This window comes from Primulina eburnea, chromosome 12 (genome assembly GCF_022965805.1).
Source record: "Primulina eburnea isolate SZY01 chromosome 12, ASM2296580v1, whole genome shotgun sequence".
NCBI lineage: Eukaryota > Viridiplantae > Streptophyta > Magnoliopsida > Lamiales > Gesneriaceae > Primulina > Primulina eburnea.
The window spans coordinates 37061910-37186495 of record NC_133112.1 but is presented as its reverse complement, the minus strand read 5'-3'; the positions used below and the strand labels follow the sequence as shown (position 1 = coordinate 37186495).

The following is a 124586-nucleotide window of genomic DNA, read 5'->3' as shown; positions in this document are numbered from 1 at the left end:
CATGACGGAATATGGGTAATCGTAGATAGACTCACAAAATCTGCCCATTTCTTACCTGTCCGCATGAATTATAATTTGGAAAAGCTAGCCACCTTGTACATGAATGAAATCGTGCGATTACATGGAGTTCCAGCTAACATATTGTCAGACAGAGATCCGAGGTTTACATCTCATTTTTGGGAGAGTTTTCAAAAAGCAATGGGAACTAAGGTCACTCTCAGTACGGCCTATCATCCCCAGACCGATGGCCAAACAGAGAGAACAATTCAAACTCTTGAGGATATGCTGAGAGCTTGTGCTCTAAACTTCAGTGGGAATTGGAGCGAACATCTGCCCTTAATCGAGTTCGCATACAATAATAGTTACCACAGCAGCATTGGAATGGCACCATACGAAGCTTTGTATGGACGAAAATGTCGATCACCACTGTATTGGGATGAATTAGGGTAAAAATCAATCGTTGGACCCGAACTCATCCAAGAAACAGTGGATAAAGTTGCTGTGATCAAAGAGAGATTAAAAACTGCACAAGATCGACAGAAAAGCTGGGCTGACCTTAAAAGAAGACCCGTGAAATTCGAAGTCGGAGAGAAGGCATATGTGAAAGTGTCACCCATGAAGGGTGTAATCCGATTCAATAAGGCTGGGAAACTGAATCCCAGATATGTCGGACCATTTGAAATCCTCGAGAAAGTGGGAACACTTGCTTATAGATTAGCACTTCCACCCGACATGTCAAGAATTCACAATGTATTCCACTTTTCGCAGCTGAGAAGATATATTTCCGATCCTAGTCATATTCTTGAAGCTGGACCACTATTGATTGAGGGCAATCTAAATGAAGAGCTGAAGTATGAAGAAATTCCGATTCGAATTGTGGATTTACAAGACCAAGTACTGAGACGACGAACTATTCCATATGTCAAGGTACAATGGTCCAACCACACTGAAAGAGAAGCTACTTGGGAGTTGGAAGAAAAGATGCGAACACAATATCCCTATCTCTTTGAAGATCAAGTATAGCCAAGTTTCGAGGATGAAACTTTTCATAAGGAGGGAGGGATGTGAGAACCCGAATTTCCAGCAAAAGCATTTCAGTAGCAATGCAAAATTTCCAGCAGAAGATAATATTTTCAGAAGCTGGTATTTTTCCAGCAGACATGTATTTTTCTAGCAGACAGAATCTAACAGCAGCAGCACGAAATTCCAGCAGACAGTTACCAATTCAGCCATGACTTGTAACTGAAGCATTTAACACGGAATAAAGATTGTTAATGGCAGATTATGGTCATTAATAGGGAGCCTAACAGTCAGATTGTGGCCTATAAATAACACCTCAAGTCTCTGGAATTGGTGTTACACAAATCTTGAGTGATCACTTGAATATTTGAAATAAGAGAGTGCTTATTTTCGGGCAGTAGAAACCAGTAGCGAGAGCAAGACTATTTCCAGGCGTCAACCGAACTCTCCAGCAAATTACGATAAGTGGGCTTATGTTTAAATATCTTGAAAAATGTTTGATGATTTCTGTTTTAAAGCAAAGTATATTCTTGATTCTTGATATCTGATTTTGAAGCACTGAAACTTAGTGAACTAATGGTAGGAATATATATTCTGAACATTACTGATTACTGATTACTGATTACTGGCCTCACCCCTTAGAGGAGAGAACATATAGGGGACTGATATCAGTTTAGCCATGAAATTCACGAACGTGCTCAGTGCTTACTTGTTATATTCTGATTTCCAAATACTGATTACTGATTACTGAATACTGATTACTGATTTCGGAATACTGAATACTGATTTCCGTTATGAAAATAAGATTTCTGTATATTTTCGAATTACTGTTTCTGTATGAAAATGATTTCGAAAACTGGGAGTTATTCTCGCCCCTGCTTACTGAGTGACAATCATATCACTCACCCACCAAACCCATCTCAGATAAGAGCACTGAAGAAATGTTAGAAGAAGAAGAGCAGATCCAGTTCTGGGGCTGGTGAAGAAGACATTTATTATCAGTTTAAATTATGTTTTCCGCTGCATCTGTAGAAGCAATGTTTTGTCTGTTTTACATTTCCGCTGTAAAACATTAGTGATTCGAGATTGTATCAGACAATGAATTATTTCGCATTATGAATAAAAAGACTGGTTTCTGAATTTTGTACTTCTGAGGCTTGTTGTTTTCGAATGTAAATTTGAGAGCAACGCCGGTGTCAACCAACCCCCGTCTCGGGGCGTGACAAAGTTCCACAGGAGGCACCTACAAGTTCTATTGTTGCTTTAGAAGTGATTTTCAGCAAGAAACTAGAGGAATTGGGTAAAGTGATGATGGAATGTTTGGAAAAACAAAAGTATGTGTTGGTGAGTACTGAATCGTTCAACCAAAATAAAAATGACTTAGAGCAAGGACAGTCATCGGGGATCTTTTAGGCTGGCAAAGATCGTCGCCTGGTAAATAGCCGCTGATTCATACTTATGCAATAAGGGAAGTATGCCGGGCGAGGACCACCAGTGATCAATGCTTGGGGGGCATCATTACTCTCCTCGCCATTTGAGATATCCTCCACTATTGAATTTTGAAACTACACGGGCTGTGGTTCAAGAATAGTATGGCTAGCCAGAGTTTCATAAAAAAAAATATTGGGTTGAATTACTTGGTTATACTATTAATTTTTATTAAGTCCGTACTTGAATTACTTGGTGAAAGTTCTGTTTCCACAGTGTGTGTGTAAATAGGGTGAGTGTTGTGTGTTTCAGAAAATAGGTGTTGTGCGTAGGTGTTGTAACACCCACTTACAACATGCATCGGAAGTTTCAGTTTATGAAGTTAACACACAACTTGAATTATAATAAAAATAAACGAGACGAGATATAAATTATGCACAAGTACAAAGTACTTGTGCGGTGCCTCAGGGCAAAACAATTCACTAGAAAAACTTGTAAGTTTACAACAACCAATACTAGTGAAAGAATCAAACAACTCCCTTATGAAGGCGAGTAACAAATTGCATCCAAAAACTCCTAACAAACCATATAACAAAACTATATAGGATGCATCAACTGAGAAGTGACAAATCTTCAAAACGCAACACACTAATCAAAACAGTTATTAGGTGTTGTCTACGGATGTGGTCAGCACTTCACAGCAACACTCTTCTTGATGACATGAGATTGCTATGCTTCGGTAAGCGTCTCTGCAAATCGTCTCTTCCCGTCACATAGTTCTGTATCTTCTTCTCCTATTTATACTAACTTGTCTTCACAGTCCTATAAAATATGGAAAACCAATTTTATAAGGAAACAAACTCTTTTTAAATTAAGGATAACATATCTTACAGATCATATCATATCTCAAAAATATTATCGGTCATATATATCATGATTTCATTATCAAATATAAAATCTATATGAGATCATATACTAAATGTCTAGAAAGGCAAAACAAAAAGATATTTTTAAACAAGGTAAGTATTAAAAGAAGGAAATATTTCAAAGAATAAAATTCCTTTCAATCTCCCTCTTTTTGCCTTTCTGGACAAAACTCAGTAAAATGGTAACTCCCCCTGGATTAGTCAACCAGTTGTTGACTCCCCCTGAAAAACAAACCCAGTAAAAATTTGCAAGTTAGATGTTGTAGGTTAGATGTTGTAACACTCAAATTATAACATCGATTAGTTCAATAACACGTAGAGACTAGGAACAGAACAGAAGCAATTACAGCACCAAAGTAGTCAGAATTAGAGTCAGTCCAACAACCACAAAACATCGGTCAGTTTCCTTTACTCATGTCCGCGTCTTCATCTTCATCAGCCATTTTTGTCCCACTGGTTCCAGCAGTGTCTACTCCCCCTTTTTGTCCAGAATTGATACTCGCAGCTAGCAGAAGTTCATAATCAGTCAATTGATTTTCATAATGCTCGATTGTCGCCTTCGCATTAACAATCTGTTGTCGACCATAGGCGATTTGAGCACGAATGTAGGAGATGGACAATGTAACATAGCCAGCAGGCGGTGTCGGGGGCAGACTACAAAAGTCAGGCAGAGGGTCAGATGTTGTGTCCCCAGTGTGGCCAACATCTGCAGCAGCACTCGAACCTAGCCAAGGCAGATCTATTTTCCTGTTGCCTTTGAAGTAAGCTGGTGAAATTTTCAGGGAATCGCCAACTGGACAGAGCTCTTCATCAATATCCGGAATGAAACCTTGGGATTCCAGGATTCCATAGATGAGCGAAGGATAGGGGAGCTTGGTTTTCTTGAAGTCTCCTTGAGCATATTGCAATGCATTCTGGAAAACCAGCTTCCCAAAGTTAAAAGCTCGCCCGGTTCCAACAGCAAATAGCATCATGGCCTGTGATCGAGTCACTGTGGTGGTGTTGGTCGATGGTGTCCAGTTCCAAATGGCGGTTTTGTGTAGGACAGAGAAGAAGGAGGTGAGATTTGCAACACTCAATTTCTTGGGATGATCAGAGAAAATTTGGATCACTCCTCCAGTAAGCACAGTGGTAACAGCATGAATGTCTAAATCCTCTTCAGCCTCTTCAATATCTGGGGTGTCATAGAATGCATTGATCACAGTCGGTGAGAAGTTGTAAATTCGATCCCGAACAAACACTCTGCCGTATTTCACCGAGTCCTCGTCGGCGACACTCCACAAAAGATTGCAATAAAACTCCAATACCACTCGGCGACAGTAGGGCATGACTGTGGTGACAGTTGAGAGCAGCCTTCGGCTCTTCAAAAATTCAAGCAGATTGTGATTTTCATACGCATCAAGGTCAATGTTTTTCTCTTCAATCAATTCTCGATGAATAAATATGGGCCACAATGCCAAGGCCTCTTCTGAGTAAAACTTCGGAGAGAAGGACTTACTGAGATCATAATCAGCAGAGTCAGTGTTGTGGGAGGTGTTTTTGTAGTGACCCGTTCCAGAATCACCTACTAATCAAGAATTAAGCATGCAATTAACTTAATTAATGACAATCAGAGATAATTGCGGAAAATGGTCAACAAACGATAGTTATACAACCCAAATGAAGTCCAGAATAACTCAGAATAAAAATATGCGGTACAACCATATCGAATCAAAGCAGTACTGAAGAAATAACTCAACCGGCTACTCCACGTCCTCCTCATCCTCCTCCTGAGCCATCCAACCTGAGGCCTGCCCCGTGGGAATGGGGTGTCCAAGATAAACAAAACCGAGGACGTGAGCGATAAGAACGCCCAGTACAAAAGCATGAGTATACAAGCCTATATGAAATGCACATGCGATGATATGATACCAGGGTAGTCAAGAAACAGGAGTCACAAAAGATCTCAATATGCTCAGTCTAGAGGCGCCAAGTGGATAGTGCCGCGCGGTACTCCTCTGGGTCACTGCATCCACTACAAGATCAGACGTGGACCTAAAATGTCCCGGATCACCGAAGCCCTCCGGACCCGTCGGCCACTGTGTACTCTCGGTGTCCATGCGTCCACAAGACAGGGCTGAGCGGCCCCACAAGATATAGCTTATCTCGAAAGAGATACAGCTCAACAATAAAGGCTATCTCGAAAGAGATACGGCTCAAGATGAAATGTAACATGCAGCAATAAACGTGACATAATAGCATGCATCATATGACATATATCAATGCAGCAAATAATCATGCAACACATATAAGAATGTATACTCGACCAGGATATCTCGGATAGTACTTTCGTACCTCAAACCAGCAGATCCTAACAATCAGCCCTAGAATCAAGCCTGCGTCCGTAGTCAGCCCACTGATGCCGCTAGCTCCCAACTAGAGCATAGCTCCGCTACAAAACCAGTAGCTCCCCGCTAGTGCCTGAACCTCGGGAAAAGACTAGAAACCCATCAGAAACGACTAAAACTCTCTGGAACACTCGGAATTGGCGAGTAAAAAGTGAAGCCTCGCGCCTCTATTTATAGTCAACGATCGGAAGATCCGATCCACTTCGGAAGATCCGATTCGGTACACTTCGGACCTTCCGACCCCTGATCGGACGGTCCGAACCCTGCATGCCTTCCACGGGTCCAGCCACCTGTTTCGGACGATCCGAACCCTAATTGGACGATCCGAATCCTGCATGTCTTCCACGGGTCCAGCCACCTGTCTCGGACGATCCGAATCCTAATCGGACGATCCGAACCCTGATCGGACGATCCGAACCCTGTTCGGTCCTTCCGATCCCACCGAAATATAATTAATCCAATAATTAACTCAAATTAGACATCGGAATACTACAGTTTTCAACATCCTCCTCAACACCGGGTGCAGCAGCAGCAGCATTCTCAGAGGACTCGTTAGCTTCAGAGTCAGTGTCCTCAGATGCATCATCACCTTGTTCCTCTGATTCAAATTTAGAGACAGACGAGGAGGAGGAGGAGTCAGAAGCGCCAGGCCGGTTTTGTTCAAATTCTTTCATCATTTCTGAATCAGTTTCTTCCTCCTGAGCCATTTGTTTCTTGGCCGCCTTATCTTCTTTAATCTGTGTAAGAAACTCGGCCAGTGATTGCTCATTGTCTTCAGCCTCATCAGGAATCCTTTCTTCAGCAGCATCTTGATTGTCCATGACTGGGTGTTGCTTTTGGACACCAGAAGACGAACCACTTTCCGTTGCTGCAGCAGTTGGTTTCGGACGAGCCACCAATTCAAAGTCCTCATCATTGGAGTCGTCTCCTGATGAGAAGTCAGGGTCCAGAATGAATGGAACGGTAGATGCCCTTGGTTTCTTTGTAGGGACAAAGTCAGGGTCGAACCCTGCTTGTCTCTTTGACTTACGACGCATAGGGACAGGGGGAAAAGCTCTATTCACGGCCTCAAAATCTGGTGGATTGTCAATGTCGATTGCATTCCCGGGTTCACCAGGAGCAATAATTTCCAGCGGCACTGGTTCTTCTGGTACACTGACCATTGACATCCCTTCCACATTGGTTTCGGCTGAGGGTGCTGGGTCAGGTGATTTTTCCCCCAAACTCGCAGCCATTTCATTTCTGATGTCATGACGATCGAAGCCAGCCATCTGTAGAATAAGGAACACAAGAAGTAGTGTGGATCGAAGGGACACAAGAAAATCCGAAGACAGAGATAATTTTTCGCAGCAAATGAATAGTGAGAGCAGGGCAATATATTTATAATGTGCGAGTAAATAAAAATCATAGACAGTAAAGTTGGGCATCATCCATTCCTAAGTATTTAAGCCTACCCTTTGTTGCGTGTTTTCTTTAATGCTCGCAAGCGCACGACGTCAAGTTATAGTAAAATGTAATTATGAGTACAAGTATTGATCCCACGAGGAATGTAATTTCTAAATTTATATTAATGCTTGTAATTAGAATAGTCTCGATTTTATTTAGAATAATCAAATAACAGATTTGTTCGTACCAATGACTGAATTGTAAATAAATTTAATTTTAGTAACACAGATTTGAACAATAGAATAAAAGATCTAGAGGTCCGACTTCACTCAACTATCCACCATGTGCTATTGTGTGTAGCTATATTATAATTGTCCTTCTTATTCATTAACCAAGAATTCTATAATTATCTTTTCCCTCTCTCGAGTGCTAAGTAGATACTAATTATCTAACAAAGGATTGCAACGTCTCCGTCAACAATCAATAATTAAATAACACAACAACAAGCACTAAATTCTTTTTATAGCTTCAATAGCAAAATATGTCCTCTCGAACTATATCAATACCATCGATGTATTTTTCCCTTTCTTGATTATAAATTTCCTTTTTCAAGTGATAATTTATAACATACAAATCATTCAAGATATGGCCAATAAAATGAAAGCATTAAGATTGGAAAAACACAAATAAACAATAAAGACAACTTATATAGCATAAATCATGAATCTCAACACATGGTTTCTAGTTTTGTTCCATCATACCTCTAGAATTAAGATTTAGTTCATAATAATGAAAATAAAGCAACAACACATAAATCTTAAACAAGACATATCAAAATAAAAGTAAAAATAAAGAAAGAAAGAACTTAGAACAAGAGTTTTGGAGTGTATGAAGTTTTTGTCCAAAGATGTGCAAGAACTTGTTGGAGATGATCTTCTTGATCTTCAATCATTTTCTTTGTAGCCTCCACCCTTTTCCTAGCTTCTCTCCATAAACCTAGATGATGAAAAAGAGACCCTTTTATAGTCTAGACAAGATATCCCACGTAGCACACCATTTTCCCCTTCTTTTCTTCAAAGTCCACAAAGTTTCACAATTTCCGGAGGGATGTTTGTGCATGACCGCGGGTGCGGTAGTCTAAGGACCGCGGGTGCGGTGTCCTTTCGACTAAATTTTTCCTGCTCAACAAGTGGCACCGCGGGTGCGGCGCTTGCATGACCGCGGGTGCGGTCATGCCTCGGCGAACAGCGCGGGTGCGGCGGTGTATGTAGCGCGGGGGCGGTCTCTTCTCGACAGGAAAGCGCGGGGGCACTCTTGTAAGCAGCGCGGGTGCACTGTTGCTTCGTGTATCATTGTCCTTTGCACCTTCTAATTCATCACTATATCATTCCAAACTCTCATTTCTAAGCTTCCAAACTACAATAACAAAAACAACAACATATCAAATAAAACCTGCTCAAGAATCACAAAATTTCAAGTTAAAAACAAGTAATAAAAGTACAATAAATTGCACTTATCACCCCTCCAACGGTAACATTCTCCCGACCCGTAACTGCAGCCTCTTTCCAAAACAAAGTTCACTCTCATCCAACGGTAACTTTTTCGAGCCAGTGTAATCATTAAAAAAAATCAGTCAGAATGAAACGCCACATCGAATTAACCCCACTAACCGTTAGATATCAAGGTATTTTAAAATTAAGTTGGTTAGGGTATTTTTCGAATTTCACTAATCAAAAACTGGCAGCCCACTGGACATGATGAATTCACAAAACAGCAGTAAGAATGACCTAAATTTATGCCTAACATATGATCAAAAATGAAATATACACGCATGTGTTCAGGCTGTGATCAGTCTGTACTGGGTGTTGGCAACACCTCTTGGCAACACTCACAAGTTAGTTATCAAACTTTCTTGAACATTTTTATTTCAGACATGGTAGCTCCCACTCCAGAAGAACGGTCTTCAAAGGACTCTTCTAGGTAGCTTTTTCCATCTGTATTTTGAATTAGAAATGGTAGCTCCCACTCTAGAAGAACGGTCTTCATAGGACTCCTCTAGGTAGCTTTTTCCATTTTCTTCCAAACATTTTTTTTGTTCAATTCTCCTCCTCTTTTCTATTTTTCACCTTCTAGCTCAAGGAGAATTTTCAAAGTCATTATCTACGTTGGACAGGATCATGTAAAACACGAACATCCTCAACAACTTTATGACTTAGATTGAGCACACTTCATATTTTTGGAGAATTTTAATAGAAAGTTTGAATTTCAATTGAGAGCGCACCATTCAGTATCCTTCACTTGTACAGGCTTCACACAAAACAGGATGTATGCAGTATGCCTAGCATCCTACAAATAAAATGCACATGCATGCTGAGTGTTGTCCATAGGTGTTGTAACACCGAGGACAACATCCGTGAGTGATCATTGTGCACACAAGCTGAGAGAATTCCTAAGATTGGAGAATCTCTCAAGATTCAATGGTTTTGTAAAAATATCAGCCAGTTGGTTTTCAGTTCCAACAAATTCCATTCGAATCATTCCCTTTTCAACTAAATCTCGAATAAAATGATGTCTAATGTCAATGTGTTTGGTTCGAGAGTGTTGTAGTACTGGATTTTTTGAAATATCGATTGCACTCGAATTGTCACAGTATACAATTAAGGTGTCACTGTTGAATCCATAATCCTTAATCATTTGATTCATCCACAAAAGTTGTGAACAACAGCTAGCAGCTGCAACATATTCGGATTCAGCAGTGGACAAAGACACACAATTTCGCTTTCTGCTATACCATGACACCAAATTATTACAAAGATAAAAACATCCACCAGTGGTACTCTTCCTATCGTCTAGGTTTCCTGCCCAATCAGCATCACTAAACCCCACTAGATTAGTATTTGTTTCTTTGGTGTACCACAAACCTAAGTCAACTGTTCCAGATATGTATCGCAAAATTCTTTTAACAGCTTTTAAATGAGTAACTTTAGGATCAGCCTGGTACCTGGCACACAAACATACACTAAACATAATGTCGGGACGACTAGCACTCAAGTAAAGAAGACTGCCTATGATGCTGCAATACTGGGTGTTGTCAATACCTGTGGCAACATCGTCTTTGGACAATTTTTCAGTCGACCCCATTGGAGTTTTCAAGTGTTTAGTGTTCTCAGCAGAAAATTTCTTTATCAAATTCTTAGCATATTTGGATTGACACAGAAAAATATCATCATGCATTTGTTTGATTTGTAATCCAAGAAAGAAACTTAATTCTCCTACCATACTCATTTCAAATGTGGTGGACATGCATTTAACAAAATCATCAACATGCTTTTGAGAAGAAGCACAAAAAATGATGTCATCCACATAAATTTGACACACAAGAATATCATGCTTCGACTTTTGAATAAAAAGGGTTTTATCAACCTCACCTCGTTTGAAGCCTAAGTCAAGCAGAAATTCCGTAAGCTTACCATACCATGCTCGTGGAGCTTGTTTAAGCCCATACAGTGCCTTCTTCAACTTGTAGACATGGTTCGGGTGGTGTGGATCTTCAAATCCTTTAGGTTGGCTTACATAAGCTTCTTCTTTCAAGATGTCATTCAAAAAGGCACTTTTCACATCCATTTGATATAATTTTATGTCCATGCGACACGCAATAGCAAGTAAAAGTCTAATCGATTCAATCCGGGCAACAGGGGCAAACGTTTAATCAAAATCAATTCCTTCAATTTGAGTATACCCTTGAGCCACTAGCCTAGCTTTATTTCTCACAACAATTCCAGATTCATCAGTTTTGTTTTTAAAGATCCATTTGGTTCCAATAACATTCATATTATCAGGTCTGGGAACCAGATTCCACACATCATTCCTAACAAATTGTTCAAGTTCCTCATGCATAGCGTTGACCCAGAATTCATCTTTTAAGGCTTCATTTACATTTTTGGGTTCAATCAGTGAAACAAAATAAGAGTGGCTTACTTGTGAGTATACGGAAGTCATGCATACTAGACCCATCATTTTCCGATAGTCTACCTTCTCCTTTCTTCTAGTTTGCATTCCTCCAAATGTTTCACCGAGGATCTGAGATGAAGGATGATTTTTCTAGATCTTACTGGGAATATCAATCCCTTCATTGGTTTAATCATCCTTCTTTTCAGAATTCTCTCCTTGTTCATCTTTTTATTCTGCCGGTGCAGGTGTTGTCTCAGGTGTTACAACACTGGGTCCAACATCTGTGTTAGGCAGTGTCTCACTTGTATTCAGGAGCCCATCAACATCATCCTCGATTGTTTTTCCTGCTAGATCTGCAAAATCGTCAAACACAACGTTAATAGATTCCATAGTCGTTCTTGTTCTCATATTATACATGCGATATGCACGACTATTAGATGAATAACCAAGGAATAAACATTTGTCACTTTTAGAGTCAAACTTTGTAAGATGGTCTCTGTCATTCAAAACATAACATACACACCCAAAAACATGAAAATACTTAAGGTTCGGCCTCTTTCCCATGATGATTTCATAGGATGTCATAGTAGAACCATTCCTTAAGTATACACGATTTGAAATATGACATGCAGTGTTTAAGGCCTCGGCCCAAAATCTCTTTGAAATATTCTTTGAACTCAACATGACCCTAGCCATTTCTTGCAGTGTCCTATTCTTTCTTTCGGCTATTCCATTTTGTTGAGGAGTCTTAGGGGCTGAAAATTCATGAGTTATCCCCTTCTTTTCACAGAATGATATAAAATGTGAGTTCTCAAATTCTTTACCATGGTCAGTCCTTATCTTACAAACCTTCAAATCATGTAGATTAGTAATCTTAGCATGTAATTTCTTAAAAACAGCAAATGTGTCGGATTTTTCTCTAAGAAAACTTACCCATGTAAACCGAGAGAAATCATCCACACAAACACATGTATATTTCTTACCTCCAAGGATTTCCACTTCCATTGGACCCATAAGATCCATGTGCAAGAGTTCAAGACACCGTGTTGTCCCAAAGTGTTGCAACACTTGATGGGAAACACGTGTTTGCTTACCTTTTTTACATGCACCATAAACATACGGAATTCCAGAGGATAAATTAGGCATACCTCTCACAGCATCGTACTTACCAAGATTCTTTAATGTCTTGAAGTTTGCATGTCCTAATTTTTGATGCCACAAGTTTAATTCACTCACCTTTGAATGATTGCATACTAAGTCTTCTCCAAATTGATAGCAATTATCAACAGACATTGTACCTGTCAAAATACGAGTATTAGAATTATCAAACACTTCACAATTATCTTTATCAAACTTAACATTCAAACCGTCATCACAAAGTTGACTTATGCTTATTAAGTTTGAGTTAAGTCCTTCGACATAGAGCACATTGTGTAGATTAGGCAGTCCATCAACATTCAAGGTTCCTTTGCCAGCAATTCTTCCTCTAGCACCACCACCATATGTCACATGACCACTCCTTAGTTCAACATAGTCAATCAAATAGTCTTTAGAACCTGTCATGTGGCGTGAACAGCCACTGTCAAAGTACCATATTCCTGCAATGTTAGTCTTTAACGAAGTATAGATAACAGAACATTGAATATTAGCCTTGGGTACCCAAACCTTTTTTACTGATGGCTTCCTGTTAGCAGTGTTGCGCCGAGTGTTGTACAACACCTGTGGCAACACCTGTTCAGCTTCTCATCTTTTGTAGTCATCTCTAAGTTTAAAACAGTAGGGTTTGATGTGACCAGGTATAAAACAGTAGTGACAGATGAAGTGACGTTTCCTAGACTTGGACTTCTTGGTAGATAATTGCCTCTTTGATGGAGCACCTTTACCAGTGTGTGGCACATTCGGAGTTTCAGCCTTTTCCTTGACAAAGACAGTTGGCTTTCTTTCAGTACTGGATGATTCTCCAATTTCAAACAGGTGATTCGAATAACCAAGTCCAGCTTTGTCATTCTTTCCATTCATCAGAAGTGAATCAAGTTTAGATGTACTTGAATTAAGCTTAGCAAGAATTTGAGTTGCTTTTTCAAGCTCCTCCTTGACTTTGCATAACTCCAGATCTTTCTTGCTCAAGATTACTTCAAGTCGTGATACTTGAGACTTCAACTCAGTGTTCTCTTTGGATAGAATTGCATTCATTTTATTTCGTTTGATCCAGTCTTCGTACAATTCTTCATACATTATCTCCACACTTTCCAGAGTGATCTCATCATCATCTACTTCCTGATTTTCAGACTGCCTTGATTCATCAAAGGTTGTAGAATTAAGACATAAGGAATTTGAAGAGATGTTGCGACCAGGTATTGCAACACCGGTGGCAACACCCAAAGGATTGATTTGCATTAAGCGTTTTTCCTTGATCACAGCAGATAACGATGTGTGATTTTCAGATTCACTTGATCCTTGATCATCATCAGACTCTTCATCACTCAGGGTGACAGTCATGCCTTTGTTTTTCTTAAGTCGATTGGCACACTCATTGGCATAGTGTCCATATCCCGAACACTCTCTACATTGCACTGAGTCCAGGTTTCTGACATTAGATTGGATTTGCACTTCGGTTTTTGGTCGAAACTGCCCTTTCATAGGGGTAAATTTTTGAGCTTTTGCAAAAGTGGAGTTATTGGGCAGCTCAGATTTTTGTCCAATTTTCTTCTTTTCTCTCATAGTCTTCAAGTAATCACCAAACTTCTTAGTAAACAGAGAGATCGATTCTTCACCTAAATCAGACTTATCCACCTCTTTAGATATTTGAAGGATTTCATCATAAGATTCGGTTGAGGCTTCAAAGGCTATTGTTTTCCCTTTATCCTTCCTTTGAAGATCAAGATTCATCTCAAAAATTCTGAGAGAACTCATTAGTTCATCCAAGTTGATCGTTGAAGTGTCTTTAGATTCTTCAATAGCGCAAACTTTGACATTGAACCTCTCAGGAAGAGATCTTAGAACCTTATTCACCAATCTTTCATTTGGTATGGGGTCTCCTAGGCCATGTGATTCATTTGAGAGTTGTCTCAACCGGCAGTCATACTCAAGAATAGACTCCTTGTCCTCCATTCTCAAACTTTCGAACTTTGATGTCACCATCCTTAGCCTAGTTTTACGCACACTTGCGGATCCTTCACAGTGCTTCTGGAGTATCTCCCAAGCTTCTTTGGCGCATACACAAGTGGTGATTAAATTAAACATCCTTGTGTCAACAGATGAAAATATCGCATTGAGAGCCTTGGAATTAAAGTTTGAAGTTTGCACTTCATCGACAGTCCATGTACTTTCAGGTTTGAGCCGTGTGTCTCCATCAGCATCCTCAAGTTTTGGTGGACTCCAACCATCAAGTACACGTTGCCAAGCTCTTTCTTCAATGGATTTAATAAAAACCCTCATCTTTACTTTCCACAATGCATAGTTTGATCCATCCAACACGGGAGGCCTAAAAACAGTATTTGTTGATCCTTCCATAATTCTTTTTCACTCTGAAAACAAAACAAAACAGGATCTCACTTAGTAGCGTCAAGTGGAGGCTCTGATACCAATTGAAAGTTCTGTTTCCACAGTGTGTGTGTGAATAGGGTGAGTGTTGTGTGTTTCAGAAAATAGGTGTTGTGCGTAGGTGTTGTAACACCCACTTACAACATGCAGCGGAAGTTTCAGTTTATGAAGTTAACACACAACTTGAATTATAATAAAAATAAACGAGATGAGATATAAATTATGCACAAGTACAAAGTACTTGTGCGGTGCCTCAGGGCAAAACAATTCACTAGAAAAACTTGTAAGTTTACAACAACCAATACTAGTGAAAGAATCAAACAACTCCCTTATGAAGGCGAGTAACAAATTGCATCCAAAAACTCCTAACAAACCATATATAAAAACTATAGGATGCATCAACTGAGAAGTGACAAATCTTCAAAACGCAACACACTAATCAAAACAGTGATTAGGTGTTGTCTACGGATGTGGTCAGCACTTCACAGCAACACTCTTCTTGATGACATGAGATTGCTATGCTTCGGTAAGCGTCTCTGCAAATCGTCTCTTCCCGTCACATAGTTCTGTATCTTCTTCTCCTATTTATACTAACTTGTCTTCACAGTCCTATAAAATATGGAAAACCAATTTTATAAGGAAACAAACTCTTTTTAAATTAAGGATAACATATCTTACAGATCATATCATATCTCAAAAATATTATCGGTCATATATATCATGATTTCATTATCAAATATAAAATCTATATGAGATCATATACTAAATGTCTAGAAAGGCAAAACAAAAAGATATTTTTAAACAAGGTAAGTATTAAAAGAAGGAAATATTTCAAAGAATAAAATTCCTTTCACTTGGTTAGTCCATCAGTTTTTGGGGATAATTGCGATTTTAGTATTATATGTTTGTTTTTTTACGATTTTGGTTTTCAGTGCTGTCAAATTTCGGATTTCGTTGTGTTTTTTTTTTTTTTGGCAATTTTGATCATTTTTTCGATACAGTATGCGCATATGCAAAAAAAATGAAAAACTTTCCCATTTTTGAAAAATATGATTAAAAACCAATTTCGACAACATGCAAAATAAAAGTTATAAAGAAGCAAATAGAGGACGGAATATTGCAATTTCCCCCAATTTTTATCATGAATATACTTCAATTACTTGGTTATAAAATCCTCAAATAAACGGATATATTTTATTTATTTATTTATTTATTATCTCGGAAATAGTTTTTAGCACTAATTATTTGTGATTTCAATTAATTTTAACTTTTTAAATTTGATTTTTCTGCCAACATGTTATCATGTTGCTTTTCATACCGTTTGATATATCCATGTTACAAACATCTTAAGGTATACCATTTAAGTTAGAAAACAGGAGAGCTCTATTTTTCGAGTTCTTCAATGGCTTGAACCACCAAAACTACAAGAATCCATAGATGGTACTGCCCTTCTCATGTAAGTGTTTTCACGTGCAATCAATTTCAAGCTCAATACTCGATAAAGCTACTGAAAATTACCATCGAAAGATCATGGTCGGATCTGGTAGTTTTATTAGTTTAAGTAGTCAAATCTTGAGGGTAAATGGTTTTCTCAAGATTTATTCAGACACTGAAAGCTTGAAGACACAACAAAAAGCAAAATCGCACATCAAAGTCAATGTATTATCCCGTTAATGCTCATCACATCTCGCGTAGTAAACACTTTGATATCAACTCAAGCACTTCTCTTCACCTCAGCAGACTTGATGATGTCAATGAATTCCGGCTACAGATGAAAAATTGAAAGTTAAGATACTTGGATACGACCATTTATTTAATTTCGAATTTTTAAATCACAAATTTCATTCCTATGACGGCCAGGAAGCAAAAGGAACAAGAGGAAAGACTGTACTTACCTTCAAAGAAGCACCACCTACTAGAAAACCATCAAGATCAGGTTGTGCAGCCAATTCTTTACAGTTGCCACCACTCACAGAACCTGAATTAAATATGCATTTTTGGAGCAAGTCATGGGCAAATTAAAAAAAGATTTTTAGGGGATTTTACTACAACTGCCTAAATCCTAATACGTGTGATACACAAGTTTCAAACATATATTCGCTTTCATTAGACAATCTCAATTGTGGAAAAACATGAAGGCACAAAATATAATCATTAATCGTGAACTTCCAAAAAGTATGTTGATAGGACTTCCGATGCATATTTTTAAGTTTAGGAAATATTACATCCAGAAGATTGTAAAATGTGGATATATATTGGTCGTTACCTCCATAGATAATCCTGGTTGATGCAGAAACTTGAGGGCTTACATTTGCCTGAAGCCATTTTCTTAATTCGAAATGCACCTATGAAAGAAAATTTTGATTGATAGTCAAGTGCAGCAATTTGTCACCGAGTATATTTTTCTCACCAAATTCAAGTCATGAATAAAAAAAATTAAAAATTGTATCTGACATTATTTGAATTAGAGGCAGCAACAACCACGAGTCTAAAACTGAAAAAAATGTGTGTGAGCATTGCACAAGGCAAACGCTTGTGTGTGAGAGTAAAAGAGAGAGAGCTTGTTCAGACATGTAGCCAGAGTTAATTCTGCTTCGTATGTAATACAACCTAAGAACTAAACCAAAATTTTTCTCACTTGAGCAGAGCATTTGCTTGCTAATAGGTCATATATGTATATCCAGATGCATTGTATAAATTTAATGAATAGAGAAAGGCCAACTTACTTCCTGAGCCTGAGCAGGAGTGGCAACCTTCCCAGTTCCAATAGCCCAGACAGGCTCATAAGCCAAGACAACTTTAGCCCAGTCAGTAATCCGTTCTGCGAGAGAACCAAAGGATAAGTAGTGAGAAAATGCAAGGAAGAAGAACAACTAGGTCTATCAAAGCCAAAATATGGTATATTACTTTTATCTACGGTGTCCAAAAATTGAACCAAACCAAACCGCAAGGTTGGATCGGTTTTCAGACAATCATGGTTTGGATTGATTTTCAAATCAACCAAACTGTAAATATTGGTTTGGTTCAAGTTTTGGATAAAAATAAACCAAACCAATTATATTAATTTAAAAATCCACGTATAATAATTTGTTAATCTAATGTGATATTTTTTGGATATATGTATATTTTATTATTAGTGAGCTTTGTAACAATTCAATTGCATTAATAATTTATACACTGGAAATTTGAGCTCAGATAAACATAACTACAACCCTTAGTTCCAAAAATTGTGTAACCTACATAAATATTTTAATATACGATTTTTACTCATGATTATTCTAGGTTAAAATCAAATAAAATGTTTGTTCAACTTCTATCAAGTGTCAATAGCTATTTTTTTTTCAAATACAATCTCTCATTCAATAATTCAACATGAAACTTAAATTAAAATTAGTCATCCAAACCAGACCAAACAGAAATTCATGGTTTGGCTTGGTTTGGTTATAAAGATTTCATGGTTTAATTTGGGTTGAAATTTTGTAAAACCGATAAAATATGGTTTGGTTCAAAATTGAATCTAAAACGAACCAGACCGCAGTTAAACGCCCCTACTTTTATCTCCCTTCTATCAACATTCTTTCACATCATAAGATGGTACATCTTTAAAAGGGAAAGAAGATATTCTCTTCACAGCAAAGCAGAAAACCAAAATATCTCTTGGATTATTAGAAAAGCAACTTGTCAATGATCACGTAAGGGTCATCTACAGAAAATCCACTAATTTCATCATCAACTATATCCAAAGCAGGAATTTAAATTTTTGACTTCGGCATTGGTTTGGGGTACAAGGAAAAAACCATGTTCGAAGAAAAAAGATGATTGAACAGACAGAAAGACATGTTCAACTAGTCATGTCCAGTTTTTGCTATACCAACTTTGAAAAAGAACACTCTGAAAGCAACCAACTCACTTGCTGTGATAATTTGCAGAACATGTGATAGAAAGCAAAACACAAAAAGAGAAAAAAGAAAAGAGGAATAACCCAAATATCACCCCTTCTACACCATTTTTCACTTATTATCTTGAGACCAAGAAAGATCCAACAGAACATAATTTAGTCACACCCGTAAGATGCTATAAAAAACCCCCGAAATTTTTTCTTCAAAAAGCACCCCCATTTCCACGGAAAAACATTTGCAGTAACTTAAACACCTGCAATGGCCTTTGTTTGTGCAGCAACAACATTCATTGTTGATCCAGCTTCTCTTTGTTCAAGAGTCTCACCAATGCAAGCAATGACATTCAAACCTTGAGAAAGTGCATATGCAACTTTATCTCCAACAAACTGAAAATTGATTGAAAACAAATTAAAAAATGCCTGTCTAGAAAAAGCAAATCAATCCAAAAACATATATTTCTAATTTTTTTATTGCTTTACCTCACTTGATTCACGTAACAAAGACCTCCTTTCAGAGTGACCAAGAATTACCCAAGGAATTTCCAGGTTGACAAGCATTTCAGCACTACATCGGATAAGGATACAATTTAAAAATAACCTCAAACCAAATGATAAGCATAGTGGTTCCTTAGGAGCACAGAAAAAAGATTAACTATTCAACATTTTGCATATTTGAAGCAAGAACTTCATGAGATAAAGCCTCGCCAAAATACATAAATTCGAAGGAGTGCAACTGCAAAGAACCACAAAATATATGCGAAGAGACTTGCCTAATCTCTCCGGTGTAAGCACCCCCTTTCTTGATCCAACAGTTTTGAGCAGCCACATGGAAATCAGATCGCAGAGAACTTTTTACAACAGGAAGAAACACAAAAGGAGGACTGATGACAACCTCTGTGGGACAACAAGGAACGACATAAAAACTTATAACCGGGAATCAAAGTTGAAGCTTCAGTTCTTCAATGTGTCATATAAACTGGTAAATAATAAGAAAACCGGCCCACTCAAGTGATCCTTTGATTCGTCATTTCCACCTTGCATACGGCCAGCAGATGGAGCTCCGAAAAAGAAAGGTCAAACTCAATAAAGAGAAGCAAAACAAGCATGCATACCCACAACATCCTGAGAGGGCACATCACCAGCATTGAGAGTTGACACAATCTTCTTCACTTCTTCAGTAGTTCCATTCTACAAAATTGAACCTTCTAATTACAATCAGATTCCATATTTGAACAGAGACTGCAGTGAAAAAAACTCTCAAAGGTATCAGGAAGGAATCACTGGCACGGCTCTGAGACAGATTATCTCCAATCCCAGTAGTAAGACTGCTTTGAAGTTTGAACTGTCACTAGGTCCTCTTCCTGATTTGGCTCCAGGTAGGATGGTAAACAATCAAAATGACAAACCTCGAAACAAATGCGATAACAGCCTGTGGCTGATCAACAGGGCAACTGACGATTGTTGGAAAAGCTTGAGAAATTTTCTAAAATAGAGTAATTGAATACAAAGCATTACACTCCTAATTCCTAGGTCCGCATCACACAAGGAATTCCGAGCTATGTACAAGATCTGAAATTAAAACTAATGCAAATTTAATTCGAATAGATAGAAATTTTCCTAATTTCGATCCCAAGAGCAAATGCTGGGAACTCAATGCTACTCAGCATCAGCTCAAACAATCACCCAAAAAGAAAGAAGAAAAAACACGAAATTCATTTGTTGAACAACCAAACTAACATATCATACATGTAGCCAAGCAATGCCAATGAATCACTAAAATCTTGAACAACACAACGAAAATCCAAACGAAAAGATTATACAGATTAGCAAATCGAACACAAAAAATCCAAAATTGTGATATTATTAGCATAATTATGAACTCACGCATTTCCAGTTGCCTCCGACGAAGAATTTTCTGGCCATTTTCCTTTATTCCTTACTATTATTATCGCGTTGATCACTGGACAAGAAAAAGGCTCGGCCGGCTGTGTGAATTGTCACTGAGATTATGGAGAGGATATTCGCCTATTTATATTCGGAAATTATTCGTTTTGGTTAAAGCAAAAATAAATTAATTAATAAAATACATATTTAACTTTAGTGAGCATGTCAAAATGAGTAGCTTCGATGCTATATGTGGGACACTGTCCCACACTCGTTATCTCATCTGATGGATTATCGGTCTGGCTCGTCTCAACTTATCAAATTATACACAAAATTGACTAAATCTATCGGATAGTTCGTCTCTCATATAAATAATTGAGTTAGGTTAATAATTTATCAACACCCGAAAATTCTGATAGCACACCTCCTAGCTCATTTTGAAATCTTTAAGTTTGAGTTGCTATATGATTTAAAATATTTGAGTTACATTATTACTACTAGTTATTTGCAATTATTCTTATAAGTAGAACAATCGAAATATTGTGCTTAAAATATTATACGATTAAAAGATTTGAGTTATATTATTATTATTAATTTTAATTTTTGGTAATGCAACTAGTGCTTAAAAGAATAAATGATACATTTAATAATATATATTGCAGTTAAATAATAATAATAATAATAAATATTAATAAATGCCTATGAAAAATAAGGCGTGATTGATGACACCCTTGGTGACCTTTGTTTTCATGACTTGAATAGTTGAAAAAAATAAATGTATTGAATATTTTATACAATGATTAATAATTTATAATGCACAAAACATAATATAATACAAATAAAAGATGGTATCCGCAACATATGAGTCGTCGATCGATGGAGATAATGGATAAATTAATTTTTCTTACTAAACAATTCCAAACTTTTATCTTGAAAACAAAAAATGATATGCAACACACCACCAAAACTTATCATTGGTACTACTAGTCATTTGGCTGAGGGATACTTTATTCTCACTAATTTTACTAGTTTATGGTTATAAATAAGAAGGTAAGCTTGCCTACCAACTAATACGAGGACATCTGAATTGAGTCGATTCGTGAGTTTTTATGTGTGCTTGTTCATAAAGATATCACTAAAAAATGTGAGAATGTTTTGGATCAAGATTTCTCATTATCATATCGGCAATAATGGAGGTGCAATTAATGAGCACGTATTTGTTGAAAACATAAAAAAGATTGCAAGCGCGCTTTGAAAATTGCAGATGGAAGGAAGACGCATTTTTTCTTACGCGGTTTCACACCTCGAAATTCGACTATAAATAGATGTCTCGTTCCCTCGTTTCAAATCATTAATTCTTCGAGTTTTTTCTCATCTTATATCATTCAAGTGTTTAGTTCTATAATATTTATGAGATATTTGTTCTCTTGTATTAAGAGAGTGTGTGTTCTCTTTGGAAACACAGTGAGTGAGTTGTACACTATAAAAATATTACAGTGAAATTCTTTTCATCTTGCCCATAGTTTTTATCCTAATAATTTTTATGAGTTTTTCACATAAATTTTATTGTCCAATTTATTCTTTATTTTCATATTTATTATCTCAAATTATCGTATATTGGAGCAACAAATCTTTTACTTAAAAAAAATAAAATTGGTATTAGTTAGCCGGGGCTATAAGAGTCTTTTAGATTCACATAACTGGTTTAGCGGTTCACGGAAAACCGGTTTTATCCATTATCTGCTCCAACCTGCTACATTCTTTTTCTGCTTACAAATCTCTACAAGAAAAATGACGCTCATGGCCGTATTTCATCACGCGCCCTTTGCGCGTGCTATACAGTTGCGGGCGCTAACCATTGCCTGTAGCAGCAGCGCCTCTACGGTCGCACCACCGTCTCGAGTGCTCCTCGGAATGCCCGAACAAGAACTTCAGCAGCTCGCTCTTCAATTTGGTCAGGTGTATGTTTGAGTAATTGGAGATGTGTACTTGCTGTTTTGCTTTTCCCCCCGATTAATTTGAAGAATTTTTCAAGCCATTTATTTATTTATTTTTGTGGCAGGAAGGGTATAGAGGCAAACAATTGCATCATTTGTTGTATAAGAGTAAGGTTAAAGAAATTCAGGAGTTCAGTAATTGTGAGTACTTTACTGAATTTCTTATTCTTCTCATGATTAGTTGAGTTCATTTGGAAATAGCAGTTTTGATGTGCTTTAGTTTATGGTTTTTAAGTGCCACTGGCTTTCAGAAATGAACTTCAAGAAGCTGGGTGGAGTGTGGGTCGGTCACCGGTTTATAAGGAGGTGAATGCCGCTGATGGTACAGTAAAGGTGATTACTTTTTGTTACCGTTGATATTAACTTATTTTCAATTATATATATTCATATGGTTGCGGATAAATATTTGTCCAAGACGATTAGTAATTCACGACCAATTTACTGTGCGAATTTGGGGGATGTTTCTGGGTTAAATCTAACTGTGTGATAATAAGATATAGTAGGTATTAGCCAAGCTTGGTGATTATAACAATGAATCAGCAGGACCTGTAAGTTTCTTTCAGTTTCAACTTTGGAGTCACATGTTGTTAGAAGATAATACCCAAATCTTGGTTTGTAGCTTAATTTGTTTTTATATTTTTAACGAACTATTGAGTTTCTATAGATATTTTTAGAGCATCCTCTCAATAATCATTAGTCGATTTGATTTTGTTGAATGTATTTAAGATTGGTTCTTGAACCAGAAGGTGCCAATTATATATTGCATGTGTTAGAGATGTTCAGTAATGAGTTATGTATTCTGTGTGTTCTGGATAAGGATTTTATTTTGTATGTTCGAAAGGACCCCCTTTCTCATGATGACCATGGATCTTTCAGCTACTAATAAAACTGGAGGATAACAGGCTGGTAGAAACAGTAGGAATTCCTGTTGCAGATGACAAAGGTTCGCCTCGATTGACTGCATGTGTCTCATCACAAGTAACTCTCCCACCAAATAATTGATTCTAGTCCACTTCACTTTATGTTGGATATCTTGTTTATGCACTTTGCTGCAGTACACCACATTAATTTTTCAAACAATCCCCTTCCTTTTTTTTCACCAGGTGGGATGTCCCTTGCGATGTTCCTTTTGTGCCACTGGCAAGGGAGGTTTCTCAAGGAACCTTAAAAGGCATGAAATTGTTGAGCAGGTTTGTCTGTTTTCTATGCTACAGAATTTTGTTCGAGTTATTTCTCTTAAACTGCCTCCTCTCGCTTGTTGCTTCACTAAAATTTTCATTTAGTTTATTTACATTGTTTGATGTCTTAACTTTTCAGGTTTTGGCAATCGAAGATGTCTTTAAGCGTAGAGTTACAAATGTTGTGTTTATGGGAATGGGTGAGCCAATGATGAACATGAAAGAAGTTCTTGAAGCACACCGATGCTTGAACAAGGTAAAATAAGGAGATTTTTTTTGGTTTCTGGTATAATCTTATGTGTTTGTATTCGCTGCTTTTGAAAAAGTTTTAAATTTTCATCCCGTGCTCTATTCTTTTCCTTTTTCCTACAAGTGGTCATTATAGCCCATGAGAGTGGTGGATGGTGGGATCGAGGGATTGGACCTTTTCTTTTGTTAATTTTTTAGGCAAATCTAGTTTGTCGCCTTTGAATTCATCTGGGTTGTAGTATCTTATTTTTACTGGTAGGAGCAGGAAGATTAGAGAAAACTAATTGGGAAGGGGCTAATTGTTGTTAAATATGATACCTGGACGACTATTGCATCTGACTGAAATTATGCTGTAATCAGAACTGATAGCTAAGTGTTTTGGTGTATAAATTGCTTATGATATATATTTTCCTGGTTTCAGAAAAAATCTAATCAAAAAACCCACGAAAAACTACAAATAAGACAATTTATTGGGAAAGATTTAGGAAAATTGTCGTAAATAAACTATAGGAGAAATATTGTAACGTACCGTACTTTTACTACTTGAAATTTGCGGAAAAATAAAAATTTTTATTCAAATAAAACATCCGTCCGGTCGTCACCCAACATTCATAAAATTTCTTTAAAATAATCCATCATCAAATAAAGGTTTGCTAAAAGAACGCTGTCTCAAAACGTCTCACATTCACATCATAACATCAGAGTATTTTAAAAGTTTGCATAAACATAAACTTGCGGTCCTCGGGTTTAGCCTGCCGCTCAGCCCAAGCCTGCCCCTTGGTCGCCACCTCCTGTCTCCTGCTCATCGTACTCACCTGCATCGATCAAGTCTAGTGAGTCTAAAGACTCAACACGTATAAACTGGAAATAACGAGTACAACATAATAAAATCGCATGCTTCTTTAAAATAGGACATATATAACTTTAAATTGAACTTGCATAAACTTCAACTTGAAATAAACTTGGACTTAAACATACATACTACGACGTGCCATGATCATAAACTTTTCTTAAACATGCTTTCATACTTCAACATACTTAACTGCATAATTTTACGTGGAGGATGTTTCAAAGCAAGTGACCTTTAACATGATAAACGCCTGATCAGACTCACCACAGTACTGGGCTGACAGGGACGTATCCACTGCCACATACATAAGATCCTTGTTCATAATTTAACAGGCCAGTTGATCCACGTTCATAATTTAACGCTTCACAACCACGATCTAACCCGTTCATAATTTAACGGGCGGATTGGTCCCCGTTCATGATTTAACGCTTTCCAATCCTTAACTTTCTTTGGTCACAAGACAATTAGCATACCTCGAAACTTAAAACATTTCCTTTGCACGTCATACATACTTACTTGACGTTGAGGGATTCGTTGGACTTCGACTGGGGCCGTCGCTGCGACATACCAACATGAATTTCATACTTAACTTGCATTACTTAGACGTAGAAAAATTATACTTACTCTCAAGCTCGATCATATCTTAGGACCTTCTATAACTCCCCATGACATGACCTTACTAATCCTTGCTCTAAACTATGGCATCAAACTTCAAAACAAACTATAATATTTTTCCCAAAATAGAAGGACACGGACCCCGTACCTACATCCGTGTAGGGGTCCGTATAGTTACTGGAAGTTGACGCCGAAGGGAAACAAAGGCACGGACCCCGTGTCAGGGTCCGGGTAAGGGTCCGTGTAGGTACTGGAAAAAGACACTAAGTGAAACCCAAAGGCACGGACCCCGTGCCCTCATCCGTGTATGGGTCCGTGTAGATACTGGAAAAAAAAGACGTCGAGAAGGAACCAAAGGCACGGACCCCGTGCCCGGGTCCGTGTCAGGGTCCGTGTGCCTACTGTACGTTGATACCTGCGAGAAAACTTATGCACATGCCTATCCTCCCAATTGCAACTCAATGGCACAATGTTTAACACCTTATGACCCTTCTTAGGACACCATAATATTGCATCAAAACTTATACAAACACCTCAAACACAACGTGCACTATACTACACAATGCAACACCAATTATGCAATTAACATCGATCACTTTCCTACGACTTTAACTAATTCAAACGCCTAACGCCAACGTCAAAACCTTAAAGAAATACACCAAACCTCAATACTAACATACCCATACGCAGCAACGATCGCCCGTCGGTTTCCAACGAAGCCTGCAACACTGAAACTTCAAGAAATATCAATATCATAACTTTTCTGAAACGCAGATTGAGCAGTCCCACGAAAAACGCCATAACTCACTCAATATTTGTCCAAAAATTTCGAACCATATATCAAATCGAAGGTATCGAAAAGTTCTACGTTTTTGCCGTTGAAAGTTTTCCCAAAATATGAACAGAAAAATCGTAGTTTTGACATGAACAGTAAAAACGAGTTTTAGATCTAAAAATTTTCCTTCGAAATTGATCCGATTCATGATCCGCTCAAACTACTATCATCATACATAACTTTTACGCATAAAAACAACGCAATACAATATATGACTTGATCGACACAGCAAGAACAGATTATACGTGCCTTTTTAACGATAAACGTTACCGAACGACGACACCGAAGCGGAGATAGGAGCGAGGTTGATCCGGGACGAACGTGGCACCGATTTTCCTTGAAATAAATCACGAAAATTGCTGGAATTTGAGAGGGAAGGGGGACGGCTGCTATGTGCACAAGAACCCTAACCTTTTCTCTTTTCAAAATAATAAAACTAGAATGGATGAAGTGTGTGTGTTTGTGCGTGCATCGGTGTGTGTAAAAGTGTGTGTATGCGTGAGTTTAGTGTGTGCAGAATGTGTGTGTACGGGTGTTAGATAATTAGGAGGAGTAAAATTTGCTTATTAATAATTAACAATGCTAATCAAGATGCTAATTAAAAAGGTTGACTCACATAACAATTTAATTAAAATACTATCCTTACTCCTCTTTAAATAAAACTCTTTAATTAAAATATAACACACACTATACTAGACTTTAAAAGTTCTAAAATCATAAACTCACAAAATAATTAATTTAGGATTCAAAAATGCTAAAACTCACTAAATTAATTAAAATGCCCCCAAACTTAACTTAAAATAAAATACCATCTTTAAAATTGCCAAAAATCGTCACCGGGTCTTTTCCTCAATCCCGCTTCGAATAATCGCCTGAAACATGAAACTCAAAAGACATTTTAACGTGCATTACATAAACGTAATTAATTTAAAATAATGCATTTAAACAAATTATGCATGACTAAACTCTTTTAAAATTAATTAAATGTTTTAATAATTTAAATAAATGCATGGGTTATACGTGTACTGAAATCGGGTTCTACAGTTCCTCCCCCACTTATATAAATTTCGTCCTCGAAATTAAGTCTTACCGAACAACTCTGGGTAGCGAAGTCTCATATCTGTCTCTGACTCCCAAGTGGCCTCTTCCACTGATTGGTTTAACCACCGAACTTTGACTAGCTTAGTCACTTTGTTCCGGAGTCTGCGCTCCTGTCTGTCGAGGATTTGAGTCGGTCTTTCCTCATAAGACAAATCTGGAGCAAGTTGCAACGGCTCATAACTCAGAATGTGCGAAGGATTAGCCAGATATTTCCTTAGCATCGAGACGTGGAACACATTGTGTACCCCGGCCTGATTCGGCGGAAGGGCTACACGATAGGCTAATGTCCCAACTCTGTCAAGAATCTCGAACGGTCCAATAAACCTCGGACTCAACTTGCCTCTTTTCCCAAATCTCATAACACCCTTCATGGGTGCTATCTTGACGAAAACGTGATCCCCAACGGCAAACTCGAGATCTCTCCTCCTCTTATCGGCGTAGCTCTTCTGACGGCTTTGGGCGGTCTTCATTCTGTCACGAATCTTGACCACCACTTCTGCAGTCTGCTGAACTATCTCTGGGCCTAGATCTGTTCTCTCACCAACTTCATCCCAATGAACTGGCAATCTGCACTTCCGACCATACAACGCTTCATAGGGCGCCATACCAATAGATGCTTGGAAGCTGTTGTTGTATGTGAACTCCACTAGGGGTAGTCTAGACTCCCAAGTTCCTTGAAAATCAATCATGCAAGCTCTTAGCAAGTCTTCCAAAATCTGAATCACTCGCTCAGACTGGCCATCTGTCTGCGGGTGAAAAGCTGTACTGAACAGTAACTTCGTCCCCATAGCTGCATGCAAGCTCTTCCAGAAGGACGATGTAAACCTCGGATCCCTGTCGGACACAATAGAGACTGGAAAACCATGCAAACGGACTATCTCCCGGATATAAAGTTCCGCATACTGCGTCATGGAGAAAGTCGTCTTCACTGACAGAAAATGCGCTGACTTAGTGAGTCGATCCACTATAACCCAAATAGAATTAGACCCTCTGACTGACTTAGGTAACCCAACGATGAAATCCATAGTGATGTTCTCCCATTTCCACTCTGGGATAGGGAGTGGCTTAAGCAAACCTGCTGGCCTCTGATGCTCTGCCTTCACCTGCTGGCAAGTGAGGCACTCCGATACAAATCTGCGGATGTCTCTCTTCATCCCTGGCCACCAATACAAAATCTGCAGGTCTTTGTACATCTTGGTACCTCCTGGGTGAATAGAATACGGAGATGCGTGTGCCTCTGTCAGAATATCCTGTCTGATCGAATCAACACTAGGCACCCACATTCTGTCTCTGTATCTCACGATACCATCTGACACTGTGTACAAAACACTGCCCTTAGCTTCATCCTTCAGTCTCCATTTCTGTAGTTGCTCATCTGAAGACTGTCCAGCTCGAATGCGGTCTAGTAAATCAGATTTGACTGTCAGATTAGACAGTCTAGGTGCTCTGCCCTTGCGATAAACCTCTAGACCAAACCTCTGAATCTCAGACTGGAGTGGTCTCTGAACTGACAATTGTGCTATGATTGCCACTTTTCTGCTCAAAGCGTCTGCCACGACGTTAGCTTTTCCCGGATGGTAGCTAATCTCGCAATCATAGTCTTTCACAAGTTCTAACCACCGTCTCTGTCTCATGTTCAGCTCTCTCTGCGTGAAGAAATATTTGAGACTTTTGTGATCGGTGAAAATCTGGCACTTCTCGCCGTACAAGTAATGTCTCCAAATCTTCAATGCAAAGACAACGGCGGCTAATTCCAAATCGTGAGTCGGGTAGTTCTTCTCATGCACCTTTAACTGTCTGGATGCATAAGCTATAACTCGTCCCTGCTGCATCAACACTGCTCCTAACCCGAGCTTAGATGCATCGGTGTATAACACATAGTCTCCTTGCCCTGATGGCATGGCTAACACCGGTGCTGAAATGAGAGCTTGCTTCAAAATGTCGAAGCCCTTTTGACATTCATCACTCCACACAAATTTAGCATTTTTCTTGGTTAGTGAAGTGAGTGGCACTGCTATAGACGAAAACCCCCGAATAAACTTACGGTAGTAACCTGCTAAACCCAAAAAGCTGCGGATCTTTGATGCATTCTTTGGCTCTACCCATTCCTTGACAGCTGCCACTTTGGCTGGATCCACTTCGATCCCTCTACTAGACACTATATGCCCCAAAAACGCGACTTTCTGCAACCAGAACTCACACTTGCTGAATTTTGCATACAACTTACGGCTCTGCAAAGTCCGCAAAACTGTCCTCAAGTGCTGGTCGTGCTCCTCATGGTTCTTCGAGTATATGAGAATATCGTCAATGAACACTATGACGAACTGATCGAGGAACGGTTGAAATACTCGGTTCATGAGATCCATGAAAATAGCTGGAGCGTTGGTCAATCCAAACGGCATCACTAAGAACTCGTAATGCCCGTATCTGGTCCTGAAAGCTGTCTTGTGAACATCTGCATCTCTCACTTTCAGTTGATGGTACCCCGATCTAAGATCTATCTTAGAGAACATTGTAGCTCCCTGCAATTGATCAAACAAGTCTTCGATCCTAGGAAGTGGGTACTTATTCTTGATCGTTACTTTGTTCAACTCGCGGTAATCAATGCACAGTCTCATGCTGCCATCCTTTTTCTTCACAAAAAGTACTGGCGCGCCCCATGGTGAGAAACTCGGGCGGATAAACCCCTTGTCTAAGAGCTCCTGAATCTGCTGTTTGAGTTCTAGCATCTCTGCTGGAGCTAATCTGTACGGTGCCTTAGAGATGGGCACTGTACCTGGCATGAGATCAATGGCAAACTCCACCTCTCTATCTGGTGGAAGGCCTGCGACGTCGTCTGGGAAGACGTCTGGAAATTCACTGACTACTGGCACTTCTGAAATAGAAGGAGTGGGCATGTCAGGCGCTGCTATAACACTGGCCAAGAAAGCCTGACATCCCTTCGAAAGTAATTTTCTCGCCTGCATACACGAAATCATACGAGGAAAACTTCTCCATCTAGCCGGCTCGAATAAAAACTGCTCCATACCGAGCGGTCTGACCAACACTGACCTCTTCTGAAAATCGATTAGGACCCTGTTCTTAGTCAGCCAGTCCATACCCAAGATGATATCGAACTCTGGCATCGGCAAAACGATCAAATCTGCATACACTAGGTGACCCTGCAGTTCTAGATCGATATCCCTGATCACACTGGTAGCTAACAATTCTTCCCCTGATGGGACTGTCACTGAGAAGTTCAAGTCCAGACCGATGGACTTGATGTCCAGGTGATTAGCGAAGGTCTCTGATATAAAGGAGTGAGTGGCTCCTGAATCTATCAGTGCAGTTGTAGCTAGTCTCTTTATGAAAATGTTCCCTGAGACGCGTTAGCACAACACAACTTAAATCCAAGATACTAACATTAACCTTACGCAAATATAAAATTTACTGTCCTATGCCATTCAAAAAAATAATGTTGAGAAGATGGTAACCCAAATATACTCAAACAATACTAGCATCCTAAAAAAATCCCCAAATAAAATTCATCTGCAAGGCAAAGTAATGCTGAGCTTAGGTAGGAAGGTTTACCAGTCAGTAAAGTAGTGTCCGGATCCGCTTCTTGAGCGTGCATGGCGAATACCCGGCCTTGAGTTGGCTGCTTCCACTGCGGGCACTCCTTTAGCATGTGGTCGGTAGCACCACACTTAAAGCACTTGCCTGATCCATACAAGCACGGTCCGGGATGCTGGCGGTTACACTTCTGACAAACAGGGAAATTGCCGAGCTTCTGCGGCGCCCCCTGCTGATGGATAGGACCCTTGCCCTTAGGTGGTCCTTGGTATGGTTTCTTTCCAGGCTGCCCCTGGTAAGGCTTCTTAAATGGTGGCCGCTGCTGATACTGCTGGTGCTGTTGCGGTGCCTGAAAGGGCCTTTTGCTCAGGCGATCTTTCTCAATTTCTCTCATGTCCTGCTCTGCCTCCAATGCCCTCGCAACTGCGACCTCATAGGTCATAGGCCCTACCACCTTCACGTCACGGCGCAAGATCGGCCGCATCCCAAGGAGAAAATGTCTCACCTTCGCCTGAACATCATTGGCGATCAAGGGCATAAATTGGCAACCCTTCTCAAACTTCTGCACATAATCAGCTACGCTGCTATCCCCCTGCCGTAGCGTCATGAACTCCCCAATCAGTTTCGTACGCACTTCCTCAGTGAAGTACTTGGAGTAGAACACCTCCTTGAACCCATTCCACATGAGAGTCTGTAGGTTAACTATCACTGATGCGCTCTCCCACCAAACTCTTGCATTCCCATGAAGTAGAAAGATAGCGCACCTCACTCGATCAGCATCCTGCAACTCCATAAAATCGAAGATTACCTCGATGGATTTAATCCATCCCTCTGCTATCAATGGGTCCGTCGTCCTTGAGAATTTATCTGGGTGCATCCTGCTGAACCTCTCGTAGACAGTCTCAGCTCTGGGTCTCGCCCCTGTATCAGCCACTGTCTGGTTACCCATAAACTGGGCAAAGAACTGAGTCATTCCGGCCATCAACTGGGCTTGCATGTCTGGTGGAGGATTGGCTCTCTCCTCGCCTCGAGGCTCTCTGTCCTCCTCCCTATCTTCCCGGTTAATCTCACGTCTAGGAGGCATGCTGTTCCAATAATTACCCAACACGTAAACCCAACATGCACGATTATAATACCAATATCAAAAGATGCACGTAATTTGAACTTAAACATATACATGCTGAAATCATGACTTAATGCATAGTACATAGCATAACTCAAAATTTTAAAACTTACAGACTCGAGGTGTGACTTCGAGAGCTTCTTGCGACTGGCAGTAGGCGTAACCTTTTACAAGAACACCGCTCTGATACCAACTGTAACGTACCGTACTTTTACTACTTGAAATTTGCGGAAAAATAAAATTTTTTATTCAAATAAAACATCCGTCCGGTCGTCACCCAACATTCATAAAATATCTTTAAAATAATCCATCATCAAATAAAAGTTTGCTAAAAGAACGCTGTCTCAAAACGTCTCACATTCACATCATAACATCAGAGTATTTTAAAAGTTTGCATAAACATAAACTTGCGGTCCTCGGGTTTAGCCTGCCGCTCAGCCCAAGCCTGCCCCTTGGTCGCCACCTCCTGTCTCCTGCTCATCGTACTCACCTGCATCGATCAAGTCTAGTGAGTCTAAATACTCAACACGTATAAACTGGAAATAACGAGTACAACATAATAAAATCGCATGCTTCTTTAAAATAGGACATACATAACTTTAAATTGAACTTGCATAAACTTCAACTTGAAATAAACTTGGACTTAAACATACATACTACGACGTGCCATGATCATAAACTTTTCTTAAACATGCTTTCATACTTCAACATACTTAACTGCATAATTTTACGTGGAGGATGTTTCAAAGCAAGTGACCTTTAACATGATAAACGCCTGATCAGACTCACCACAGTACTGGGCTGACAGGGACGTATCCACTGTCACATACATAAGATCCTTGTTCATAATTTAACAGGCCAGTTGATCCACGTTCATAATTTAACGCTTCACAACCACGATCTAACCCGTTCATAATTTAACGGGCGGATTGGTCCCCGTTCATGATTTAACGCTTTCCAATCCTTAACTTTCTTTGGTCACAAGACAATTAGCATACCTCGAAACTTAAAACATTTCCTTTGCACGTCATACATACTTACTTGACGTTGAGGGATTCGTTGGACTTCGACTGGGGCCGTCGCTGCGACATACCAACATGAATTTCATACTTAACTTGCATTACTTAGACGTAGAAAAATTATACTTACTCTCAAGCTCGATCATATCTTAGGACCTTCTATAACTCCCCATGACATGACCTTACTAATCCTTGCTCTAAACTATGGCATCAAACTTCAAAACAAACTATAATATTTTTCCCAAAATAGAAGGACACGGACCCCGTACCTACATCCGTGTAGGGGTCCGTATAGGTACTGGAAGTTGACGCCGAAGGGAAACAAAGGCACGGACCCCGTGTCAGGGTCCGGGTAAGGGTCCGTGTAGGTACTGGAAAAAGACACTAAGTGAAACCCAAAGGCACGGACCCCGTGCCCTCATCCGTGTATGGGTCCATGTAGATACTGGAAAAAAAAGACGTCGAGAAGGAACCAAAGGCACGGACCCCGTGCCCGGGTCCGTGTCAGGGTCCGTGTGCCTACTGTACGTTGATACCTGCGAGAAAACTTATGCACATGCCTATCCTCCCAATTGCAACTCAATGGCACAATGTTTAACACCTTATGACCCTTCTTAGGACACCATAATATTGCATCAAAACTTGTACAAACACCTCAAACACAACGTGCACTATACTACACAATGCAACACCAATTATGCAATTAACATCGATCACTTTCCTACGACTTTAACTAATTCAAACGCCTAACGCCAACGTCAAAACCTTAAAGAAATACACCAAACCTCAATACTAACATACCCATACGCAGCAACGATCGCCCGTCGGTTTCCAACGAAGCCTGCAACACTGAAACTTCAAGAAATATCAATATCATAACTTTTCTGAAACGCAGATTGAGCAGTCCCACGAAAAACGCCATAACTCACTCAATATTTGTCCAAAAATTTCGAACCATATATCAAATCGAAGGTATCGAAAAGTTCTACGTTTTTGCCGTTGAAAGTTTTCCCAAAATATGAACAGAAAAATCGCAGTTTTGACATGAACAGTAAAAACGAGTTTTAGATCTAAAAATTTTCCTTCGAAATTGATCCGATTCATGATCCGCTCAAACTACTATCATCATACATAACTTTTACGCATAAAAACAACGCAATACAATATATGACTTGATCGACACAGCAAGAACAGATTATACGTGCCTTTTTAACGATAAACGTTACCGAACGACGACACCGAAGCGGAGATAGGAGCGAGGTTGATCCGGGACGAACGTGGCACCGATTTTCCTTGAAATAAATCACGAAAATTGCTGGAATTTGAGAGGGAAGGGGGACGGCTGCTATGTGCACAAGAACCCTAACCTTTTCTCTTTTCAAAATAATAAAACTAGAATGGATGAAGTGTGTGTGTTTGTGCATGCATCGGTGTGTGTAAAAGTGTGTGTATGCGTGAGTTTAGTGTGTGCAGAATGTGTGTGTGCGGGTGTTAGATAATTAGGAGGAGTAAAATTTGCTAATTAATAATTAACAATGCTAATCAAGATGCTAATTAAAAAGGTTGACTCACATAACAATTTAATTAAAATACTATCCTTACTCCTCTTTAAATAAAACTCTTTAATTAAAATATAACACACACCATACTAGACTTTAAAAGTTCTAAAATCATAAACTCACAAAATAATTAATTTAGGATTCAAAAATGCTAAAACTCACTAAATTAATTAAAATGCCCCCAAACTCAACTTAAAATAAAATACCATCTTTAAAATTGCCAAAAATCGTCACCGGGTCTTTTCCTCAATCCCGCTTCGAATAATCGCCTGAAACATGAAACTCAAAAGACATTTTAACGTGCATTACATAAACGTAATTAATTTAAAATAATGCATTTAAACAAATTATGCATGACTAAACTCTTTTAAAATTAATTAAATGTTTTAATAATTTAAATAAATGCATGGGTTATACGTGTACTGAAATCGGGTTCTACAAATATATTTAAGGCAAATTTTCACATTGCTATGTTAGACAAGCATCTTTATAGGTGCATTACTCTAGTAGCATACCTCCTATGTCACACCGTCACTATACACTTCAGTTTTGGGCATGCGCCTTCCTAGGTGCATTATTAAAAGAGCATACCTAGTGCATCAGGCTGTCTAGTTTATGGATTTTCGGTGAGGTTGGGCGTACCTGAGAGAGTTTCCATGTATCAAAGCCCATGGCCTCCTGGTTCCAGTGCATCTACGTCAATTGCTGCACCAAGGTTCAGAACCACACATCTATTTTACAAGTGAATTCCAGATTGAATAACAGATTATCTAAACCCAACTTGTTCAAACGACTAAATGCAGCAGACATTACATCCAAGAATAGAGCACTCAAGAACATGCATATGCCTATATGTACCAAAAATTTGTGTAGTTGTATACGTTGGTAATCATGGGTGGAGCTACCCTTAGCCCAGGTAATGGAGTCAGAAATTTGATACTAGCTGCCCACACTAGCGGTAATGGAGTCAGAAATTTGATACAAATCGTACTAAAAATTTTCTCAACAAAATACAAAATAATACATATGTTGCTCACATTGGCGATGATGGAGTTAGAAATGTGATACAACTCGAATTAAAAATTTTCAAAACAAAATACAAAATAATACATATCAATTAACTTCATAACAATTAGATTTTTTGGGCTAAAATTTTAATTTTTTGAGCTCTGTCTTTAAATACAAAAATTTAACATTTTTGGGTTCTGTATTTCTTTTTCTATTTGAGCTACTTGGGCTAAAATCTCCATATAAAAAAATTAAAAATAGAAGAATCCACCCAGGCTAGAGCCCAGTGGGCATATATGTGGATTCACCCTCACACACTGAGGCCAGGAAAAAAACATAGTAACATGTTTTTCTATCAAATAACATATACTTATACTGTCTCTATAAAATGTAATGGAATTAATAAAAATAATAAATTATCTTATTAATTGTCAAGTTATTGTGGACTTCTAAAACTCTAAATTAAATATTTTACGCCAAATTGTATATAGTTTCATTTTTCTTTATGAAGAAATTTTTCGTACGTTACTATACAATCATAATGAATCGCTTTAAAATAAATAATGGAATTACTAATAATAATATATTTTATATTAATTTTGCCGATTGCCGCTGCGATTGTAAAGAGAGTGCTTACTATAAAATGGGTGGTGATTGGATAAATGATAGCTCATTATATATGTTAGAGAAAGAAATATTTATAATAATTGATAATGAAACTATTGTTCAAAAGTTTCTAAATATTAAGACTCGGAAAGACCATTATAAGATAATTATTTTGTGATGCATTATGATTACTTGATTAGAATATTTAAATATTTTTGATTTATTAATTATAATATTTTGTTGTCTACACTGAACCAAAACACTACCTCCGTCCCTGGGTAGTGATGTGCCAAATTTCTCTATGATATTGATGTGATGTCTAGTGGCTTTGTTGGACACAGCCTTTCGAAGAAAATAATGAAATGCAAAATTCTTCTCTCAACAGATCTTGCATCCATATTGGTTTTACACTTGGGCATCATGTTTACGGTGTTTTTTGAACTTGTAATCTGATTTAATTGTTCATGTAGTTTTAGTGCTAAGACTTGAGACTAAAAGAGTAAAAGGTTTAGATGAAAAAGACTAGTCCAAACGTAGATTGGTGTGATTAAAATACATCTGAATGATGTCAGATGTTTACCAGATGTTTATCAAGTTTTCTGATTTATGTTTTATTATTTTATGGAATTAAGGATATTGAAATTGGGCAAAGGATGATTACAATTTCAACTGTCGGAGTTCCAAGCACTATAAAAAAACTGGCTTCCCACAAACTTCAATCTACTCTGGCTCTCAGGTGAACATTCTACTTTGTGATTATAGGTCTGTGGAGAGATTCACAGTTTACAGTCCCTCTTGTGTCTGTTTGGCGACTTTACAACTTTGGTCTGGGAATCAAATGCAAAAAATGGTCTGTATGTCGAAATGCCTTACTCCATCAGACCAAACTCAGCAGAAAACATATTATCAAATTTAAAGTTCTTCCTGAAATCTGATAGCTTGTTTTATGTCTTTATGCCTTACTTATTATGCTTCTGTTTATCCATGAATGTTGTGCCACAGTTGCCTATTTCTCTAATATAAATTAAGCTTGATGATTACCCAGTTCAGAGATTGCATATTCTAATTCTATTTTTATTTGTTCCAACATCAGCTTGCATGCCCCAAATCAGAAACTTAGGGAAAAGATTGTGCCAAGCGCAAAATCTTACCCTTTGGAAGCAATCATGAAGGACTGCAAGGACTATTTCCTTGAAACCGGTCGACGGGTATCCTTTGAGTACACACTTTTAGGTATTCAGGTGTTAAGTTTTTGAAGATCTCGTTTATAGAATTGCATCACATAACTTGATCTTGATATAACTACCTAATCTCGTCCCTTTCTTGGGCAGCTGGAGTCAATGATGCAGTTGAACATGCAGAAGAACTGGCTAAGCTTCTTCATGAATGGGGTAGTGGCTATCATGTGAACCTGATACCCTATAATCCGATAGAAGGCTCTGACTATCAGCGCCCCTATAAAAAATCGGTATACCCTCTTCTGAGATGCTTTGTAGATCGACATTACAGTGCATAGTCTTTTTGAACCATCGCAGTGATTTTTTGGCCTTTTATATTCCTGTAATTTCTTTGTTGGTCCAGATTCTTGCTTTTTCAGCTACTCTGGAGTCCAATAAAGTAACCGTTAGTGTACGCCAAACACGAGGGCTAGATGCAAGTGCAGCCTGCGGCCAGCTAAGGAATGAGTTTCAGAAGATCCCTTTGCTTGCTGGCGCTGAGGTCCAGCAACCTCCATTAGAAATGGCAGTTGCTTCGTAAAACCGTTTGAAGTTGTTCTGCACGAAGCTTTGCTCAATTTGTTGCTCCAAATGTTATATCTTCCTACTTATGTGCCTTCATCAAGCAGGGCTATAAGTTTGTTTATAACTAATAGTGCCAATACTTGGTGGCAAGTAGCTTCAAAGTAAGGCTAACACATGAATGCCAGCGACTTGTGACAAGATGCCGGCATTGATACAGGTTAAAAGCTATTCACCCTAGCTTGGTGTTGAGAACACGTAATGACAGGCTCGTTGTGCCTAGTAACTCGTAGATTTCGTAGCAATCGACAAGTAAAAGCTTCTTACGACAGTATTTACGCGAGCCTTCTGTAGTTCAAGTTATATATACTCTCATTTTTTGAAGTAAATTGGTGGACGGATAAATTGGTTATTGAACGATGGGTTTGTCTCCTATTTCCTTGGTTTGAAGTTTACTCAAACCTTTAAATTTTGATTGCATTGTACTATGTCCAAATTGCTTTATTTTTTGTTAAATATAGTGATTGCTGGTAAATCTTAATAAAAACAAGTAACCATTTTACATTTATATAAATTTCAATGTAATACATTGGTAAGTCTTAATAAAACCTACCAACCATGCAAAAAACCAAATTTTTGAAAATGTCGTCGGAAGGTTTTAAACGGGAAATAAGGGAGATGCGTGTGTTCAATTCCACTTGCAGCAAAATAAAGCCAACCCCAATATCATAATAATAAAAAGTCAAAGTCTCTAATTTAAAATATGACAAAGGTAATATGTTCCAAGGATATCTAAATTTTAGCAAATAATTATAATTTGATCCAAATTATCTGTTAGAAAAGCTTTCTGAAACACTTCTCTCTAGTTTTTTCACAGTAAATTTTTGAAGAAGTGAAGTATGGAGGTAGAAGTTACAAACTTTCACTGAAGTGCCAAACACTGAATTGCTCCCATTCCTGAAACCTTTTTTTTTTACACTAAAAAACTATAGAAATGCAATTGAGTTTGATGGGGTGGTCACTTTAAGTAGAATATCACTCAAGCTCAACTGAAACTTACAACTAGAAAACACAACATGATGAGTAAAGATTTTTGAGCTGTAATGCTCGAGTCAATTTTGAATGCGATAAACTCGATTTTCTAGAGAATTAACTGAGCTCGAACACGATTCAAATTTAGACTGGTTTCAAAGTGTCCCTAGTCCGATTTGAAGGTATTCCCAAGGCACGAGGACATATTGGAATCTGAACAAACAAATTTATCCTCTACCAGAGCAATACATGTTTGTTTGAGGATGTTAATATCACATCGTTATCGAATTAATTTGTATCTCTCGATATATCGCCACAACCTCTCTTTGTTAAGAACTTGGACCTAACTCAACCCCAAAAACTAGCTCAAGGGGGAAGGATTGTCCAAGACCATATATACAACTCCCAGGTTAGTAATCCAACCGATGTGGGACATTTAACCCTCTTTAAAAAAAAAAATTTAAAAAATTTATTTTTTAAAACTTTTTTAAAAAAGAAAAACTAATTTAGAACTAATACAGAGGAAACATTTAGAGGCATGGTGGGCAGAAGGGTTTTCTCTCTACCGAAGATTCGAGCGGCGACAACGACACCATCGCCTCTAGCGGCGGCGGAAGAAGGGAAAGCAAAATTATGGGGTCGTAGATTAGCTTCAGGAGCGTTGATTTGCTTGACAGGAGGCGTTGCCTTGAGCGCAATAGATGATCTACTTATTTACCATGGCTGTAGCAGGTTGTTCTCTTTCTCTTAATGCAATTGAAGTTTATATTTTGTTCCTTTTTATTCCAATTATTTATCACTTTGGGGTCGCATGTGAAGTGGAGAAATTTCATTCTGGTTTGTTCAGATTTCTGCAAGTTCTATGCTGTTCTGCTGCAGTTTCTAGCTGGGATTAGTTTTGTTTTCTTGATCATTTGATACGATTAGTCTGATTTCTAGCAACAAGAATGATGTTGTCAGTATCTGCTTTTCTTTATGAAATTCTTGACAGTTCAGTTCTACTTGTTGTTCTCACATAGAGATGGAGGTTGGATTCATTTTTCCAAGCATATGAGCCCATGTATAGATATAAGGTGATGATGATCAATTTGATAGATTTTTATAAAAATGATTTGAAGATAACTTCCTTGAGTTCAAAATTTTACCATTTACATTCATATGATTTGGCATCTAATGGATGAAGAGTAATGGAAAAGTTGAGTCCCTCTTTCCTCGTTCTTTATTTTTTTAACTGTTTGAATAATATATTTTTTTACCAGAAGAAATAAATAGCTGGTGCGATAGTTTCCTTGTGAAAAAGTGGGATATTATATTTCTAAGAATATTCAACAGAAAGTCTTTTTTCCTATTCGTTCCTGTACAATAGGATGCTAGCAACACAGTAAGGAAACTTATATTTTTTTCAGCACAATGTAAACATCGTGCACTTAAAGTCATGATTATATTGTTAATCTTCTGATAAAAATAAACTCTTGCAGTAAGGCGATGGAGAAAGCCAGCAAGAATCAGGCAATTATTGAAGCTATTGGAGAGCCTATCGTGAGGGGTCCATGGTATAATGCATCACTTGCAATTGCTCACCAGCGCCACTCTGTATCGTGCACTTTTCCTGTCTATGGGCCGCAGGGCTCTGGAATGTTTCAGCTCAAAGCAGTACGTAACGGAGGTGTGTTCTACTCTTCGTACAAATTTTGTGTGATCAGTTGAAACCTTTGCCTTTTCAAGTTCTTAAGTAGGGATATGTGTTATGGCTGCAGTTTTGAAATTATCCTATCGACGCTTATTATGAAAAAAATAATCCATAAAACTTACAAAAGAAAATATCATTTTTGTCGTGTTAAGATCGAGAGTAAATATTAACCATGGCCTTTGATACAGAATAACATGGTATCAAAATTCAACACTACTAGAGTTGCGTCGTGGTTGGTAAAAAACGAACTTCGTGTCTTGTCTTTTTATAAGTACGCCACGACTTGTGACGAGCATTCACTTTCAGCTTGAAAATTGTGGTAAGATTTGGTATTGATTGAGCTGCCACATGGTCGTGGGCCTTGATAGCTAATTAAGTGTTGAAAAAAGGAGAATTGAACCAATTTTAACACATATTTGTACACAAAGGGAGAGAGAAAAATAAATTACAAGCGAATGCTTCATATGAATATTTAATTCCTTTAGCCTAGAATACAGCATAAATTGTGTATATATTCTCAAAAAAACAAAATATGCACGTGTTAAATAACAACCATTTGATTTACGTGGACTGCCAGCTACAAATTATCAATGTTCTAAATTTTCGTTGTGCTTTCTTTAGGCTCCTGGATTACGCAATCGTTAGAGGCGCAAAGTAATGCATAGTGTTACACTTAATAATAATATGCGAAGTTAAGTAGGCAAATCGTTTTAACTGCTGGTGTAAAATGAAATAAATCCTTTAGAAGTTAGTGCTTCGTTTCTAAAAATATATGATGTTTTCTCGAACAGATGACACTTGGTTTTCATTTTTACGTCCCCGTGAATGGGAAATCCTCATCATGGAAGCTCTCCTACACGTCCCAGGAAATGAAAAGAAGGAACAGACATACCGGATCAGCGTATCAGATAACCCTTCTTCCACAGTTTGCACTCCGTGCACCGCTTGCAGTATTCAACCATCTGAAAGTGTTGAAGCGAATTAACCTCAGCCTGGCTAGTCCAATGAAGAAAGTTGGGTTATTTTTTGCACTTTTGAAGCATATTCTGATACATTTTGGTTCTTTTCTTCCTTGTCACTGTCTTCATCAAAAACCACCCCCAGTAGGAATTTTGAATAAATTTTTGAAGGTTCTTGCCTTAATAATTGTTTGGAAAATTTTGCGCTCTCAGAGAAAGTCCGTTTGACCATACTCTTTTATATACTTGTTATTAGATACATGTATTGATTCAATTACTGTTAAAGGTGTTGATAAGCGGTATTCGTGAGTTATTTTGGTATATTTCATGTACAATTCTTGGACCAAGACCATCTCCAATCCATTGGTTTATTTTAGCTTAGATTTTGCATTAAATTAGCATCATTTTTTATATAAAATCTAAAATCCATCTCCAATCCATTTATTTCAAAATTCTCTCTAAAAAATGTTTGTTTTTTAAATTTAAATAATTTTTTTATGGCACTAAATATTAAATTCGATTAGGTTTGTTTTGTGTATGTTGGTTGGTTCACAAAAGCTAACAAGGATATCTGCAAATCATTTGTGTTCGTAGCTTGCCTCGGTCAAGTTTCGACAAACAAAAAATAGGTCGAGAGATCCAAAAATATTTAGAATTAAATCTATAATGAGATGGCCATCGATCCCATGTGAAACAACTCCCGATAAAAAAGAGACGTGAGCTTGAATTCAAGTTAAAACTCGAAATTTATGGGAAACAATTCTCGAAAAACAAAAAAAAAGAGACGTGACTTTGAATCCAAGTTAAAACTTGAAATTCAATACAAGTGTTTCATGTGCACGAGTTAGATACTTGTCTAAATTGTTTTTGTACAAGTAATATTAGGTTCACATATTAAATTTCATTGGTGTTCTACTATCAAGACTAGTAGTACATCTTATTGCACACACGTTATGTATTAGAGATCCGACAACTTTCTTAATAATAATAAAAAAATTTAATGAAATGCGATTCAAGACAATCTTAATTTCTTAAAAAAATTAATTTTAGTGTTCAGTTCTATCAACCTCCTTTAATTCGTTCGTAACTCACCTGATGGTAGAAATATACATTATACAATAATTATTTTCCACATTTTCTTTAAAATTTAGTTTCCAAGGCATATGATATCACGGGAAATTTAGGGTCCGATTCCAGTAAGTGTCGCTAGTCCAGATGCAAGTTTAGAAATTGTCTTGAGCCTGAAATCATGAATAAGACCGTTAAAAGAGGGCTAGGAAGATGTCCCGGCGTAGCCCTTCCGACGCTCAAGTCAGAAACTGAGGATATAAGTGGAGAGCAGTTAAGGAGGCTGTTGAAAAATAATATAGTGAATAAATGATTAGAAACTCAGATATGATATTTATAAGAGAATACATGAGTCTATCATGGGCTTTCTACCTTAGGGGGTTTTGGAATTGATATTGAGAGGCTCATTTATGGGATATCAGCATAAAACGTCAAATGGACTTCTCTAAGGTCAAAGTCGATCGATGCCTTGGAAGAATAATAATTTGTTCGAGAGTCGTGTTGAAATTGGGAACACAACCAACTAAATCTACCAAATCCATGTGATGTCAAATGTGAATCCTTTAATTAGTATTGGGTTTTGTTTATTTACGTAGGCACGCCATTCAAGAAAAGTTGGGAGATTAGGAAGCAATAATGTCAAATATAACGTAATCATTAGTATTAAATATGTTTTGGTTCTAAATTAATAATATGGTCAATGGCGGCTAGTGTAACGCGTGAAGCCTACATTTGGTATACGTAATTCTACAAAAACAGGGTAATGGTATAAAAATAATTATTGGAAAATACAATTTTAATCATGTATATTTTCAGGTTTACATTTATGGTCCAATATGTTGTAAAATTTAGTTTTAAATTTTGTTGTTTTTTCCAACACGATGCTAATGTGGTATGAACGTGTTGTTAACCTGACATCAAAACGAAACTCATGTGTATAGTGTCATATCAGTGTTCTCGATAAAAAATTACTATATTGCCAAATATTTATATATACTGAACTTATAGCCAATTTCGATCATATATATTAACAAAATTGCAAATTAGAAAACATACTTGGACAAAATTTGAAATTGTTCTATATATAATTATACTAGCGAGTTTTTTTCCTTCTTCTGAAACACCTATATATCTATATATATTAAATTATAATATTTGACATGCTGACCACCGACCGTGTACGTCTCTATATCCACCACTAAGGTAATATTCACCTAATGGATGTGATGAAGCATATCAAAGTTATACATCCATTAGGTAAGTAACAGTTTAGCGGTGGATATAGAGGTGGACACGGTTGACGGATATAATATCAAAACTGGGTAAATAGTAGTATAAAGTATAATTATAATATTTTTCTCCATTTAATATTATGTTTTGATTTTTTATTTTGTTATGTTTTTTCAGAGGAAATTAAAGTAGCATACACTAATTATGGTGTATAAATACACCAATTCTCTTTTCCAATATATATTTGTACACCAGAGTTAGATACTAAAGTAATATCTTGCCTAATAATACAGTATATATATGATAAATATTCATGAATTTGTAAAAATATAAATATTATTTATCACTAAAAATCATAATATCATCTCTTTCTCAGGTAAAACGGTCAACTTCGCATTAAACCTTATTTAATTCTTTTGTACATTAATTTCTTCTCTCTCTCTCTCTCTCTATATACATACATATACATAAAACCCTCCATAAATACAGCATAATATTATTAATCATCCAAATATATTTTTCTTCATATTACAAGGAAATTAAGAAACTTGTAAAGATGACGACTGGAATAATGGAGGTCACTCTTCTGCAAGCTCGTGGTCTCAAGAACACAGAATTCTTAGGTATGATATATATTTATCATGTATCGAATCCATAACAACAATATAATGACATCGTTTAGTGCGAATAATTATTCATCCGATGTTTCCATAACCTTATTTCATCAAATATTTGATTCTAGTTTTACGATAATTGGAGTTATACATCATTCTTCCTTCTGTTATCCATATATTATATCTTTCAATATATTGTCCTTATATTATAAGTCTTTTATTATCTTATCACACGAACTAACTGATCCTTGCGAAAATCGTTCAATTTTCATCATTATTTGCAGGTAAGATAGATCCATATGTTTTGATTCAATACAAAAATCAGGAGCAAAAGAGCCAAACTGGTGGAGGGAAAGTTTCCAAGTTTCAAACTTACCATTGTATGTGTTTGAGAGGTTAGATACTTTTATTTCATTTAATTTATTTTCATTTTTCGATATTCATGCATCAAATTTATTCATTATTTTAAAATATAAAATTAAAAAATAAGGATCTAATCGAAACCGTAACCAATGGTTAACAAGAACTGTAATCGGACTTGGATTTTTGCTCCCATAACCTATCGTAGGCAGATGTTAGAGCATCTACAATAATATTATTTATTTATTCTAAGTAATAATCATTTAAATCATGTAAATAAAATTGTAAATATAATTATTTAATGTAAAATAAGAATAAAGATGGATGATTAGACAGCGAGACCCACAAATAATGAATGTTAATGTTAAAATAAACGTGGAATAATATTGAATATGTTAAATATTATATGTACATACATGTGGATCTCACGTTTTTTTTATGAGGTTATGGGTGTTATAACACCGATCAATGTGGATGCGCTGTATTGGATACATAACGTAAACACGATACATATATGCAGGTCAAGGAAGCGATCCAGTGTGGAACGAGAAGTTTAAATTCCGAGTAGAATATCCGATCAAAGGGGATGAACACCATAAACTCATTCTCAAAATTATGGACAAGAACACTTTCACCCAAGACGACTTTGTTGGCCAAACCACGTAAGCCAAATTCATACATTAAGTATATACACGTTAATCATAATTTCATACACTTTGTAAAGTATATTGTGTATTAATTTTGGTAGGATTATGGATATAGCTGCATGGAAATCGAGTCACTGACAATACACACACATTACAATTTCAGCTAATTTGACCCCAAAAAAAAAATGAATTCGAGGGCATTAATCGTATTTTTCATTCGTTCAGAACTAATTATTCGTCTACTACGTACTCTCTTCTTCTGTCTGAAACCATAATAATTTATATTGTACCCGAAGTATTAATTTGTCGAAAAAAAAATGAAAAATGCAGCATCAATTTGAAGGAACTATTTGGAATCGGTGTGGAGAATGGGATGGCTCAACTTCCTCCGCAAAAGTATAGAGTTGTTTCTTCCAATCAAACTTATCATGGTGAAATTCAAGTTGGAGTGACTTTTATCGCACAAGTAAGTTCACCTTAAAAAACCCTTATATATCCAATAAATAAAACGTAAATTCGTTACAGAAATTTCAAATTTAATACTGAATTTTTTCATCACGGAGATAACTTTGTGGAAAATTTCATTCTCAGTCTTGTATATTTTGTGAATTATGACGTGTGCAGTGTCACATTAGCGCTTTCAATACAAAATTACTAAAATCGTAAAAAAGGTTGAAAAACATATTAATAAGACTGAAAAATTGATAATATAGAACACAAAAATCTCATAGAAGCAAACATATATAATTAATTTTCACTATTCTTATCGACAAAAGATGATCTTTTTAACATGCTTATAGGTCACAAAATTAATTGGAGTCACTAATTCGTTACCTAATAACTTTCTTATCGTTAACATTTATTTTCTTGATTTATTTACGAAATTAATTTTTGCGGCACAGGAAGAAACCGATCGCCTGCAAGAATAATATGGAGGAAGGAGAGTCACTACTGTTACTTAATAGAAAATGTATATCGGTCGAGAACCTGCCTGTAGTTCCTCTGTTTAGTTCGCCAATTTGTTATTTTACATTTTTCAATGTGAATTTTATTCTTTTCCATCTTGTTGTATATGAAAACTAATTAATTCTTCAAATGCGTGGGATTATGGGAGGTAGAAAGACTCCTTTTTTTTTTCCAATTTAATAAGACTCGTATATTTAAGAGTTGGAGATGAAGACATATAAATCTGTGACATCGTTTCATAAGAGATCTATAATATGAATTCTATTTTCCGAAGTGCCAATTTAAATACTTTACGAAAAATGAAATTAATCTGAATTTTAGAGCTGCCATAAGTCTTGTCGATCGTGATTTTCTTGGTATTCCATGGATTATTGGTGGTGATGCTCCAAAAAGAACGAAACATATAACAAGAATAAAAAAAGGTACCAAAAACTAAATTTGTCTATGATAAAGATTTTTCATTTATCAAAATATATGATCAGATAGAGTTGATAGAAAATTATCTGAATAAAATTAAAATATTGACAGATCGAATACCAATTTCTTCATTAAAAACAAAATATGGCGTTATCTTTATATCCTATAAACTTTAAATTATTGTATTAAGTTGTCTATTTGTTTCCTTTGAAGTAGGCCAAGAGCCCTACTAGAGGTGCATTGACATAAGTGGTTGGCTCCGTTTCTCCAGGGTCTTTCCGATCATCAGAAAACGAATCGGATAAATCCGGCCCTCCTACCACAGCTCCAATCAGCAAATTCGGGTTTGGCTCCTTGGTTTGATAATAGGGTGTTCCCTCTTTGCAAGCAATAAGTTTTGGATGCTTGGCAATTGAAGGTAATGAAGATCCCCTATGGTGTATATGCTGCGGAAATTTCTTCCCATATCCAACCATTAGCGACATTTTCAAAGGATTGCTCCCTAATATATAATCCACCTGTAATATTTTTTCGAATACGACACATTAAGTCAGTAATATATCCAAAAATCTATATATAGATGTATATACATTGCATAGTACACGTTTATATCTAAAAATGTATATTTTGGTACCTGTGATTTAGAGAATTGGATGAGCCTCTCTGAATTAATTCTCACATTTTTGCATTGAATTATCCTTTTAGAACTTTTTATATATCTAGCATATGTTAGAGTAAGAAATGACAAAGTAGTTGTGTGCTGCATGTTGCAATCTCCTGGTTTGTACATTAGCCCACCTGACATGAAAATAACATCATAGCTTCTTCAAGATATTGAAACTGTGAAAGAATTCTTGCAGAATTTGGTTTGCAAAAAAGAGAAAAACATATATACCAGGTGAATACTTGAAGCTTTTGATGGGTGATTCAGGCAATACATCACACACGAAGTTGTCGGCGTATGAGAGGAAAGGAGTCATGTTAACCAAGCTCGGGTTATTTAAAACATACTGCAAAAGACAATACAACACATTGTCTTCTTTTTCATTCATTTTTTCATAGGAATATTGATGAAAATGGACTAAATTTGCAAAACATTCAAAGATATGAGACAAATATTCTTTTTTTATGACATTGATGATCAAACATATAAGAAGAATGTTGCAATTTTCCAAAGGAGAGAATAATCAATCTTCTCAAGTATGGCCTAAAGAGAGATATACCTTGGAAACGAGTACGTTTATACCGGCATGTTTCGCGTCCCAACCGAATTCTAACATGGCATTCGTCAAATATTGGATGTTTTGAGAAACATAGTTCCAGTACTGAGAATTTCCAGTGGCTTTGTGCAGCCAAGCAGCAGCCCACACCAACTCATCTTGATACCCATTGTAATCGCAGTAAAATGGGCACACTCCTGACCCGATACTAGTATTGTATGATCCTCTAAATTTGTCTGCGAATTCAAATACCTGCATGGTACATAGCAAAATTGATGCATATAAATAAAATATTGTCCCATGGTCTTTAATAGCAGAATTTGGAATTAATATTAAAGTGTATCCAACCAATTTAATTTATATATTCGATCATTAGGATTTTATTTTGTAAAATTCAGGTTCATCTTTTTGAAAATTTTTACATTGATTGTTACACAAGTCATTCTCATGAATGAGATAAAAAAAATATAATTACATTATTTTTGGGATTCATTATTATGCCGATTCTGCATTTGTAAAAAATTTATATTCTGATTATCTGGCAATTTTTTTTAAAGAATATTTAAGTTAATTTATCAAAATTACTAATTTTTTCTTCGATTAAATTCATTCTAATAAAAAAATTTCTCTCATAAATTTAGCTCGATGGAACCCTATTGATCACACATACCCAATGGCACCAGAAAAGTACTAGTTATACCTTAGTGGCCCTTTGCAGGAGCAAATTAGAGTATCTTCCGTGGCCAGAAGCTTTGAACACCATCGAAGCCGCCGCCAACGCTGCTGCAATCTCAGCCGACACCTCGGAGCCTGGCGCCTTTTCGCTAACCGCATAAACCGTGCGAGGAGTCTGCATGTCTTCCGGCCTTTGCCAGCAATTATGATCGGCATTGGGGTCCCCAACCCCAGCGAAAACGACACCAGGTACACTGGTGCATTTGAGGAAGTAATCGGTTGACCACCGGACAGCCTCCATTGCATGGCCTAGGTCGGGACCCATCGACCTGCCATATTCAATTACACTCCATGCTAGCATTGTAGTAGTGAATGCCATCGGGAAGTTGAACTTTACGTTGTCACCGGCGTCATAGTAGCCTCCAGTTAAGTCCACCTGCATGCAATGCAACTTAAGAATTCGGACAGAAAAGGTATTTTTTTTTTTATTAAAAAAAACAATTAGAGTTTCGGAAATGATTTGGCTAATTTGTTCGGTCATGTTTATGGTGTTTGCAATTAGAAAATGAGTATTTAAAAAACAAATAGAGGATATTTGAACATAAAATATGACAGATAAGACCATTAAATTGGCGATATATATGAAATCACACTTACGCCTTTGTCACTGCCGTCACGAAGAGCCGAATCTCTTCGCCATGTCAAACGCTGATTAGAGGGTAATTTCCCCGACCTTTGGCCCTCAAAAAACAACACACTCTTAGACAAGGCATCGCCATAATCATGCAGAATCGCATTTTCAGCCACCGTCGCACCCGTCAACACTATCAAAATTATTATCCTTACACCCGCACCTGCTCTTGCTCCCACCATTGCTGATATTTTAGCAAGTTCTTCTCAATTTAAGTTTTTCAACGTTTCTGTTTATAAACCTACAGTTATAGACAAATGAAAGCAAATGTTATGTTAATCAAAAATCTAATAATTCTTAATTCGATTAATCTTATCGTGGGATGTCTATATTTTACATATTTATAGCTAGGAGCATGATTAAGTCAAAAGTTTTTGTTAACTTGTATGATCAAAATTATATATCTGTAGAAAGGAGCATAATTATAAAAGGTATATTGATTGAAAATATATATGATTACTGTTGATTCGGTTAATCTTATTCTATGGTTTGCTACCTGATGCATGCACACCGAATTCATGTAATCTGTTCGTATTACATTGAAACTAAGAAATATGATCTAACAATAAGATTTCTTCAGACACTAATGCTCGTTACATCTCGCATAGTAAAGGCTTCGAACATCAACGCAGAAAATAATCATGTTCATTATATTGGCAGGTGTATTTACGAATTCCTTTTCGAACTTTATAATCTTACAACCATCAACTATTAAAATTTACTAATAATATAACACACATAAAAAATCAAATTATATGAAATAACTTAAAAAAACAATATATTCTTATCAAAATTCAAAAAACAAGATATCTTGAGTGTTATAAACAAGAAAATTACATAAAACTTACCGAGCTAACGAAAAACCAAAGCTGGAAGGCTGGAATCCAAAGTAAAAAATAATAATATTGAAATTGAAAATTTGAGAATATAAGAGATAGATATGGTACATGAATCTTGAGAAATTTACTTAAGGCTTTTATTGTGTTTCTCGAGTAAAGCTTTCTCATGTTTATTCTTTCCTTCTATTATTCTTTTATTGCCTTTTCTTAAATTATATTTAAAGAAAAAATAAAAGAGTTTAAGGGATATTCTATTATTACCTTTTCTAAAAAAAAACAAAAAATTTTAGTCACGGTTTACGTACGTAAATCGCGACCGTTTTCGAAAATCCGTTGCTAATTCGCCAATGAACGGTTTTTCTTGTAGTGTGAAATAGACGATAAAATTTTTGAAGATAAAGGATATTTACTTTGTACATCATTTACAGCAATGGGTTTAAGATTTTGAAAAAGGAAATGATTCGAGAGAAAAGAATAAGGCTAAGAAATATTGGTGTGGTCTAAAGCTCAAAAGCCTTTAATTTATATTTTATTTTATTTTCTTAATCAAAATACTAGTATTCTAATTCGTGCACTAGATTGTAAGAAAATAATGTTTTATATCAGTGTCGTATAGATTCAATATCTGCAAAAAAAAAAAAAAAGCTATTTATCATTTCAAATGTGTAAAATAATTATAGAGGACAATTGCACATGAAATATAAGCAATGAAATAATATGCAAAGCCTTAATTTCTTACACTATCAATCAATCATACACATAATTTGCACAACAATTGCACATGAAATTCCAGCGCTGTATATGTTTGAAAATACAAGTATAAACTGAAAATTACAGAAAATACAGACAAGTTTGAACACACGACTTCGGTTTAAGAAATTAGTTCACAAACTCTTTAAACCCCCACCCCATCCATCTCCTCCAGCAGGTTCCTAGCTAGTCTTTATTCACATATGGAACCATTGCTAACATGGGGTTGGCTGCAAGAGAGAAAAGAAACATAACATAATTCATTAATGAAGTATTTTTTAGAAAGTACTATTTTATCAACTCTTCAATAAGCATGTAAAAAGAAGGGTTGTTTCAATTTTCTTTGAAAGAACTGGAATTTATGGAAGCGGCTGCAGGTGGTGGTGATGACAAGTTATTATGCGCCGGAGGAATGTAGCAAGTGGTTTGAAGGAAAAGCAGGTGATCTTGTTGGAAATGGAGCGGGAATTAAGATGGAGAAAGGCGTGATTATTTGCGGCAGTGGTCGGAACTAGTGAAAATTAAGTCTCTGGAAGGCAATTGTAATAATAATGCATGCAAAGAGGTAAATTTTATCTCAATTTCCTTAATTTATAGCTTTTCTTGCACATATTTTGCACTCATGAACTAGGATTCGATGCCAAATAATGGGAAGAGACTGTAAAATTACCCGAAGTCTCTGCTTGGGAGTCGACCATTGGCTCTGGTGCAGCACGTTCCACTGCAACATGTATAAGAGTTTCAATTTCTACCAAGAAGAGATAAACTAAGACGTCTAAAAAAAGTTGATCGAAAAACCAATCAAGAGCAAATCATACAACCTGCCGATTCTATCCCACTTATGTCCCCAGAAGAAGAACGGTGACGCCTCTTTGCAACATTTTTATCTTCAAATGGTGCGGGGGAATTAAAAGAAAATTGGGATATGGTGACTCCGTCTTGTTCAAATTGCGGATGCTCACCAAGATACCTGTAATAGTACATCGATCATTGAAATTGATGTTTTAAACTTTAGATATATATAGTACATTGTTTTTTTTTTTTGGCATTTAAAGATCGGAGCTTACCTATCAAGTTCCACCATCGAACGCAGTCTCTTGTTGGATGGCGCTACATAATACCTGTTAAGACATAAGACATGAAACATTTAGATAGCACGTCACTCAGAAAGACCTTGTTTTCCATCATCAATTTCTCTGTGTCAGAACAAAAATATAACGTATCAACATACACATCAGCGAATTTGGTGCCTCCTCCAGATCGAGCCCTTATAATGCGTTGCCAGCCCTTAGGGGTCCGAGGGATGTTGGGCTTGTCCATTGCCCATATCCAGTTTTGATCCAATGGCTTGACATCAGATTCGGTTGCACATGATATTTCAGGCTTCCACTGCCCAGCTATATCACATGTGAAAGGATGTTCCTCGATCGTTTCTCTAATTTCCTCGTACTTTTCCTTCGAGGGGGCGAGCCTCCACTTCAGGCACGAGCTGCACTGGACTGCATATGCAAGGACAGATTCCCAAACCTTTTTTGCCGAGGCGCTTGGACTTTGTTCCATTTCGAGAACTGCCAATAGAAAGGGAACAATGTTACAAGTGTCAGTGTGACCATTCCACATATATATTGGACACCAGTGATCCATTTATTAATATATAATAATAATAATAGAATTGGAATGGATAATGAAAACCTCACTCAAAATTACTGAGAAGCAAAAACCAAGTTGGGACATAGAATAAATGAACGAAATATTTCCGGAAAACTGGTGGACAAATTAATCGAAAAAACTGAATATTGAAATAATAATTGTCCTTTGGAGTATAAAAGGTGTTGCTGTAACATGATCTATGCAAATACTTACTGTGGAAAATCTTCAAATGTATCATTTTTCTAGTTCTTTTTTTTTGTTTACAAAAAATAAATTTATATGTTGTGGCAACAGATCGAAACTTTTTCTAGGAATATCTCATCTAAATGGTTTACTATACATCGAAAATAGACGAATAAGACACGTATAACCTTTTGCGGTAGCAGCATATCAAATGGCGAATTATTCGATGAATAAAAGTAACAAGGTTCGAATGGACGATCATTATCATAATTTCAATCAACCAACACGTTTTATCATATTATCATCAAACAATTACCAAGGAAAGTTTCTAGCAAAGCAACAGGAAAACATAAAGCCTTGACTACCGAGAAATCGAAAAAAAAAATAGTCAGCATGAGAATATAATCCTATATCTGAAACATCAATGCTAATTTTGTAATCTCGACAAGAAAAATTTACGTCTTCAACATGTCAAACAAACACGCTGCCTATTTCCCTTTTAGAACTGAACATTTTGGCATGTGTAGTTTCAGTAACATTATTACATCTTATAAAGGCTAGAATAGCTGATGCATGTCATGGACTGTGCATGCAACATAAGTTTGGGTGTTTGGATTGCAAGAACTTAACCACAAAAAAAAGATTGATTGAATAAAACACATTTTGAAAATATCAATGCCAATAAGTTCTTGAAAACTTTACAACCAAATAAAAGACGCAGGCGGCAAATTTAATATAATTCTAATATTTCAAGGCCATCGCTGTATATTGTAGATGCCTAATTTAAGATGACAAGAAACAAAAGAACAGTTTGAATGCCTAAGCTTTGCCAAAAACAAAAAAAGAACTTCACAGAATCGAATATGACTTTGCTGTATGGCATTGTTCTATTACCAAAAAATTTGGAAAAAAAGTATCAAACTTGATAAAGTGCCCTCAAACGACTCAGGAATTCAACCATTATGCACGTGTGAAATACCATCTGCATCATGCCAAGCAAAGGAGAAGCCAACTTTGTCATCAAGAACCATGACAACACAATTACAACCTCGTGGCCACTTAAAAAGTGTTGCCGTGCATGAATCAAATGAAGCAAACTTTGAAATAAGACATACATATCACCATTTAATTAAATAATGTCAACAATCAAAGTTAACAGACACACTTTTGGCCAAGATACAAAACAGTTGAAATAATTTAAACAAAAAGGCAAACTAGATCATGAAACTTCCGAAGAAATACTCACATAAAATACTAAAATATACTAAATTATCACTCATTAGTTATAAAACAAAAAGGCTAATGCATGGATATAAAAACTGCTTTTTGTGCCTTATATAACTTCTAAACTTTTTTAAGCAGTTATGCAACCGCTTTTATAGATCATGCTCCTATATTCAATAGGACTGGTAGTAATAGATGGCGAAATTCACTATAACTGCTTCAATAAAAATAGCATGAACGGTTTTAAACCGCTCTTATATGTTCATCAATCTAAGAGGTTTTCAACGGTATTAAACCACGTGGACTGGATTCGAAAGCTTTAAGTTAGTATGTATGTAACGATACATACAACGGCACGTGGACGTGTGTGCCTGCTCAGTACATTGGCCTACCTGTACCTTGCTCTTTGCTGACAATTAAACTGATCAAGAATCTTGAACACTATATTACCCATAATTTTCATGCTAAAGATGCACACTTTTCCCATAAAACTAGACAACTCCATTTACATTCAGTTCTAATGAATAGGGCTGCCATAAATCTTTCAAATCATGTCTATTGTATATGGATAAATCTGGCGAATCATTCACACAAAAAACATACATTCAATCTACAAATTCAAAATGCCGTTTATGCTAGATCAAAACTCATATTGTATGAAAAACCGAGCAATCTATGGTCACAAATCAACAAGAAAAAACAAAGAAGAATCCAACCCATGTTCATGATCATCCTGGTAATGGAAAATATGATTCATACACTCCATTTTTGTTCGTGTCGATTTCTGTTGGACAGTATTTTCAAACACAGATACTACCAAAGGTGAAGAAAAAAACATCCACACAAAACATTGACTATAATCAAGAAAATTAAAACTCAAAGGTAAAAAAATGATTGAACACGGAGACAAGTCTGAAAGATACCACCAAGATCAGATGAGTGGGTAATTCGATCTCCAAGACTCCAGATCCCAAAGAGGAATGTGAGGGACAGAGCTCAGAAAGCTACAGGAAAACGAAGAGATTAGGGTTAGGGTTAAGGTAGGCGGGGAAAGCGAGGTGAAGCAAAAAGCTACAAGGTCAGTCAATAACATTCTTCTTAGTGGCCCCCACAGGGTTATATTTATATTTAAATAATAAATATATTAAAAAAAAGAATATGCTGTAGTTCCGATAAACTAAACATCATCATTTAATATTTATTTGCAGAAAATAAATTTTTTGTCCAATATTTTTTGCCCCCACAGGGTTATATTTATATTTAAACAAAATTGCAAAAAAAAAATCAATGATATCAAATTGAAATTAAAATTTGACAATATAAATGACCAAATTATAGGTGTTCAATCTTATTGCACCATCATAAAAACAATTGAAAAGCTAATAAACTAAAATCTAAAATTGAAAATAATAGTGAAACAAAAAAATTATTTTCCTGAATATTAAAGGCATAAAGTTATTGGGGTTTCCAGCACATTATCAAGTTGCGCAACATGAAAAATTATAATTTTAGTCCTATAAATTAACATGTTTTAAGTTTTAATTATGTAACTTGTCAATGTTTTGTTTTAATCCAGTAAATTGATTTTGTTTGTTTTGTTTTGGTCATTTTTCATGCTAAAAGTCACTAATCTCATCGAAAATTGTTTATTTGACATCGATGATCTCATAGGTAGCTCATATTAAAGGAAAAAACATATATAACACATCAAAATAAATTTAGATAAAAAAGGAGAAAATGAGCAAAACGACGCTTAATATTTCAAAATAAAATAAAAAAAACTTGTTGTTTTCCTTTATTTTTGCTTAGATATATGTATAATTTAGGTTTTATTCTTGTTGTATGAGCCATGTAGGAGATGCTCGATTCCAAATAAGCAACAGTGGATAAATTTAGTGGTTTCGAACGAAAGAAATCAAAACAAAAAATCCAAGTTCCTGGATGAAATCAAATATTGACAAGTTACAAGACTAAAATCCAAAACAGATCAACTTATAGGACTGAAATTGTAATTTTCCCTTCAGAATCATGTGAAAGCAATTTTTTTAAAAAAAAATACGTGCACACAATTAGCAAATATCGTGCACTATCATGCACATAATGTGCACGATAAAAAAAAATCCATGCACAATGTGCAAATATCGTGCACTATCATGCACATAGTGTACACGATAATTGCACATAAACTCAAGTATATATGTTGAATTAATATAAACTTCTAAATTCTCAATTATAATAAATGTAAACCATGTTCAAACAGGACAACTAATGTTATATGATTGACTGCAACGACAAAGGAGTTTCACCATGCTACTAAGTTCAACCATCATACTCAATCTCTTGTTACATGGTATCACATAATTTTTGTTAAGATATAATATGATTTTCAATCGTCAATCATAATAATATAGATGACAGTTCGTTAAAAATATCATAACCATTATCAAAACCTTCTTGTCGAGACAAAATCACATCAGCGAATTTCCTGCTTCCTCTAGCTCGAGGTGGCTATCGATCTTTCGCCAAATATTAAGTGTCAAATGAACGTTGGATTTTGTCCATTGTCCATTGCATCAGATTCATTTTTGCATGATGTTTCAGGCTTCCATTGCCTAGCTATATCGACGTGAAAGGTTGTTACATTATTGTTTCTCTTAATATTTCCTCACATTTATCCTTTGAAGGGACGAGCACTGGATTGTATGCGCCTCGATAGAGAGGAAATATAGCGTATAACGAGAAACAAAGGCATAATACTAATTTTTTCACACCACTTATTCTTAATGTAACTCGTGTACGTCTATGGTAAAAAGTTTTCAATTATCAAAATATAAACATTTGGATCGTAACCCATATAAACATTTGGATCGTAACCTGTGTACGTCTATGGTAAAGAGTTTTCAATTATCAAAATATAAACATTTGGATCGCAAGCAATAAGTTTTAGATACTTGGCAATTGAAGGTAATGAAGATCCCCTATGGTGTATACGCTGCGGAAATTTCTTCCCATATCCAACCATTAGCGACATTTTCAAAAGATTGCTCCCTAATATATAATTTACCTATAATATTTTTTTGAATACGAAGCATTAAGTCAGTGGTAGATCCAAAAATCTATATATGTAGATGTATATACATTGCATAGTATGCATTTATATCAAAAATCTTAGAATAATTATTTCTGGTGTTATGTTACATTTTTTAAGTACCAAAAATTCTTTGATCATCAAATTACAAAATACTCAATTTTTATTAATAAAAATATATTTAGTAAAATTGCAACTTATCTATTACTAACATATTTTATCTACTTTAAAAAATTCTTTTAAATTTCTAGGCATTTTTATTTATATTTATCTCTAATATGATTTTCTAGATGACTAGCTATCACTTAATGAAAAATCATTAATTTGAAAATAAAAAAATTATCATGTTAGAATTATTCCAAGAATATAAATAATGATGTAAATGAACACTAGTATAGATTATCCTCTGGATTAGGAAATCAGAAAGGTCAGAAATCCTGTTATGACAAATCCTGTTACTTTTTGTTTCTGAGGGAGCTCAGTTATAGTCATAAATTATATAAGGACGCGTTGAGTAAGCATGCCGTCTTAGCTCAGCTGGTAGAGCGCGTGGCTTTTAACCACGTGGTCGTGGGTTCGATTCCCACAGACGGCGCAGCCTATTTATTTTTTGTATCTTATCATCATCAAAAATTTAACCGGTTACCGAACCGGGACTAAGGGAGCCGAGTTGATTGGTCAATTTTGTTTTCCTTAGTTTAGTAAACTTCTTAATAATTGGTGTTTGACAAAAACTTATGTGAGACGGTCTCATAGATCGTATTTTGTGAGATAGATCTTATATTTGGGTCATCCATGAAAAAATATTACTTTTTATGCTAAGAGTATTGCTTTTTATTGTGATATCGGTAGAGTTGACATGTCTCACAGATAAAGATTCGTGAGACCGTCTATCAAAATACCTACTTTTGGTGTTTTTAGATATAAATAACTATTTACCAATGAAAAATGAAATCCGTGACAAATTTTTAAAAAAAAGAGAAAAAAGTTGGTTGACCGTTGTTTTTATTCCACAAAACGGTTGAATGAATGCTTGTATGTATTGATGGAGTTCACGTCTTACCACCTCTCTTTGGTCATTCATTCATTTGTGTTCAATTTAAAGGTGTCAACTCACGTTCACTCCATACATACATACATATACATACACACATATATACACACACACACACATATTAAAACCAAAAAACCCTACAGAGCTGATCTTGATGTGGGTTTCCACGAATTCACAAGGGTTGAGTTTGGAGTACTTCCAATTATGAAATTCGAAGATTTTTTGATGCAGCCTGGTGAAGATAAACAATCAAAGCACCAACTCCAAGAGGAGGTGAGGTTTCCACTTATCTCTCTTCTTCTTTTATATCGTTTTTCTCGAATTCGTTATGAAGCTCGGAATATCCATGCATGATACGAGATTATATGGACAAAAAAACATTATTTAATTTTTGTTTAATTTCATTTTTTTTGTAATCGTGAATAGAAATATGTTGGAATATGTAAGTTGGTGAAATCTTGAACTATCATTTCACCATCTATGTTGAAGTTTTCTTTCTTCTTCGTTTATATGTAGCTATGGTTATGAGTACATGTTATACATGTATAAGTAATCTTACATATATATATATACATATATATATATATATATACATATATATATGTGTGTGTGTGTGTTATTGTCTTGGATAATCAAAAGATAAGTTGTACGTTTTTGTACTTTTAGACAGACAATTCGATTCGATTTCGGAGTTAATTAAGAGCACTAAAAAACCAAAGAGAACCAAAAGTACTTTTTTGGTCATTGAATAACGAACGAGCAAAAACATTTCATTTACAAAGCAATTATTTATATCCTTTCCTTTTAAGCCGAGATTAAATTATTTTTTGTTTTATACCATTTGTAGTCAAAGGTATTTAATACGATGACTTGTCACCAAATACAATTTAATGTGGAGGATAAAACAATTGTAGTTTGAATTCTACAATAATTGGAGTGAAAAGTTATTCTTTTTATCTACATATCTTTCAATTTATTATCCTCGATATATACATTCTTCATTTTCTCACCCGACGTCACCTAAATCTACCAATTTACAAATTCTGTCAACTATGGCAGGTGGAGAAATTGCACCAAGAGTTGGATGGAGAGTTGCAACTGAACAGGGTTTTGCAATGCGCGATGCAAGGAACAATTGCCTGGTGTGAATCATGTTCTTGCCAATCCTCACTACTTCCCTTCCAGGTTCCTTCATTAATTTAATTATATCCATTATTTTTTCCCGATGAAAGAAGATTTTGTTATAATTAAATCTGTATCCCAACTCAAGTTTGAGACCTGATTTTAGATAAGTTACCAACTATCGTCATTATATCCACTAATTTAATTAAGAGTGGGTATCATGTGAGACCGTCTCACGAATTTTAATATGTGAGAAGGATCAGCCCTACTGATATTCAAAATAAAAAATAATACTCATAACATAAAAGGTAATAATTTTTCATAATTGACCCAAATAAAATATCTGTCTCACCAATACGACTCGTGAGACAGTCTCACACAAATTTTTGCCTTTAATTAAACTCTTGTCTATCATACTTGCCTCTCCATTTTTAAATTTATATTTTCGCCCCGTAGTGCAATAAAAAAAAATGCTAGAGAGTTTATCATGTAATATAAAAAAATGGAAAATAGAATATTATATTTTATTCCATTTAAAGAAACCAAGTAATAGGCTTCCTCTTTTTTTTTAACAAAATTAAGTAATGTTTCTATGTAAGAGGATAAACTGTTCATAGTGGGCGTTATTTGTGTTTCATGTTTGTGGATGATAAATATCTTTCTGAAATTTTGATTTTTTTTTTAAGAACTATAACATACAAAAAAGTTCATGCATAAAGTTAACATCATCTTGACGTAGAAAATCTGGAAAGCAATATTATCATGTAATTCTGATAGTCAAAAATTGTGCTTCATGATCCTATATGAGAATTTAAAAAAGTAACAATTATTTGAAAACAATGACCAAAATATTTTTTTGTAATATAAATCAATCGGATGCATGTCTGGTGCACTTAACATCGAGTCTGTGCAGGTTCAAGTTCTGCTGACAGAACTAGGAGTAGTAGAAGACGAGATCGATTGGCTCGAAAGAAAGATTAGCGAACTCAAGCTGGATATCTTCCATGAGAAGGTGCAGATCAAAGAACGGCAAGTACTGAAGTTAAAAGAATCACAACGGCAACCCGAGCAACGACAATTAAAGAAGTTGCCTTCTAGAAGACCGAACCAGATAGATAACAGGAATTGTGAAACCCTAGCAACATCACAGAATGATTATAGAAGAAACAGAACTGCAAGAGAAAGAAGAGCCTCTTTAGGTTCCTCGACGGAACTTCAAAGTTTAACTTTCCGAGGAACGAACGGTGAAAAAATTGATACTTCATCATTTTGTTCAAAACAAGTGTTCATACAAAGACATAATTTTGAGAAAATGTTTGGTATTTTAGCTGTTGCAGCAACAGAGGAGGAATATGGGAATTCAGCACACTCAAAAAGTCGTACAGTGAATAATCGACAAGACACAGAGAGTGAAATTGAAAACCCGACTAAGCTATCAGTAGAACTGGTCAAGTGTTTGATAGGAATATTTCTCAATCTAAATAAAGCAACATTTAGGAGAAAAGGATCAGCTACTAACCTTCCGAAGAATTCTGTGACCTGTGTAAACTCGAAAGCGCTAGGTGTCAAAAGCCACATTCAGCTGCAGCACAAACGTGTTTCCATTCAGCCCCAATGTATCTCATCTTGATCCTTATGAGGTATTGCATGAACCTGATTTCATAATCAGAGATGTTGGACCATACAAGAATTTCATTCAAATCACAAAACGTTCAGTGGATCCAAGTCGACTTTCTGAATGTCTTCCAACCATGAGAAGACTCAGGTAAGTAGTACCTGTAATCAACAAATGCTTATCAAAGAGCCTTTCTAACCGTTTACCTTTGCAGGATTTTGATGCAAAAACTCGGCAAAGTAAACATAACTTACTTAACCCACAAGCAGAAGCTGGCATTCTGGATTAATGTTTATAACGTCTGCGTAATGCATGTAGTACTGCGACACATTTTAAGTCATTTTTTCCTCTATGTCAACGAACCGCAGCTTTCTAAATGATTTTTTTACCCTGTTTCAGGCATTTTTGCAACACGGACTTCCTTCAACACAGGAGAAGCTACTAGCACTGATAAATGAGGTAAATCAGCCAAGATTTGGCTTCTTGTTCCACTGGTATTCAGTTATTGAAGACGGCCGATAGAGCAGAAAAGTCTAGGTGGTAGGTTTGAATCTATAGTGACCATATACACAAACTCAAGTATAAAAAATTGCATTAAGATGTCGAATTTAGATGGAATCTTCAAAATTATTTTTGCAAAATCAATATGGTGATGATATGTTCTCATCAGGCTGCAATTACCGTCGGTGGTTTGGTACTTCATGCTTTCACCATTGAACATTTCATTCTCCGGCGGCAGGCAGAAACCACCAAACATGTGAGTAAAGTAAAGATAACGAAAACTAGTTCAGCTCAGTCTTTGAACAATCCAATCATATCGGAGACAAGATCTCGGTTCATATGACAATCGTATTGTACTTCAGGAGCTAACAGATGAGAAAGCAATGCTTCTAAGGCATGCCTGTGGCCTTGCTTATCCAGAACCTAACATCACATTTGCTCTCTGCCGAGGCAGCTGGTCATCGCCAGCAGTAAGCCCAATATCACAGCATTAAGTTTTCGCATTTACCAAGTTTCAGTAACCATAACCATACAACTAACATTTAGGTTTGCAGTTAAGGTTTTATACACCAGACGAAGTCATGAATGAGCTAGAGAAAGCAAAAATAGAGTATCTGGAGGCTTCAGTTGGAATTACAAGCAAGAAAAAGATTTCAGTGCCAAAGCTCTTGCACTGGCAAATGAAAGACTTTGCTGATGACATGGAATCACTTCTAGAATGGATCTACAGCCAACTACCGCAGACAAGCTCATTGAAACGACACATAATGGAGAGTCTAGATGGAGAAACGCAATCTCCAACACAAAAACTGACAGAAATTCAACCTTATGTCTCTGAATTCCGCTACTTGCTCCCAGTATAGCAAACTATCGCATCATGTATAACTTCTCAGAAGTTTAAATATGAATATACATTATATTATATTATGTATGTATATGTGTACGTATGTTTGCACACATGTATCTGTAAAGTGTAAATTAAGATATAAACATCCAACAAATTAAGACAATGAAATATTCAAAATTCTTTTAAGTGTCATTTCTAAATGAAAATTTTTGTGGCAAAAAACATTTGATTTTTCTGAGAGGAGGTAATGAGCTCCAACAAGTTTAATTCTCAGACATAGGAACTACATTATAATGATAAATAAAAATGGATTTAAAGAAGAGCAAACCGTCAAGGAGTAAAATGATGATTTTTCCTTCATCCTATTTCTCATAAAAAAAAATGGGTGACAAACGGAAAAACCAAAAAAACTATATGACATTGAGGGAGACAAACTCCAGTCGTGATTTGAGATTGCTCTATAACGGTTATCACAAAATAATTTTCTGCAAAATTTCACACAAAACTGAACTAATGTTGAAGAACACCATCAGCATTACAAAAAGAAAAACAAACTATAGAAAGAAAAAATTTTGAGGACAAATATCCATGGCTTACTACAATAAACTTTCTCCGCAAGAAATCTTCACGAAGTGGGATCAGCTAAGAAATTTACAATCCTGTTTAGAAGATTTAAACCAAATACAGTTTCCTCACAGTTTATTTTCACTGACACTTCAAGTGGTTCAGAGCAAGTACCTTTGATGGTGAGTGTGATTAAACAGGGAATCAAGTTGCTCAGGATCTCGCCACTAAATCGTAAGCATAAACCAGACAAGTCATCGAGGTTAGTGGCAACTGGCATGTCCACGGTTACAAGAAATAAATTTGCATTGCTAAGCATCTTAAAAGCTATTTTTTCACATACGGTAAGAACTTTGTCTTTCGTAAATGAGGGATCATCTTTGTCATTCAGCTGGCCAATGTGATCAGCGAAGTTACACCTGTAGCATACAGAAGAAAAAGAGAAATGGGAGATTACTGCACAATTGTAAGATTGATTCAACAATTCTAAGTTCCATCATGTAAAAGTTACTCCCTGTACAACCTAGTTCCCAATATCTAACGCTGTAAGTGAGAAAACTCTTGGAGCGACAGCACCAAAGGAAAAAAATAATGCAAAATAGTTATGCTACATAAATCTACTACGCTATTCTTGTAAAATGGATTTAAGGTGCTTATTTACGTAAATCTAGGAGAAGAATTTCCCTTTCAGATTCTGAAAAGCCAACTCCCAGTCATAACAGACAGGAGATGAAGTCAGAAGGATCTTTCTCAATTTTAAAGAACACAACTTCAGGAAGGGAGGTCCTCAGTACTAAATTCAGGTAATAAAAATAGACAAAACACTTTCACTTCTTTACTGGTAAATGGTGAACATGAAACTCATTGACAAGCGTGACAAACTATTACCTCACAAGAAACTTATCAATTTCTTGGATAGACTGGCCTCTAAAAACTTAAAGACAACAAGAAATAAGTGAACCAAAAACCATTACTTGAACCTAAAGACAACACAAAATAAGCCAACTAAAAACTGACTTTTTTATAATATCAAGATGTGTCATCTACAATCTTAAAACAAATCTTTGATTATTATTTTATTGCTAAAAACAAATTTTTTCATGACATTAAAACTGTCGTCATTTACAATGTTCAGAAATACATTAATCATAATTTTGATGAACCAAACATTATATCTTAGATGATAAGACACCAAAAATAGTTATTTTAATATTCTCCCCTTGAGATAACATTACACATATCTGATGAGTGACAATCAAAACTCATAAAAACTATATTTGATTGCAAAAATGCACTCGGAGCTTATATATCTATGATGGCAACATTCCAGGCACAAAGACTTGACTCCAAATGAGGGTAATTGTTGCCTCATCCTCGTAAACATAATCACATGACAAACCTAGAAGATATATCAATATCAGCTTCTTTTAGCAATTTGAGCAAATAATCTCACGTCTAATGACACCAGTTTTCTAGATTCAACTTGAAAGCATGTGTAATCCAATCTCCGCATGTTAGATTTTAGCATACACCAGACTCCATGCGATTCCTTCAACATGAGACACTAAGATCCAATATTTTTTATCAAGAAATTATAGGATGGTTAATAGGTTTCAAAGTCTCCCATAGTCATCCAGTTGGTTTTTTATCCTAGCAATAGCACACTCATTGAGACTTGATGTAGTGGAACAGACAACCTAAATTATTACCATCATATGCTGTTGACAATGTGATTCATATTCACGTTATCAGCTGAATTAAGACTTGTACAAAATATCAATAAATTAAAGAAAATAGCCCACAATGATTTGCTGTAGGTTTCAGTTTCTCCAGAGGCGGAGAATATTATGATTCCCATGATTTATCAAGCACCTGGGCTATGGTTACTAGGCCTTGAGAAGACCCCCACTTAAAAGGCTAGTATTTTGGGCTAGACTCTCATGTTGGGTTCATGACCTACATAAGCCCTCACTACTTCAACGAGGGCCAGTGTTCGAAAATGCGGCCTAGACGCTAGGCGGAGGCCAGCCGCACCGATAAGGGGCCAGCGGCCAGCCTGGGTGCTAGGCGGGCCTATTTAAAAAAAAATTGGGCTTTTTAAAATTTTAAGATCCGTTAACAAGCCCATTTTAACTAGGTCTGCTTGCTGGCTTTCTTTCGTTCATTTTTTTCTATCTCTCGTTCGTTCCGCGATCCTTCTTCTCAATTCTGCAATCATTCCAGTCTGAAGTTCACGCCATTCCTACAGCAGTTCGGGTGCATCTCTAATTTTAAGCTTTTTGGTTGAAGTTCAAGCAATTTCCTTCTCATGCCATGTCCTTCTCACGCCTTCTCAGAAACTGTGTGATTGGGGGCGTTAGTCATTCATCAATCTCGCAATAGATGTTGGGTGATGATCTGTTGCTCGTGAAAGTGTTTTGCGTGAGTGTTAAGCTATTATGTAAACTATGGCACTCCAACATGTGGATTGTGTGTCTTCCAGAGTGAAAACTAGGTAGGGCAGTGTAAGAATGAGGTATAAGAGGGGCCTGATATATTTGCATTACTGCTGGAAGGATTTATGATTTAGAATCCGATTAGCAGCGCCTAGTCCCCGCCTAGGCGGCCTAAGCGCTGGGCTGGCGCCCGACTAACGTCTAGCGAATTTTAGAACCTTGAGGGCAATGGTTCGCCATAGGTTTCAGTTTCTCAAGAGGTGGAGAATATTATGATCCCCACGATTTACCAAGAACATGAGCTATTGTTACTATCCTTGAGAAGATCCCCACTTAAAAGGCTAGAATTTTTGGGCTAGACTCTCATGTTTGGTTCATGACCTACATGAGCCCTCATTATTTTAATGTGTTTACAGATGTTTGATAACTGTTAAGGGGCCATACGTTTCATGAGCTAAACTCTACCATAGAGATAGATCTAACCCTGAAGCATATCAGTCTTGGAAATCCAATTCCTGTAGTTACAGAGAATTGTTTTTGCTCTTCTCAAAATTGTTGTGCCTATTCGATATGCTTGACTCATCTGTGTTCTCATTTTTTTAGCATGTATGTCACACAAGTGGTCTACTTTCGAACAATGGAACTTATATTATTTTCCAGAGCTAAGACCAATCACCCTCTATGTTCTAGATTTACAAGTCGGGGTCTAGCATAACTCCAAGTTGTAGCTAAGTGGTTTTCCAATAAAGGAAAAACTCAAAGTAAACAAAAATGCACAAGAGAGGTGATGCAGGTTACTCTCTCGTAACGGTATTTTCATGCTCTAGTTATCCGTATAGGTATGTGATATAAAATCTACAACCGCCCTCTCCTCTCTAAATAGGAATTCTATACTGAAATCTTGAGGAGCGAAAAAAAAAACGAACAGGAAAGAAAGACCAAGAATTCCATAAAGATACTTAAATGTTCAAGGAACTAACCCTTTAATGTATTCGAACATCCCACGAAGTTGTGATTCCTTGATTAAAAAAGCTTCAATGTCCATTGGAAGAGGTTTAATGAAGTTACCAATATTTGGTCGTAACTTCACCAGGTGCTTTTCACCATTGCACAATAAAACCAACTTCACAGGCACCAGGTGATGTCTGAAGCAAACCTGGAGGGCTCTGTTTGTTGTCTGACCGGGTTCAAGAGTAACTATTTCTTCCATAGCGAGCAGAGTTGGTACTTCAACATGAGACACCAAGGATCTGTAGATTAAGATTAACAACTAAATAATTGCAGTTGAGACCAATACAATATGAGAGGTGAAAATAGGCAAAGATGTGATACTTGATGCAAAAATTAAAGGTAAATGACATTAATCTAAACCAATTAGAAACATGTATTTAAGAGCAAAGTCCAGCAAATGCAGACATAGAATCAAACTATGTCGGCATTTAGAGTATGGATCTCCAGTTAAATGAAAGAGAGAAGATAGCAAGAAATTATAAGAAAGATACGGTGATATTGAGACTTCACCATAGAAGGATAGATCAGGATAACAGCGGAAAGGGACAGCGGAAAGTCCTATGAATTATGGATTGTGATAATCAAGAACAGGAAAGATCCACGGGTGGGTATTTGAACATCGATTTGTGCTTTCTCAATAAAATACAGGGGGTTCGTGGATCGGGCTCTTTACAGAATTTTTTCACGGGAATTCATCTTTGCTTCCCATGACTCGGAAATATGTTCACATCAAACACAAACAGCTTAACAGCAGACCACAACACAATCAAATAAGGTAAAATGCTAGTCAAAATTAAAGGACTGGCTCAAACCACCTTTCACTTTCAGACATTGAGGGGTCTGAAGAATCTAGACTTTTATCAGATTCCTCTTCAGAAAGTAATATATTTGACATAGGTTCTGTTGAATAGTTCCTGAAGGAGACCTGCAAACATACAAGTTGTGGAGATGTACTTGACACCTCAGATGAAAATACGTAATCCACACCTAACCCACTTCCATTAGCAGGATCTAGAAGTGTGTATGTCTTGGGTTTGATCAGGTGGCCGATATCCTTGATTGAGATTCTAGCAAATGATCTCTGAACCAGACTTAGATTAGGCTTCTCGTTCTGGCTCAAACTAGGCTTTTCGTTCAACCATGATTCAATATCCCTTTTGGACATTAATTCACCAAAGTCACTCAAGCCAGATGCATGAATCTTTTCCGACCCCTCAATCTGATCTCTACTAGTTATAGCACCATCCGAAATATGAATTAGTGGGTCAGCTTCTTCGCTACCATTGCCAACAGATGCATTATCATAGTTACCATCACCATCGCTTGAACAAGGGACAGAAACTTCAGAACTGTAATCAGACTGTGTTTTCTCCATCTAGAGACCCTAATTCAGTATCAGAATTATCGATGTCATTGGGTTCAATACCAGCAGTATCCATTCCTGTGGTGTTTGTTCCTTGCACCTGATTATCCATTAAACTACACGGCTTGGGGAGAGGCTCATATCCTGGAGCTGCATGCAGGACAATCTGTGAAAGAGATCCAGGAAGATAAAATCGATAGTTTAATGGTTCTGGATAAAGCAGTTTTGTTTGTCTCCCAAACACGCATTCAGCAATAAATTGAAACCTCTGCTCCTTTACTTCTTCCATATTAGGAAATCCCATACTGGATGATAGAAATCTCTTCACAACACGAGCACGATCTCGAACATCATAATTCAAGTCAAATTTGGATAGCTCCAGTATATATTCTACAGTGCTTCTTAGAGCAGTTATATCTTCTCCTTTGGCATGTAATATGACCTAGAAAAAAGTGACAGAACAGTTATTAATGAATCGTGAAAATTCAGTGATATGCACCACAATTCATCAATTTAAGAACCTGAGCAATCATAATCCACTGTTTCCAACAAAGTATAAAGACGAATATAAGAAAATAACAGATACAACCATTTCAATATCTTGTTAGGTGAAGAAAATCATTTCTGAAGTTTACCTTGCCTGATTTAAGCAATATGGTGCTTATCCAAGAAATATTGCTGAGCCTTTCAAATTATGTCAACTATGGTTATCTTTTATTAAACCAAAGAGCAACTAAGAATATATTTCTTCAACAATGAAGGAGCTTAAATTATATCTAACTCGTACACAGGTTACTTGCAACAAGATCAAGAAAAAATAAAAGAACTACTATTATTAACTACCTTAATGCAAGAATTAATAATCTGGAGCTTTGCTTCAACCTCTTCCAACTTAAAACGCCAAGCAAGATACTTGTAAACTGTTGGCAGCATCTTTGAAATATGGCTCCCAATGTTGTTGTACTCACCCAACATCCATATAACCATTGCACGTGCAGCTGGTGCCCATATTGAATCCAAGCTTCGCACCAAATTGACAATCACCTTCAAAACAATGGTGAGTTTTATGATTCCATAACTAGGGATTTACTTAGGAGTTCAGGTAATAAAGATCATGTTCTTTCAAAGGAATACGAGAATACAAGGTAGATACAGTATGATCATGAAGTAGGGCGCAAATAATGTTGTGGTAGGATTAACTGAACAAATTTGAAATATATTTGATTCAATATAAAACTTTTCAGATAAAGTGAAGAGAGAATCCACATAAGAAAAGTTACCTGCATTAGTCACTCACCACACACCCATGGACAAAAACCTCGAGGGATAAAACTATTACAGGGTTTTTAAATTTTATCATGAACTGGTTAGAAGTGATACCTCTGGAATTTTTTTCCTTTTCTTATTCTTTTTATTTTAAAACTTAACACAATATGTGTGTATGTCAAGTATTAAAAAAGGATAAAAAATTATCGTACTGTTGATGTTAAATAAATAAAAATTTATACATTTCATTTATTAATCCCCACAGACCACATTAGGGGTGCAAATGAGTCAAGCTAATTGTGAGTAGCTCGTGAGCGGCTCAATCAAAACTCGACTCGAGCTTGATTTGACCGAGTTCGAGCTCGAATAGCGCGCACTCAAGTCGAATTCAAGTTTTAATTGTTTCTACTCGAGTAGCTCGCTATATATTATTATTTTGTGATATTTTTTAAATTTAAGGGTATTTTAGTCCAGTATAAATACAAAATTTAAATCCTAAAATTATGCTACAAACACTATTGAGCTTTTCGAGCTCAAGTAACTCGATATTTTTACTAGTCGAGCTCGAGCTTGAAAAATGAATACTCGATAGAGTTCGAGTCGAGCTTGAGCTTACAAAATTTAATTCGAGTCAAGTCGAGCGTTCGCAGCCCCAGGCCACAGTGGCAGATCTGAATAGTAAGTAAAATTGTCGACCAAACTACCACCATGGCTTCTTAAACACGTTTTCATATTTTTTTTAAACTGAATGTTTCTTTATTTTGAAATAATTTTTTGAAGAGGTCACATCTAGGAAACAAGTGGACACATCATAAAATTTTACTTAAAAGGAATTTTAAAATCGGATGGCAGATAAAATTTCCATTTTAAATTCCTACATATCTAAGTCACATTGCAAACTGAATATCAAATCATTTGAATTGAAAATAATCAGTGGTAAAGCTGAAATTGGAAACTTTTTAAATTGTAAGAAAGCCAAAAAAAATTACACCAAATCAGCAATTTATGTTAAACACTGTTCAAACTATTCACTCTTGTATGTTGTGTATGACATTTATCAGAGAAGAGCTTCTTTATTTGATGATAACACGATTATTCATTTATCCAACTCCCAAGCTAACCAAATTTACAGTATTGAGTATCGTATTACATTGTGCAATAAAATGGCAGGCTGGAGGCTCCATGGGTCCTTGGCCAAAAAGATCAGTTGATATGAAAGAGGGATTGTTTAAATTAGGAAAACTAGATAAAAGAAATTATGAGCATTCTCTGAAATGTATCGCATGTACTCCCCTAAGAGCAGATTTAGTTGACACAGCAGCTGGGCTCTTTCCTAACTAGTAATGGCACCAACACGTTTGAAATCCTGGATTCAGCTGAGATATGTAAACACTGTGGATATATTCATCTAAGCAACTCTAAGCCAGACCACAAGTTATCTCGACAGTCATCTTGATCATTGGATGAGAATAAAGTGGATGATTCCAATGCACCCACAAGCTACGCATCCTTTACGTCTCTAATTAGAAGGCTTGTGCATCATACAACATATATAAACAGGGTTTTATGCTCCAAAGCTCTGGCCCAAGACCAAGTTCAAGAAAGTTACATGGTAAAATCAACATAATTTAAGTTATTGTCTGAAGCTGATGTAAGAGTTGTTTTGGTGTCTGAGAAATAAATAGATTGAATTTTCTATGGAGAAGATTCCAAAGTCAAAGAACTGGAGAGAAGGATAAGCAAATCTGAGAAGTGTTCATAATACTGAGAATCAGTTACATAAGACAAATATAACATGATTAGGACGCTGCATAAGATCTCTCAAATACTGTTCCTCCTATCCTTCTTTAAACCCAAAATCTTTCCTTTTTTGATGAATTAAACTTACTCAAAAAGTTCCTTGTGGAACAAAGCTCAGACTCCAATTATTTTACCACTGAAGCAGACAAACATAATTTAAATCCTAACAAGATAAAAACAAGAAAATACAGGTATGGAAAGACCAAAACAGCAAAACAATCAACAAGCTTACCTTCTCATGAGTGGGAGGATCTTGTTTTATGATTAATCTGATAGACTTGATAGCTTGAACTAATACAATATCGTCTTCACCAAACGATGCATCCTCCCTATGTGAAGATTCTGAAATTATGAATATCAAGTCAAAAATTTCTATCAGAGAGAAAAGAAGAGAGAACCAACAGAAAATAAATAGTTGTATTAATTCTATAGCAAAAGAACAGCAGTTACCAGATAATGCCAGAGTCAACAGGCCTTCCAAACATGTGGTTGCAACATCCGGGAGTTTTAGTGTACATACACCAATTGCAGCCACAGCATCAGCAGCAAACCTCCTGTTTGGGTCTCTAACATATTCCTGACATTTAACCAAATGATATGCAACATTTATACAAAAAATACTTTGTAATAATAAATCAGGTGAATGGTTTGTGGATTAAAAAATCTATTAACCTATATCATAAATGTAACTTTATTTGCGTAAAGTATATCATCGTCCAACTTTCACCAGGAAGACGCTGCCCTATGCATGAATCATCACTACACGTTTACAAATTAACTAGTGATTTCTTACCGGCAGTTCTACAAGCTGGATAAGTTTTGTGTTTGAAAATTTAATCATGGCCAGCCCATAAAGCAGTCAATATGGTGGTCCAGGCGGTACAAAATACCTGGTGGTCCTGTCTGGACTTTGAAATACTCAGCAGTTGCACAGCTGAGAAGCGCCTTTATTTGGTGCCCAGGCAATGAAATCGTCTATGTTTAGAGATTGGTACACAAACTAAAAAAGAAATTACCTGAAACTCGAGAAATATAGTGGAAATTGATGAATCTGTGGCTATAGAAGAGAGTATTTCAAGCTTCAGAGTTTTTATTTGATATGAATCTGAGGAGCTGATGAAAAAATCTTCAAAATGTGGAGCAAATAAAGATGGCATTACTTTGGCAAAGACCTGAATGTTGCACAAGACCTGCATAGAAAAATGAAAGCATCAAACAAGGAAAGATTCTCCTGTTGGAACATTTGAAACAGATGAAACATATACCATCAATAATCTGAAATAAAAGTCAGGGCACAACTTTAAAATGACGCATTTTCCAGCTACTATAAACAATTGTTACAGCCAAAATACTTAAATGGATGGAGAAACTATTTCAAGAAAGAGTGTCAGGGTATTGAACCACCAACATATAATAAAAAATGGAGAATATCCAGAATGCTATAATAGTCAACTTAGCACACAAAGGATGAAGCATTACTGGCAGGCCAGAGGATATTTATTTGTAAAGCGGTATCTCCCTTCTCTATGAAGGAACAGTTTATTTATCTATTATCGATATTCAAACTGGGCTATTTAAAAGTAGATTCTACACTGTAGTTAACATTGATCTGGAAAAGGTAACTATCAAAAACTTGAATATCAAACCCAGCATGAAATACAAGTTCAAAACCATAGAGAATATTATATATCAGCCTAAATGTAACATCCTTGAGTCAAATGTTAGATTTATTACGTCTAGTCATCTAGAATAGACCATACCATTGTTTTGGCGTATTCACGAGTTTTTTTCCATACCACAAAGGGTTGCTGCTCAGCAAAGGTGTAAAAACATGTAATATATGACAGAAACTAACAGTCACCTTTTGAAGTCTTGTCAAATTAAGTTTCTAACATAATCACTGCAAAATACCAAAACTGTAGATGGGGGGCGCAAATCAACGAATGTAGTACCATTAGAGCAAGAGTACATGATAAAGGGCCAATACCACATATTTTGAGGAGATAGATGACCTAAGCAGAAATAGCAAGGGTTTAACAATCTTTGGAATGTCCTCTTTTGGTGCCATAATCCAGTGAACCCCGGCTGAAGCCAGAACTACAGCACTATTATAACTCCATAATAAAGGTGATGTACACTGCAAGAAGATCTTCAAATCATCATTGCTTTGGGCAGATGTAACACGTCCCTCGTCTAAGCCCATAGAATCTTGATTTATATCTCTCAACTTGGATAAATACTTATCAGGTCCTTCGAGGTAACTCCTGGAGAGTATATCTGCCATTTCTACGATAGTGTCACAACCAAATTTTCGTATTGCAAGATGAGGTTCCATTTCCTCCGTATCTATATTATGATTCACAGGTCCATTAAAAGACAACATTATGGATTCAGGAACAAGCCCGTGTTTCGCTATTACATATCTGAGAAGAATCCCAATCAACACAACCTGGCCCCATTCTTCCACATCAGGAAGAGTTTCACACAATCTTCTGTAATTTACTTCAATCAGAGTTAAATTATTGGGGCATATAGAAGCAAAAGCAGCGGCGGCAGCTCCAATTACACCAGGAGAGTTGTCCTTCAGCAACAATCCGACAATCTGCATAATGTTGTGAATCAATTGGTGGCACACATATGCAAAAGATAAATTTTAAAAAAAGAAGGGCAACAGACAGAAGCAAGAATTAGGAAAATATATCCAGCTTTATCAAAGCCATCTATATAGTTGTAAATCAATTGGGGGCACGCAAATGCAAAATATCATTTTAAAAAAGAAGGGTAAATACACAAAAGCAAGAATTAGGAAAATGTATCCAGCTTTGTCATAGCCATCTTCTAGATAGCAGTCCTCAGACATGTGAAACATAAAATGCCTTCACATCGTGTGAATACCAGTTTTCTCAGATAATAATGGATATATCTAATACAAAAAATAAGCCTCAATTGGAAAACTCTTAAGCTCCATAAACGTGAACTATGAACAAGAACAAGTTTAAGAAATTTTAGATTTGACATCCTTCTCTTAGCTATTTAGTATTTACCAATATTTTGGATAGTTTAAACTTTTACCCTAGTGTATGGTGGTCATGACATAGATTTTCACATTTATCCTAGGGTAGTAGGGCATTGGTGGTCATGCCCTCCAATCCATTCATCTCAAATCCCCTCATTTGCAGACAACAAGACCGGAGGTTGGAGGAAATTGCCAATAATGTTCAAAAAACCCATCGTCATTGTTCCTTTCATTCATTATCCTTCTATGTAACTTAACCCACAGTTTTAATGTTTGCATACTTCTGCATGTATAATTCAATTATTTGTTTATAAATTGCCTCCATTCTTCAATAAGTTATATAGCACAACTTTATGAAGAACTGCGTCGACAGAAAGTAGAATAAAACAATCCACATATTGGAAATTCTTCTCTAGAAAAAAAATCGAAGGAAACAGAGATTCTATAAGGGGAGACTATACGGATAAGCAGAATCTCATGTCAGCCTGCAATGAGAGAGATTACTATCTAGTGTCAGTTCCCCAAGAATTTCAAAACTTTCCACCATAGAAGAACAAAATTTCTCAGATAGGTATGAGTCAAATCAATGAAATCCTTTCAGCCTCGCTGTTGAAATGCATTCGATAACTTTTGAAGGATTTTCTCACCTTTTGACAGCAAGATGATGTAAGACTACTATTGAGACATGCATTCCTATGTTACACCATTTGAAGGCATTTCTCAACATTTATCATGTCTTATACATCTTTTGGCTTCAAAGTCAAAAAGGTGCCACACTCATAGTCTACACCTTCCATTCACGGAAATTCGAACATCAGAGTTGGACTTTATGATATCTGGTAACTTCACCAAGATAAAATTTGAACTTATCACTTAACAGATTTAAAGGTCCTAACTTCAGTGACAGTACGATCACTCTTGAAGGCCGCTAATGGCTATAGCCCACCTTCTCTAGGAAAGATGCTAGAAATTGAAGCCAGATTCATTGAATAACCCTCACTCCACGAGTCACGGATTCAGTATCAATCTATGATGACATTCCAGATAGGTTCTTTCAAGTCTATTTCTAACAAATATTCAACATTTGATCCTCTTTGCTTTCTTTAATTTTTTTATGTTTTTGGTTATTTTCTTTTTTTGGTTTTTTGGAGTGGCAATATTGAGCAACGCATTTGTTGTGATTGACACATTCTTTCCTTCTGGTGTTACATGCTAGCATTGTAGCTCATATTTCATCATGTATCTTTCCTATTATGTGCTTTGGTATGTTCACTTACTCTCTCATCTTTCATGCAATGAAAGACAACCATATCAATTTGGTGTCTTCTCATTGTTTAAGTCACTAAATTTTGATAGGGGAATTCAGTTTGGGGTACAAGCACGGCCAACTTCTTCATATGATCTTTAATCTATAAGCAAACACAATGGGCTGATCGGTAGAGACTCTGAACCAATCGTTCAGTTTGTCAATTAAGTTAAATGGCTGGTTGAGTTCATCCATTAAGTGCTTAACTTGTTCCAAAAACATGCTTTTTGTAAAGCTTAGACCTTTAGTTGGCAAAATCTGTTCCTATTTTCTAGATAAGTAAAACTCCACACAGCGCTATCATTTACCAACATCTTTAGCAGAGAAAATTAATCTTAGTCAACAGAACACCCTTTTTACAATGCATGCATTACTTCTTCACCTAAAGGTAAAAAGGTCCCTCTTGATCTCCACATAAATGTCAAGGTCTCATAAATCCAACCAATCCCGGATGCTAAATAGAATAATAGTATCAATAGAAAGGAAAGTAATTTGAGATCACATTACCAAACAACGAACACATTCAGTAAAGAGTTAAGTATTACACTTCGAATTTTGGAGCCACGTCGGATCCACAAGGCTCTATAAAAGATCTAAGAACACTTGGAAAGTGAAAGGATTAAGTAGAAATGCAGGTGAGGAGCAATGATTATTCATAAATTAGTAACACTGATTGAAAACTTTTTCAATTCTACATCAACAGTTTTCAGAAGGTCTGAAGACCACCTTTTTATGACAAGCTATATATCATGCCACGTCTCATAAGAATTATCAGAGGAAGGCAACCATCGGGTATACTCAAAGATTCAATTTCCAGAGCATATTTGATAAAATGAGTGTTTTTGCATCAACAAAATACTGGAGAAAGACAAATATGCCAAAAAAATTAAAACTTACAACGCTCATTTCAGTCTTTCGCCACTTGTACAAATATTTTTTTTCCCGAAAAAAATTTGTGGGAGTGAGAAAGAAATGTAAGTTACTAACTGACCTCTTCAATTGAAGGTGTGTGTTCCTCCAAGCGCAAATCATGCAATTTAGGAAGCGCAGTAGCAGCACATTTTCTAACATAAACAGATGGATCTCGAGCACATTTCCCCACTGCAGCAATAACAATTGGCGCAATCACATGTAAACGGATCCCTGCCATGGTGCGGAGAGCCCACGCTCTCACCAATGGGTTTGGATGCCCTATATCCTTCTGAAAATAATTTATTGACAGCAATGTTTCATTCGGCCGCCTACCACGCAAAAGTCATATCATTCTTGTCATACATTTCAACAGGTACATTTTACAAAAATAACTAGAAAACGAAAAGACAAACTCAATCGCAAAAAAAAATACTGTTTCCGCGTCATACTTCTCAGCATAATGCAGCAAATACAAGTACACCAGCTTCTTAACTTCCAATGACTGCGACGCAACATTTTTAACCACCTGTAACTCACACGCAGCAAAGAAAACAGTCCATAAGAATAAAATCGAATCCACTGACAAAACAGACTATGCAATTCAGTTAAATCAAAAATCCAAAGCAGCTCAATCCGAGGAACAAACTGGAGAGGACCTGAGGAAAATATGAAATCACGTCAATTCCCTGGGCAATGAGAGCGAGCAGCCGCTTGAGTGCTTCACACTTCTCGGAGTCGAATTTGCTGTCGAGGAGAGGCGCGATGCTGACGTCGTCGGGATCGTCGTACAGATGCGCGTCGCTTCCGATTCGGAAAACCATCGCCGACGCCTTGCTCAGTGACTCCGCCGCCACCCCAAATTGCGTAAACATTATAAGGAAATCTGATCGGAGAAAGACAACGGATGGGTTTATGTAAAAGAAAAAATTACGATCTGGATTCCCAAGTTCGTCATTTTATTGCATTTTTATGGGAAAAAATCTATAATTCGATACACGACGATTACACTTGATCATTTTTATTTAATATTGTTTGAATATATAAAGAGAGATAAATGGTACATAGAATTTCACATAAATTGTTAATATTTTATCTTCCTTCAGTTAGCCAAATACTATTAAAAAAAATTCAAGCTAAGTTATTTTCCACTAAAACTTCTATGAATTTGTCACAAATGTTAATTTTGTGATAGTCTCGTGTACGATTTGACTCTAAAAAATATTATTTTTTTACCAAAATTTTTAGAATAAATTTTCTAGCTAAATTGTACTATTAAAATTATTTTGTACTACATATAAAATCGCACACTGACTATTTCGTAGAAATCTATAGATTATGTGCATCAATTGTAAATAACAGTGAAATGTAATCAGTGCAATAATATTATATTTTGACATATGTATATCATATGTATACCCAAAAATAACTCGTAATTATTTAACTATTTCAATATCTCTAGGAATTAGGGACAACTTATTGAGTTAACTTGTCCTCTTTTGAAAATGTGAATTTTTTTGGAAAAATTCAGTCAAAATAGAAAAACTAATTATTGGCTAAAAGCAACTGCTAAGGAAGTGGTAAAAAAGCCCATCAAAATTTTCACTTGGTCCCAAGATTTTAATTTCGTTGATAGTTTGTTTTTCTTTTTTACTTTTTTCTATGTCAGTTTTTGATAATTTAACTTGAACGTTGGAGGGGTTACGTCGGAAAACCTTTTCGGTCTCCTTCTAACAGTCTCTTTTACAGGTCTATAGTAAACTCGCGGTCTGCTTTCGAGTTAATATCATGTACCGGAACTGAACTCTATATTTTTAGTGAGTATCAAATATATTAAATGCACTTTTAATGAAAATAACAATTAATTTGAGAAGTATTAAATTAAATTAATGAACCCTAAAAATTATTTCTTGCAAATTGTAGATTTGAGTTTGAAATACTTCGTCAGGCAATTCTCGGATTGCAAAGAGCATCCATAAATTCTAGCGGAGTGAGCACTGATTTCTTTGACTTTTTTAAACTTTTTAAAATAATATATATATATATATATATATATATATATATATATATATATATATTCAATGGTAAAGAGAAAATCAATTATATTAATTCAAATTTATTGCCTTTATTAAAATTACTTTTTAACTTTAATAAACCGCAAAATTGCAGTTCTAAATATTGTAAACTACACATCTGCTCCCTGAGAAAAAAATAATCAATTCGACCCTTTTCTTCTTTCTGTGTTCTTTAGAATTCAAATTCCTTCTTTAATTTGTTTTGGGGAGAATTTATAGATTTTATTGTTTGTAAATTACGTTTTCTTTTAACATTCAAATTTCTTCTAATTCATTTTGAATGTATGATATCATTTCACAACGAAGACCAAAGGATAAGCTGATAATCCCATATTCAACATAATTAGACCAGAGTAACTGAGTAAGGACTCAAGATCTTATACGAGAGCCGATTTGTTCTCTGCTCAGGAAAATGGACACAAGATGAAAATGCCCAAGCAACGGAGCTCGGAGCATGATCGTGCAAGCGGAGCTCAGTCAAATAATTATGGCGATAAATACACAGTTTTATCAATGCAAAATATCTGGTCAAACCTCTTGTAAAGAAAAATTTCTCATTATATCGTTATACATTTAAAATTTATAATACGCTAAAGATTAAGATTGATCGGTACTAATCTTGCTATGAATATGGTTTTTCACCGACTTGTCTTAGTAAGAGTTCTTATGATATTTAGCTAATTTTAACTCTATAAATATTAGGTACTTTCCATGGGTTTATACATTCACTAATTGTTTTCACTAGCTTTATTTTTCTATCGCACTTTGGGTCTCATTACTAACTTAAGTCGAAAGGGTAATGCTGCAAACACTTCCGATTACCCTTTCGATGCCCTCTAACTTTTGTCCGTCCGTGCAGATTCGGGCTGAACTGTCGTCCGAAGAGCTGAACTCGGAATTGAAGAAGTATTGAGCTCACCAGACCTAACTCAATATAAGTTTTTGATATCATCTATATAATTTCACAATACGAAGATCAAATGGTAGGGAAGTTGCCCTTGGTGGCTTGGAGTATCTTGCAGAATAGGAATGACATGGTTTGGAATCAGAAAAGCAAGCCTACAGATTTAATTGTTTGAAACGATGGATTTCTTAAAACAATGGCAGACCACAAACAATGACGACGCGATTATATTTTCTAACCCTTTCTGATCCATGCAAGGTTTTGGATGCATCCTTAAAAAGTCACAGGGCTCGTTGATTTCATGCATGGAAGCATATCCCAGGTAAACATCCTTAAAAAGTCACAGGGCTAAGGATCACTGCTTCAATGTATTGAATTGGATGGACTCATGCACCCTTCCCCTACTTTTATTTCAGATGTAATATTCAAGATAATATATACACCCATTACTCGGGGAAACAAAAAAGAACATTGTATTATATTCAGTTACCATTTTGTGAAACATTGACTATATCGCGTGCTTTTTAATAAATCATTGGAATAAATAAATAATTAATCGCTTTTTTGTGCAAAAAATAAAAGATCTACTTTGAAATCTTATAAATAATAAGTTTATTTGTAATCATAAAAATGAAGGTGACTGTCCATATTTATAGAGTAAGGTATCTTATGAAACGGTCTCACGAATCTTTATCTGTGAGATGGGTCAACCTTACCGATATTCACAATAAAAAGTAATAATCTTAACATAAAAATAATAATTTTTCATGGATGACTCAAATAAAAGACGTGTCTCACAAAATAAGACACATAAGGCCGTCTCACACAAAATTTTGCCATATTTCTATCCGATTTAATACCACGCTTCATATTTCCCATCTTAATGTCATATTTGCTATATTATTGGGTAGTGTCGATGCTACCTATGGGGCAGGTACATCCACAAGATTTGGGCCATTGATTTTAAAAAAATTGATGGACCCCACATATACCTGGTTAAAATTGGTTTTTAATCTTCTCAAGGAGCAGTGCCACACAAGGTAGAGTGAAATGTCAAGGTCGTAATTTTAAATTTTATGACCAATTAAGTTAATTTAAAAATTAGTCCAGAATAGACAAGTGCAGGTTGAAAAGAGGACACGTGAATCTATAATAAGGACACGGCTCGTTGGTTTCACCGGAAGCGCCGGTGGCAGAGGAAACCTTTTTTTTTTGTTCTTTCCGACACAACCACCCATTTCGATATCTTCAAGCCGACGCATCTGCTAGCTCACGCACTCTTTATCCCTTTTTATATTTATATTATATATATATATAATTTATAACAATTTATTATTGTTTACATAGGCAACTAGAGGTTTATTACATGTGCAAACGACTCAATTTATGAAAATATAGAGTTATTTGTATTCATATTTAAAAAAAATTAAAAATTTGTAACATAACAGAGCTCGAACGCGACCTCAAGTTTGAAAAATAAGATGGAACAATTTTACATTACAGAGTCACATCAATCTAAGTCAATACATAATTACTCGAGTAGGGCGTGAGATCTTCAAATAAAAACAATTAAAACTCGAACTTGATTGAGTAAGAGTCGTGCTACTCGAACTCGGCTCAAACTTGATTAAATCAAGCTTGAGTGAAGTTTTAACTGAGTCGCTAACGAGCTACTCATGAATAATTTGACTCACTTGTACTTCTAAATAATAAATAATGTGTAAACAAACTGAATTGAACTGAATTTTAAGAAAGTTTAATATTTCAGTTTGTAAGCTTCGGTCAATTTGACTATTAAATAATTAAATATTTTATACTTGAATTTTATCGAAATATTCAAACATGTTTGCAACTTTATAAAAATGGATATTATTTAAAAATTTTGCTTGCTATCCAACTTTATAAAAGCGTTTCTATTTTTAGGTTCTTTGCATTTACTCTCCCTATGTTTAATTTATTTGATATTATCTTTTTAATTAAATGTAAAAATTATAGGATGCAAAAAAAGTACGTTTCAACCTGTCCGTGTAGGCAGTGTCTGAACGGGCAATGAACGGCCCAGATCACTCCACATGAGTGATCCGAGCCCACCTCCATGTAAAAAAAAAAATTGACTCAGAAAAATTCGAACCGTTGGATCGATCCTTGCGGGCAGTGTCCGCAGGGGTAGGGTCGAGTGAACATGCAAAAAACGTAAATGTCAGATACATTAATTACATGAGATATGAATATAAAAAATCCGTTATTTTTATATGCATGCATGTTAAAGAAACTCGGGCACAAGTAACAAAGTTGCACAATTTTGTAATTATAGGAAAAATCAACTTAATTAATGCCAAATTTCTTTTAAAACATAACCTTCAATAAAAATTAATGATATTTTAAAACCCATATTCATAAAAATGAGATGTAAAACCCCTGCAATTAAGACAAATATGTCTTTTTTTAAAAAAAAAAAGTGGTAAAATGTATATATATACATATATATATGTATATATTGATATATTATTTATTGATATCATTAATGTTATTCAATATAATCTCCTTCCAATATATAAGTTCAACCGGAATGAGCTAATTAGACTATATGTGTGAGCAATAAATGGATGTTACTCTGCTTGCGAAAATAGACATAGCACCATTTTAATGTTCTATCATATCATCAAAGATTATTAGTGCTCAAGATACCTCAACCTTCTAACAAGTTCAATCTCTCTTAGGAAGATAACTGATAGTAGAAGTTAAAAGGAGATCATCACACTTGTCGTCTGGATCTTGTCGTCAAACACATAAACAAATCTCGTGTTTTATTTATCTGCTTTACACAATTAGTTTTGCATACATCTTTCATTTGTTTACAAGCTTTACAAAATCATCAATTTTGTTAAATATTCGTCGAGCCTCGAACATCTTTCACAACTTATAATCAATCTAACTTGTTCAACAGATCATATGTGATCGAGAATAACTTCATCGGCTGCTCAACTAACCATGAGACGCACTTTTAGATACCCAACCAATCCTAACACCTCTCTATGTGTTTTTATCTTTTTGGGTTTTATTAAGCAAAAAATTGGGAAAATCATTTCATCCATATTTTTTTTAGGCTTAACTCGGTTCAATCCATCTTGGCTTTTGCCGTACTAAGTAGGGTATGAGAACATTCAAACCTACCTGAGACTAGTGGGGATGGTTACAGGAGGTAAACCTTGTAACATTAGCCCAAAAACCAATCGTCATTAGTTTCCACAAATTTTTTTCGCCCTTTCTTCAGGGAAAAGAAAGAAAAAAAAAGCCATCTTTCATAATGTTCGACAAATCGAACGAAACAATGACATAATATCATGTAATATACTCGGATCAATTTGCCAAATGGTACGGATTATTTTAATATGCAAAAAAAAAGAAAAAGATGGAGTGAATCGGCCCATTGGAGAACTTTTACCGGACAAATTTGCCCATAACACCGGGTAGTCCGGTTCTATGGCTGCTATTTACAAAAGACAGTACCCGGAAATGGGTTTTAGAACCGTTTTTCATCTTTGTTGGTTGCTTCTCCCAAACCCAGAGGTTTATTATATTGTATGAAATAAAATATAATACTCCTTCATTTTATTTAATTGTTAATTAATTTACCGATAAAATTCTTATCTTGATGGATGATTTCGCGGTGTAACCTTGAAATTAACGCTTGAATCTTTGTAGAAACTGGTTGCGAATCGGATCAATCGTGAGGTAATTATTCATCCTGTTGATGCTGCATCAATTATTATTTTTTGGTTTATGCTTTATTTCTTTTCTCTCTGTCTTGATTTGGATTTATGGTGTCGGATCATATTTGAATTTTGTTGGTTTCTTCTGAATTCGGTTTAGAATTGGGACCCTCAATGGTGTATTTGAGATTATTTGAGTTGATCTACAAGAGGAATTTTTAAATCTGGCGTTTTGTTTATTGTAATCAGCTCGAGGAAATGGAGTCGATCCTATGCAGATATCATCAAAATTTGCTTAGTTTTTAGTTTTTGCTCGACTTTCTTTATATATATAAAAAAAGCTTTTATGTGAAAATTGGTACATTTTGTTAAAACGAAGTAGTGGATTTAGAATATGTAGGTTTCGACATTTTTTTAAGAAAATTTATGAAACTGACAGTAAAAGGTGTAACTTTCATGTATTTGATATTTGTAAGCGGTTTTGGCGTCAGTTGATGAAGCTGCAAAAGTAATTATCGGATCTGATGATTTTGAATGTTTTTTCTCCCTAAAATTTTGTCTTGTCATTGCATGGAGTTTATGTGGTGTTCAAAAAATTTGCGCTCGCATCTTATGGTTTTAATTTTCTTTTATCAAGTAATAAATATATTGCTTTCTCAAGGGAACACTCAGGAATTCTGATTATGATAGTGATAACTGACGGTTGCGATCTCCATTCTCCGGCTCTTTTATGTAAACCTTGTGTGTTCTTAATGAAGATGATCGTGGTGAAAATGTCTCTAGCTCAAAACTCTGTATTGAATTTTACACTAAAATTTAGGTATTCCTGCCGATGGCTTATAGCCTATCCAGTATTAACTATTAAGGCTCATGAGTTTGGACGAGGTCTTGGGTTCAAGACCAAATTTTAACAAACCTCTCCCTAGCTCAAACAATTTTTTTTAAAAGGTATTTCTGCACTAAATGAAAAATCATTAACCCATGTATTTCAAACTTTTCCCTAGGAACAATATTTTTAAGGATATTCCTTATCAAGTTGGTAATATATTTATTAATTATATTATTTTTAACAAGGTTTTTTTAAATCATATTATAGCATATAAGTTTAATATTATATAAATATTAATTATTATAATATTCTAAAAAATAACATTGTAATGAAATTATTTTTTTCTAAATAACATTAGTTGAAATAATCTAAAAAAATATAAATATTGAATTATATTTCAAACTAAAGTTATTTTTAAAATAATTAAAAAAGAAATAAATAAAACTACACCAATGTGTGGTGTCCTGTTGGAGTAGAAATAAGGCGCAGGTTTGCTTGGCGCACACTTGGAGATACCTGTATAATTCTTAACATGGATCATTCGTGAACATGAAAAGAACTGCGGAGATGCTGTTTTCATGATGGGAATAGCTGCAGTTTTTGGATCTTGATTCTTGGTTCAGTTTTAATTTTTCTTTATTTTTGAAGACCGCATTCAACCTTGAAATCATTGGAACATCTGAGGCCTTAGAATCGGGTTTTGTGCAACTAAATTTAATATAGATGTTGAAAGCTCAGATATTTAGAATTCTATTTGTAATGAGGAAAAATTATATCTTACCTTTGTTTATCATAATTTAGGACTCAACTATTTGTGAAAGTAATCATATTGAGAGAGATTGTTCAACTTTTGGTTTACCACAAGTCCTCAAGTAGCTTTTAGTTGTTCTCAAAACCTTCTATAATTTATTTTTTTTGGTGTTGATTGATAACTAGTTGATTGTTACTTAGATCATGGTTGATGTTACAGCACTGTGCTACTGAATTTGATGATCTTAGAGTGGCATGCTGGCTAAGATATGGCGCCAAAGAAGAGGTTGGAGTTAGGATTCAATGGCTACCAAACCCCTGCTATTCCTAGAGCTCCCAGATCAATAAGGGTAATCATATTTTTGAGAATTAATTTTTTTAGTTCACAATTTTCTAAATGTGCACTTGTCTTTGTTTGTCTTGATAGAAGAGGCGCCCGCGTACCAGGTCGGTGGAAGGCAACAAATTTTATGCCTTTGAACTACTTGCCGCTATAGCTGGGCAGTTATTACAAGAGAGTGAAGGCTCCATTTCCGATAATGTTACTGAAGGGAAAGCCCATTTTGGCACTGGAAAAAGTGGAGATCAAAAGGAACAGTCTAAAGATGATAAAGCTTTGAAATTAGAGAATTATGACCATAGAAGTTGGGCTGAGAGTGCCTTTATTCCAGAAATTTCTCTTCAGGAGTGCGGTCTCTTTTCTAACTTTAAGGGACTAACACGAGCTGAAAATGGTTCTGTGGTGGAACACTCTTCTGTTGAAAGTTCTGATTCCCCAAACAAAGTTGATTGTGATGTAAAATTAGTTATTTCCGAGGAGAAGAATATGGATGGTGTCATTACAAGTGAAATATTTAATAAAAAAGTAGGAGTTAAACCAGGAAAAAAGGTAGAGAATGACACAAATAAAATTGCAGACTTATATACACCTAACAGATCCACTGTAAAGGATCCAAGCAGAGAATTTGTGAATGCTGACATATCATTTAAATCAGAGAGTAGTGTACATTTGTCCTTGTACAGGGATCCCATTCATGGTGCTTTATTGAGAAAGCGCTGCAACAGTGTAAATTTAGGATTTAGAGATGATGACGAAAATTCTTTCAGGTGCAATAACTTTCGCACCAAGTTTAGGTCCTTCCAGCCACATTCATATACTGAACATCATAGAATAAGGAAGATGCTGAAATCAAAATACTGGAAAGTTGCTCCAAAAGTGAAGGATTATGAGCTTTATGGTACTAGTAAGTTGAGCTCGTACATTTACATAATTTTATATACTTAAATAGTTTGATTCTTGAATATCCAATGCATATGCAATGGATTATCTTTCTTGCACTAAATGATGTTGGTTTTCAGGAGAGAGAATGAGAACCTTTTGCCGATACCGGAAAGTTGCTTATGCACAAAAAATATGTCAACGGGTACCTTTTAAGAAGAAGAAGTTGTCAGATAACAGCTTTGCAGTGGCTTATAATCAGGATTGCAGCAGTGATAGCATCTTCCCCATAAAGGGGGCAAGGGGAGATGAATGTAGCTCGTCTATGATCTTGCATGGAGGTCTATATTATTTTGTAATTTTAAGTCAAATTATTTGGTCTATATTTGAATAATCATCTTGATGTCTTGCAGCAAGTGGAGCATCTATTAACATGAAAGGTCATCAAAAAGCTAAGGATCCTTATGGTACCAATTTTTTCTTGCACGAAATTCACTTCCCATATAGACCCATCCACAGTATTTGTACGTGAATCATTTCTCACATGTGCTATTTTTTTTTCTCTCAGTGAGATTTAGTATAAAATCCTTTACTGTGCCAGAACTTCATATCGAGGTCCCTGAAACTGCGACCATTGGTTCACTAAAGGTTTGGTGTTAGCTCATTTTTCCAGTTTCTAAACAGAAAATTTGGATCACAATTGTGGTATATATAATGGGACATAACTGTTGGAGCTGTTAAAACGGGTCAGGCCCCTCGGACCGGCCCGTTACATAAAATAGGTGGGTTGGGTTGGCAATATCCCGGTCTGTCCAGCCAAATTCAACACAATATTGGCTAGGCCCACCATTTCCAATAAAATAGGAGGGTTGATTTGGTAATTTTTCCACCCACTAAAATGACGGGTTATGGTCGGCCCGCCCCACTGGTCCGTTTTGGCAGTGCTAATAGTTGTAGCTTAAACTGATTTCGGGAACATTTGTAGCAAATCTGATTAGCTAATTATGAGTTATCTGGTTATCTTTATGTTGTTTTCTCAGAGAAATGTGTTGGAGACTGTTACTTCTATTCTTCGAGGTGGAATACGAATTGGGGTTGTTCTTCAGGGGAAGAAGGTGAGAGACAACAATATAACTTTGGAGCAGGCTTGTATTTCTCAGAGTTGCAATCTCAATAACTTAGATTTTACTTTGGAGCCGAATTATACATGCGTCCCTGAAACCAGAAATCCTGAGAAGCCCCCCCTTGTATTTCCATGTGATACAAACCAGCAATTACGAAGGTATGGTTATCATTTTAGATTTTTTTGCTTGCGTCAATTTTCAACAGATAATTTGATTCAATTTTTTTGCCACGTGTATTCACCTCTCATATTTGGCTTATTAATTTGATGAAAAATATAGCAAGTTGTAGGTTATATTGCTATTATGATGCATTTGGATGCAAGATTTCATGTCAAAGGATTTAAAATCCATCACAATCGATTGGAAACTCTGGCAATCCATGGATTTGAAATCCCTCATTTTACATTTTTTAACTTGTTTATGAACTAATATAATAAATTTCAAATTTCTACAATATGGAGTCATTTGAAAACCTCCCTCAATTTTTTTTTCCAAATTCAAATGCAACCTTATAGAATTTATACTTTTAGATCGTAATAATTACCCACATCATATATATTTCTTGATGTCAAGGAATGATGATGTTGCAACTGTTTCAGCAGGATATATTTGAATTTCTACGTGGACTCCTTAATCATGTAACATATTCCACAGGTCACCTGCTACTCCGGGGACTGATTCTTGTATTACACACGCCTCAGATGATCACTCTCTTGCTAATAAGCTGGACAATTTAGTTGTTAATAATGAAATTATCTCATCCCCGATAACGCCTCCTGAAGTGCAAATGGACGTAACAGTGTCCGACTCAAAGGCTTTGGTTTGTGTACCTCCGATGAATATGGAGGCACTTCCAGCAGCCACAATTAACCCAAAACACAAACATAGTGAACTTTCACAGCGTAGAACTAGACGACCATTCTCCGTACAAGAAGTTGAAGCACTGGTTGAAGCCGTTGAAAAACTGGGGACTGGGAGGTATAAATATAGAACACCATTTTGATGTATCGAGTACATGTTTGGGTTGTTAGTGGTCTTCATTTGGATTCAAATTCCATTTTGCACAGGTGGCGTGACATTAAAATGCGTGCTTTTGAGAATGCAGATCATAGAACATACGTCGACTTAAAGGTGAGAAAATATGCACCATCTATTGTTTAAGTAGCATCAAACCATTGGTTGGTTGAAAAATTTATGTCGTACTTTCTTGGTTGAAGAATTAATATCTAGAATCGCACATGCTATCATACATATAATATTGCTAAGTCTTAAGATTTCTTTTATTGCACGTAAAGACTTGAGAATCACTAACACGTGCTGTTTCTTTAAGTCGGACTCTTCTGGTGTTGAGTAGTATGTCCCTTCAGATGTAAAACTATCAAATACGTGTGTAATTTTCTAGATGCGGGACTTTTATGCTCCAGAATATATTTTGAAAATTCACGAGACTGCCCATTCAACGGGCATCGATTCCCAGAATTCTATCCATATGTCATGGTCTTTTTTTTTTCAGCAAGTATGTCATGGTTTTTAGTTATGCAGGATAAATGGAAGACTCTAGTCCACACTGGAAGCATATCCCCTCAACAAAGAAGAGGGGAGCCTGTGCCACAGGAGCTGTTGGATCGAGTCCTTGCTGCTCACTCGTACTGGTCGCAGAATCAGGCGAAACAAGGAAAGCAGCTGGTCGAGTCTCCAAAAATAATAGTTGCTGAGGTGGGAGCTGAAGGAGCTTGAAGGATGATGACTTGCGCTTGTTGACAGTGTAAAAAGTTTACTACTATAGTAAATGATATTTAACACGTGGATTTGTAAAAAGAAATTGTCATTTTATGTTTGATGTTTATGCGTAGCGTTTTCACAATCAAGGATTTGTTTGTTACCTCTGACTTGACTTTGTATAGACAGGAATTTGTGAAAAGGATTAATGGTCAAATATATTTATATATTTAACATAAATCACTCTACATTTTGAATGTTTTGCACATATTGTGTTCACATTCGTTCGACTTCCACAAAGTATCGAGTAAATGACACACCAAATTTCCTTCCAACTTTTAGATCCAAATTAACTTCTCGTTTGTCCTTAAATTGAAAATTTCCTTCTTCCCCTAACTTCTTCCGGTCTACCTTTCACATGCTTCTATTCAAGTCATCAACGGGTGTTAAAGAGGATAGAACTTCCACTTTTATTCAATGAAGACTTAACTGTTTGAATAATGGAAAACGCCTATGAGAATATAGAATAATCCAATCCCATCAAATGAATATATAAAATGATCCAATCCCATCAAACTAACCAAACACAAGAACAAAATAATATAAAGATGATTGTTTTGAAACCGTGTAAAAAAAAAAAAGCTCACAAATAAATATGTTGGTCACATGTAATCCATGAGCAGGTCTCTTATTAGCTTGTTTCATATATCTATATTCGTGAGACTTGTAGACTTGGTCCATATCTGCAATAAAAGCAATACTTTTAACACAAAAACTATTTTTTTTGTTAATTGAGTTAATCCAGATCTATCTCACAAAATTAAGTCTCAAACAATTTTGGAGCGGTTTTCGTTAAATCCACATAAGTAGGTAAAGGTGTTTCTTTTGTGTGACTGGGGTAGGTTTCATTTGATTTGATCTCTATCCGATATTTGTGGTTATCAGATATTGTAACTCATATCGTTCCAAGAAATAAACACATGCGCTGGTTTATGCATTTTTTATATATAATATGCAAATTTGCTAGTATATCATTCATAGTATATAAATCAAATTTACAATAATAAAAATGGTATTTAATCGACATATCATCATATATGATTAAATGCTATGAATTATTAAACAAAAAAGAATTATAGTAATATATGCTACAACACCACCTATCCCCATCAATCATTCTAGATTTGTTAAAAGTTGGAACAAATCTAGTGCAAAGCTCTTTTAACAACTATAATTTTTTCAGGTTGTAGAATGACAATTTATTGTTTGATTTTGTGTCAAAATTTTATATACTCAACATACCATAATCATTCAGTCTAATCATAATTCACAAAATAATTACACACTAAAATAACTCCAAAAACATTTTGAAAACGACGGGTTCACCAAAAATCGATTGTCCAGATAGTTACATGTACAACGAACATCTAGGATTGTATTTGTGAAAGTGAAATGGGAAAACATTGATTAGAAAAAGTAAATGCGTGGAAAAGGGTTGGATCGAGTCTTTTTCTTATATACAGTGAAAAAATATCGTCTTTTTGAGCTTTCCATTTATTACAAGATGATCGGCTCAAACATAAATCAAGAAATGTTATTCTATAAAGTAAAAATCAGTAGTTGACTCTGCCACGGCCAAGCGTTCACACCACAGCCTTTGGATATGGAATATACAATGGCCAAGATTTGTCACCTCCTCTCGATTTTACCAGCAATCATAGCTCTTTTGCATAAAATTGCTAGATGCCCGTACGCGCACCCATTTTGACACATTCTGTCTGTTAATCTCGCTCTATTTGAAGGGTTATTTTCCAACGTCTTTCTGTGGCCTTAATTGATCGTTCAGCACGAGTATTGGTCTCAACTCAAGTGTGCTGGGCTACACTTGTGTAAAATGAATCTGAGGTATGGTTTTTTGTTTTCTTGGTGACTGGGATTTTTGAGGTTTAGAGGTTGATGATGTTTCTGAGTATGTATGTTGGTTTTTCAGCAGTTTTAATTATCAGTTGCGTTTTTTGGTGCTTTTGTCTTGGCTTTGTTTGTTGTCCAGATTTTATCTTCATGAGTCCCAACTCCTATGTTTCTTTTTCTTTGATGAGTTTCTTGTTTTATGCATCTTCTTGTGCTTGTTTCTAGGTTTCTTTATCTGCTTTGAGCTTTGATCTTTATAAGCTTGTAATATTGGGAAAAATATGGGTTTTGTTGCTAGGGTTGAAGTTGAGAAGAAAGTTTGATCGTTGTACGAGGGTTATTTTGTTGGGTACACTTTCTGCCTTGAGAAGCTTTTGCAAACTAGATGCCATGGATCAGAATTATAGGGGACATAGAAAGCCAACTTCTGGAATTAAATTGAATAACGAAGCTGTTCCGATATTTTCGGATCCAATTAAAGTGAATAACCTAGCTGTTCCGGTGTTTCCAGATCCAAATCTGATCAATGATTCGAGACGTAGTGGTCGGTGTGTTGATTGGAATGCGGATAATGTACTGGTTTCTTGTTCTTCGAATTTGGATGTGAAAGACCAGTTGTCCGAATGTGATTCTCAGGAGGATTGCGATTTTAGTGATGTGGTCCTAAAGTACATCAACCATATCCTAATGGAAGAGGATGTGGAGGAGAAATCCTGCATGTTTCAAGAATCTGCTGCTCTTCAAGCTGCGGAGAAATCATTTTACGACGTTCTTGGCAAGCAGCGTCCGGCTTCTACCGAGTATCAACAGGAGTTAACTTTACATCAGGGTATACAGAAACGTAGCTTAGAAGAGGGTAGATTTTCTCGTGCTGCCAATGGCAGTATGAGTATATTATGTCCCGATTGGTGTTTCGAGTCCAACAGCAATGGATTTGACAAACGTCCTGTTACTGTTAATCCTGTGTCACAGGCATTTTCTCAGTCTTGTTATAGTTCATCAAGTAGCAGTGGCACTGTTATTGATAGTCAGGTGGATTCACCTATAAGTACACTTGGAATTCCTGATATTTTTACTGATAGCCAGTCAATTAGGCAATTTAAAAGAGGGTTTGAAGAAGCGAGTAAATTTCTTCCTGATGAGGGTAATTTGATTGTTGATTTGAATTATGATGAACCATTTCAGAAGGGGCATAAAGAAGTTGCGGTTAGTCGGGCTGTCAAAGTGGAAAAAAACTTGCATATCGTAGAGTCTGCTGATGTCTCAAGGGGGAAAAAGAACTCTTTTAATGACAACATGGGAATGGAGGAGGAAAGGAGCAACAAGCAATCAGCAGTATATACTGAATCAACCGTTAGTTCGGAAATGTTTGACAAGGTGCTACTTTGCAGCAAAGGGAAAAATCTATCTGATCTTCGTAAAGCCTTGGATGAAATATCTAAAAAAAATACATCGGATGGACAATCTAAGAGATCCAACGGTGGGAAAAATCAGGGCAAGAAATCAGGGGGTAAGAGGAACGTGGTTGATATGAGAACCCTTTTGACCCTTTGTGCACAAGCCGTTGCAGCTGATGATCGTAGGACAGCGAATGAGTTTCTAAAACAGATTCGAGAGCATGCCACTCCAACCGGCGATGGAATGCAGAGACTTGCTCATTACTTCGCTGATGGTCTAGAGGCACGTATGGCTGGGTCAGGGACTCAGATATATAAATCCCTTCTCAATATTCCAACATCTGCTGCTGATATTTTGAAAGCCTACCATATATACCTTGCTGCCTGTCCGTTTAGGAAGATTTCTAATTTCTTCGCAAATAAGACGATCATGAATGTGGCTGAGAAAGTCACGAAGCTCCACATTATTGATTTTGGTATTCTATATGGTTTCCAGTGGCCTTGCTTTCTGCAACGCCTCTCTACTAGACCCGGTGGACCCCCGAAGCTTCGGATTACTGGTATTGATTTTCCATGTCCAGGTTTCCGACCATCAGAAAGGGTTGAAGAGACTGGGAGGCGCTTGGAAAATTATGCTAGGACTTTTAACATTCCATTCGAGTTCAATGCCATAGCCCAGAAATGGGAAACGATCAAACTCGAAGATCTTAAGATCAAGAAGGATGAGGCTCTTGTGGTGAACACTCTTTATAGGCTTAGGAATCTGCTGGACGAAACCGTTATTGTGAACAGTCCTAGAAATACTGTTCTAAACCTTATCCGGAATATGAAACCGACTGTTTTTGTGCAGGGGATCATGAATGGTGCTTTCAATGCCCCATTTTTCATCACAAGATTCCGCGAGGCGCTGTTTCATTATTCTTGTTTTTTCGATATGCTTGATTCGAATATCCCCCGAGAATGTCACGAGAGAATGCTGCTTGAGAAAATCGTTTTTGGCCGGGAGGCAATGAATGTTATTGCATGCGAAGCAGCTGAGAGGATCGAGAGACCAGAGACGTACAAGCAATGGCAGGCTCGATGCATGAGGGCTGGGTTCGAGCAGCTTCCTTTGGACAAGGAAATCAAGAAAATGGTGAAAGATAGGGTTGAATCGTTCTACAATAAAGATTTCGTGATAGATGAAGATGGCCATTGGATGTTGCAAGGTTGGAAGGGACGAATCGTATATGCTCTTACTTCTTGGAAGCCCGCACATTGAAGAAATTTTGCCTCCATAACATCATTCAGATACCAGCAAAAACGCGTGCCGAGGATACCGAGAAAAAAGGCGAATCGATCGTACCATATGTGATCTTCGGTCTTTAACAAATGGTTAGTTATGACACTCTTTCGCAAGAGAGCTATGAATACTTACTAATTTTATCGAATAACATTTCAAGAAATGTCTATTCAGTTCTTAGGACATGGAATTTGTCTATTTGATGTGTGGAAATATTATGCATTTGTCTCCATAGTGGACTAAGTAAATGTGGTGGGATTTGTTTCTATATATCTCTATCAAACTCATCACCAATTTTTGTCGTTAAGTTATCATTTTTTGGTGTTATGTCAGCACTCTGATAAAAAATAATCAAAATCAAAATAAAATGCAAATTAATGAGCTAAAATGAATTGATTATATAAACAAATTGTTTTTTAAAAAAAACATTGAAGTTATAGAATCAAAATATAATTTTTCCTTATATTCCTTGATACGATGATTGAAAAACGAAGTTTTATTTAATGTTGGAATATTTTTAAAAGATATTAAAAGTCTCGTACTTGCTTATATTGAATTGTTTTTGGGTACGATGTGGTGGAGCATTAAGCATATGTTATTGGGGTTTGACGTTGGAATGTTGGGACTTGAAATAATAAATAAATATATATATATATATAATTGTTTATTTACTACCATTATTAAAATATTAGTATTAAATAAACAATTAAACTTCCAGGCTACGTGTTTGATGGAGGTCTTTCAAGATGTGAATGCATGCCATATTCTCAAGAAAAAAGACAAAAGAAACTTGGCCGATACGCACGAGTTTTTTACATGTTCAATTTTGTTAATTAATTTTGGCAAAAATTTGTGTGAGACGGTCTCACGGATCGAATTTGTGAGACGGATCTCTTATTTGGATCATCCATGAAAAAGTATAATTTTTTATGCTAAGAGTATTACTTTTTATTGTGAATATGGGTAGGGTTGACCCGTCTCACAAATTAGTATCCATGAGACGGTCTCACATGAGACCCACTCATTAATTTTATTTATATTTTAAAAAATTAAAAATTGTAAAAACCAACGAGAAAGTGATGCTTCAATTTGTAATGATAAAATGAAAATGTAGACTTAACGAGACATATTACAATTTGAAATTATAAAATGAAAAAATAATTAATAAACAAAAAAAAACGCAGAATGCTTATTTTCAAATTTCAACTCCCCGGAGAATTTCGTTGATATTAAATTTGTCTCTTTTATTCAGATTCTTAATATAGTAAGGTAAAAATTTGTGTAACACGGTCTCACGAGTCGTATTTTGTGAGGCGTATATCTTATTGGGTCATCCATGAAAAAGTATTACTTTTTATGCTAAGAGTATTACTTTTTATTGTGAATATTGGTAGGGTTGACCCGTCTCACAGATATTACAAATAAAGATTCGTGAGAACGTTTCACATGAGACCTACTCATATAGTAATTTTTTTTTCTGATGCAATAAATTCTTGTTTTTTTGTATTCATTAAGTCGTAAAAGTGAATAACCATATTGAGTGAAGATCTATATAGAAAGAGTGTTTTTTTAGCTTAATTTAAATTAAACATACTGTATTCTCCGCATAGCGAGTAAAACAATAATTTAATATATCTATTTATCCATTATGGGGAATTTTCGCCTTACTTTTTTTTTTTTAAAAAAATATATCAACATGGTTTGAGTACATACTGTTTCTCCGAATTCCATATCCTTGATTTCATAAAAAATCATTTTTTATCTTTATTGTAAAGTTCGCGGAGACGATCTGATCCGAGCCGAGTCGAGTCGAGTCGAACCATATAATTTATTTGGACTCAAATTCAACTCGAAAACAAATTCGAAACCCAGCTCGAATTCGATAATCTTTAATACTTGCAAACAAAGTTCTTAAAAGTGTGAAACACGACGAAACGTCACGATCAACCTTCACAATTTTAAGCGAGTTTAGTACTAGATTAAAGCTTGAAAAAATATTTTAGTTTTTAGTATGATTTTAATTATATTAAGTTGATTAATATATTAAATAACATGTAAACATACAAATTTGAATAATAAATATATAAATTTTCAAATTACAAAAATTATAAGCTTCAAAATAAAAAAAATAGCTTGGAGTAAAACTTTTATAATAGATCCAAGTGTCATTTCTTAATCTTTTTATAAAAATAGTACATGGTAACTTTTATTTAGATGTCTTTAAGGTAAATTATATTATTAAATTAATTTTTATCGTTTTTTCGCGTCTTTTCGCATTTTTTCCAACGATTAATATGGTTAACCAAAAAGTTACTCGTTTTTTCCATGTTTTTGTCTAAAACGAAGTTGTTACTTCACGTTAACACTTAATCGCGCTATTAAACCGTGATTTTTCACACTTTTTAGAACACTGCTGCTACCCGATTTAATTTGAAAAACTTATCAGCCAATTGGATCCATTTATCCACTAGCATGTAGGGGCACTACCCACATGATAGAATCAAGTGCCCAAATTTAGCCCTACATACATGGGGTCCACTAATTTTTTTAAAATCACATATGTGTGTGAATCTTGTCCATCCAAATCATGTGGAGATAGTGCCCCCTTAGGTAGCATCTACTTAACCGTAACCTGGAATGCTTCTCTCCTTCCTTATACCGTAGAAACAGTTAGATGATGTAAATTCCTCGTAGAAAATTTCAAAATAACTAAAATATTTTCGGTTAGCTCAAAGTCAAAAATGTTAGATTTGATATAAAAAAAGATAATCATTTTAAATCAAGCTCGAACTCACATTATTTATTTATTCGAGCTCGAACTTTTTTTATTTATTTAAATATTCGGACAATTAGTTCAGATCCTTAAACTCAAATAAACAAATACGAAACCTACACCTGGTGAAGACTGCAATATGGTAGAAGCCTCCACCGAAATCCCACCCCCACCCCACCCCACCCCACCACCCCTCCCCCCCTCCCCCCCCTTATCCGGTTGAGAGTCGGCCACGTTTTTTCCTACAGATGGGATCCACACACCAGCTTCCACCGTACGATTGGATAACTCAAATCCTGCACGTATACACAGCTTCCATTACAAGCCAAAATCTACTTCGAGAATTCAACACGCTTGTCAGTTCGTCTGTTGCATGAAAACAGATTGGAAAAAGTGCCACTCCACCTCTATATATTCGTGTGAAGTAGTCACGCAATCAGTTTGTCTTTCTATCTGTACCTTTCAGTGCGGAGAGCCCTTGAGGAAGTCGTTTTGTGTAGCCGAAATAGATGGAGGGAAAGGTGGCACAAGTGGAGGAGGACGTGTGCAGAACTCCCCCGCACGAGCGGTGCAGGATACCAGCGCCGTCAACGTGTCCGGCGGCGCCGAGGAAGAAGTCCGCCGTGTATGGAGAACAGCGCGCGATTCCTCCGAAGGATGGGTATTATCAGTCTCCTGATCTCGAGGTTTTCTTTGCTGTTGCGTTGAGAAGATCAGATGCTGCTGCCTGTGTTTATTTCTGATGTTATCCAGAAATTTTTTTTCCTTTTGTATATTAAATTTGTAATATGCATTCATCGAGTTTTGATGCATAGTTTTGTTAATATATGCCAAAAATTCTGAAAACTTTATTTCCTGAATGAGATTTAATTTATTTCAAAGTCAGATAGAAATGGATATTTCTATGATTATCATGATGATAATCTACGTACGAAGACTTTAATTTGATTGTAATACTATTGTTCTTGATTTGATCAAGAGTTTGTGTGACAATATTTAGTTTTTATTCAATAATTATGTGAAACTTAAGGATATAGAGCCAAAATTATACTTTGGTTTCGTAACAAATAATTAGTTAACGGAATTGACGGATCAATTCGGTTTATATTTGAAGATTAAAGTAAAAATTTTGATTAGAATAATATAGTTTTATTAGTTATAGTCCAATAAGAAATTTATCTTATAAAATTGACTCTAAAAATAATATCAGACAAGATTTTATGATTATTATCAATGGAGTGATGATAAATTGTTTGAAATGCTATTTCATTTGTTTAGTATGTCTTTTTGAGACGGTCTCACGGATCTTTATTAATGAGACAGATCAACTCTACCGATATTAACAATAAAAAGTAATATTATTAGCATAAAATTTAATAATTTTTTATGAATGACATAAATAAGAGATTCGTTTCACAAAGTTTTTGCTTTCATTTGTGTCGATGAAATAAAACTAAAAACATAAGAATTTAAGTTACTACACTAAAATAAATTCTGAATGAGTGAAGAAGTAGAAATAAAACAATAACAATCCAAAGTTAAAATGCTAAATTTAATTTTTTTTGCTATTCAGAGAATAATCTAGTACAACTTAACACTCGCGCACTACGACAACAACCTTAACGGAATATTCCTTTTTTTTTTCGAAATTAATCAAATTAAGGGAAAGACGAAGAATCATGCGTGTGGTTACGACACTATTACTTCGCGTAACGGAATTGAAAAAGTCTCGATTATAATTTTATTCAAACGTTTGGTTAAATTTGATTATTTACCCTAAATTATCACTATAATAACTCTTCATCGCGATGATTGAAAATGACCAATCGGTCTAAATATGATTAGACATAACTTTTATGGAAAACTTTATATTATACGGAAAATTATAATTTTAGTTTCGTAACTTATCTATATTCTATTTTTAGTCTAAAATAATTTTTTGTTGTAGTTTCAGTACAGTAAGTTTGACATTCATGTTTGATATCACGTCAATACTCAGATGAGAAATGTCTAGAAGTTAAAACAAGTACTAAATTATAATATTAAAACTGAAATTTGAAAGATTTTTGAACTAAAATAGAAAATGGATAAATTATAAGACTAAAATCATGATTTTCATTTATCGATATATACTACCTATATTTCTATACTATATATACTATATTATAAAGATTTGACCCAAATATTTGTTCATGCCAAATTTTCTTTCCCAAATTATCCCTTGCCCATAATACCATTATTTTTCTAAAAATATACAATAACTTCCATATTTTATCTAGTTTTTCAATTTTTGAAATTACTGAAATATTATATTCATCTTGATCTAAACTTTTACATTTTTATAAATAAATCAATAAATCAATCCCCAGAGAAATACTTATAAATACACATCGACGATATTGATATTATGCAAATACTTTGATTAAAAATATAAATAAACACGTTTTCCCTTCATTTGTATAAAATAGACTTTATTTTTGTATTCAATTAACCTTTTTTATTTTTATAGTCAAATTAAAGGAGAATCCATTGGAGGGTCTTGGTAAGTTTGTTCACAAAACAGTGGAAAGCATCCTGTCGTGGGTCACGTCAAAACGAAGGCGATCAAGATGATAATATAATACAAAAAATGTGAATAAAATAATCAACAAAAACACAAAGATTTACGTGATTTACCCAATATAGACTACGTCCACGGAGCTACTGCAAATCTTAATTATATGAAGAAAATATTACAAGCGTATACAACACTCTCTCATAATTTCAACATTGAGTATAACCGAGAAAATGTTTTTTCTAACTTACACAAGAATAACACTTGATTTTTTTCTTCTCATTTTAGTTGCTTTCTTGAACTTGAGATGCTTAGAAAGCTTAGATGATATATCTATCAAATGACTACATATATCAAACTCTTCAAATGTGAAAGTCAGATATAAATTCAAAATTTGCTAGCCATCATTTGGACGGTAGTTGCTGATGTTTGTATTGGACGGCAATGTGAACATATGCATAATTTTCTTGCGTATAATTTTGGTCAAAAAATAATGTCCAAATCTGAACACATCCCCGCTTATTTCGATGAAGAAATTCGAGCTTGCGATAATTGCACTGTGAAACTTTATCTGAAGAGAATGAAGTTGCCGATTTCACTTCCCATCGCGCTGGACGAATGGATTTGATTTTGAGAAAATGATTTGATATTTAGAGGAATTTGAAAGCTGTATTTGAAATTCATTCAAATATAAATTCGTTAGAGTAGTCAAATAAATTACAGTCACCACACAAATAATAAATTATTTTTTACACCCATTTTCAGTATTTTTTGACACAAAAACTATGCTGACATTGTCTCACGAATACGTTGATCAATTATGTGAGACGTATATCTTATTTGATCTGACTTGTTGAGGATATGTCGTGACCATGATGAAAGAGGGAAGGCCGTTTGAAAACTTTGTATTTAGTTCATAATTGGGCATATTGTTTGTATAAGAAAGTAAAATAAACGGAATTTAAAACGAAGATACCATTTTTTTTAAATGGAAAAAGACTTTGATTTAAATGGTTTTCTTTTAAAATTATCATTATTCATAAATAATGCATCGGAACGACTGAAATTATATATAGCATTTGTTGGGTACAATAATTGTCCATACTTGGTAGAGTGATCGAACTGGCTGCTTGAGCTGCTGTGCAGTTTAAAATATTTGAGTTGCATCATTACCACTAGCTATAGCTTTTGGTAAAGCAGTAAACGCTCGATCCTACAATTGGTATCAGAGCCAAGATTATGGGTGCGATTCACATTGATTGCAAGTAGTGCAATTATTGAGAGGAAGATTGTTGGGTGCAATAATTGTCTCTGCTAGGTAGAGCGATCGAACCGTGGTGCTTGAGCTGTTGTGCGGTATAAAAGATTTGAGTTGCACCATAATCATTAGCTATAGTTTTTGGTAAAGCGACAAGCGTTCTATCCTACAATATTGTCTCGTTTGACACAACAATTATAATACTTCTGTTTGCCATAATAATTAATATACTAACAAATCTACAAAATAATATCAATTGCAAGAGTAATATACTATCAAATAAATAAGCATGGTATTGAATATATATATGTCTTAAAAGGAAATTTTGACCAATTTATTAATGAAATATATCTCGGGTACAATAATTGTCTATATTGAGTAGAACAATCGACGTATAATACTTGAGATGTGGTACGTTTTTATATTTAATACAATATGTATAATTTATAGTATGAATTAAAAAGAAAGCTATAGTAGGTAATTTTAATGGATATCCAGATTTAACCTTATTCATTTAATATATTTAATAATTATGGTAAATAAATAATTTTTAACTCAAAAACTTATCACATACTCTCTCCAAGATCTCATTCTCCTAAGCACTATCTCATTATCCTAAAATTGAAGAAAAAATATAATTATATTCAAATTTACAAAAATAAAAAATCATAATTAAATTCAAATATCTTTTAACTTGAAATAATAATTATATTTTATGCACATAAAACACACGTGCTCTGTGCACTATTATATGTAATAGTTGAGCCCATTAAAGAGACACCAAAATTTTGGCAAATTTCCCTGTAGATACGTAAATTTGATTTTATGTATATATTAATAACTCTAAGTATTTCTTATCAAAAATTTTATATTTTTCTCAACTATTATAGATAGGTTAAATAAATTTTCGATTTATTTATATATTATTTTAGATGTAAGGAATCATAATTCAATCAAGTATTTGAGGAAAAAAATTTGTATGAAAAATCATAACTAAATAAATTATTTGAAAAATGAAATATAAATTATTTATATATGACACAATACTAAATATGTTATATCATACACATGGGTAGCTTGGTGTGGTGATGCTAGTATAGATAATTTAAAAATAAATTAAGAATTGACAAGATATTTATATTCGACTGATTTTAAAAAGATTGAAGATCGAAAGCGTTGAGCTAAGAGAGCAAAGTATGAAGATGCTAAGAGAGAAGAAGAGAGGAGATGGTTTAAAGAAGATAAAAGAAAAAGAGTAAGTTTCTTGTGAGACGGTTTCACGAATCTTTATCTGTGAGACGGGTCAATCATACCGATATTCATAATAAAAAATAATACTCTTAGCATAAAAAGTAATATTTTTTCATGTATGACCCAAATAAAAGATCCATCTCACAAAATACGACTCGTGAAACCGTCTCACACAAGTTTTTATCAAAGAAAAAAGGGGTAGTGGTGACAGCGGCGGTTCTAGTGCAAGTTTTAGAAGATGTTTTTTGTAGGTGTAAAAAGATTTTATTTTATGCACTTGTAATATTGATATTTTATTTACTCAATGAAATACAATTGTTCTTATAAAATTCTCTGTTACCTAACTATTTCTCTTTAACAATTGTAATTAGTCTTGTAGGTTAGTTTTGTAATCTATTAACCTAAGTTTTGATGATAAACAAAAAACAAAATCGACCTGTTTCAGGATCCACCAGCTTATCGATTGTAATTTCATGTTTTCAGACTGCTAAATCAACTCAAACTGTGCTGACAAAATATCAAAAGTTCAAGCCACATATTATCTGAACTCTAGCTACAAAAGATCATTTGTCATCAGAGTGGATCAAGTCTTTACTGCATCACACATGTTTTAACCGTTAAACTTCAACCGTACTGCAATCGGCCAGATATTAGAAAAGGATACTACAATTCAAGCCATTCAACAACAGCCAGATATAAAATGATTACACAGTATCATACTAGCTCCTGAATGACATAAAATTGTCTTTTTCGTCTATGATCTATAAACTTTTTCATGAGCTAGGAGCTTGAAATCGCAAAAGCACAATAAATATTAAATAAGAATTTAATGATGCATATGATAATTGAAAATGAAATGTTTATTCTATCGGACAACAATACAAATGATAGTTGAAAAAAAAATTGACAGTTGAAGCTTTTTAACTATATATGCAGATTTCAAAGTGAAGAATAAGTTCAGTTGAGTAACAATTACAAGCCTATACATTTTAAACATGCATTCATTAAAGATTTATGACAACACTTAAATATCATACTTCAAGCTGCTCAACTAACACACTTATATCAGAACATATCAGGTCTTTAATGATCACTTTGCGTTACCCCAGCCAACTCTTGTCGTTCAAGCTGACCGTCGGGTTATATTGTGTCTTCTAGTAAACCGAGTGTTCTTAAACATCTATAGTTTGTTGAAGTGAATACTAAGAATTTCAACCTAAGCAATGATAAGTCTTAGTTGAAGTGAGTTGTTACAAAAAGTTGTATCAATCAAAGTATTTTAGCGAAATTATTTCTCAATGGAAAAAAGATGACATATGGGTATTTATTTTCGAATATCAATAAAATATTTTTCTTCTTACATTATGTGTATTTTACTCTATGTTCATATTTATTCAGTCTTCGTAACTGCATTTTGCATTATATATACTTTATCACTGGTCAAACAGGATCGTTTCCGCACTTATTCATTTTCAATGGTCCAACTAAGTTAGATGTACAAGAATTTCTCAACAGCCGAAAAATTATTAAGGACAACTCAAAGTATAGAAAATTTTAAAATAATTTATTTATCCACCTGTAAACTCTAATATGATCTCAATGACAGTTCTAATTTTAATAGAAAGTACAGAGGATACAATATAAATCCAAGTGCCAACATATGCCATCTATATTATTTTATTAAGTTAAGACATCTAGAATAATTAATTTTCATGTTGTAGTGAAAATTTTAAAAGGCAAAAACTTGTGTGAGACGATCTCACGGGTAATATTTGTGAGACGGATCTCTTATTTGGGTCATCCATGAAAAATTATTACTTTTTATGTGAAGAATATTACTTTTTATTGTGAATATCGATATGGTTGACCCGTATCACAGATTAAGATCAGTAAGAAAGTCTCACATAAGAAACCACTAATTTTAAAATACCAACAATACGCTTTAAATCGTAAAAATCTATTTTTATAAATTTGTGTATTATCTCATCAGTATCAGATATTCATATCTACTTTCAAAAATTATAAAGCTAATAAAATATGTTTTTTAATCTATATCCAAAATTTTGAATTTTTAAATAATTTATCATTTATAATATAAAAATTATCATAAAAAACTACTAAATTAAAATAAGAAATAAAAGTTAAGACAAAAAATATCACATCTAATCTATTCTATTTTAAAAATATTTTATAAAAGTTAAGTACATCATAGAAACCGTGAAGGAAGAATATCAAAATATGTATATCTATTTTTGCTCTTTCATCATGGATACAAATTCACTAAAATTGTTTTTATATTAAAATTACAGTATAATCACTCACTATTTTTTATAATTATATTTTGATTCTCATTTAAATATAAATTAAATAAATTATAAAAAATATTATACAAATACGTAAGTATTCATGTATTAATATATATAAAGATTTGAAGTGTTACAAAAACAAGGTGAACACAAACTTGAGGGCGATGACATGACAGCTGACGAGCTGACAGTTTTTTTCTCTTTTTTTGGTCTTTTGCATAATAAAATTTCAATTGGATTTTTTACGAAGAAGCCAGAAGCAAAGGAAGAAATTTATCGTCCTCGACAACTGCTCGCCGCTCTGGTTACCAATTTGAAAGATGTAACCTGTAACCACGGGACGGTGGCTGTGGCTGTGGCTGAATGGTCATGGCGGCAGCGGCGTAGCAGCTATCATTGGGGTGAGAAATTGTATTATTTTGCTTCTCGCTTTGTAAAATAATCCAATTGCAATTTTATTATGTAAGAGACAAAAAAAAAGGAAAAAAATATATCAAAGTATAATTTGAAACATATAGGGGAAATTGGTGAAAAATCTTCGGTAAATTCCAAAAAAATACATCAGCCCATCTTTCAATTAAGAATCAGTACCTAGTCATAATTTTTTAGAAATCAATACCTGACAATCTATGCTTTTAGTTTTAACTCCTCACAAAGCAAAAGTTATATTTTTACCCTTTATTATTTAAATAAATATATTATTTTAGTCACAAAAATTACACGTGTCTTCTCCATTTAAAATATAATTTTATAAAAAAATTGTTTCTCAATTATCATGGAATAAAATTAAATACTTATTTTGATATATAAAGTACCTATTATGGGGTTTCAGATACTTGATTTCGCTCTTTGAATACTCCAAATATATAAGAAAATACTATATTTTCGAGCATTCACCATAAATTCTGTCATTGTTAGTCTTTTTCATGAAAAATGCAATAGGATGACTTATTCATGTCATTTTATTTTTTTAGAAAAAACATAGGTCATCACTCATCTTGAAATAAAATTAAGTATTTATTTTGACCTACAAAATACCTATTTTGGAGTTTCAAATGCTTGATTTGACTATTTGAATAATCCAAATGTGTAAGAAAATACTGAATCTTCGAGCTATCACAATAAATTTAATAATTGTTGGTTTTTTCATTGAAAATGCATTAAGATTACTTATTCATGTCATCTAATTTTTTAAAAAACATAGTTTCTCACTCATTGTTAAATTAGAAAAAGTACTTATTTTGATCGATAAAATACTTATTTTGGGGTTCCAAATATTTGATTTAACTATTTGAATACTTCAAATGTGTAATAAAATACTTAAGTTTCAAGTAATATTAAGTGACTTTTGATGGTGTCATTTGTGAAGTTAAAATGTGATACTTAAATTGATACAAAGAGTATCTAATTAGAGTATATAAATACATGATTTTACCCCGTAAATACTCATATACAATAATTTGAGGATGCCTAAATATAATTTGAAGTTGATATTAATTCACACCGATGATGATATTCGTGAAATAAAAATGTGATACTTAAATTAATACAAATAATACATAATTCGAGTCCACAAATACTTGATTTTACCGTTTAAATACTCAAATTCGATTGAGTATGTAAAATATATAGTTTGAAGATAACATTGAATGTTCTTTGATGATAATATTTGTGAATAAAAAACGTGCTACCTAAATTTGTACAAATAGTATCTAATTTGATTTCACATATACTTGATTTTATCTTTTTAATACTCAAATTTGATTATTTTGGGATATAAAAGAATATAGTTTCAAGTAATATTGAGTGAATTTTGATGTGTCATTTTTGAAATTAAAATGTGATGCGTAAATTAGTACAAAAAGTATCTATTTGAGTCTACCAATACTTAATTTTACTCCCTAAATGAGAAGTTTGAGCAAATACTTGATTTCGTAAATGAGATACTCACAATATGTACTAAAATACTGGATATTCGAATAAACAACGTAAGTTCAACAAGTGTTGGTATTTTTATTGAATATACATTTGGATGACATATTCATCTCATTTAATATTTTTTTTTATAAAAAAACAAATTTTCAACTAAGCATGAAAATTTTAAAGTACTTATTTTTACTTGAGAAGTACTTAATTTAAGTTTGCAAATACTTGATTTCGTAAATGAGATACTCACAATATGTATTAAAAAACTGGATATTCGAATAGGTAACATAAGTTCACCAAGTATTGATATTTCCATATAATAAGTATTTGGATGACATATTCATCTCATTTAAAAAAAAAATTAAAAGAAAAAACAAATTCCCAACTAAGCATGGAAATTCTAAAATACATATTTTTATTTGAGAAGTGCCTAATTTGAGATTAAAAATATTTGATTTAGTATATGAGATACTCATAATATGTAATAGAATACTGGATATTCGAATATGGAACGTAAGTTCACAAAGTGTTTATCGTTACTTAGAAGATGCATTTGGATGACATATTCATCTCATTTAATTTTTTTTTTTGTAAAAACAAAAACAAAAACAAATATTCAACTAAGTATTGAAATTTTAAAATACTTAGTTTTATTTTAGAAGTATCTAATTTGAGTTTGCAAATACTTTATATCTTGAATAAGATACTCACAATATGTATTAAAATACTGGATATTCGAATAGGCAACGTAAGATCACCAAGTATTGATCTTTCCATGGAAGATGCATTGATACGAAGAGTATCTAAATTGATGAAGTGAAAATATGATAGTTAAATTGGTACAAAGAGTACTAATGCGAGTTCGCAAATACTTGATTTTACTCCCTAAATTCTTATATCCAACTATTTGAGGATGTCAAATTATATAGTTTGAAGTTAATATTGAGTGGTCTTTGATGATGACATTCGTTAAGTAAAAATATGATACATAAATTAATACAAATAATACCTAATACGAATCTACAAATACTTGATCTTACTATTTAAATACTCAAATTCGATTATTTGATGATGTCAAAATATATAATTTGAAGTCAATATTGAGTAGCCTTTGATGATGAGATCCGTGAAATAAAAATATGATACCTAAATTGTTACAAGTATTACATAATTAGATTCCACTGATAATTGATTTTACACTTTTAAAACTCAAATTTGATAATAAGTATAATGAAAGAATATTGATACATATAATGAATGATTACCAATAAATATTGTGAATGAATACTAATGAAGATGATATACAACGAAGTATTGTCTTATCATTTAATGAATACCAACAAGTATTGTGAATGAATATTAATGGTATTATTAATTAATACTCATAAGTATAAAGAAAAAAAAACTAATAAGTATAATGAATAATTACCAATAAGTATTATGTCAAATAAGTATAATTGTCAAATAAATCATTCAATGAATATCAAAAGTATTGTAAATTAATATTGATGAGTATTTTATAAATATTTAATCTTAGAATCGATAGCTATACTTAAAATACAAACTTCAAGCTCATTTACGAACTATGTTCATAATGTATCTCCCAATTAGTCAATGATGAACAATGAACTATGTTTATTTATTTAAATGACATGAATAAGTATCCTAATGAATTTTCCATGGAAAGATTTCATATTCGAATATCCAGTATTTTAATACATATTATGAGTATCTCATTTACGAAATCAAATATTTGCAAGCTCAAATTAGATATTTCTCAGGTAAAAGTAAGTACTTTAAAATTTTCATACTTATTTGAGAATATTTTTTACCAAAAAAATATTAAATAAGATGAATATGTAATCCAAATGTATCTTCCATGGAAAGACCAATACTTGGTGACTTACGTTGAATATTCGAATATCCAGTAGTCTATTACATATTATGAGTATCTCGTGTACCAAATCAAGTATTTGCAATATGAAATTAGGTACTTCTCAAGTAAAATTAAGTATTTTTAAATATTCATGCTTATTTAAGAATTTGGTTTTTTTTTTACAAAAAAATATTAAATGAGATCAATATGTCATCCAAATGCATTTTCCACAGAAATACCAACACTTGGTGAACTTCCGTTGCATATTTGAATATCTAATATTCTATTACATATTATTAGTATCTCATGTACTAAATCAAGTATTTGAAATATGAAATTATGTACTTCTCAAATAAACGAAGTATTTTAAAATTCTCATGCTTATTTGAGATTTTTTTAACAGAAAATATATTAAATAAGATAAATATGTCATCCAAACGAATCTTTCATGGAAGCCAACACTTGGTGAACTTACGTTGCATATTTGAATATCCAATATTCTATTAAATATTATGAGTATCTCTTGTACCAAATCGAGTATTTGCAAACTCAAATTAGGTACTTCTCATCCAAATGCATTCATATTTCATGAAAATACCAACACTCGGAGAACTTACGTTGCTTATTCGAATATCCAATATTTTAATACATATCGTGAGTATCTCATTTACGAAATCAAGTATTTGCGAACTCAAATTAGGTACTTCTCAAGTAAAACTAAGTACTTTAATATTTGCATACTTATTTGAGAATTTGATTTTTTAACAAAAAAATATTAAATGAGATTAATATGTCATCCAAATGCATTTTTCATTGAAATACCAATACTTGATGAATTTACGTTGTCTATTCGAATATCCAGTATTTTAATACATATCGTGAGTATCTCATTTACGAAATCAAGTATTTGCAAACTGAAAATAGGCATTTCTCAAGTAAAAATTAGTACTTTAAAATTTACATGCCCAGTTGGAAATTTGATTTTTTTACAAAGAAATATTAAATGAGATGAATATGTCATCCAAATACACATTTCATGAAAAGACAAACAATGACTGAATTTATGGTGATCGTTCAAGATCCAGTATTTTCTTACATATTTGGAGTATTTAAAGAGCCAAATCAAGTATCTGAAACTTAAAAATAGATATTTTTATGTCAAAATAAGTACTTAATCTTATTTTAATGATGATTGATGAATTATATTTTTTTAAAAAATAAAATGACATGAATAAGTCATCATAATGTATTTTTAATGAAAAACCAACAACGACTGAATTTATGGTAATTGTTCGAAAATATAGTATTTTTTTTACACATGTGAAGTATTCAAATAACAAAATCAAGTATCTGAAACTATATAATAGGTACTAATATTTTGGTGGATAGAAAACACACAATTAATTTGGTGGATAAAATTATATATTTATTTAAATAATAAAAGGACAAAAATGTAAAATCATCTTTGTAGGTAGTTAAAACTAAGTTTGTAGTGTTATCAGGTATTGATTTGTAAAAAAAATCTTCTAGGTACTGAACCATAAATGAAAGATGTGCAGATGTATTTTTTTCAAATTTGCCCAAAAATCTTCAATCAAAACATTTTTTTGGGTTTACTTCCTACCCACAAAATTGTGGTACTATGTTATATAGAAATGTGGTACTAAAAAGGTACCCATGGACTGAACATAAAAAAAAATCGACGGCTGGGGACTGAAGGCCAATTTCCGGTTCATGAACACTAAGTACTATTGTTTCGTTCTAGAACCATTTCAATTCGGCTTTAATTAATTTTCGACGATAAATTAATGTCGAGGACCAAACATGTCTAAATTTCATAGATCGATGAAATCAAAATGGATTTGACCTAAAAATAAAAAAAGTATTATTCAAAACTTTATTTTTGACAAGCATTGACATGGTTACGAGTATAACATCTTCGTACCAAAATTAAATAGGACAAGTACAGACTTTTATAGGTAGCACTCCTTTCTATTTTTCATTTTCACAAAGAAACAAATGTATGAGAAAACTTAAAAAGACTACAAATTTCCCATTTGAGTAACCTACGAACAGAAGCAAGAAAATACTTGGTATGTGTAGAATTGTACATGTCCTCTTATTTTGTGTGGCAGCCAAGTATGTGGGCTATTCCTTGTAATATCATTTCATTGATGCTTAGGCTGTCCAACCCTAAGGATATATTAAGAGTTGGAAGGTTTCAAATTCCTCGGCACTTTTTTTTTGGGTTAAGTTTATATGTGATCATTAGTAATTATATTTATCGTTTGATTCGTGAGATATGACAATCAAAATAGATAATATACAGACAATATAAATTTATATATATATATATATATATATAGATAAGATGACGATTTGAGTCTTTGACTGGCTGTTTTTTTTAGAATTTGAGTCAGGCGTGAGATGAAACAATTATATGTAATCAATTAATGTCTTATTATTTATACAAAATGACACCTATAGTTTCCTTAGTATTATACATCTATATATACAAAATATGTATACGAAATAAGAGGAAGTTGGTGAAAAATCACCAATCAAAACATTTCTTTGGGTTCACTCCCTATCCAGGGGCGGAGGTACAAGATGATATACTAAAGCCCGGGTAGTCCGATTTTTTTAAAAAAAATTATATGTAAATTTTGTATAAATTTTAGAATAATATGATATCAGCCCGGGTAGATCAATTTAAAATATTAGATGATTCTAGAATTTAAAATTCTAGCCCGAGCAGAGCCATATTTCTGGCTCCGTCCCTGTGACTCTACCCACAAAATTGTGGTACTATGTCATACAAAATGTAATACACTTCATGTGGAAATATGACACACTTCATGTAGAAATGTGGTACTAAAAAAATACCTAGAGACTGAACACAAAAAAAAAACGACGGCTAGAGACTGAAGGCCAATTTCCCGTCTATTACATGCAATTAAAAATAGAGAAATTAAATTGACGGTGTAATATATACTTTTTTGAAGGAGAACTCATCCTGCTAACCATAAATAATTTCTTATTAAAATTAAATGCAAAACGCAAGACTTACAACCATAACTTGAATCAAATAGAGACGTATGAAACCACTTTGCAACAAAATGAATATTGATTTTTTTTATATATAAAAAAAACTCAATTGCACCAAACAAGATTTTACGATCGATGGATCACCTTCAAATTCATTATTAGAGTCGGATACAAGGTCGAGCGCACCCATTGCCGGTCGCGGAGATCTGAGCTAAACGAAGTGGATATGAATTGGAAGTTGGAACGACGACCGCCCGATGTCCTTGGTTATAACATTTGATACATCGAGGATTATACGCTTATACGACCTTCTCAAATTTTTTAGACATTTTTCTATGCACGTAGAGTATATATCAAGTGTTTAATTGTAAACAGAAAGATTAATTTACGAAGAAAAAATCAAATAGAATCATGAAGAAAATAATTTCGAGTGATTATGAATGTCGATAGAATTAGCCCAACATCAAATTTAAAATTTGATGAACCAAAATTAAAAATGAAACTGTTTAGTTTATAAAAATATTTATTTTTCATTTATTTAAAAAAAATTATTGTCAAATAAAAGTATAAACGAGTAATTTACCGTATAAATAACTGCTCGTTTTGAGTAAAAAAATATTGTTACCACGTGCTAACCAATTGGGGGAATGGGATAAATTATATCATAACAATTCTTCAATCGTAACTATCATTTGCTCAAATGTTTAGACAATGTCAAGAAATTTATCAGATCAAAAACCATCAATTTATCCATTTAAGTTTAATATTGACATATGGTAAACAGAAAGAACTAAATTATTCAGAAAAACCTTAAATTATAACGACGAAAATGGATATTATTTGTTTCTTTTAATGATAAAAGGTTGGCATAGCATTGCATTGAAGTTGGTAAAAAAAGATCAGACGTGATTATTATTATGGAGGAAATCATATTTTTTTTATTGGAAGTGGTGGACGGTACGAGGATGATATATATATATATATATATATACACACACAAATATTTACGTGTGACGGTCACATTGATTAATTTTATAAAAAAAATCTCTTATCCAACCCAATCTACAAAAAATATTATTTTTTTTCTCAAATATAAATCGAATAAAATTTTGAGTAGAATTCTTGTGAGACGGTCTCACGAATCTTTATCTGTGAGACGTGTCAACCCTACCGATATTAACAATAAAAAGTAATACTCTTAGCATAGAAAGTAATATTTTTTCATGGATTACCCAAATAAGAGATCTGTCTCACAAAATACGACCGTAAAATCGTATCACACAAGTTTTTGTCTAAAAAATTTCACGAATATAAATCCGTGAAACGGTTTCGAAAGACCTGTGCGCGTGTGTGTGATCACATTAATGGACAAAGAAATCTACTGGCAGAGCACTAGCCCGTGTTGGGCGCTCCTCGTTTCTACCCCGTAATTAATTTTGTGTTGCTCCATCAAAGTACTGTCACATGTCCTTTTGATACTTGTTCTGTTGACTACTTAATTGAATAAATCTTCTCAATTTCCCATTTTGAATTCATGTTTTCATATTAAATATTAATAATATTTGATTTTTTTTTGCAAGTATATATAAATAAAAATTATTTTAACAAATCTTAATACAAAGTACAAAATTAATGTTGAAACACTATCTCAAAAGATGGAAATGAGCCGATTAAAGTGATATCACTAACTTTCATGGGAAGTGGGGAGCAATGAAGAACTTAATGGGAGGGATATTTTTTTTTTCCAAATAATTTATTTTTAAAATTTTATACATAGTATATTTTAGAAATAGATTCACTTTGTAAAAACGTTTTCATACTTTGTTTTTCCTTTTTTCTAATTTATAGGTATATAGATACAAACGAAAAAGAAAAATGATCCCATATATTAGCTTAGAGTAGGTCTCTTGTGAGACGGTCTCACGAATCTTTATCTGTGAGACGTGTCAACCCTACCGAAATTCACAATAAAAAGTAATACTCTTAGCATAAAATGTAATATTTTTTCATGGATAACCCAAATAAGAGATCTGTCTCACAAAATACGATCCGTGAAACCGACTCACACAAGTTTTTGTCATTATCTTACTATACTATATATATTAAAGCATCACCTATTTATACATTGAGTATTAGCCTCTTGGTGGTTGATCTAGATAAACAAATTAAAACATATCACATTCATTTAATAAAAATTATTATAAAAACATATTTATTAAATTTATAATACAATTGTTACTATCATATCTAATATTACAACTTTCCCAAATTCATAAGATTACCAAATTTTTCTCTATCATTATATATTTTTAAAAATTCATAGAGATACAGGAAAAACAAAATTTATTTTGATCATAATTAATAACTAATTTTTTGAAAAAGAAAAAGTGATGCTCTAGATTGGAAAAATTCATGAATGCAAATGATCGCGCTAATAAAATTCACGAATTGGAACAAAGAACAAAGTTCGAAACCTAATTGTAACAAACTTCTCTTTAAAAAAAAATTCTACGCAACATCCTTAGCGCATGCATGACATTATAATAATTTGTTGTTGTAACATGTTTTAGTCTTTAAAATAAGAGTGAGACTCATATGAGACCGTCTCACGGATCAGAATCAGTGAGACGGGTCAACCCTACCCATATTCACACTAAAAAGTAATACTCTTAGCATAAAAAGTAATACTTTTTCATGGGTGACCCAAATAAGAGATCCGTCTCAAAATTACAACCCGTGAGACCGTCTCACACAAGTTTTTGCCTTGAAATAACTATGCCTTTCATACAATAGTTAGACATTAGACATATATACTTAGCATCACGTACAAATCAATATTGTAACATAATATCATAAACAAACATAAATGCTTTCAACCACATTAGCTGAAAACAACTTGCTAGGATTTGCATCAGAGTGGAAAGCCTAAAAACTAAGGATCCAAAAATAGGAAAAGAAAATTGGTAAAAGCAAGCAAGAAATTGAAACCCTATGACCATTTGGAGTTACCTTCTTTGTCTGTCAAATATCAAATCCACCACACTTTGTGTAAAACTTCTGCAGGACGCAACAAATCCTCCCATCCTAATTTTCGCCATTAAAGGGTACATTTTTGTTTTTCCATTCTAAGAAATGTCATAAATATGAATATATTTCACATCTGTGGAAACTGGCCTCCCTCAGTAAGTATTCAATGTTTGGGTAAAATTTATTGCAAAGGATTGCGATGCTTAACTGCTAATGAACAAATTTTGATGTTATAAAATAGGATTTCTTTTGTTTTTACATAATTTCATATATATTTATACTAATGAAATATGACCTTGTTTTTGGGGAATTAATGAAGAATACTATAACACTTTTAGAATTTTTAATCCACGATATTTTTTAAGGATATGAATGAAAATAATTGTCCCTTCCTCTCACATTATCTTTAAACTAAATTCTCTATGGCTTGCTGGAGTTGATGGAGTGGGCGAAGATGAAACCAAATGACCACGAGTAGGATTACTCCTATTAACATTTTCTCGAACGAGCTTGCGCACAAAACTTATTTAGTTGGTTTACCAAGTTAACCTATTTTGCAGCCTACTGCATTAAACTTGAGAGTTTATACCGTGTACACCCAAAAGATAGTTGTGGGTTTCTCTCATAAAATAAAAATTTTTAAAAGTAATAATATTTGAAACAAAAATAAAAAAGATAAACCATATCAAACCCTACTCTCTTTCTCTGTGAGTGACGGATCTTTCGGCACTAAACAGTCCTTAAATCTCGGCCTTCCTTGTTTATCTTTTTTCTTGGATAAACTCTATAAATATTAACCCTTCCGCGCTTTCAAATCTTCAATCCCACAACCCCTTCATCCCTTCTTTTCTTTCATCATTGTTATTCTTATTATTCATCTAGTTGATTAAGCTTTTTCTGAAAGTGAATCTCACTCACTTGGGAAACATATGTACACCCTTTGAAGCTTTATTTTCGTCCTTGAGTAGCTTTTTTGCTCACCTTTTCTTCCTTTCCACCGAGTAGTGATGTCAAATTAGGGTTTCATTTATTCTTCGCTTCTGAAACAAATCCTTTACTTTTTTTTAATGGATTGATATTGACGGAGATCTCAAGACCCCTCAAGTCAGTTTTTGCTGGTGCAGCATCATTAAGATTCACATAGCTTTCTCTGAGGCCTGTAATGGGATCTGAGGAACATCGGATGTGAGAATCTTGATGATGCTGCAGCGGCAACGAATGACTAATTTTCGACGCTTTTCACGATTATTTCAACTCACGGTTGGTTGTAGAAAATTCTTCAACATAATGTACGGAAAGCATGTTTTTGTTCATTGTACCGTAGATCTAGCTATAGGCATACACTATGAACATACTATATGCCATTTTTGTTCTAGGGTTTTGCGTAGCCCGTCTTTTTAGTCTTCTCCCAAGAGATTTCTCACAAGAAATGGAAAATAAAATGAACATGAAAGCAGGGAATTGTAGGGTTTTTTTTACGAACTTAAATATCGACATTTAGATTCTGGTTTTTGTAGTTCCTCCACTGTATCTTTGCCTGTCTTCTGCTATACTTTTGTGTAACATGGGATGATACAAATCTGAGTCAGCCGCATCAAATTGTGAGCTTCCTTAACATCCGCTGATGTCTGAAAAGTTGCTAAGGTTGCATCTCGTATGTCAGTACTTTTAAGTTTTACTGCTATACAGAAAATGAGGTGATATTTAATCCAGTATTTAAATGAAATATTTGCATTCATTTCACTGTTTTATCCCCCTATCAAGACTCTATATTTACTCATAAGCTACAGTACTATATCGTTTTGTTATGTTTTAAATGTTTAGTTCACTCGAGCTTTGTTAGATCTGATGGTTTAATGTTTCTTTCTTGATTATAGAAGTTGTGAATTCCTTTGAATTAAGTAACTAATCTGCATTTTTATAGGAGAGTTGTTTTGATATATTTTAAGTTTGGTTGGTTTAATCAGTTCTATTATTTCCGTGTTAGATTTTATTATTTTTGAATTTTTAGTGATTCTGTCCTACAATTTATATATTCAAGTTAATCAGTAAGCAAGAGCAAATGTGTCGTATTTTATGTTATTAAAATATCTTTTCGAATTTTACATGCATTATTTACAGGTGTAGAAATGTTTTGTAAAACTCTATGGGAGATGGAGATTTGTAGTATGGAAATCTCATACAGGTTCTGAATCCTAATCGGTTTAGAGTATTTGTTCTACGAAATAAAAGAATTTGTTGGCGAAAAAGAGGAGTGAAAATGGAATCGGGCTTTAGATTACGATATAAAAAAGTTTTTATCCAACTAAAGTATCATCTTACTGGGACAACTATAGAATCATCGTATTTGAATTGTTGTAAAATTTAAAAGATCTATGGGTGAATCGAGGAACAATTAATTTATTCATACAAGCAGGAAAGCTGAAATATTTGGTGTAATGTTTCTTTACTTTCTTTTTTGTTTTTCTAAGATTTATTTGAATGTGTAATATAGTTTTCGCTACGAAAGCTATATAGGAGTGTATACGAAAGCTACATATCATCGCATTTGAATTGTTGTAAGATTTAAAAGATATATCGTTGAATCGGGGAACGATTAATTTATTCATACAAGCAGGAAGGCTGAAATACTTGGTGTCATTTTGCTTTATTTTATATTTTGTTTTTCTAAAATTTATTTGAATGCCTAATATACTTTTCACAGCTATGAAAACTACATAGGAGTTTATCGGTGTAAAATAATCAATATTCGATTCTTTAAATAGCTTTTACAAAAAAATGGAAAAAAAAAAATTAATCTACCGTGCGAAAACAAACATCGACAAATTACGTCAATATTTCAACTTACAAGACTAAAATTATTACAGTTCTCAATTTTTTTAAGTTAATTAATTACTAAGTTTAAGGTTGAGTTATAGGAACATATAATGTTCTCTTTTATCTTAACGTAAACAAAATGGGTACTATACATTGGGCCATCCGTTTCCTCTTCTTGCGACTATAAAAACAAAGTGAAATAATATGTATAGCAAAAGAGGTAAATATAATTTACCAAATTAAAATTATAATTTTCATCCAGAAAAAAATTAGTCAAGTCAGCTTGTGTGCTATTACGCTTTAGCTCGATTATTGCAAAGGGTGGATTTCTCATTATACGTTTTTTATTTCTATTATATTTTATCCATATATAAAATATCGAATAATATTGCGATAATTAAAATTCAATAAAGTTAGTTTTTATATATGATTGTTCTTATCATTCAAAAAACTAGATCCACTCTTTCTTCTTATAATACAGTCCTTTGTGACCTCTCTCTTTGTAATTTAGAACTTCTTTTTAGTCATTTCTTCATAGGATTGCTAATATGATAATACAGACGTCAGTCGGCTCTACATACTTACATCGCCACCACATCAGCTCTGCTTCGGAAAAGAACCATGATTGAAAAATAAAGGACCAAAAATAGTGAATACAATTTAACAATATAGATAATCAAAACCGCAAAAAAAATATATATTTATGATAAAAATGGTAATTTTTAATGGTTAACATTATGATATTTAGAAACTGGAATGAGAAAAGTCATATTGAAATCTAATAATTCAATTTCTGAGAGTTTTGAAAATATTCAAGATATTTCATTTCCTGATAATAATCAGAAACATTTATCTGTTTTGAGTATGATAATATCTCAAAAATGGTATACTAATATTACTTTATTAATTGATAATTCTTATAAAAAGAATTTCATTGCTATGATAGATAGTGGTGCAGATTTAAATGTTATACAAGAAGGATTAATTCCTACAAAATATTTTCATAAAACTACTCATTCTCTTTCTCATGCAGGAGGAGAACCTTTAGAGATAAATTATAAATTACCTAAAGCTTATATTTGCAAAGATAAAAACTGTATTCAAACCAGTTTTTTATTAGCTAATGATATTTCTAGCCAACTTATACTTGGTCTTCCTTTTATTTATCAAATTTATCCTTTAACTTATGTTGATGAAACAGGTATAATAGGAACCTATCAAGGTAATCCTATTTCTTTTCAGTTTATAACTAAACCTGTTCATAGAATTTTAAATGAATTACAAGAACAGATTGAAAGAAAAACCTTTCAAATTAATTCTTTAAAAGAAGAAATAAAATTTCTTACCATTGATGAAAAATTACAGAACCCTAAATTACAGGAAAAAATAAAAATTATTTATAATAAATTTTCATTAGAAATCTGTAATGATTTACCTAATGCTTTTTGGAATCAAAGAAGCATATTATCTCTCTTCCATATGAAGAGAATTTTGATGAAAGAAATATTCCTACCAAGGCTCGTCCTTGTCAAATGAATTCTGAATATTTAGAATTATGTAAGAATGAAATTAATTCTTTGTTAGAAAAAGGTTTAATAAAATCTTCTCAATCTCCTTGGTCATGTACTGCTTTCTATGTTAATAAACATTCTGAACAAGAAAGAGGTGTTCCTAGATTAGTAATAAATTATAAACCTCTTAATAAGGTTTTGAAATGGATTAGGCATCCTATTCCTAATAAAAAAGATTTATTAGACAGATTAGTTCATGCAATTATATTTTCCAAATTTGATTTAAAATCAGGATTTTGGCAGATTCAAATACAAGAATCTGATAGATATAAAACTGCTTTTAATGTTCCTATAGGACATTATGAATGGACAGTTATGCCATTTGGCCTTAAAAATGCCCCTTCAGAATTTCAACAAATAATGAATGATATTTTTTATAATTATAGCAATTTCATAATTGTTTATATAGATGATATCTTAGTGTTTTCTAATGATATTGAAACACATTTCAAACATTTAGAAATGTTTAAAAATATTGTTATTCAAAATGGTCTTGTTATTTCAAAATCTAAAATGATTTTGTTTCAAACTAATATTCGTTTTCTTGGTCATATGATAGAAAAAGGAAAGATAATTCCTATTCAGAGAAGTATTGAATTTGGTTCAAAGTTTCCTGATATAATTACTGATAAAACTCAGTTACAAAGATTTTTAGGGAGTTTAAATTATATTTCTCCTTATATTCAAAATCTTACTAAAGATTCTGCTATCTTATATGATAGACTTAAGAAAAATCCTTTACCTTGGACAGATAAGCATACTAAAGCTGTTCAGATTATTAAGGATAAAGTTAAGAATCTTTCTTGTCTTATGCTGGCAAATCCTTTATGGGATAAAATTGTAGAAACTGATGCTTCTGATATAGGTTTTGGTGGAATTTTGAAACAAAAAGATCCCCAAACTAAACAGGAATATCTTATAAGATTTTATTCTGGGAAATGGAATAATGCCCAGAAAAATTATTCCACAGTAGCAAAAGAAATCTTAGCTATTGTAAGATGTATTTTAAAATTTCAAGATGATTTATATAATCAAAAGTTTATTATAAAAACTGACTGCAAATCCGCAAAATTTATGTTTAATAAAGATTTTAAACATGATGTGTCTAAGCAAATGTTTGCTAGATGGCAGGCTCATTTAGCTCCTTTTGATTTTGAGATCATTTATAAAAAAGGTGAAGATAATCATCTACCAGATTTCTTAACTCGAGAATATTTATCTTAATGTTTTCATCTACAGATATGTACTCTCGAGGCAGAGGAGAGTCCTCTTATAGAGGGCGAGGTGGCAGGGGAAAACCCCCTAATATTATTGCACAACATGGTAAACAGAGGCTAATAGCCCAGAATTTATCTAATTCATCATCAGCCAGTAATACTGAGCAGAATGAGTTATACAATGAATTTCAAGAATTCTTGAAACAAAAGAAACAATCTAATACAGATTCTCAAGATTCAGCATCATATGCAAACATCATTAAAGATGATGATCATGATTCAGCTCTTTATACAGAGTCAAAACATAAAGAATTAATTCTTCTTATAGAAGAAAAAGATATCCAATGGGAAAAAACTCCTTGGATTATTATGGAGAGATATTTTACCAATACATCATATGTATATGGTGCTTATAAGCAAAGAGGATATTATGAGAATCTTCTCATATCTACAAAAAGTGTTGATATAACTCACTTTTTCAGTAATACTCAGCAGAAAGGAAGTTATAACTTCTCAAAGTTCATCATCAAGAAGATCATATCTATTGAAGAATGGGGTATATCTCCATTAGTCGAAAAAGAGTTTTACTCAGAAAATCATAAAACCAGTTTTAAATTCAATTTCTGGGATTATATTGAAAGTTTTAATAAAACTTTGTTATATGAAAATGAAAAAAGGAAACATACATGGTTTCTTAAGATTTGTGAAAATGTTTTCCATTATCCTATTCCAAATTGGTTTTTTATTTGGTGGAAAATATTTGGTCCATCAGCAAAGATTTTGCCAGAAGTTTTTATAAAACTGTAGTGACCCGTTCCAGAATCACCTACTAATGAAGAACTAAGCATGCGATTAACTTAATAAATACTGATCAGAGATAAAAATGCGGAAACTGGCTAACAATAACAATAGTTATACAACCCAATCGAAATCAGAAAACTCAATACTCAACATAAAGTATGCGATACAACTATATCGAATCAAAAGATACCGCAGAAACTAAGCCAACCGGCTACTCAACGTCCTCCTCCTCCTCCTGAGCCATCCAACCTGAGGATTGTGTTGCAGATTCTTCGCGAGAAGCAATTGTACGCTAAGCTGAGTAAGTGCGAGTTTTGGATTGATCGTGTAGTATTCCTTGGTCATGTGATTTCCAAGGAAGGAGTGTCTGTGGATCCTAGCAAGATTGAGGCAGTGTTGAATTGGTCACGTCCTACGACGGTGGCCGAGATCCGTAGTTTTCTGGGTCTGGCAGGATATTATCGTCGCTTCATCGTGAATTTTTCTCAGATAGCTAGACCATTGACGCAGCTTACTCGGAAGGATGTTCCATTTGAGTGGTCATCTGAGTGCGAAGATAGTTTCAGAGAGCTTCGTCGACTTCTGACTTCTGCACCTGTTTTGGCGTTACCGTCAGGATCTGATGGTTTCTGTGTTTACACCGATGCCTCTTTGCAAGGCTTAGGGTGTGTGTTGACGCAGAATGGTCATGTGATCGCTTATGCTTCCAGACAGTTGAAGTCTCACGAGGAGAAGTATCCTATTCATGACCTAGAGTTGGCAGCTATTGTGTTTGCGCTGAAGATCTGGCGTCATTATCTGTACGGGGTTAAGTTCGAGATCTTTACTGATCATAAGAGTCTGAAATATCTGTTCACTCAGGCTGAGTTGAACATGAGGCAGCGTCGTTGGATGGATCTACTTAAGGATTATGACTGCGAGATCAAGTACCATCCAGGTTCTGCGAACCTCACAGCTGATGCGCTTAGTCGCAAGGTGAGAGCCTCTGCATTTCAGACCAGTGCTATGTCTAGTGCTGTCCAGGATTGTTGCTCGTTGGGATTTAACTTCAAGCATCGGAAAGGTATGGAGAGCATTCGTGTTGCTACCATTTTATCTGAGCCAGCTTTGTTCGCTCGGATTCGAGATGCTCAGATGTCTGATCTCAAGACTCAGAGATTAGCTCGTTTGGTTGGTGGAAATAGCAATTTCCATTATCAGTCTGATGGTCTTCTGTGCTTGTCTAATCGGGTTGTAGTACCAGAGGATGATACTTTGAGGGACGAGATTTTGTCTCAGGCTCATCGAAGCAAGCTGAGTATTCATCCAGGGAGCAACAAGATGTATAAAGACTTGAGGACACGATTTTGGTGGAAAGGGATGAAGCGCAGCGTTTATCAGTTTGTTTCCAAGTGTCTTGTTTGTCAGCAGGTTAAGGCAGAGCACCGTAGACCGGGAGGATTATTGTTGAGCTTGCCTATTCCTGAATGGAAGTGGGAGCATATTACGATGGATTTCGTTACGCACTTGCCATTGTCTTCGAGGAATAGTGATGCTATTTGGGTAGTGGTGGATCGACTCACCAAGTCTGCTCATTTTCTGTCATATAACCGTGACTTCACTTTCGATCGTATGGCTCGATTGTATATTCAGGAGATTGTGCGTCTGCATGGAGTGCCAGTCAGTATTGTTAGTGACAGAGATCCTCGTTTTACCTCACGATTTTGGGGTAGTTTCCAGTCAGCCTTGGGCACTTCACTGAGTTTGAGTACGGCTTATCATCCAGAGACCGACGGTCAGTCGGAGAGGACTATCCGTACACTTGAGGATATGTTGCGGGCTTGTGTTATGGATTTCGGAACCGCTTGGCAGGACCATTTGCCTTTGATTGAGTTCGCATACAACAACAGCTATCATCGTAGTATTGGTATGGCACCATTTGAGGCGTTGTATGGGCGACGTTGTCGTACTCCATTATTTTGGGATGAAGTTGGGGAACGACAAGTTGAGGGACCGGAGTTAGTCCAGCAGGCTATTGATAAGGTTGCAGTAATCAAGAAGCGGATTAAGACTGCTCAGGATCGACAGGCTAGTTATGCGAATACCAAGCGGCGACCTCTTCATTTTCAGCCAGGCGAGAAAGTGTTTCTCCGAGTTTCGCCTTTTCGCAGGATTTTGAGATTTGGTCTCAAAGGTAAGCTGTCTCCGAGATTCATTGGTCCTTTTGAGATATTGGAAAGCGTGGGAGATTTAGCTTACAGACTTGCATTGCCGCCGTACCTGTCCAGTATTCATGATGTGTTCCACGTATCTTTGTTGAGACGATACGTAGCAGATGAGTCTCACATCTTGCATCCCTCTGAAGTTCAACTTGATTCGGATTTGTCTTACGTGGAACGACCAGTGCGGATTCTCGATCGCAAAGACAAGGTGTTGCGGAATAAGATCATTCCTCTTGTCTTAGTTCAGTGGCAGCGCCGAGGCACTGAAGAAGCCACTTGGGAGCTAGAGAGTCGTATGCGTTCGGAGCATCCAGAGCTCTTTTGAGTTGTACTGTAGTGGTACTTTGGTTGTATGTTGTACTTTCTGTTGTAATCGAAAGATCAGTTGTATTCAACAATTGAGATGTAATAACTATGTTGTTATTTCTTTTTGTTCATTCTCTAAGCCTGATTTCGAGGACGAAATCTTTTAAGGGGGGGAGAATGTAGTAGCCCGAGTCCCAAATTGGGTAATTATTGGATTAGTTATATTTCGATGGGATCGGAAGGACCGAACAGAGTTCGGAGCGTCCGATCAGAGTGCGTCAGAGTTCGGAGCGTCCGATCAGAGTTCGGAGCGTCCGATCAGAGTTCGCATCGTCCGATCAGAGTTCGGATCGTCCGTGTCGGGGGGGGGCTGGACACGTGGAAGTCATGCAAGGTTCGGATCGTCCGAAGTGGGTTCGGACCGTCCGAAGTGTGCTGGATCGGAGCTTCCGAAGTAGTTCGGATCGTCCGAACATTGGCTATAAATAGAGGCGCGAGGCCTCATTTGTGACTCGCCAATTCCGAGCGCTTCAGAGCATTTTAGTCGTTTCCGATTAGTTCTAGCCTTTTCCCGAGGTTCAGGCGCTAGCAGGGAGCTACGAGTGTTGTAGCGGAGCTGTGCTCTAGTTGGGAGCTATCGACATCAGAGGGCTGTCGACGGACGAAGGCTTGTGCTAGTCCTGATTAGCGGTGTTGCGTAAGGCTAGGCTTGCTGTGATAGAGGTACGAAAGTACTATCCGAGATATCCTGGTCGAGTATACATGCTTATATGTGTTGCATGATTATGTGTTGCATTGATATATGTCATATGATGCATGCTATTATGTCACGATTTATGATGCATGTTGCATTGCACGTTGAGCCGTATCTCCTTCGAGATAGCCTTTACTGTTGAGCTGTATCTCTTTCGAGATAGCTATATATCTTGGGGCCGCTCAGCCCTGTCTTGTGGACGTATGGACACCGAGAGTACACAGTGGCCGACGGGTCGGGAGGGCTTCGGTGGTCCGGGACATTTTTGGTCCGCGTCTGTCCTTGTAGTGGATGCAGTGACCCAGAGGTTGGACCGCGCGGCACTATCCACTTGGCGCCTCTAGACTGAGCATGATTGAGATCTTTTGTGACTCCTGTTTCTTGACTACCCTGGTATCATATCATAGCATGTGCATTTTCATATAGGCTTGTATACTCATGCTTTTGTGCTGAGCGTTCTTATCGCTCACGTCCTCGGTTTTGTTTATCTTGGACACCCCATTCCCACGGGGCAGGCCTCAGGTTGGATGGCTCAGGAGGAGGAGGAGGACGTTGAGTAGCCGGTTGGCTTAGTTTCTGCGGTATCTTTTGATTCGATATAGTTGTATCGCATACTTTATGTTGAGTATTGAGTTTTCTGATTTCGATTGGGTTGTATAACTATTGTTATTGTTAGCCAGTTTCCGCATTTTTATCTCTGATCAGTATTTATTAAGTTAATCGCATGCTTAGTTCTTCATTAGTAGGTGATTCTGGAACGGGTCACTACAAAAACCATTCGATACTTGGTTGAATGTTGCACCAATTATTACAAAAAGTTTTTCTGAACATTGGATTGATGGAAAGACTTTATGTCTATTCTTCATGGAATTTGGTATTCCATGGATTTGGAAATGGCAGCCAGAATTTGGTTATACAGATGAAGGTATCCCTTGTCTATGGAGAACTAGCTCTACAAAATTTTGGGATAAAATGTTAAGAGAAGATCCAGTATCTGGAAAACTTCATGGTCATGACACCTTACTTCAAATGGAAGAAAAAATTTCTTCATATCAGAAAGATTTGTTGAATCAACAACAAAAAGAAAAGGATGCAATGAGTCCATTTAAAATTTTGACTCAAAAATATTCAGAGATCTATTCTAAAGAGAAGATGGTAGAAATCTACATTGATGAAATGAAAAAAGATCTTTATAAGAATATGGGATGCTCCGATTCAAAATCAGACAAATCAATGGCTTCAGATTCCAGTGATAATCAATTCATACATCTAATGAAGATGCATGATGCACAGGATCCAGATGAGGATATTCCTCAATTATCTCAAATTGAGGATATATTTGAAAGTTTGAAGAAATCTCTCAAAGATAATACCAAAGATGACTAAGAATCGTTGAAAGTGGAATCTCACTATTCAAGAGTTGGTGGAATAACACATCATCATGGCATATCATGACAAAAAGTGGGTGGCATATCACTATTTACTTTTTTGAATTTTGTAACCATGTTACTTTTGCTTTAATAAAGCATTTACTATTTTTATTTTGAGATGGAATCCGGGGTTTGATGTCCGGCTCTTCTATCTATATATAGGTTACTTCTGTGTTCTTAGAGGGACACGGTCGAGTTTGCTCCCCTCTCTATTCTCTCTTGTATACAACCATTCTGAAGATAATCAATAAAAGTTTGAAGTTTCTGTTTACAACCTTGTAAGTTTACTGTTTTTATTTTTGTTTTGTTTTTGTTTTTTTTTATTTTAAATTTTATATTTCAGTAATTAGCCTGAATGACAGGCTAAAGTATTTGTGTTAAATTATTTTCCTTACTATGACATGATCTATATTTATTTGTTCTTGGAATCAGATTGATATAATAAAAGATTTATTTAAATTTCTGGGATCTAATGTAATATAAGAGTCTTTGGTTAGAACATAAGGTAAAAAGATGAACCAGGAAATGGTTAACACAAGGTTCGAGTTTATCCGGGAAAAGTAAATTCATGTTGTAGCCCT

At 34.8% G+C, this 124586-nt stretch overlaps 11 protein-coding genes, 1 long non-coding RNA gene and 1 other non-coding gene across 18 annotated transcripts; 7 read left to right on the top strand and 6 right to left on the bottom strand.

Moving 5' to 3' along the window:
- Positions 1 to 11326: 11326 nt before the first annotated feature.
- LOC140806876 (uncharacterized) lies at positions 11327 to 14611 on the bottom strand. The gene is made up of 3 exons (XM_073163396.1): positions 12976 to 14611; positions 12193 to 12696; positions 11327 to 11451 (listed from the first exon to the last, which is right to left on the bottom strand). The coding sequence occupies exons 1-3, from the start codon at positions 14609 to 14611 to the stop codon at positions 11327 to 11329; spliced, it is 2265 nt and encodes a 754-aa protein (XP_073019497.1).
- A 1544-nt stretch (positions 14612 to 16155) lies between these two features.
- On the bottom strand, positions 16156 to 20586 carry LOC140808119 (triosephosphate isomerase, cytosolic). Its single transcript, XM_073165144.1, has 9 exons — positions 20424 to 20586; positions 19652 to 19727; positions 19310 to 19433; positions 19020 to 19104; positions 18794 to 18926; positions 17368 to 17462; positions 16908 to 16986; positions 16537 to 16619; positions 16156 to 16406 (listed from the first exon to the last, which is right to left on the bottom strand). Exons 1-9 carry the CDS (start codon positions 20460 to 20462, stop codon positions 16356 to 16358), a joined length of 765 nt encoding a protein of 254 aa, XP_073021245.1. The 5' UTR covers positions 20463 to 20586; the 3' UTR covers positions 16156 to 16355.
- A 1557-nt stretch (positions 20587 to 22143) lies between these two features.
- Positions 22144 to 38334, top strand: LOC140807641 (uncharacterized). Its single transcript, XM_073164585.1, has 10 exons — positions 22144 to 22382; positions 22486 to 22561; positions 22656 to 22753; positions 23297 to 23398; positions 23524 to 23610; positions 23738 to 23854; positions 36748 to 36851; positions 37209 to 37348; positions 37447 to 37583; positions 37697 to 38334. Exons 1-10 carry the CDS (start codon positions 22215 to 22217, stop codon positions 37871 to 37873), a joined length of 1206 nt encoding a protein of 401 aa, XP_073020686.1. The 5' UTR covers positions 22144 to 22214; the 3' UTR covers positions 37874 to 38334.
- On the bottom strand, positions 37447 to 37760 carry LOC140807642 (uncharacterized). Its single transcript, XR_012112729.1, has 2 exons — positions 37643 to 37760; positions 37447 to 37603 (listed from the first exon to the last, which is right to left on the bottom strand). It is a non-coding gene; the product is annotated as an uncharacterized lncRNA (long non-coding RNA).
- Positions 38335 to 39372: 1038 nt separating the features above from the next.
- LOC140808310 (uncharacterized) lies at positions 39373 to 41848 on the top strand. Its single transcript, XM_073165400.1, has 3 exons — positions 39373 to 39618; positions 40365 to 40552; positions 41368 to 41848. Exons 1-3 carry the CDS (start codon positions 39425 to 39427, stop codon positions 41559 to 41561), a joined length of 576 nt encoding a protein of 191 aa, XP_073021501.1. The 5' UTR covers positions 39373 to 39424; the 3' UTR covers positions 41562 to 41848.
- Positions 41849 to 44322: 2474 nt separating this feature from the next.
- On the top strand, positions 44323 to 46570 carry LOC140808072 (16 kDa phloem protein 1-like). The gene is made up of 5 exons (XM_073165086.1): positions 44323 to 44456; positions 44732 to 44842; positions 45328 to 45469; positions 45785 to 45920; positions 46357 to 46570. Exons 1-5 carry the CDS (start codon positions 44390 to 44392, stop codon positions 46381 to 46383), a joined length of 483 nt encoding a protein of 160 aa, XP_073021187.1. The 5' UTR covers positions 44323 to 44389; the 3' UTR covers positions 46384 to 46570.
- Positions 46571 to 47030: 460 nt separating this feature from the next.
- Positions 47031 to 49639, bottom strand: LOC140807718 (endoglucanase 8-like). The gene is made up of 6 exons (XM_073164681.1): positions 49390 to 49639; positions 48758 to 49168; positions 48061 to 48309; positions 47733 to 47847; positions 47472 to 47635; positions 47031 to 47355 (listed from the first exon to the last, which is right to left on the bottom strand). Exons 1-6 carry the CDS (start codon positions 49603 to 49605, stop codon positions 47032 to 47034), a joined length of 1479 nt encoding a protein of 492 aa, XP_073020782.1. The 5' UTR covers positions 49606 to 49639; the 3' UTR covers position 47031.
- Positions 49640 to 50996: 1357 nt separating this feature from the next.
- LOC140807717 (methyl-CpG-binding domain-containing protein 2-like) lies at positions 50997 to 55137 on the bottom strand. The gene is made up of 6 exons (XM_073164680.1): positions 54993 to 55137; positions 52244 to 52580; positions 52080 to 52133; positions 51834 to 51982; positions 51683 to 51733; positions 50997 to 51242 (listed from the first exon to the last, which is right to left on the bottom strand). The coding sequence occupies exons 2-6, from the start codon at positions 52570 to 52572 to the stop codon at positions 51199 to 51201; spliced, it is 627 nt and encodes a 208-aa protein (XP_073020781.1). The 5' UTR covers positions 52573 to 52580; positions 54993 to 55137; the 3' UTR covers positions 50997 to 51198.
- Positions 55138 to 57679: 2542 nt separating this feature from the next.
- TRNAK-UUU (transfer RNA lysine (anticodon UUU)) lies at positions 57680 to 57752 on the top strand. The gene has a single exon. It is a non-coding gene; the product is annotated as a tRNA-Lys (tRNA).
- A 527-nt stretch (positions 57753 to 58279) lies between these two features.
- LOC140807298 (uncharacterized) lies at positions 58280 to 62699 on the top strand. Its single transcript, XM_073164095.1, is given in 10 exon segments — positions 58280 to 58484; positions 59271 to 59396; positions 60247 to 60577; positions 60662 to 60897; positions 60899 to 61098; positions 61163 to 61262; positions 61348 to 61407; positions 61619 to 61705; positions 61812 to 61919; positions 62004 to 62699. Coding segments are annotated over 10 exon segments (1626 nt in total). The 5' UTR covers positions 58280 to 58415; the 3' UTR covers positions 62313 to 62699.
- A 152-nt stretch (positions 62700 to 62851) lies between these two features.
- LOC140807297 (AP3-complex subunit beta-A) lies at positions 62852 to 76974 on the bottom strand. Its single transcript, XM_073164093.1, is given in 12 exon segments — positions 62852 to 63279; positions 66276 to 66545; positions 67122 to 67666; positions 67668 to 68111; positions 68513 to 68713; positions 70968 to 71077; positions 71186 to 71312; positions 71752 to 71925; positions 72723 to 73337; positions 76049 to 76298; positions 76419 to 76495; positions 76626 to 76974. Coding segments are annotated over 12 exon segments (3387 nt in total). The 5' UTR covers positions 76842 to 76974; the 3' UTR covers positions 62852 to 62921.
- Positions 76975 to 82476: 5502 nt separating this feature from the next.
- On the top strand, positions 82477 to 88539 carry LOC140806993 (telomere repeat-binding protein 4-like). 5 transcript variants are annotated; one of them, XM_073163615.1, is made up of 10 exons: positions 82477 to 82680; positions 84487 to 84587; positions 84665 to 85481; positions 85597 to 85797; positions 85870 to 85923; positions 86025 to 86104; positions 86497 to 86738; positions 87235 to 87558; positions 87648 to 87711; positions 88123 to 88539. In XM_073163615.1, exons 2-10 carry the CDS (start codon positions 84507 to 84509, stop codon positions 88315 to 88317), a joined length of 2058 nt encoding a protein of 685 aa, XP_073019716.1. In that variant the 5' UTR covers positions 82477 to 82680; positions 84487 to 84506; the 3' UTR covers positions 88318 to 88539. The 5 variants fall into 5 exon arrangements, with proteins under 5 accessions (XP_073019716.1, XP_073019717.1, XP_073019718.1 ...); XM_073163616.1 differs by having other exon boundaries at positions 82478 to 82680; positions 84458 to 84587; positions 84668 to 85481; XM_073163617.1 differs by having other exon boundaries at positions 82478 to 82680; positions 84458 to 84587; positions 84665 to 85475.
- A 1296-nt stretch (positions 88540 to 89835) lies between these two features.
- Positions 89836 to 93121, top strand: LOC140807072 (scarecrow-like protein 14). Of its 2 annotated transcripts, none has more exons than XM_073163742.1 (2): positions 89836 to 90204; positions 90722 to 93121. In XM_073163742.1, exon 2 carries the CDS (start codon positions 90898 to 90900, stop codon positions 92866 to 92868), a length of 1971 nt encoding a protein of 656 aa, XP_073019843.1. In that variant the 5' UTR covers positions 89836 to 90204; positions 90722 to 90897; the 3' UTR covers positions 92869 to 93121. The 2 variants fall into 2 exon arrangements, with proteins under 2 accessions (XP_073019843.1, XP_073019842.1); XM_073163741.1 differs by having other exon boundaries at positions 90509 to 93121.
- The last annotated feature ends 31465 nt before the right edge of the window (positions 93122 to 124586 follow it).

Excerpts from the sequence above, each read along its gene's own strand:
- LOC140806876 (XM_073163396.1), bottom strand. The coding sequence starts at position 14,611 with ATGGAAGGATCAACAAATACTGTTTTTAGGCCTCCCGTGTTGGATGGA. Across the intron at positions 12,697-12,975 it reads TGTGCCACACACTGGTAAAG|GAATATGGTACTTTGACAGT; the intron begins GTGCTCCATCAA and ends CTAACATTGCAG. Across the intron at positions 11,452-12,192 it reads TTATGGTGCATGTAAAAAAG|ATCTAGCAGGAAAAACAATC; the intron begins GTAAGCAAACAC and ends ACGATTTTGCAG.
- LOC140808119 (XM_073165144.1), bottom strand. The coding sequence starts at position 20,462 with ATGGCCAGAAAATTCTTCGTCGGAGGCAACTGGAAATGC. Across the intron at positions 16,987-17,367 it reads CTCCTGCTCAGGCTCAGGAA|GTGCATTTCGAATTAAGAAA; the intron begins GTAAGTTGGCCT and ends TTTCTTTCATAG. Across the intron at positions 16,407-16,536 it reads TAGGTGGTGCTTCTTTGAAG|CCGGAATTCATTGACATCAT; the intron begins GTAAGTACAGTC and ends TTTCATCTGTAG.
- LOC140807641 (XM_073164585.1), top strand. The coding sequence starts at position 22,215 with ATGACGCTCATGGCCGTATTTCATCACGCGCCCTTTGCGCGTGCTATA. Across the intron at positions 23,611-23,737 it reads GGCATGAAATTGTTGAGCAG|GTTTTGGCAATCGAAGATGT; the intron begins GTTTGTCTGTTT and ends TTAACTTTTCAG. Across the intron at positions 23,855-36,747 it reads CACACCGATGCTTGAACAAG|GATATTGAAATTGGGCAAAG; the intron begins GTAAAATAAGGA and ends TATGGAATTAAG.
- LOC140808310 (XM_073165400.1), top strand. The coding sequence starts at position 39,425 with ATGGTGGGCAGAAGGGTTTTCTCTCTACCGAAGATTCGAGCGGCGACA. Across the intron at positions 39,619-40,364 it reads ATTTACCATGGCTGTAGCAG|TAAGGCGATGGAGAAAGCCA; the intron begins GTTGTTCTCTTT and ends AAACTCTTGCAG. Across the intron at positions 40,553-41,367 it reads CAAAGCAGTACGTAACGGAG|ATGACACTTGGTTTTCATTT; the intron begins GTGTGTTCTACT and ends TTTCTCGAACAG.
- LOC140808072 (XM_073165086.1), top strand. The coding sequence starts at position 44,390 with ATGACGACTGGAATAATGGAGGTCACTCTTCTGCAAGCTCGTGGTCTC. Across the intron at positions 45,470-45,784 it reads GACTTTGTTGGCCAAACCAC|CATCAATTTGAAGGAACTAT; the intron begins GTAAGCCAAATT and ends TGAAAAATGCAG. Across the intron at positions 45,921-46,356 it reads GAGTGACTTTTATCGCACAA|GAAGAAACCGATCGCCTGCA; the intron begins GTAAGTTCACCT and ends TTTGCGGCACAG.
- LOC140807718 (XM_073164681.1), bottom strand. The coding sequence starts at position 49,605 with ATGGTGGGAGCAAGAGCAGGTGCGGGTGTAAGGATAATAATTTTGATA. Across the intron at positions 49,169-49,389 it reads GTGACGGCAGTGACAAAGGC|GTGGACTTAACTGGAGGCTA; the intron begins GTAAGTGTGATT and ends CATTGCATGCAG. Across the intron at positions 48,310-48,757 it reads TCCTGCAAAGGGCCACTAAG|GTATTTGAATTCGCAGACAA; the intron begins GTATAACTAGTA and ends TGTACCATGCAG.
- LOC140807717 (XM_073164680.1), bottom strand. The coding sequence starts at position 52,572 with ATGGAACAAAGTCCAAGCGCCTCGGCAAAAAAGGTTTGGGAATCTGTC. Across the intron at positions 52,134-52,243 it reads GGCACCAAATTCGCTGATGT|GTATTATGTAGCGCCATCCA; the intron begins GTATGTTGATAC and ends ATGTCTTAACAG. Across the intron at positions 51,243-51,682 it reads CTCCCAAGCAGAGACTTCGG|CCAACCCCATGTTAGCAATG; the intron begins GTAATTTTACAG and ends TCTCTCTTGCAG.
- LOC140806993 (XM_073163615.1), top strand. The coding sequence starts at position 84,507 with ATGGCGCCAAAGAAGAGGTTGGAGTTAGGATTCAATGGCTACCAAACC. Across the intron at positions 85,924-86,024 it reads AAAAGCTAAGGATCCTTATG|TGAGATTTAGTATAAAATCC; the intron begins GTACCAATTTTT and ends TTTTTCTCTCAG. Across the intron at positions 87,712-88,122 it reads GAACATACGTCGACTTAAAG|GATAAATGGAAGACTCTAGT; the intron begins GTGAGAAAATAT and ends TTAGTTATGCAG.
- LOC140807072 (XM_073163741.1), top strand. The coding sequence starts at position 90,601 with ATGGATCAGAATTATAGGGGACATAGAAAGCCAACTTCTGGAATTAAA.